Source organism: Tachysurus vachellii, chromosome 7, assembly GCF_030014155.1.
Source record: "Tachysurus vachellii isolate PV-2020 chromosome 7, HZAU_Pvac_v1, whole genome shotgun sequence".
In the NCBI taxonomy this organism is placed as follows: domain Eukaryota; kingdom Metazoa; phylum Chordata; class Actinopteri; order Siluriformes; family Bagridae; genus Tachysurus; species Tachysurus vachellii.
In genome coordinates this window covers 13,020,300-13,164,478 of record NC_083466.1, presented here as the reverse complement: position 1 = coordinate 13,164,478, position 144,179 = coordinate 13,020,300, and the positions used below count along the sequence as shown (strand labels likewise).

General features: G+C 39.2%; 1 protein-coding gene and 1 long non-coding RNA gene across 4 annotated transcripts; one reads left to right on the top strand and one right to left on the bottom strand.

Moving 5' to 3' along the window:
• Window positions 1–45,065: 45,065 nt before the first annotated feature.
• ppargc1a (peroxisome proliferator-activated receptor gamma, coactivator 1 alpha) lies at window positions 45,066–79,640 on the bottom strand. 3 transcript variants are annotated; one of them, XM_060874406.1, is made up of 13 exons: window positions 79,240–79,640; window positions 76,281–76,460; window positions 61,078–61,272; window positions 60,169–60,291; window positions 58,489–59,665; window positions 57,592–57,637; window positions 57,333–57,406; window positions 53,794–54,829; window positions 52,948–53,040; window positions 52,422–52,542; window positions 50,596–50,717; window positions 49,929–50,080; window positions 45,066–47,874 (listed from the first exon to the last, which is right to left on the bottom strand). In XM_060874406.1, the coding sequence occupies exons 1-13, from the start codon at window positions 79,285–79,287 to the stop codon at window positions 47,771–47,773; spliced, it is 3,471 nt and encodes a 1,156-aa protein (XP_060730389.1). In that variant the 5' UTR covers window positions 79,288–79,640; the 3' UTR covers window positions 45,066–47,770. The 3 variants fall into 3 exon arrangements, with proteins under 3 accessions (XP_060730389.1, XP_060730391.1, XP_060730390.1); XM_060874408.1 differs by having other exon boundaries at window positions 59,329–59,665; window positions 61,078–61,269; window positions 79,240–79,632; XM_060874407.1 differs by having other exon boundaries at window positions 59,329–59,665; window positions 79,240–79,629.
• On the top strand, window positions 73,968–108,025 carry LOC132848572 (uncharacterized). Its single transcript, XR_009648749.1, has 3 exons — window positions 73,968–73,982; window positions 91,806–91,909; window positions 107,707–108,025. It is a non-coding gene; the product is annotated as an uncharacterized LOC132848572 (long non-coding RNA).
• The last annotated feature ends 36,154 nt before the right edge of the window (window positions 108,026–144,179 follow it).

The following is a 144,179-nucleotide window of genomic DNA, read 5'->3' as shown; positions in this document are numbered from 1 at the left end:
GCAAGTGTGTATTGCACAAGGCGGGTTATATCTCATGTGTCAGAGTAAAGTAGGGTAGAGTCGTACTGTATACTCACACATGCACAGACACACACATACACACACACACACACACACACACACACACACGCACATACAGAGGGATGTGTGCCAGTTCTTGGAGGAGGTGTTTTCCATTCAGCAACCCTGCGGGGAACCTGTTTACAGCTTTTATTGCAGCGGCATGGAGGTCCACGCCACACACTGCACTCCTCAATGAATAAATCAATCCCCTGCTGTGCTTGGGGTAGAGGGATCATGCCACAGGATAGGGAAAAGAACTTGCAGCTTCAGTCTGTCCTCAACCATTTATTACGTGTGAAAGGAAGTGGTTCCTCTATGGCCTTATGGTCAGGGATTGTTTACCACTCTTTGGTTGGATGTGGCATTCCCCCACTAAAAAGATTGTCAGTGTGTTTCTCCTGCATTTTCTTCAAGCTCAAGTTTTTTTTTTTTTACTTTTCTTTTTTCCACCTCCAAATAAAAGCACAAATATGACATATTCCTTTATATCCATCTAAATTTGATTTATATAAGGCTGCATTTATATATTTCTTATCTCAGATTATAACATAATACACACACATACACGTAGTGCTAAATAAAATGTCCATCCACTGATGAAACTGTACCCATGTTCCCAAGTAGTCAGAGCAAGCTGAAAGGAACTGTTCTACATGCTGTATGAATGATCACCCTCCTCAAGATAATGATTCTGCTAAATTATCAACATCATTGTAATAATTTTTCTAATTTTCCTGCATTGTGCTGTTGTCTACAGTGGGATTTGTGTGTGAGGCAGTGGTGTGAGTGATTTAGAGAACTGAAGTGATTCAGGAGGTTCGAGACCTAGCTGCCAGTTTGTTATCAAAGTTCATGCATCATATTTACCCCAGTGCGATTACCTTAACAAGGGACATAAATCATATCATTAATTCAGACGATTACCATCAAAAATCTATAAAACGGTAGCATGTTTCTCTGCCGGCCACCATTCATTTTGTATCCCTGATAAAAAAAGTGAGAAGAATGAGAGAGAAAGAGTTATATATGCAATTATGTTGTTGTCTACTCTATGTAGAGTTTTGTGTAGGGTTTTATAGCATTTCACTAGCTTTAGCTTGCATATTGAAGATTTGATTACTAAACAGAACACAAACATGTATTGGACATGGACTAGATGTTATCTATAGGCATTCTATATGTCAGTAAATGTTCTCAATCCTATAAACCATTAGACTATTTCTTAAATTGCTTATCTGGAAGCATATTATTCAGTATCTACAATGAAACTAAGTGGCTCAGTGGCACTCTGAACCCGTTACTATCTGTTCAGAGTGATTGGGTACGTCTGGGTACCCTAGGGCATGATTTCACAATAAGGATATGGTGACGGTTGAAACCAAGATAACCATAATAATGCTTCATTAAATAAATAAATTAGGACAATGAAACTGAAATTCTAGTCCCTACAACAAGAGGTTAACCCTCGAGTGAAGTAATCGTTTGGAATAGACTTAACATCATGTGACATATGTAACCTTTATTTCATACTCTAAGCAGTTACATTCCAAGAGATGGTTAGAGATATAAACTATTTTCAGAATGTGAACCAGTGCAGAACAGCTGTCCTCATGGTGCTCACAGACTGGCATGACTGAATGAGCCAGCTCTATCTGTTTCTTCCCTTGTTGAATTGAGAGAGATGTGGTACAGTCCAGATGAGTTAGGACAACATGGATCCCACCTGCTCCTCTCACCAGTGGTACGCCCCCTTTTCCCCACCCACCCCCCAAAAATCCATTTAATTTAACCTTCCTTCTCCATCCTCCAAGTGGCCACCTTTCAAACAGTGGCCACAACCCTGCCAGCACGGGTAAGAGGAGGACAGGGAAAAACATAAGAAGAAGAGGTTTAAGTGATTGTCTGCATTTACTCACTGTTCTCTGGACAGGGCCCCTTGACAAACATCTATCAGTGGAGACAGGCTGTTTTCACCAGGGCCTCAGCCCCCAGGAGCGTGTGGAGTCTGGCCATCTTATCAGCCCATCTGGTCCACAGTGCTCTGTCCCAGACTGCTGTCCCTCTGCTACAATCTCATCTCCTCACATCAATCAAAGCTGCTTTTGGGGGGTCTGTGCACTATTCCAGGACATATTTACCCTAAGGTGTTGCCTTCCCACTCATCCTTTTGCTTTTTTTAACCTTCTTTTCCTAGGTGGCAAATGCCTTCCACCTCTTGCCTTCACTTTCACAGATAAATATACTATACTTCATAATAGAGTAGCTTTGATCAATAAACAATCATTGCACATATTCTAGCTCAGGATATCAATAGCAGATTTCATTTAAATTAAAACCATAATTAACTTTTAATTTGTATCAATATTTCTGACATATTTTCATCCCTGGTGGTCCAGCAGTAGGATCCCATGCTCTCACCTCCGCAGCTGAGCATCGATTCCCTGGCAGGAAACCAACCCAGCCATTGAGGGGTGAACTCTCAGTGCTGGTTCCAAGCCTGGATAAAATGAGAGTGTTGGTAAATTCAGGAAAGATATCCCACATAAAAAAAACTTGTGCCAAATTCAAATATGATAAACAGGACAATACGGTCAACAACGACAATATATCTGACATATTTTCATTTTCTTTTAACAAGAAATAATGTTGATATTTCTTTTTTGTTATTTGTATATTTAATTTACATACCTGTACACCAAAGTGCTGTTAGATTTTTGAATCTTACTTGTCCTAATGTGTTGATTAACTTTCTATTACTACAGATTAACTTCTGTAATTTAAATGACCATATTAAGTTACCATATTAATGCATTTATTAATTGTTTCAATAGTAAGTCAATCACAGGCACTGTCTTCACTGCCTACACTGTCTTAGGTTAATAATAAATAATGTCTTGTAATAAAAGGTCTTGTAATGAAACAAATACAACAGCCACTTTATTAGGAACACAAAACAATATCTCTAAAGTCAACACAGAAAAATGCCAAGTAGGAGGCAGAAACTCCTTGTTGAAAAAAGATGTCAGAGAAGAATGGACAGACAGTTTGAGATGACAGGAGTTCCACAGTGATTCAAATATCCACCTTAAGATGTCAGGTCAGAATCTTTAGATGTATCTGGCTGCTGCTGGTATATATATATACACATACACATCTAATGGTGTGGTTTTATGTCTCCCATTTTATAACGGCTACTTCCTGGCATGATACTGTGTCACATCATAAAACACAAGTAATATCAAACCGGTTCCGTGAACATGAAAATGACTTCAGTGGCCTCCCCTGTCACTACATCCAAAAGACCACCTTTGTAATGCGGTAGAAAAAGAGATCTGCATCCTGAACATGCAGCTGACAAATCTGCAGAAATTTCTTTGATGCAATTCATGTCACAAAAGAACTGAAACGCCTCTGAGAGTATCAATGTGGTGTTCTTAATTCATTGACTGGCGAATGTATAATAACTGATATGGTCAAGTTTTCACTCTATATTGTTTTTCACATTGGAGTGATTTCCACCGCTTTTTTGCTTTATTCTTTTCGTGTATAAACTAGTGACCTGATGTTTATTTTCTATCTTCTTGCATTAAGCTTGCGAATAAACAATTCCCCCTTTCGTTCATATTGCTTCTTACAATGTGACCACAGAGTTCATGCATAATGATATGGCATGCATCATATAGTTTCTAAAAATACACAGATACATAGATACAACAGGGTTGAAATAAATGAAATATCACCTGAGTATACTGTATGTGGCTTCCTGTAATCTTCAGTTCAGCTTTTGACCTTCTTTATAAAAGTATGCTTTTATATTGAGAACTATTTCTAGTGAAAAAACTAGGCCTTTCTACAAGGCAACAAACTGGCTGCCACACTCTACCATGCAGGCCATGTGGGTTTAAAAGCATTCTTTATTTGGCATGACTGAAGAATGGCATGGACCATGCAAGCAAACAGACAAGACACAACCCGGGAAACTCCCATCTGAATTCATGACTGGTATACAGACAATACAACCTATTAGATTCAGTCTTATGGACACTAGCTAAAGATTATGTTAGAAGAGGTAGAACCTGAATTTCCATGATACACAGGTACATCAGTACTAGAGAGTTAATCACATTCTGGTACAAATCCATTCACTCTTCTCCAGCAAATTGATAAACAAAGGCCATGTCAGATTTTAGGATGAAACTTGAGGTTGCTACTCATATTCATTTACCAATTGGGGTTCATTTACCAAACCCCACTTGAATACCTTTCTTTCTTAAGCCACATTCTATTTAGCTGTGATTTGTAGCATATAAATGCCATTGTCCCTTAATAGTAAACACCAGTTCCACTGTGCTGGGTCTGTGTAACTTAGATTAGTCTGAGGTTAATGTTTTACAACAGCATAATATCTACACCATGGGAAAATAAGGAGCTGATTAGTATTTACAGGAGCACTTAGAGTCTGTTTACTCAGCATGTTCCTCCACATTTAATGACTATTTACATATTACACAAACAAATAAACTGGCCTGTGGTAAGTCAAGAACAATGGTAAGTCATGAGAGCATAAGTGGAAAAAAAAACAAGGCTGTGAAAACTGGAAAGAGCTCCCATTGCTCAAAAAGAAAGAGAAGCCATCCAACACATCACTTCATGTGTCAAATCTAAAATGATGGGCAATGGATGGCATTTTGACAACAGACACTCTGCTCGTCATCTGACATCAGAAATGTTGTCTAATATGTGTAAAAGTTGTGTATCTGGAAAAATCAAATCATCCTGACACTTTGCTTTGCATATACAAAGTACAGCATGTAATGGGGCCACAGTTTTTTCCCTCTCTCCAATACCTCACTGAACAGATTTGACATTTTGATATGAAATATAAAGTCTAACAATATGTTTGATATGTGTGATACCGTAACTTCCTAAATCAAGCTAGATTGAGTGACTATCCAGCTCCATCAGCATTGCTAATCAGATGACAACCCATGACTGCAAAGTGCCTGTGTGAACACATTTATAGCTTGTAGCTTTTTGTGCTATTCTTCTAGGTTCTCTAATTTGCCCTGCTAGCACTTTTTGCTAACTGAAATACTAGCTGGACTCCATACATCACTATTCAGTCTGGGTCCTAATGCAATTGTTGTAAATTTAGATGTCTAGAGGAGAAAAAAAAACATATTGTAAAGCCAAACTATTAATGGTGTGATATAGCACAGGTGAGGCATGGAAAAGATCAGATTTAAACTGAAAATCAAATAGTCTATTCTAGAGGTCATTAAACAGGCTGAGTGATTAGTATTCACGTGGCAAGGATTAACAGAATATATGAGTGCTGTGGAGAGGCTGCGGAACATCAGACTCAATCAGTTCTAATTTTCCAATATGGGGACACAGTTTCTCCTAGTCTCTGCTCAGGACTGACATTAATATTAATGGGCTATAGATGAACTAGAGAAGCAAACACACACTGACTCCCAGTCACAATAAAAGCTTTTTATAATAATTATGTAATTTCTGGCACTTAATTCAGTTTTGACTAAAATATCAGGTACAGTATATGGGTCAAATGGCTAAAAATTAATGTTTAAGGTGTAGTGTAATATAGTGTAGTATAGTATAGTGTGGTATGGAATAGTGTAGGGTAGTGTAGTATAGTGTAGAAGGGGTGAAGTATTGAGTGTGTGGGGGTAGTAGGAAGGATTGTGGAGTAGTATAATATAGTATAGTGTAAAATAGTGTAGTATATTGTAGGGAAGTATAGTATAGTACAGTATAGTATAGTATAGTGTAGAGGGGGTAATATAGAGTACTGTGGAGTAGTATTGAGTATTGTGGTATAGTATAGTATAGTATAGTATAGTATAGTATAGTATAGTATAGTATAGTATAGTATAGTATAGTATAGTATAGAGGGGGTAATATAGAGTACTGTGGGGTAGTATTGAATATTGTGGTATAGTATAGTATAGTATAGTATAGTATAGTATAGTATAGTATAGTATAGTATAGTATAGTATAGTATAGTATAGTATAGTGTAGAGGGGGTAATATATCTGGTTCTAAAGCCCTAAACAAGTAGAGTTTATCTAGAATCTGACCAGTGAGCTGAGTGCTGAGTAATGTTCTCCAGGGACTCTGGAGCAAAAGACCAGAGTGATGCCACCATCTCTCCCCATTCCTCCCCCCAACAGCTTGATCCCAGAACTCCACATTCTGCACCATCTGTCTGACCACATACCAGCATGAGCACCATACACTGTGCACATACACCTGTGCTTGCCATTTCAGATAGAGCTGTTTTACACACACACACACACACACACACACACACACACACACACACACACACACACACACACACACACACACAATAACAACAAACACAAATGCACACTAGAACAAATTCTCTGCATGCTTATGCACTTTTTTACAGTACAAAATAATAATATTTTACTTAGGTTAATAAAACCCCACCCTTAAAGCATATAATATGTGAAATACACAGCCTATAATAGTTGCCATCTAGTAACACAGGTGCAAGAGAGCACTCACACCCACACTCCCGCTACACATAGACATGCTTGTACAATTGCATGATTTAAAGATGACACAGTACAGGGCCTCTGGGCACTATCTCAATGTTACATTTCCTCAAGCAGAGAGAAGGAAGGATGAATTTCTGTCCTCAGAGAGAGAAGTGCAATTAAGAGTGGAGCAGGAGAGCAGATCGTCCAGACGCCACTCGTTTTTCAAGTTCCTCATGTACCCAGTACTCACTCGCTTTCTTTTTTCTCAATCTCCAAAGGTTGACCATTTGACGACAACACATCACTCTCAGCACCTAGGACCATCTGCTTGATCTGAAATAGTGTCATATAATGGCCCACTTTCCTGAACTCATAAAAGCCATAGCCAAATGCATTTATTAGACTTTACAAATATAATTTAGGAACATTATGATGTGTATTATAAATACCTTGGAAGGTTCACGATGATGGTAAAAACATAACTAAGAAAAACCTGTTTGTTCTTTCTTTTTTTATTAGAGCAAATGAGTCATTGTATTATAATACATGTCAGTTAACTTCTTCCAAATTTGTATCATTATATATCTTCATCTTCACTTACTTGTGAAAATGTCCACAGCTCGATGTGTTCAAGTCAATTCAGTATGTTGGCTGTGGTTTTCTATATTCTCTTTTCTTCCAACCTTGGCTAAAAAAAAAAGAAAAGAGAAGAAAATTAGACAGTATTCCTCATAAGTGAATAATTGATACCCATTTAAAATGTAAATGAACCTGCAATAGGTTCTCAAACTGTGCCTCATGTGTCAGAGCATAAGAGAAAGCCTGTCAGGTGAAAATGTGTGTTTCAGTAGCAACATGAGCAATGTTCCACCTCTGTGTGTCCTCATCAATTCCTGTATACCTTTTCCATCCATACTAGAGCTGGTTTTGAATTTATTGAACATCAATTTTCAGAGAATCTGAAATTACCTTTTACTTTTAATATTAGACATTGTCACACAGCAGCTTTACCTAATTCTATAAAAATATATACATTTAGGATCTAAGTTTTAAATTTAGAAATGTATCAATCTATCCCTTATGGGGAAAGCAGAGGTGATGGTTTCAAGGAAAAACTCCCTGAGACGATATGACAAAGAAACCTTGAGAGGATCCAGATTCAAAAGAAAAGCCATCCTCATCACACAGCACCCCTTTGGGATTGCTCAGAAGAGTACATCTTGCCAGAATTGGGAAGGATTCCCACTTAGTAGTGGTCATTCACACCACAACCACCTAGTTCTCTCCTTTCACTTTCATTGTAGATGAGCCAAAGTTAGTCGAAACTCTTTCCTCCTATAGTGTGGAGTCAAAAAGTTCTCCACAACAAATGCTCGTGTGGGTGAAACAGAAATGTAAAATAAGCAAAATATATATCTCTGCATGATGCTGAGAAATTGTTTTTTTTTTTTCATATAATGATGAAAATATGATCACAATATGATAATTAGTGATGGTGATGGGAAAGTTGGTTTAAATCCACAGAGAATGCAATTATAAATGACCCATTTCTATAACTGTGTGCTATATGGTGAAAAAGGGTGATTATTTAGCCAGGAGATTCAACTGTTCACTGAAGGAGAGTTGAGTGGTGACTGCAGTCCTAAAGCAATCATTGCAATGTAGTCCTAGGCCATTGTAGCAAAATTGTTTGTATAAATTGCAATTCAAAGCCATCATGGTTTCCATCCACAGTAATCTCATGTTTGTTTAGGCCGTCTGTGTGAGGCTGTTCTCAGCAGCAGTGAGTGGCTGCTGGGAGAAGTGATGAGAACTCAAACTAGAGGTAGGGCATTATAATGGATGAGGCAGGTCTAGAGAGCAGAATGGTTTAGGATGACTGGTATCATGGATAATACCATCATGATGTACGTTACATAAATTTATATTGAAATAAGTGTATAATTATTGATTCTTGTGCTAATTAGATTTTTGGTGCTGTATTTTCACATGAGAAGCTCTTGTGTGCTGTTGGATGTCACAGAGATACATTGCTAGCACCATAACGTTTACTTTTAACGTATACATTGCGTTTCCTAAAAATGAAAGCGCAAGAGTGTCTTTTCTCCACACTATTTTCACATATCAAATCATATTTCTGACATTGGATTAAAATCAAATCCAACGTAGTAGAGACATTAAAGTTGTAGCCAATTTTGCTATAATTATACAATTCAATAATGACTGAGATAGTTAGGGATATGTGAGATGCCAAGCACAATAACATTGATGGTAATATTAATATGAACTTTGGAATATTTGGAGCCTGATCTGTTTGATCAGAGTGTACAGGTGTGGAGATAAAGGAGTCGCACAGACTAAACAAATACAACAGTGCCCTAGAGATAAAGCAAGGGTTAATCCCCACTGGTGTTTCTGTCAGCAGGTAGAGGAGCAGCATGGTGGGCAATGTATGAAACCCTTAACTGACTTGAAAATAAACCAACATGTCAATGATAGCATTTGTGCATTTGTGAAAGTAATTTTAATTATAATTTGAATTTTTATTATAGAATCAACATAAATATGCAAGATATTCAGTGTAAAGATGAGCTGCTTTAAGCAAAAAATCAAACTGTCACTGACAAAAATATAAAGTAACAACATGAGTATTTTTTGCAACAGAATGATTTGTACAGTCAGATGGCTTGCTCCATTTTTTTGACCATTGGGTAATTGCAGTATGCAACAGACTCTTGTATAGTATTCCGTAAATTGTTCATTGCACTTTTGAGGTCTTGAAATTAACTTGAGTCTGACAGCTCCAACACTATAACACTGTTAGCACCATCATCCTCCTTGAAAAGCACCATGCTGGAGATAAGCCTGTCCCTGAAATACACTGGCTCAAGGAGCATTCTCAGAGAAGGCAAGCAATTACGGTGACTTCAACTTGTCAGTTCCGTTATGGAGCTATGCAACTATGTGAATGCATTGCACAAGTTTGACAGGATACTTTCAGGAAAAAATATCTGTTAAAATAACCTTTTGGGGTTGAGCCATTGAACTGTTCTGATATTTGTCCAAAAGTAAAAATGAAGTGAAGGGGATATGAATCAAACAATACCTAAGATTTCTTTTTCTTTTTAGCAGCTTGTGTGTTTGTGCTATTTTTTCAGTTTATGACTCCTTACAGTTTAATCACTGTTTCCATTCCATAAGAAGGTTAACATGGCACAGTTATCACCCAACGTCTTGCTCTGCTGTGGACAAAATCTCTTTACCCACTTTCTCTTTCAGGCACCATCATCATCTTACAAAATCTGTAGCAAAGAAGCTGTAGTCTATAATGGATCCTACTTCACCATGACTAATATTAATTTGGTCAATTTTAGTCCCATTTGACCTTTTGGAGTGACAAGTAAGCGCAAAGTTGTCTCCTTGCCTTACTGCCTGTCCGCTATAGAACAAGTTGTGCTGTAATGTTATATCATACCACAGCTTCTCCCATGTCAGGTCACTGTCTGAAATGATTTCAGAATTATTCATTGTAGTTAACGTTATAGTTATTGTTTCTTATTATTTTTTTTAATCTTTTTTATTCTGTAGAGATATTTTCCAAAGATTCTATCAGAACTAGTTTACAAGGCAATAGTTAGGAATCATATACTCTTCATATGCAACTCTATATTTACTCTATTGTTCAAAAAACTGTTTTATGAGTAAAAAATATTATGAGAAAGGAAAGGTAAGTTTATGCCTTAACCTGAAAAGGAAAGGAAAAGGAAAGGAAAAAAATAATAATATATTGATCCATCCATCCATCCATCCATCCATCCATCCATCCATCCATCCATCCATCCATCCATCCACTTATCCTACACAGGGATGCAGGGAGCCTGGAAACGATCCCTCTGGACCTCAGGCACATCCCTGAACAGGGTGCAAACCAATAGCAGGACACTAATATCTGTATTAGCATTTATTTCATTTACCCCAGAAATAAAAGTTTGTTTTTTTCTCTTTTAAGGTTCTGCATAGAAATAGAAATTGCAAGAGGATTCCAGACAAATTAAGCTAATAACCTTATTGATGTGCAATGATACCGATATTGTTATCAGTGTTGGCTGCATAACGTACTCACTCACATGTACTTAATAAAACTGCTGATAGCAACACGTAATACTACATGATGTAAGCATAGTTTACACTATGCTAATAAACAAATGACAAAATGGCAGGATATTGAATGCATTTTACAATTAAAGATGGAAATCAAAGCAAACTATAACTGGACTCTGATTTCACATAAAGTAGCTAATGTTATAAAGAAGGAAAACAGGGGAACATAAATATCCCATGGTATCCCTGGTTGATTAATACTAAATAGTCTAATTACTAAACTTTTTATTCGTTCTGGAGAAATGGCATTGATGCATCTGTATGCTATCCAAAGAACATTCGAGAAACCACTTTTCAAAGGTTTGTTAGAAAGGTTCATGACAGCTACCTGAGATAACACTAAACATTGGAATTCTGTTCTACCTTTCTATTTCCAATAACATGCAGTGTAATTGGACCCCAAGACTCAATCCAATACTATAGCATCCATCATCAATCAATATTTTCATTCTCCCCAAAGGCTGATATCATTAATAACATATGACATGTCAGTGCTGATAATAAGCTGGAGAAGCTGGGCTCTCTTAGTGGAGTAGTGACAGAGAAAAACTTTGTTCTAACATATGTAGGAACATGCAGCTTGTCTGTGCGCAACAAGTTCGATTTAAAACAATGAAGTAGGATTTTTCAAAAGGTTTGTGACGAGTTAGCAATGTAGCATCAGCACTAACGTAGTAACACATTAATTATCCAGGCTCAGTCACGTCTACTTATTTCAGAATGAACTTGAATCCCACTATGCATGTTTCTATTTGTATAGACCCTGAAATGTTAAAGGGATAAAATGTATAAATGAAAGTTTTTGTTAAAAGATTCTGAAAGATTATGAACAGCATTATGGTCGAACAGCAAAATGTATAAGATTGATTTGGGCAGGTGATGAGTTGCCACACACTCAAGGGGACGAAGCTAAGAATGGGAAGAGAGATTTCTCAACTACCTTCTTTGACAAGCCTGAAATATGGTCTATCCTGGTTAACCAAAAGGAACACATACATTTTCTACATTAGAAGAGTTCCCATTATTTCTCCTTCAGCCATGAAAATCAATTCTGAAATGATTGTGTTCAGGGGTGAGGAAAAATAGTTGATGCTTCTTTGGCTGGTCAAATGGATAGAAATTGTTTTCTTTTCCACTTTTTTCCATTCCATTTTTCCATTACTGCTCAGACTGACCTTTAGTAATAAGACTAGTTTTGTACATTTCTCTCTATTCCTTACACTTGGGACCTTTGTTTATCTGAGATGTATCTGCTGTTATTCTCTTTTAATTCATGGCCCTCGCTTCTTATTGGAGTAACTCAACTCATGTACAAAGTCACTGACAAGAACAGTTGTGAAGGCAGCTCTGTTTAAGAGGCACCATTAAATGGATCAGTAAACACACTATTTCAAAAACTACTGCTGCCAGTACCATCATAATGGCAAGGTGAACACACTTGAACACAGCTGCATCGTCATAATTACAACCTGGAAACTCACTTTTTACTATGAGGTTTGACTTTTAGAGGCGGCATGCGAGTAACAATGTATGAACATAAGATCTATTCTGCTGAAATTCTAGCTGACAAATTGTACCTTTGTATTTCTACCATAAAATAATTACCTATCAGTTAGATTGATCAGTTAGACTATGCATCAGAGTTAAAGTCCTCAAGTCAAGTCAAGAAGCTTTTATTGTCATTTCAACCATAAATAGCTGTTGCAGTACACAGTGAAATGAGACAACATTTCTCCGAAACCAGTTTATATCCAAGTATAAATATAAGCAAAAACCATACCTATGGATATTTGCACCTCAGGATTTGCACAAGAGCAGTAATTTATGCTGAAGGTGTGTGGTTACGCCACTTAATTATTTGCATTCAAAGGCTGTGAGGATGATGCTGGGTTGTTGAATATTAATCGCTGCCAGGATTAAGCTAAGCTCTATAGCCATCTCTTCCTTGTGGAACAGGCCAATGTCACATATTCCTAAAGCCTGTAGTGTCTCGTGCTGAATAAGGGATTTTAATTAGCAAAGGAGACTTCAGCCTACAATGACCAGTCGTTAGACCTTCATCTTTACAGCAATGAGCTTCTACTTTAGACAGAAGGAATACAGGAAAGGAATAACAATGAACTTGGTTATAGCTTCAAGCAAGTTCATGTCAGATTGTACATAAAATATGTTCATCAGACCTAGCCTGTTAAAGCACGGGCTGAACCACATATAGTAGAAATACACTCACTTTAATGTCTCTCTTAAAAATTAACGAGATTGATCAGTTTATTTAGGTTTTTAAACAATCAATTTTTTAATAATATCCACACAGAAGAGTTTTTCGTGTCCAAAGTTTTCTCTGGCTTGCTCATCAAGGCACTACTCCTGGATTTCTGTAAAGCTGCTTGGTGACGATCTATTTTCCATTGAACTGAAGTGAATTGAAATATTAGAAATCTTGTTATTTTTGACCTGTACATAAATCTGCTAGTAAGCATTATGCTGTTAAGCTGTTATGGTGTGCATATGTCATGGTATGTCCTCACATGATGTATCTGAATAGTCTCCTTATGTTTTCAGAGTCATAGTGAAGCTGCAAGGTGTGTGCGTGTGTGCTTGTGTGTGTATATGTGTGTGTGGAAATTAAAATGCCAACTCCACATCTGTTTGAGTGCTTCGGCACCATAGCTCATTCTAGATATGTTCATCTGTTAAAGTGGCATGGAGTGACATCCTCAAGGAGCCGTTGCGTCCTGTGGAGAAGCATGAATATAAACGAGGAGCTGCCTGAGGAGAAGAAGGAGGAGCAGGAGGAAGGGAAATAGGGAAAGAAAGAGAGAGACCCCTGTTCTTCAGTGAGACTCCAACCTCCTAAAAATGGCTCCTCTTAGATCGATTGGCACGTTTCCTTAAATTACCCACAATCACAAGAGAGGGGCAATTTGCAAATTTGAGGAGCTAAAATTTGCATGTCACGCAAAGGGGAGGGATAGACATCTTTTCTCCTTCTTTTTGATCCACAGATCCTGGAGAGGTAAAGAAATACAGATGACTTTCTGTACTATCTGTGTGTTTGCAAGGCTTAAGACAAAGCAAAAGAGAGAAAACACCTGAGATAGCGGCTGTTCACGATTTACCTTGCAAGTAATAATAAGATTCACTCGGTAGTGCTCATAAATCTATGAATATAATGTTCATGTGTTGGGTGTATCCTTGATAGTCATATCTGTATATTGCATTTTCTCAAAAGATTTACAAGTGGAAGAGTTTTCCAGTGCTACCAGCTAGTGAGAGCAAAACCTTTTCCCTTTTGCAAATGAATTTTAAATTCACGTACAGACAACTGGCAGCTGTATTAAATTCCAGTACATTTTAAGATGTGTTCCAGAAACTCTTTAAACTGAGGATGTTAATCACTAGATATTTTGCATCAATCATCAATCAAAGAGCCATAAAGTGTCTAATTAATTTCTTTAACTTATTATCAGTGCATATTTATGTATTTGCATGGTATTTGCATATCAGTAGGCTCTTAATCAGAATATTGTGCATTACTAGAAATCAAACTGTATTATAAATACTGTACTATAAATGTTATTTATGATTTGTTTGCTTGTCAATATGCTAAACACTGAAAATAGATAGCATTTAAATATAATAGGCAGCATGGGGGAACAGCAGGTAGTGTTCTGTCTCAGAGCTCCAGGGCCCCAGTGGTGCAGGTGGTACCACTGCCATCTCATAGCTCCAGGGTTCGAGCATGAGCTCAAGTTACTGTCTGTGCAGAGTTTCTCATCTTTTCTCTGTTTACGTCTCCTCACACTTCCAAAAAACATGCTGGGAGGTGTATTGTCTGCACTTGATTGTCCTTGGTGTGTGTCCATCGGTTACTTCAGTAAGCACTTACTAAAGAAAAATGAATGATTAAAATGAGATCCCATATACCACGTTTGAAATATACCACTTTAAATGCCTCTATCTTTTTTCAGGAGGAAAAACAAAACCTACTCACACTGCTGTCTATTTCTGTGCTGCTATAAACACACCCTGCTGTGTGTAAAGGCCATTTTAAATTCTCCTACAGAAAGCTGTGTCTGGTTGTGAATCAGGTTACCATACTTAGATTTGTGTCATAATGGTAGTGTACATTATATTGTTTCATAACTTACAGAGAAACCACAACAATTTATCATCACTAAAACCATACACTCAGTCTCTTATCAGTTTACAAACTCTCTTTTCTCTCCATTAACTTATTCTATATGCAGATAAACTAGTGGGAGCCAGGATGACACAGCTTCAGGGTCCCCAATTCAATACTGAGCTCTGGTGACTGTCTGTGTTCTGTTTCTTATATTTTTTATGTTTCCTCCTACCATCCAAAGCCCTTGGTGGATTGGCTAAGATAAATTGTCTCCAAGTGTGAATGTATGTGTGCATAGTGCCTCACAATGGACTGTTGTCCCATCCTGGGCATCGGGATGAGGCTCCTGATCCGATGTGACCCTGACCAATATAATGTAGCTCCTGAAAGTGAGTGATTGTGTGAGATACACTGCTCTGAGACTGTTGCCCATGTGTACAACACCAGTGTTGCATTTTGGAATTTGTTCTAAGGCATCTACTTGTATATACAGTATAGCTCACTGAAAGGTAAGAAGTGGTACTTCTAGTATGTACTGCTAATGCTGTGCACAGCTATGTTGATTTGATGTCACTCTGCCAATGTGTAGGTGAGAAGACTACACCAAGTTGATGAGGAATTTCTCTTGAGCAGGGGGGTTCTCTTTGGCTTTTACTAGTTGTAAATTGCTACACAGTAATGCAACATATGGCTTTGTTCACACATACAGCCTCACAGCAGCAAAGCAAACGGAGAACATTCACTTTAAAGATGGGAGTTGGCAACATCCAGCGACATTAGTGACAGCAACCAATGGAGACTAGAAGTGGTCCAGTGATGTGACAAAGTTGTGAAAATTTATAGATTAAAAAGGTTATAGATATTTATACAATATAGGGGGTCCTGGTACAGTGACTACCAATGGGACCAAAGACAGTAGAGTGCACGTGATCCACGACAGCACACACAGCTTCTCCTTTATTACTATGGCAAACGGTAGTAGAACGCCTCCTGCTGATTTCATAATATAAGACGGGCAACTTGGAGTGATAAAAATCTGTAAGTGTGAACGGAGATTAAATCTACTTTCATTTGAAATTGAGGAGTAGCGATGCTCTGAGACATATTATCATTTTTGGTGGTTCTTGCAGCCCACGGGCCAAAGATTCTGAGACGTGTGGTTTAAACTGTTCAGTTTTTCCTAGGCCTGAAAACATAAATCTCAGTACTCTGACAGTCACAAGTTTGCTGTTGTAAGGATGGCAGGAGAGAAGTGCAGGAAGGTCAGGAGAAAATAGAGCCTGGTTGCAGCTGTTTGTTGATTGGGTGCGAGTCATACATCACTGCTCTCTCTTTTAGCGCACTCTTTTCTCTCCCATCTCATTTCTCTGCATCCACTCTCAGCTCCTCTGTGTCAAAAAAGTGGTTCACCATGTTGGCAGATGCTTCAACATGTCAGCAGATCTAAAGCAGGCAATGACACTGATGGTATGTGGGCTTGAAGCCCACTCCTCCGGCCTGACACCAAAGAATAACTGATGACATTGCTGATCAGTATAAGCATGTGGTCTTTTTTTTTTTAAAGTGTATATATACATAAAATTACATGCCAAGCAGAATTTCAAAGCTCTGTAGTATTATTGGACAGAAAAGTGGTGTCATATTCTCAAGTGGCCTGTTGATGTGGAAGTTGGTCACCTGTAAAGTAATGCAGGTTGACAAAGACATGAGGCCAAGCACAGATGATGCTATAAGCTGAGTATGGGGAGACTATGGAGCCAAGTTAATCATGTCTGCAGAATCTGTCCAATCACTGGCAGGTGCTTTAATCAAATTATGACCTTGTAAATCGTGTACTTATCATTTGAGACCTAAGAGTCCTCGCTAATGACTAATTAAGCTCATCACCTGTTTCTTAAGTTACACCCATAACTACACTTAATGTAATGAAATAAACACCAAACACAGCACCACTGAAATCCTTAGAGAAAACATCAATCACTGAGTCAATAAACTGTAATGGTTTTCTACCTTTACTGTTTGAGATAACATAAAACACATGCATTAATCACTAACCAGCCTGCAGCTACTTTATCTTATATGGCTAAAAGTCAAAGCCTCACTTTCATGAACCCTGAACCTTTTATATGCAAGAAAATAAAGGAACAAACATCTATTTTGTCAAAATAAAGCAGTATGATATAGTGTTTATTCATGTTGGTGAATGCTGTTATTCTCTTTGGGTTGTATAGAGTTAAGTTTACAGAGTGAGAATTTATCAACTACCAAAACTGTGTGCATTAGTATTCAGATATCAGATGGAACTACATACACAGAGAGTTCTGTGGCAGTGGACATCGATTCGTTTACATGAATAAAGTTAGGAATTAAATTAAGGTTAGCTGTAGGTATAGAAATGTCAGGTCAAGTCAAGCCAAGTCAAGTCAAGAAGTTTTTATTGTCATTTCAACCATATATAGCTGACACAGTACATATTGAAATGAAACAACGTTCCTCCAGGACCCTGGTGCTACATAAAACTAGCTAACATAAACTAAACATAAACACAGAGCTACATAAATCAAGACAAAGCTACATAGAACAACACATAACTAAGGACTGAAAGTAAGTTGTTTTAGCCACAAAAAGTGCAACGTGTGCAACCTAGTGCAAAAAGTGCAAGACAAAAGGCGGTGCAAACAGACAAAACAAAACACTGCAAGAAAAAAAAACATAGGACAGCGCCAACCCGTGTGCATTCTGAACATTGTACAAAACATTGTGCAAAGGTATAGAGTTGTAAACATTGTGGAAAAGAGGGTTGTAAACACAGGGTTAATGCAAACATATATACACTTCTGTTTAAGCATCAATTGGTCGAAGTATTAAAATTACAGCAATTTAAAGAATGAAAAAACAGCGATTGAGTATATGTAAAAAAAATCTTTGTGTTTTTGTGTGTGTTTGAGTGTGTATTCAGTCTGTAACAGTTCAGTTCTGGGTTTTGAGAAGTCTGATGGCTTGAGGAAAGAAACTGTTGCACAGTCTGGTTGAATGCTACGGTACCTTTTCCCAGATGGCAGGAGGCTGAAGAGTGTGTGTGTGTGAGGTCATCCACAATGCTGTTGGCTTTGCGGGTGCAGCGTGTGGTGTGAAATTATCCTTGATAAACGGAAGAGAGACTCCAACGATCTTCTCAGCTGACTTCACTATCCGCTGCAGGGTCTTGCAATTCCCGAACCAGACAGTGATGCAGCTGCTCAGGATGCTCTCAATGGGCCCATATGTAGAACGTGGTGAGAATGGGTGGAGGAAGATGGGCTTTCCTCAGACTTAAGGACCACCAGAAGTAAGGACACTGCTGGGCTTTCTTGGTGATGAAGCTGGTGTTGAGTGACCAAGTGAAGTTCTCCAACATATGAACACCAAGGGTTAGGAACCGTCAATGTTCAGCGGAATGTGGTCGTTCTGCTCTCTTCTGAAGTCAGCAACCATCTCTTTATTTTTTATCAACATTCAATCTTCTTTCTGTATGCTGACTTATTGTTCTTGCCGATGAGACCAACCACGGTCGTGTCATTTGCGAACTTGATGATGTGATTCGATCTGTGCATTGCTTCCGAGTTGTGCGTCAGCAATATGAACAGCAGTGGACCTAACACAAAGCCCAGAGGGGCACCAGTGCTCAGTGTGGTGGTCAGGAAATCCAGGATCCGGTTACAGAGGGAGGGGTTTGGATGATACACAAACTGCAAGGGGTCCAGTAAGGGTTGTAACTGGGTTTTTATGTGCCTCATGAAGAGCCTCTCAAAGCACTTCATAACGATGTGTGTGAGTGCGACGGGATGATAATCATTGAGGCAGGACAAAGTAGACTTCTTTGGCACAGGGTTGATGGCGGTTGTCTTGAGGCACGTAGGAACAACGGGGCTGCTCAGTAAAATGTTGAAGATGTCAGTAAAGACATCCACTAGCTGTTCTGCACATTCCCTGTACTCTGCAGGAATGTTGTCTGGTCCAGCAGCCTTCCCTGGGTTAACTTTGAACAGCGTTCTCCTCAAATCAGCTGTGGTTAGACATAATACCTAGTCATTGGAAGGAGGAATGTTCTTCTTTGCCTCTACGTTGGGAGGCGTCACTATCGCAGACAAGTGAAGTTGTCTTGTAGTTTGTGTTCGCCTAAATGTCATCAGTAAACCACAGTGTGTGTGACCACAGTAAAATTAAATATGAGGTAATATTGTTATTTAAATCAATGACTTTTTATTTTTACAATGTTTCAAAATGTTTTATGCAAAATAATAGGATGTGCTGGATCAAGTGCTATTTTATAGTCTGTCAAGTGGACATATTAATGAAATTTACTGTGATTAATGTGAACCAATACTATTTATTCAACAACATACTTGACACCTATTATAATTGTAAGTGTTATACTTTATTATATTTTACAGCAAAATGTTTTCAGATGTTTTCACCTGTTTCAGATACTTTAATTGAATATTTTTTTATGCAGCTGTGTTAGCTTACTCTGAATATGAGGAAATATTATCCCATGTGAATATTGACATAAATTTTAAACCAACTCTGAATATGGGCCTTTGGGATGAAGGCTGAGTTTGGGCCACTAAGAGCCATGCAGATGTGCCACTTGGCTCTAAGCACCTAAACAGTTGTGGTGATTCATTAAGGTTTTTATTTTCCAGACACACTCTCTCTGGGGTATTCACACATCTGTCTGACAGTATCAGATAAGAAAGATAAGAACAATGTAGAGAGGTGTAATTGGACAGGATGGAAACAAAGAAAACAATACTGAAGAGGGTTTATTTCAAGCCAGAATGCTTATAATGAGAGGAAAAAAGGAAATGCATAAGGAAGAGTAACAAAAGAGAACAAGAAAAAAGAGAGCATTGACGGAAGACTATGAATAAAAAGTATAGTGAGAGCTGGACTATGAGTCCCTGAGCTGGCATCACAGGCACATCTGGCTCTGGAACAAAATGGCGCCTTTTTGAGGGACACATGTGGTCAGACCAAATGCTTCATCCAGCTCTTCTGCAGTTTCGGTCTCAATGCAACAGAGCACAACTGAGCTTAGTTTAATTGAAGCAGTGTGCAAATTAAGCAAATCTGTGAAATGTTATTGTTCAGATTTCACATGTGGATTGTAACTTTATTCCTCTCAGCAACAAAACACCAATCGCATTCTAATTAACGAGAACCTCGTCAATCCCAGCATCTGCTTAAGGCTTTTTTTTTACACTGTATAATTTTCACCAGGATTCCATTGTTTGCTTTGAGGTCCATATGCTTCAAATATTTAAGTGGCAAATAGGGAGCAGAATATTAGTGGGGCAGTTTAAAAGATGGCATAAATCATACAATTCCATAAGCGCTATAATGCAAAACAATGTGTATTTCTATTCACGTCTCACTTTTTCCTGTACATAATCTATTAAAGGGTTTCCTTTTAGACACCACTACACATGGCCTATTGCGTCCAAACATGGTATCTGATTTAGCCTCCTTGTAAGTCTGGCAAATGTACTGAAGACTTGGGGTGAGGTGTGCGTTTATGCTTGCCGCTGTGGCTCCTGTTTGTTGTGGCGTTTTCTCTGGTTCTTTATCTAGCATGATGAATGAGGGCATGCAGCATCCCAAATGAAGATATCCAGCCCCCACTGCCACTGTAATGAAGCACTTCAAAATAATGTGGCTAGCCCCAATGGAGGTTGCACTAAATTTGATCTCATTCAATTTTGTTAAACTATCTGCCAAGCATGCAAGGACAATGGCTTTCTTATATAAATCACAGTCTTAAAGGGCACCTAGGGGTTGTCCCTAGGGGAAAATAAATAAATAAGTCTAGATAAATAAAAAGGGAGGGAAAACAGCAAAACATGTTGGAATATTCAATACTTGGTGTAAAGGAGGTCAGGCATATTCTAATTGATTGTTAATTACTTAATTAAATGCATATTAAAGCTGTTTAAACAATCCTAGTAATTATGTTAATTAAAAAACAAAAAGCATGAAGTCAGATAGCTAAATGTAGAGTCATATGGCTATCTTGAAGTCATTGTTAGCACAAAACGAACAGACAAAAAAAAAAAAAACACTCAGTATTCTTCTCCTGTCTTACACAGTGAGCTCCATTGTGATAATCCACCTCAGACTAATAACATGAGGTATGCGTGCAGAATGCTAAACGGAGATTAACAGACCTGGCTGCCAAATGCAGGCTGTATGTAGAAGTAGTGTGAATGATATAATAAAACCTGAATGCCTTGGGTGCTTCATTTCTTTGGAAAGTGGAAAAGATTGACTTATACAATTAACCTTTGTTCGTCACAGATACAGCACCTCCAGCAGGTCAAATGGCCCATTATGATTGTCTCAAAAGGACTTTTTAGGAGACATAAGAGAGCGGCATGATACTTATACATGATGTGAATAAATTAACTTATTGCCGTTAATCAAAGAAAGTCATGAAAATGTGGTATGTCCTATCTGTTATATATAAATATACATGCAGTATTTTTTGTTGTTTTTTTAAAAAGGAAGAAGAACAAGAAAAAAGCCACATGGTGTCTAAAAGCAAGCTTGTGGTAAATATGAAAACAAAATGATTACACATTTTGGAACATTCTGCAGGTCCTGCAGCCCTAATCATTCTGTCGATAGACCCTTTAGTGTGCAGGTGCACAGTTACAGATGGTTTTATGAAGATCCATTAAAAATAATTTAGCTCATCGCTAGGCACAGGAGGGGCTCGTAGGCTAAGTCTAGAGCTTCCAACACTAGCTGCTCTCCCCCCACAGCGCCAAGAGCCATCACTATGGGAACCCAGTAGCTAGGTTGGCTCAGGCAAGGTAGACAGTTTCATATGGATGGGCTTGGAGACAGCAGGGGTACTTGATAATCACTGCTGCAGCAGTTGTTCCCAAAATCATGCTAGTCATACGGTGTAAACTGTAAGGTATACCAGGCTCCCTCACGAGCCTCTCTCTCATACGAAGGAGTAGATGGGGAATCAATATCAACAGCATTTTATTTAGACTATTAAACACAGATCATCATATACACTATGTACATTTCCACACATCACTACACTCCATGCTGTAGCACATGGCTAATTCTGATCTGGATATTTTTTAATGAGGCAAATTAGCAATATAATTGTCAGGGATCAGCGCGGACTTTCGGCCATGTGCTGTTGTTATTGTTATTGTTGTTGTCATGTGTCTGCCCCGCCTTCGTCTGCTCCTCCCTGTCTCCACACCTGTTCCCAATTGTGTCTAATTGTCTTTTTGTATAAATGTGAGCCGCGTTGCCGATGGCAGTGTGGATTCATTGGTTACTTCTAGTCAAGGTTAGGTCTTGTCATTTGTATTAGTTTAGTCCTCGTCCTTATTTACTGTCTTTGTCTTTATCATTTATTAAACCCCAATCCTTTGAAGCTATCCTGTGTACGGGTCCGTCTCCTTCCTTCCCTGGTTGTGACAATAATAACATCGAGCTTTTTTTTATATATATATGTATATATATATATATATATATATATATATATATATATATATATATATATATATATATATATATACCGGCCACTTTATTAGGTACACCTGTCCAACTGCTCGTTAACGCAAATTTCTAATCAGCCAATCACATGGCAGCAACTCAATGCATTCAGGCAGGTAAAGACGATCTGCTGCAGTTCAAACCAAGTGTCAGAATGGGGAAGAAAGTGACTGATATAAGTGGCTTTGAACGTGGCATGGTTGTTGGTGCGAGAGAGATAGATAGATAGATAGATAGATAGATAGATAGATAGATAGATAGATAGATAGATAGATAGTACATCACTTTTTCAGAATAGTTGTGTGTAAATGTTTTTGCAAGCCAGACTGAAAATTCTTGCAATATTTACTAAACACTGGTTTTCTGTGTACTCATTTGTTGATAAACGCTAATCATGTCTGAAGTGAAAAGCACATTCACAGTACAGCTAATTTACTTTTAGCAGCAGTCAGAAAAAAACTCCATAAAAGGTTAAGATCCCTGACAGCTGAAAACAGCAAAATGACTATTAAATGATAAAAGTGTGCCTCCTGAGAGCAGGTCTGCTAGCCTAGGTACAGGCTAACTTTTCCTCCCTTTATATCTTCTCTCCACACTTTCTTCTTCTCAATTAATTTATGGATTTGGTCTGGCTTGGTTTATCATGTCATTCATATAAAAGTTCCACAAAGTTGTTATTAAATTTGCCTGAACAATAATCAATGAATTAATAGGCTATTTGTACAATTTGCAGGAACTCATGCTAATTATACACTTTAAAGCCTATCATTCAAGGTTTAGAATAGTGAGTCTTCTTCAAGTTGTACAATAGGTTTGATGGTTCTATAAATACCAAATTTCAAATGAATTAAGTCTAAATTTGTTTTGTCAGATGTTAGAGCAATCACTCAGTTTCTACTGTATATAGCATTAAAACAATAGGCCACTTTCTATAGTCCCCTAGTTGTGAAGTGTCCTTTAGAAGTGGTCACGTTGTTGTAGACGACTCCTCGTCTCCCGACTGAATTACTCTTGCTACAGAGTAGTGAGAATTACTTCTGCCTATCCCCTACTTTCATTGCTTTCACTAGACTCTAGTTTGTTGTGATCATTAGATGTCTGTATAGCCCTCATGTTCTTTTATTTGGGTGCAAAGTCTTGTTTGTGGTTTTGCAGCATGAAGCCTGTTTTGCAGCATGGTTTTGCTTTTTCTTCCGTAGTGTGCCCTGGTTTTGTGTGTTGACCTTCTTAGTGTGTTTGTGTGATTACAAGAATGAATTTTCCTGGTATTGCTTTGTGTATTGGATTTATGAGCCTGTCTTGCTGCAACACTGATGCTTTGTGGAAAAGCTAGAACAAGACTAATTAACTTTTTTACCCTATAGCCTCTAGTGCCACATTGTTCGATGACCTCACTTATCTTTGCTGAATTCAATATTTTTATTCCAATATCAAAATTTAAGTGATGTTTTCATATGTAGCAGGGGACTAATGACTTTATTGGTGCTTTAAATTACTACTTCTCTCAAACTAAAATGCAGCATTTTGTTTTTTTATTTTATACATAGGAGCCTAAGCTTTTATCAATTTTTAGCACTAGCACTTATCTTAACAGGGTATTTTTGGTAATTCCAGATATTGTAGACAGGGCAAGTGTGTTTGTTTGTGCTCCAGATAGCATATAAGCAGGTGAAATAGGGTAGTGACACCTGCGAGATCATCCTTCCCCCAAATCCACATTCATCCAGATTAGCACACTGCAACAACATATGCTGCCGTGTCCACTAATCCGGGCATGCCGAATTCCAATAATTAATCTCCTATTACTTTCCATCCTGTCAGTTATCACATTAACATATCATTTTATCATCCTCCAAGCACTAAGTGTAGGCTAGGATGTACTTAAGCTCCTAACTGGAAATATAAAAATGTAGTAATAATGGTACTGTACCAGCATGATGCTTTAAACTATGGTGGCAGGTTTCCTTTTGGGAAGTGGATGTGTGCACGTTTATATTTTGTAAAAAGGGCCGTGTCATGATGTACGTTATAATTTTACACTGTGTACGCTCTGAATATTAGTCAAGTGACATTTTTATACACTGTGGAACTGAAAAAAAATCATTCCACATACAGCAGCAACTCAGTCACAGATATATATATATATATGTATATATTAGCCCTTCAACCATCAACAAATCTTTATAAAGTTCTCATTCTTGCTAATCTAAAGAGTCATTATTGCACCTAGTGGTTAGAAACGGGGACTACAACACACGCTGTTAATGGCCCACTGGAGCAGCAATCACACTGCACCATTCTCACTCAATGAATATATTACTGGACAGTTGATGACAGTTTAAGTGCAGATGGTGTGTCCATGGCACAACCAATTCTTTTGTAAGATACATTACAAAGATTGGAAGAGGGAAGAGGATTATGGAGAGGATAATATCTGTACATTAGAAATGCATGTGAAACACAGTGACTTTGCCTCCCACATGAAAACTGGAGAAAAAAAGTCTACCATTTTGAATGGCCAGATTTCTAGAAACTAAACAAAAATTTATAGAAGATAGGAAGGAAGGTAAACAGGCAATAATAACTGCAATACCGTTACTATTCTGATCAATACAGTCCAATCAAACAGTCCACACATTTCCGATCATTAGCTCACTGAAGAAATTCACATGTTGTATGTACCACATGTTCGTGTGCCTGAAAATAATAGCGTTTCATATCTTGGATAAAATTCGTATAAGAATATCCATAATAGATCATGGTGGTGACAATTCCTATGCATCCAGTATTCATAATGCATTCACTTATTTAGTACATGTTGTTGCTTGCATAACACTATACATCACATGATGTGTTTTAACTGTACACTGTACAAACAGTAATGCTTTGGTGTAGTATTGTTTTTGGAGACTGTGTTACAAGATTGCATTAGTGGTCTTAAGAACATTAACACACATTATTAAGCCTCATACTAAGGGTTTATGAGGTGTTTTGCATACAACTGCCAAGTAATATAAGGTAATGCTGTATGTATATCTCACACACACACACACACACACACACACACACACACACACACACATACACACCACTCAGTCCTCCATCACTCCCAGAAAAGCCAAAAGCCCTTGAATTAAGTCAATCATTTAGTCATAACAAATTAATTAAAAGAATAATTAAATCATTAACACATTAAATATAGCAATTAGAAGTCATGTCTTACATGAGTGAATCTGAGTGGATTTGATGAGGGAGAGCAGAGAAAGCAATGGAGTGTACCAACCAATCAAAGAGTTTACTTTTTTTCTTTCCCAGAGACAACAGTAGAGGACTTGTGGTGCAAGGACCCTCTCTCACTCTGCAGACTGAAACTGAGGCCAAAGTATTCTGTGATGAATTATCTATAATTATCTCAAGCATTACATGTGTGGAATATCAAACGATGAACCTTTCCCCCTTTGAAGGTCCGGTTATGGAGCCTCTTTAATTGAACAATAAACGGTCTGCCTTCGTCTTGAGTACTGCACTGATTTCTGGATTAGGTGCAATTTCACTGTGGATTTGAGCAGAGTAAGTGTGATTGGCTGCATGAACCGTGACCAATTGTGAAGCAGAAGCTATGGCTCACAGCAATAAATTTCACCTTGTTGCATCTCAGCAATATTTGATTCGCTACAAGAAAATAACTGATTTGGATGGTAAACATGTTCCCACTTTGCTTAAAACTGGAACGCTGATTTGGTGATGTTGCTAAGACCTGCACATGATGCTGTCCACTCATACAGAAACAATCTATAATCGGGAAACACACTGGGGCTGTGTTTCTCTGACTCTACTTCTTATGTAAGGTATTTTGTTCAGCATTTCCTACAGCATGTTTATGCAACTCCCTTTCATTACCCTGTAGTTTTAGTTATAGCTAAAAACAACATGATATCTTTGACGCAAGGAGAACAAACTGTGCTTTAGGTCAAATTACAATTAGACTGCCTGAGGGAGCCTGAATATCAGAACACTTTTATGTGGTTAGATCAGCAACAATAAAAATAGAAATATGGCTTACTTCTAGCAGTGAATTGTTTTTACTTAGCTTAAAAGAAGAGTGAGACTTAATGTCTGATGCCAGTAAAATTCTGTTTCAGGCCATGGGGTTGGCATCAGAAAAATTCTAGTATATAAGCTGCATCTTGTTTTTAATGTGCTTAGAGCTAGCATATGAGTTGTATGATCTGAAAAGCCAATTTATATGAAGCCGTGCTCTGGGCACACATTAAAACTGCTTTAAAGTTCTCAAAGGTTCCTTAAAGGTTATTAAGTTGGGGTGGGGTGAACTTGAACATAATGTTGGTGAAAAGTATAGGAAAACAAAACACTATGGTGCTAAAAAAAAAAAATCATGTTTATCATGTTTATCAAATCATGCTTCTGAAATAAATCTATACATCTATATATAGAGGGTCAGGAACTTATTTTTTACAATTAAAAGGTTTCCCTTGCTGCAAAAAAAGTTAGAAAAACCTTGTACAGAAGCAGTGTTTAAAACAAAACAAAAAAAAGGTTGCAAAAAAGCACTTGATCTCATTTATTCATTAGTCTAATCCCCTGTGATGCTGTGAATAAGCAGGGCTGAACAGTTTATCAACTGCTGAGGGGGCACCTTTCACTAATGGCTCCCAGCAGGACCAGTGTCAGGTTGCTGGCCTTGAACTGGGATGATCTAACAACTAATATCTTTATATACAGCCTTCATGAAGGTCTTTAGGCATTGTCCACTGAATTATGATTTAGTTCAAATTCATAATTCCTAAACTGTAGGGGTTCTAGAATATCTCAGTTGGAGATTGCAGGTTATGAACAATTTTAGAAGCTTTAGAAACTTACAGTTTCTAACTTGCAGCAGTGATGCAGGCTAAGGTTACTGTCAAGTATCACAGGATCTCCTCATGACTGTGCAGGTTGCCTCAGGGTTCTCCAGTTTCTTCACACTGCCCAAAAACATGCCTGTGGGTCATTATAAATTGTCCCTAGAAGTGTGTGCCTGGTGCCTTGCTATGGACTGGAATACCATCTGGGATGCATGGCTGTAGGAGATACAGAAGATAAATGAATGAAGGGACACCATGCTTTATAAAGAAAAGGTTAGCATTCCTTTTTCCATTCATTGTGCTGTCAAAATACATCAGTGTTTTTTATTTTGAAAATCAGTGAGTAAGACATAGGCCTGCTGATCAGAAGGTTGTGAGTTTAAATCTCAGCACCACCAAGCGGATAGTGCTCGGCCCTTGAGCAAGGCCCTTATTCCTATAACAGTTCAGTTTAATAAAATGTATATAAGTTATTCTGAATAAAAGTGTCTGCCAAATACCATAAATGAGATAGTTTGTTCTCCAATTTCTGCAGAGGACTTCCAATGCTCTGTTACAGTAGTCTTGGCAAAATGCGACTGTTGTCACTTTGCCGTTTTGTTTATAGACGAGAACAATTTGGATTTGTTGGGGTTTTTATGTGTGCACAGGAGCACAAAATATATTTGATAAACAGCAGCACAGTGCCTTGTTTTCCTGTAAAAATATTGTATTGACAATGACACAATAAATCTTAAGCTGGGTGAAGATTAACAGTGCAAGTGGCTGGAATTTACAGTCTATATTAAACTATTGGACAGCATTAAGTAAACATTGTTAAACCATTGGACAATATTGCTGAAGGAAATAACACTGAAAAAAACTGTTGAGAAAAAATATCCAGACATAAGACTCAAACATTTGTGTGTTTAATGTGTTGTGTTATGTTAAACAATGATGCCCTGATGCTCCTGAGACGCTCCACCAACATGAGTAGTTCCCGAATAGAAATTAATCATTGATGAATGAATGAATGAATGAATGAATGAAAGAATGAATGAATGATTGCTAGGTTTAGAATAGCCAACATTTCATAAATTCTCTCTTTAGTTACCAATAGCTCTAAAACTATTGGCATGTTTATCATCCATTGACTAGGACACGTTCACTGAAAGAACACTCATCACATCAGATATATGGGACTGCTGTAATTTTTAGATCAATAATGCTGGCTCTGACATGCTGAGTATAGTAAGTTAACTGCACTGAAGAATCATCAATTGGTTACTGCCAAATATGGAAACCAATCACTAGGTACTGAACTAGCAGCTTAGACACTGCCAATCTGCAAATAATTATTAGGTAGCTTCATCATTCCAACAATAAGGGTAAACTAATCCAGAGAACTGAAATGCTATATAACGCTATATAACATTTATACCTTTTGGGTTTCAGCCAGCAACTGTGTTTGCATTTATAGAAAATTTCCCTTAAAGAAAAAAGCATTAAAATACAGAATATGTTGGTTTTTATGTACTGTTGTGAAAAGAAATTGATTTCAGATTCTTCATACTAAACAGTGTTTCATTACAGATTTTTGATTTAAGACACATCATCCTAAAGTGCTTTTGTCTCCCTGATGTCAAATTAACCCGAAAGCTTTATCATTTCTTAAAATGAAATACAGCAAAATCGCATACTGCTCAGGTGTTCAGTAGGTGAGTCAGTCAGTTTTAGTGGCTTGTCACCTTCCCATGTATGCAGACTGCCAATGAGCTGGCTTATTTAAAAAGCTTTTAATAATGGACACATTGACTATAAAACTGGGCCTGGGAGAGAGCATTGTGTGTGATCAGAATGACCGTCCTCAGGCTGCGTATATGGCTCTCTGGTATTGGCTGCATGAACATGAGTGGAATTGACCAACTAATTCTCTGTTTATCAAATTGGGAGGATCAGACAAGGATATGTCCTGCATGTTTCTCTCCATTTTCTGTCTCTGCCTCCTCTGTTAATCTATTTACTGTTTTTCTTTTGCTTAAGTCTTCCCACTTACTGTAGAAACAGAATTTAATAACATCACTTTAATAGCTTTGTCTGGTTTTGCAATCTTTTGCGTTTATCATTCACACACAATCTGGGAAGTATGGTTGTGTATTTCAGCTGTCACTCCATGTGACCTTTAGGTGCAATACACTGAAGTCTATCCACACACGAGGCCCTGAGTAAATCCCTGCTTCCAGAAATGGTCAACTCACCATGTGCTAATCCCTACAGCATTGCCTCTGCACTCCCTATCGCTCACACCGGATTGGTGCCCTTTGAAGCTAAATTGCTGCGTTATGCAGTTGTGAAACCTGAGGCGGTAGAAACAAGTCCAAACACCAAGTACCACAAAGTGAGCACCTCAAAATAACCATGCTACTCATCATGCTTTCTGAAGGGCTTCAAAGATCACAAAAGAGCAAATGAGTACAAAAGGTGGCAGACAAAAATAACGCAGTAACAATTTATTGCATAGATACTTACTAAAAAATGACATTTTAAAAATAGCCTAAAAGTATTAAAATGACCTATACACAAAAAGAATATACAGGAGATATAGCCAAGGCATTAACTAACTAAATAATATGTGACTAGATATATACTTCAGGGTTGATTAATGTTATTATTTGCACTCAAGTAATGTTGCTTTTACAGCTCACTGATATCCTGTATGAATTATATCTTCAAAAGAATAGAGTTTTATCAGGACAGTCGTAGGGTTTTGAGATCATCCCCATACATGATCAGAGCACATATCTGCATTAATAATCTAAGTACGTCATAAAGGAAGTACAGTCATTAAGGTCAAAGTCTGACATTGAGATCGAAATCATAATTTATTAAGATTAGAATTAAAAGTCAGCAACCAAGGCAAGAAATCAAGTGAATAGTTCATACACTTAAGACTCCACAACTCCATCAAGTACATGACATACAAAAGGCAGCAGGAAGTACAGACCATATAAGGAAAGTGAAAGCCCAAAAAGAGACAAGTGATTGAAAAGCATTCAGTGAATAGAACATAATAAGGAACGACTCAGAAAAGATGTGACATTAATTGATTAAGTTTATTTTACACACCCAGAGGTCACATATCATGCCTTTGTGATTAAATTGCCTCATTTATTTATGACAGTATTGCAAATCCGATGTCATTCTAATCAATATGGACAACATCTCCTAAAATTGCTTGATAAACCATGTAAAAATTGTTAGATAGTAAGTTAAAGAAAAAATATGAATTATTTATCATTATTATAGGATCATGTTAGTATTGGTTGTTAAACAGGCACAGAAATGCTATTGTATGTTTGAAAATGTTTTAAAAATCTGGTATTAGGCATTAAGGGTTATATTTATTGGTAAAAAGCAAAATTACTGAAAAAACAAAGACAGTGAAAGTCAAAAAATAATAGAAGTTTTGGGAATCATATCATTTTTTAATCTCACTCTGATTGCCTGTAGAGCTTGTTCTCTACATTACTAACTGAGTTCCTCTAATCTCAAAATCGTTAGTTTTTTTCTACAGAAGTAGTGAGAAAGCCTTTATTTGCACTAGAATCTATAATCTTGATCGAAATACCAATATATGTGATCGTAATCGGCCATCAGAGGTACTTTAGTAATCTTCCAACAGCTGACTTCTTACTGCCTTTTTATTTTTGTTGTATCAGAGAACAGCATTAAAAAGATATGGATCAAGAATCATAAACAAAGTCCTGAATGAAAACTTGTGATTTGCTGGATCAAGGTTTCTGGGTTTGTGCTGGATCAGGCTTTCTGAATTTAAATTGTCAAAAGCAGAAATGCTAAACACCAGCACAATGCAGTGGAGTCAATCACATGGCTATTTTTTGAATGCAGAGCATAAAGGCATGTGAGTGATCTCTCTCATTGATCCAAAGTGTCCACATATTTTTAGAGAATTGATTTTATGGTGCAGTGTATTCCGAGAAGAGCTAAAACAGAAGAGTGTGTGTGTGTGTGTGTGTGTGTGTGTGCATGCTCTGCTCAAATGTTCTGGATGTTCAAAAATTCATGACAAGGTAGAAGCCAATAAAACTACTCTGTTGGAGTCATGTGGGATTTCAGAAAAAAATATTTTTGTCTTTCTGATTCCGTCATTTAAAATGAGTATAATTTGAAATTGCACTGACATTCACTAAAATACATAAGCATAATATCTAGAGTTCATGGCATATGAAGGAATAATACATGACTAGGTGTGCACGTTTAAAGAAACTAACCACTGATGGAATAGTGAGGGATGTGGTAGCTCAGTGGTTAAGGTGTTCGACTACTGATTGGAAGGTCATTGGTTTGAATCCCAGGACCACCAAGTTGGCACTACAGGGCCCCTGAGCAAGGCCCTTAACCCTCAATTGCTCTGGTGTATAAACTGAAATAAGACAATGTAAGTCACTCTGGATAAGAGTGTCTGCTAAATGCTGTAAATGTAGTGAGATCCTATAACGCATACTTTGGTGTTTTATTCCTCTTGCAATTTTTGTTAACTTACTTTGCAGCAGCTTCTCTAGCCAGCCTCTTTGAAAAACACAAAACCTGCTGTTCTGGAGACATTGGTTGGAGAGTTTGGAAATCTTAACCTCCAACTGTTACAAAACGCTGACACTAAAGGCACCTTCAAATAAATCTAAATATATGACTTATCAAAGAAAGCTTCATGATTTGAACAATTAGACAACTTTTTTTCTAACAACTTTTTTTCTTCTGTTTATAATTTGTCTTAGATTATATGGACTCTCTGCCATACATTAAATAAACCTCCAGAACAATTCATCAGCTCACTAGCTGTCCTTATTTATAGTGAACAAATTGGTGTGATTGCAGTTTGACAATAGAACAATGCAACAGTGCTATTCCAATAATAGCACTGAGTCAAGCTGTGCGGCATTCTCAAAAAAATGCATTTTCCTTGACTGTATTTATATAAAGTACTTATACAGTATAAGTTACATATAAAATACTCTTTTTTTACCTAAATAATTGTGCATGTATAATGAAACACATAGTTTGAAGTTACTTTGCAAGTATTCTTAAATATCTGATGAAAGTCACTGACATTAACCATTGCAAGTGCAGCGAAAGAATCGGAAACAAAGTAGCTGTAGAACAAAATGTGGAAATCTACTGTTAGAAAAAAACAGGCTAGTTTCACAAGCTAACCACGTTTGTTGCTATGTGTCTTGAATTTGTTGGCTAGTCAACATGTGCGGTTGAGAAAGATTGAATCAAATTCAGATTATTGTTGTTTAAATCAGAGTAGTACTGTTCATCAGAAGTACATCAGAAGTGTAGACAATAAAAAGCTAAAAAATAAAGTGTAAACAATAAAACTTTCCCTCAGCTAATACATTCCTTCAGCGATAGACAAGCTCATGCTATGAAACTGCTTTCTGTAAGTGTAAAATGTTAATAACTTTAAAACAGCTCACAACAGAAAGGTTGAAAAACACTCAGGTCAGTGATTATAACTAAACCCGAGCGAGTTTTCCCCCTCCAATAAAATCACATTCCTTTATAATAAATGTATTAACCAAGAACTAGACTCATGAACTTGTGTTAATATACATTTATAATGGCTTTCTAATGGCTGTTGTTCATTACAATGGCCAGTTTAATCTCACAGGATTACTTTCTCTATGTTCTAACACGCTTTTGATAAACACACAGTGTAGGTGAAATAAACTACAGCAACTCAATAAAAATAAGATCTATAGCATCATCATCCTCATCATTGATAAAAGTGTGGATTTAAACATTAGTTAAGTTGAAGTGCTTTAGCACAAAAGCCGCTCATACTTCTGAATACAGACGAGTTCAAACACTTCAGAATTCACTTGGCTTATAATTAATCATGCAAGGTTTCCTTTTTCTTTAGCATTTATTTCAAAACACAATTATGTTTGGGTCCTTTTCCATTTGTTTTTATTTCTACAGTGAAAAATGATTGACATCACATTGTCTTTGCATAGATTTTCACACACAGAAATCAGCCCAATACAAAACTTCACCTAGTTTCACTGAGGTTTTTATACATCCTGATACACAACCTTTACCTCATAAGTTTAGCATTTGAAATCTAAATCTAAATATATATATATATATATATATATATATATATATATATATATATATATATATATATATATATATATATATATAAATAACATATTGTAAAAATGTAATCATATAGGTGTTTAACACCAATGCTTGTCCTTCTAAATTTGTGTGTGTATGTGTGTGTGTGTGTGTGTGTGTGTGTGTGTGTGTGTGTGTGTGTTTGTGTGTGTTCAGGTTTTCATTCCAACCAAGCAGAAGCCACTCCTGAGTCTACTGAAAGCTTAGAAAACTGATAGAATCAGGTGTGAAAACCCTGTTTAAATCAACTTTTGTTTAAACATAAATCTTATAGGGTCACATATAATGTACAGCTCTGTATATAATGAGCTGAACGCTGAGGCACTGATGCTCCAGCTGGAGAAGAAAAAGGGCTAAGAGTCAGCTAATGCTCTTGCTGGGGTGGTGGGTGTGTGATGGCTCACATGAACTCAGTAGAATTGTTTGGTTTTCACTTTAGTAGAATTAATATATTTTCAGACATCATTGTTTTTATATATACTAGTCCAGATATTAACAGTATGCCTGCTAGCAGTGAAGCTCAGCTGAAATGGATGCAAAGTCAAAGCTAATTCATTAAAACTCCAATTTCATCATGTTTTGTTGTGACAGATTTTATCGGTCACTTACACAGTTATATACGGTCTAATATCATATATTATATAATGACTATTATATATTATATTATGGCTATAATGAAAAATTAAAAACTCTCAGTGAAATAAAACATGAATTAAAAATAAAACTCAAATCAGTGTTAATGAAACTCTTTTATCTGAATTCAAACTGGTTTTGTGTGTATTTACGCAATCAGTTGTTTTCACGTCCTCTTCTAGCAGGTTTGTATGGCCTGTCTGGTGATTTGTCTTAAAATCGTCACCTTTGTCAGAGCTACGCTGTTATAGAAACGGAATCAAGACTTTTGGACCAATCAGATTTAAGATTTTATCCGACAGCACATAGTATACAGATTTTTTATAATGTATTCCAGTATGAAGCTATTGGCATTCAATTGTATGTATGTACACAATACGGATAAGGACTTTGATGTGTCATAGAATATCATTAATGTTGTTAATCAACACAAACGTAGTGTGAATCTAATTGGATCCCCATGTCATGCGCTATATGCAGTCTGAATAATGCACTTAATGCGCACAGTACTGTCCATAAAGGTCAATTCCTCTGTTCTAAAGTGCACACTAAATCTGAGCATGTCAAACAGAGAGACTTGTAACTGTGGCAGTCTGAACTGAAGTTAGATAAGCACTTTAGAGATTAATTTATAAGACAAACATTTCCAGTTTTATCTGGACTGAATAATCTCTGAACTGAACTAGAAAGAAGCCACAAGTAGCTTATCTGCAAAGGTACGTATTAAAATGGTACATATTAATGTTTCAAGAAATAATTTTTTGCAGTCTTTCAATAAATCTATGATAAATTAGAATTAGCCAGCATTAAATGCATAAATAAGGGATTATCATCTTGAATTCATTCTATGTTTATGGTAAAGCTGAAGCCCAATTAAAGTGTTTCGTCTCTGTGATAATCCTTGTCCAAATAATTGATGGCGATATAGTTGATAACACTTTGCTGATATGCATCTGTTCAGATATTAATGCCGTCGGCTGCCGATGTGCAGAAAATTAATTTTTTCCGATGTCTGTGAGCAATTGCTATGATGACATAATGATTTTGAAGAACAAATTGCTTGTTATATTAGCAGTGATACAGCGAGGCCAGATTTAAATGCAAATAACACAAACTCTTCACAGATTTATAGCTCTGATTTGACACATAAGACCAGTTACATTTTCAGAAGTACCACATTCATTGAAATAATATCATACAGCATGTATGTGAGAGATTGCCACACTTGAAAAATCGATCAGGAATAATTATATATCAGAATAAAGCAAACCTAAATTGCTATTGTATATAAAACTATGAGGATCATTCTTGATGACCTCCAGAATTATTGGGGAGAACTAGAGCAGTGACACACTTACTGTAATGTTAAGCTTAGAGACACATATAGATTATATTGAGTACATTTTGAAATCTTTTAAATGAATGCTTGAAATGCTTCATGTCAAATTTTCATGTAGTTTGGACTTTTAATAAAATTATACCCAGGATCATTCTAAATGCTCAATTGTATTTTTATGTCCGTTACCTGACATTCATGCCTCATCATCAGTCTTCTGTCTCTTTTGAATTAAACACAATATATTTTTTAATTTACTTTGAAATATGTACAACCTTTTATTTCTCAAAAATGATCTAAAACAACAAGACAAATTGTTTGCATTTATTTGAAATAATATTGCACTATTCAGAGTAAACCATTTATTCTTATCTACTTGAAAACTGATTAATTTCATGTTTACATTTTAAAGAAAAAATCCATGCATGTCAATATTAAGAATCAACATGTAAACTTCAATGGGGCAAAGGATTATTTTATGACTGTACGTTAATAGTAGCGCTAATGAGAATTTATCTGTACATAAAGATGATGCATTAGCATTTTAGTCCTTACTTCTCGCACTCTCTCTCAGACACAGGTTGCAATGCTTCAGCTTTCATAATAATACTGCTGTACTCTATCAACACAACTGTGCTTGTCATCTTGTAGATTGCTAACTAGCCAAGCAGAGTCTCTGGTGAGTCTCAGTTTAACTGTACTGTACAGAGCTACACTGCATCCTGGAACTTGTCCAGTTTAATATTTGCTGTCTTCACTTCTTCTAAAAGAAATCCCTCAAATTCTTGCTTGTACAGTTACAAAGGCGTTTAATAGGGGATTTCAAACACGTGGGAGACAGATCTTCGTTTTTCACGCACATTATTTCTAGTTCCTGTGGCACATCTTAATCAGCTCCCTAGTTACTGAGGGCACTGAGCAATGAGTCAGGGTCATTTTAAATTCAGTCTCAATCGCAAAATCCTTCTAGTGTGAAAGTTCGATCTGGAACAAATCTCACTACGCACCACAAAAAAAACAAGATGCTTTCGATGCTCACTATATTCCCTTAGAGGAAATGGTGTCATATTTTCTGAAGCCTTTCCGCTCTTAAAAAATGGCAGATGAACTCTCAGCCAACTTCGTCTACAAGTGTAAGCAACTTGTTATTGTTGTTGTAGCTCTCAAATGATCACTTATCCCAATAATTCTAAAGTAAGTTGATGGTCTACATGCAGTTTGTGTTAAGGAGTTTAAAAAATCCACATGCAAGCCTACAATCATGTTTGAAGTACCAGGACAGAACTACATGTGAGTAAACTAACAAATCTATATAACATAAACATTCTGTTTGTTTACAGTGACTGATGAGGAAATGTTGCCAGTTGAGATCGTTACCTGTGCTTAAACCTGTGTACGCTACGAACCAATTCACCACAGAGTGAGCTGACTGAGACGAACCCTTACACTTGCTAACCTCTCATGAAGTAAACTACAGCACCAACAAACAATCTAGCACCAACCATCGCGAAGCATATAATATTTTTAATCTAAATTTCTTTCATGTACTATATGATGGTGGCTTTCTTTAAGGAAAGTCATTAGGGCTAAATCTCAGCCAGCACCACTCTCCAAAAACACATTTCAGATCAGCTTACAAGGGTAAATTTACCAGCATGGAAGAGCAACCAATCAATGACTACGCCTGACTGACTACATGTCTGAGATGTGTTCTTTCTGCTTTGTTCATCCACAAACACAAAGCTGTGTTCAGATGTGTGTGAGTAGAGAGACTAGCAGCTTACGGAGTATAAAAGATCTGAACTGGTAAAAATGATTCGTAGGGCTGCAAGCCAGAAAGACTGTTTACTGTCAGAGCCATCAAACTGCTCCTAAAGACACACTGAAAACTTCCTCTGTATAGTCATTCTAGTAAAAGACAAAAAAAAAGAGACTTTTTGTGAAGGAATGTTTCTTTCGGTTGAAAAAAGAGTGTGACTATGATTAAAACTACCAGTAATGAAAGGGTGCTTAGAGATCAATGAAGTAATTCAGCTGTAACCTGAAGCTGTTCTCCAGGAGAACCCATCACCCGCACCTGATCCCTACACTCCTAAGTGTATAGATTATAGATAGCCTGTGTGTTTAGAACAAATCTCTCACTCTTGGTTGCCATGATTAAGACATGAGCTCATCAGAGATCGAGCAGGTGATAACACATCGCTCACTACACCGAGAGTCTCATTAGGATGCTAGTCGTACTCCATCCTCTGCACTAAAGGAACATTCCCTATTTATCAGACAAATGATCTCAGTAAGGCATCAGAAAGAACAACTTAGCATCAGATATAAAGGCAAACGTTAATGTCACATAATGATATTCCTGCGCCTTAAATCCCCCCTGGAATCGCTGTGTTCAGGCAATCGCCAGTTGTAAAATGGCGGGTTGTAATGTTTTAGCACCTTAGGGACTCATTAGGAAGCATAAAATCCACATAACACCATCATTCCTGCTCCTCATGATCTGATACAGTTTTTTTTTTTCCATTCTCTGGTCTATAAGTCTGATGATGGCGAATTGCTGTTAACATGAAAGCAACACAAAAATATGGCATGCAGTCTAATAATGAGGTGGTTTTTTATTTGTCTAACACACCAGGTGAATATTAAGGAGATTTCTTTTGTTTAAATAAATAATCCTTGGCAGAAAAAAAAAGCAACAACACAGGAAATGCAGTGAACTCTGTGAATGTAATTTTACTGACTGTGCTACGGCAGCATAAAATCCTCACATTCCTGACATTTCTTAGCCCCTGAATAAGGAAGTATCTCTGCGTTCCTTTAAGTTGGGGAATTATTCATTTCCCACCATGTGCAAAGTTCAATACCTGAATTCGAGTGCAGGGCTGCGGCGGAGACAATCACAGGGCTGTGTGCTTCTTTACTGAATCCACTTGCAGAGTCTATTATCTGAGTCCCAAAACAAATCTGCCAACATGATCATAGCTCTCCTCATCCCCCTGTAAGAGCAGAGCACTACGGTTAAATCACATCTGCACGTATACCTTCCTCCAACCTAAATGAAAACCCTCAGTCGCACATCTACCCAAGAAATTGAAATGTGCATAAGAGACAACGACTGAGATATAGATGAAAAGGAAAGAGTAACATGTGATAGATGGACTAACATCAGCATATCAGGAATGGTTAACTCACAAGACACAAATAGCACAGAAAATCAGCTTGTAAGTCATTTTCTTTCATATGAATTTATGTGCAGGATGTTCTACCAAACCTTCTCGCACAGCCACTGAGAGACGAGACGGTGAACTGAAAAAGACGCCCCCAAGGTGAAGCTGTGACAGGTGAGACATCCATCATGAAGCGTTCGCTTATTTTACACGTGCCGTCAGCCTGACAGCTACCTGCCAGCACCATAAAGCTCTGCTAATACACTGAAGAAAATGCAACACACTTGCTCTTATTTAGAGCATTGGGATTTTTCGATGGTCAATTTGACTTCAGATGCTTTAAGTAAATTAGCTTTAGTGAGCAAGTACTGAGCCATATTTATATGCTGAAGCACTTTAGGAGCAGCAACACCACAGTTCTCACCTGTGCACATGGTCTCTGCTTTCCAGCTTCCCATGTAGTCCATGGCAACTGATGCAGTGATGCTGAAAATACTAGCAAAACGTTATTAGCCAGATCTCAGGCCTTCGTTAACGCAAAGATACCTACATTCAGACAAATGTATAGAAAGCACATGAGCAGGAGATCCTGTTATGCTGCATGGTGATATTTGTATAAATACAGCTAATACAGTTTGATGTAGAAAACCAGAAAAGTTTGTGTGCTCCTTCAGTGTTCTGTGAAGATCTTTTCTGTCTACATAAAAGAAGCAAAAAGTGGTTGAGTGGCTTTGCTGCGAGCTACAATAGCACTCAGTCTAGCAGCAGCAGTGTGTGAATCCCAGAGATGCTGCCCCGGCTTCCCCTCTATATGAGGAGTGTACATTGCAGTGGGATGTCCAGAGACTTGGCTTCATGCACAGTTAATGTCTCTGCTGTCCGGATGATTAACGCGGGCCGTTTCACGCTCCCAAACGGCCCCCTAAAATTCCCTCCCCTTTCCTCCTGCCTGAAACACTCTTGGGTCGCAATAAAAATAGCTCAGTGCTAACCTATGTGCTTGCTTTTGTTCTGCTCCGATGTGGGAACAGAGACACATTATTTCTTCTCTTATGTTAGATCATGATTGATTTTTCCCAAGCAAAGAAAGGAGCCGAGTGATTTAGGAGACTGATGTTTTTGCAGTATACATTTTCAGAGGATTTAACAGAAAAGTGACTTGTGCTGGCGTGTCACCAGTTGGAGCTGTTTTCTTGATTACTTGCTATAAATATTCCCGAGCAATTCCTTGAATGTTTTGTTTCGTTTCATTATGCAAAAGAGCGATAATCTGATTTATATAAACAGCTGCAGTAACTACAGCTCTGTGTTATTTTCTGTTTTGCAGGTCCTCGATCTTGATTTTGCATAGCAACAGCGTCGTTCTGAAGCCCCGGCACCGACAAGACGTTTTAATAAAGCTCGGTGAGGGAGCGTGCGTGTGATAAAACTGGTGTGAGGGCTATTAATTTCAATGATAAAGTGTGGAAACTGCAAGGCCTAGCAGTGTGCCTGTGACAGTGGGGGAGTGTTGTGCTTGAACAGGAGACAGCTCTGTCCTTCACACTGTCTGATCTGCTTGGGAACGGCATTCACGTCCGCTAATTTGAGCGGCAACGGTGAAACACTTGGCTTGCTTTCAGGTGGATAGATTCGGGCTGCCACGACGACCTTCTCTGCAAGAACATGCAAAACTTCACTCAATACGTCACAAATTATTGGAATAGAGGAAGACAAGCTGCTAAGATAATTTCAATATTGTATTCTCATAAGAAAAGATATGACAGCGTTAGTCAATACATCTGGTACTCTGGCTCTATTTATTTTTTGTTACTACTTCCTGTGTTTAAGCCAGTAGCTTCAGACCATCTGAGTTATGCTAAAGGATCAAATCCAAAAGAAATGTGTGCTGGGCGATAAACAAACCCTGCTGATATCTACAAAATTAGTTTCAAGGCCCGAGTTGCATTCTTTGCATTTAAACATAAAGTAAATGAACCTCTATAAGAAATTAAAACAAAAGTATTAAAATGGGTTAATTGAATTTTATCGGAGAAGATTACTATGCGTATGTAACACCATTTTAATTACGCTATTAGCATGCGGATTAAAGCATAAAGTATTTTTAATCAAGTAATTAAAGCCGTCCGTACATCGCTATAGAAATTTGAGGACACGTGTTTCATGCGACAGTTGTGTTATTGCAGGGATGTGCTCAGCTATGAACATAATGGAGCTGTAGAAAGCCATTTATGTTACTCAAACTGAAACAATAGAACAAATCCAGCCACTGTGCCAGATCGATGGACTCAGAAGTATGAGACAAAGTTCACTTCTAACTAGAATATTTTATGGATTTGTAGTGAACTTTATAGTTTTAATCTTTAAAAAAAAAAAATAATAAAAAAAAAAAAATAGGCTTCACAATGCCAATGCAGAGACCTTCCTGGGTAACCATTTGTACGAACATAAAATAGCAAAGGATTCAAATCCCAGAGTTCAGCCAGCTGCAACCTGAAGTGAAACATGTTGCCAGCAAATGCATTTATTTACAGACAGAAAGAAAGAAAGAAAGAAAGAACAATAGCTGTGTTCAAAACCAACAATACCTTTCTGATTTGTCTCACACTCGTGTCAAACATTTTCCAATTTGTTCAGCATGATCTTTTCTTCTTCATTATCATTGTCTTCTTTTTTTTTTTTTACAGTCTGTAAATAATCATAGAATGTTCAGTGTTGATGTTTGAGCGAAACATGACGGCACATTAGGGTGGAAATATTCAGTGAACTTGTACGGAAATTTATAAATGGAGTCATTTGCCTTGTCAGTGCTTGTCATTACAGACATTGCGAATGTCCTTTACGTCTTTCTCATGACAGTTGATGATTACCAAATTACTGATGATATGGATCTGCTTTTGCTTCAGTACATTTGCATATTTTATTTAATGTGAGTGCAACAAGCTTCCACTAATTATGGCATTAAAATGCTACATTGCTCCACTGATTAACTACTGAGTCTTGATGTCAGTTCAAGTTAATATTTAACCCCCAGCCTCCTGCACCCTCCTGTCAATCTCCCACCCTGCCCCTGCACATCATCTTGTCCTCTCTTAATCTAAACACATTTCACTTTCCATCACGTCCCTTTCACCTGCTCAGGAAAGGAACTGACAAAAAGAGCATCACATCCACTTCTTTCTGTCTTAACCATGTATGTCAGCTGGACGTCCCCACGGTCACCTGACTTTCTGCTGATGTCCCCCGGGGCGCAGGGGAACTTGCCCAGCACAGCACTCTGAAAGGCCTGAGCCGGCCTGAGGACACAAAGTGCATCTCTTTCCTCTCAAAGCTCTCCAAATCCTCTAACACCAACACCTCCCATCCACACCGTCTCACTCGCACCCCTGCTCACAGCTGACCGCACTTTTTTTTTTTTGATCCTCTCCAAAAGCTTTTTTTCTCTATCTAATTAATAAACTTATCTTTGGTGCACTTGAGGTAATTAGCGATGTGTTTTGCCGGAGGACCAGATGGTGAATTAGAATGGAAGTGAGTTGCTCAATCAGCTGCTATTTGTCTGGTGTCATTAATTATCAAGCGAAGTATACGTTCTGCTCCCAAAAGCTGATACTTTGGGAAAAGAATAATATTGTGCCTTCTGTTGCTCATTACTCCTTAAAGCCTGAGATGGCAGAGCAGAGTAGGGATGAAGGAAGCGCTATTGTTGTGGTTCAAGCACCAACAGCTGCCAGGAGCTGTGCTAGAAATGATATATGCTCTCAAATTGCTGATTTCAAGCATAATTGTTTCTCTTCACACCTTGGAATTTGGGAGGATAGTCTGCAGTTTAAAAAAAAAGTGTTTTATTTTTAAATGGCCATTTGAAAATTGAAAGTTAAGTGAAACTGTGTGCACTTATATAAATTGGCAGTCTGTAACATGTCATGCACCTGACGCTTCAGTAAGCACACAGTAAAATACAGAAATATTGAAATTCAATACAGGAAAGCAGCAGAGGGTGGTATATTACCCTGATATGTTGATGACAGTTGCTTTGCTGATCTGATGTGTACACAGATCTTGATTTATACTCCAGCCCAAACTAAGCTGACCAAGGAGATGGTCAAAACATCAATTTGGTATTATTTATGATCTTATAGCCATTCAGGAAAACTGTTTTTTTTTGCTCAGGATATTCTGTGCAACTTTCCAGTGTAGAACTTTAACCTGCAGATCTTTATCAGGACAGAGTCAAACATATACCCAATATGTACATGTGCATCATTTAAGCTACAGAACAAATCCAGCATTCAATATATTTAACAAACAAATTTTCAAACTACACCAAATCCTATTCGTTGTTTATTATAAAAGCCACATCTAGGTGTCAGTCTCTGATGTGACAGTAAATGTTAATTGAGAAAATATCTGTGTTCAAATATGTACAGTGAAACTTTTTATCCATAGCAGCTTTCAAGTGAACTTTTGAACACCAACTCACTTTCATTAACTGCTTTATGCACAGGAATAGACCCTGAATGGGGCTTTAGTTGATCACAGGGAACACACATGCAGAAAATCCACTGGACGTGGGAAAAACATGGACTGAAAAAGCTTGTTGAATTTACTGAACTCAGATGTGTACATCTGTTCCACATGAGTTGATTGAGTTGATTAGCATTAACAAAAATACATTTTCATGCATCTGACAGGATTTGAGAGTATATTTTCAAACCACTGAATAAAATCACACACCAGAGCTTAGAATAAAACACACTACCATGATGATTACTGCACTATTCTACCATGAATGTTTAAAAATACTGTAGTTCCCATCAGTGCCAAGACTGGACTACATTAACTGATCATTCTCACTCTTCAATGGAAACAGTGAAATCAGGTATTAATGTGAAATGTCTTTTTTTATGTACAACTACACATAATATTTTTCTTATACCTGACTGAGCACATTTTCCTTTTTTCAGTGTGAACAGAACATCCACATAGACATTATTCAGAGCTCAGGATCGAACCCGGGACCCTGAGACCTGCTTCAGCATTTCTCTGAAATTGGCTCAGCTGTGAAATTGTATGTGTTGTTTTCTCCTGAATAAACACCTGCTAAGATCTCATATTTATTAGCAAATGAAGAGCACTTAGTTGGTACAGAGCTTCTAAAAGTCCTGTGTTATCTATTTCGAAAGGCAACACATTAACACAATGTGAGAGCAGGTACACTATTGGGAAAGGTTCAGTCCCCTAAAGGTTCTTTAGTTCCCTGAGGCAGAACACAACACAGTTTTCCTTTGAGAAAACATTCCCAGTAAAATGCTGACACAAGCCTCAATCCATTCATTATCCAAAGAACTTTTGAGGAACCTTTTTAGACTGAAATGTTGTTTGAGCAACTTAATACAGTAATAACACAATGAGATCCTAACGGTGCCTTCATGTTGTAATGGGTGTTGTCCTTTCATATCTCCAACTGTATGTGTGATAGTGTTGAATTACACCCATCTCCAGTCTGGGTGTTTTATGGATTTTTGTCAAAAACGAATCTTTTTTTTTTTTCTTGAAGCGACCAAAAGCTGATGAGACCGATATGCAGCCTAAGCAACTATCAAATGATGGCTAATTCAGACACATGAGGTAGACCCTTACATACTGTTGGTCCCTTTATCATCCAGTGTGATTGCAGGGATGTGGGGTTCTTCCATTATGTGCAAAAGGGCATTCTGAGGGAGACCTCCTGCCTGTGCATGGCTGCCCAGCCAAAATGAAAGAAACAGCTCTTTTCTCTGGGGCTCAACTGTAGCATTAATGAAAAAAAAGAATACAACTGGATTCCTTTGCTTTAAAATTTAATGCCTATTCCTGCCACATTTTTAAAGAGGAAAAAGAGGTTATTCACTGTCACCGTGAGATTTGCTTACAGGTTGAATAATAGAACAGGAGACCGATTACATTTCAACCTGACTTGCTGCTTAAATTGTGCAGTTTCTTTAAAAAAAAAATTGCTTTTTGTTTTAATTCATATGCAGGAACCTGACAGAACAATTTATGTATGTTAGGAAACAGACTCTGCAGGATTATCATCACTCATGTCCCATGTTCTTGCAGAGTTGGCAAAAACATAAACATCAGATAAAAATAACCGACACTGCAAGTGAGCCATCCACAACATCGCACAGATTAACGTGGAATATTTAAGTGTTGAATTTAAATATGAAATTAACATGCATATTGCTAATTCTGCTTCATTAGATGAATGTCCTCAAGGAAAAAAACACAGCCATGTAAAAAGCTACTGTAAGCCATTTTTTTAAGAAAAGAATCCAGCGACATTATTCAAACATGGCTCATGGTTGTGTGTTTTCGTTTTTCATCAAACAAGCAGACAAAAGGAAGACGGGAGGAAACAAGTGGAACAGGTTAGGGGTATCCAGTGCATTTCTTTAAAACACATTTCCCTTTATTGGCATGGTGAGACTGATGAGAATTGCACATAAAAAATAAAGTTCACAAGAAAATTGTACATTAGGTAAAACCACAAAGGCATTGGTAAGGACTCAGCAGAAGGCAACATGGATAGGGGACAAAAAAGAAAGGTAACAATCAACACCCTTCTCCTCTACCCCAACCCCACCCCGAGAATACAATCCCATATAACCCCACACATACACTTGCATTCGTATACACACACAAACACATCTTATCCTTCCAAAATCAACATGATCATCAAGAAACAGTTTTGTACAGCAGTGGGAAATCCCTCAGTAGTTCACATTGGTAAAAAGCCACACAGTCAAAAAAACCCACTGGGGATTGCAATATATTGCTACTTTAGCCATTTACAAAGCATTTTTTTTTTTCAAATATCACAATGATTAAAGCCACATATCAAATGAGACATGACACCATTACCCAAGCTCTGTACAGAAAGAACATTCTAGACAGGACAAGGAAAGATTTTCTTCTTCTTCTTTTTTTTTTTAATATTTAATTTCATCCCTTGTGATATTGCCTCTTTTTGTAGACTTATCTACGCAGTCATATTTCAGAAAAGGTGTAACGTGACCTGTTGATATTAATACAAAGACAGTTGGGCTCTTTTGAAAAGAAGCTAGATATTAATTGAACTAGAAACCGCAAGGTAACCCTAAGTGTCACTAGGAAGGTAGTGCGATATTCAGACAGGCCCACGCTTTTAATCATGTCTCTCATGTTATTCTGAGTTCTTAACAAGACTGCTATAATAAGCCTTTTCTCATTCGCTGTAATGTTCAAAGAGCAGCCGTAATCTCCAACTCACATTCAGCCAGAAGCAGACACGTGGTACTGAGTTACCCGTCTGTCAGGAGTAATGCAATATATTTCTCACTTTAGATATTTTTTTTTCTTTTTTCTATCTTTTAGTTTCCCCTGTACACTGCGTATGATGCTCAGGTGTAGTGTGATAATGGAATGAGTTTGGGTACCAGGTCAGGTCAAACTATACAACAGCTTCAGCTAAAAGACAACTGTGAAAAATAATTTATTGCTTTTTTTTTAAACCTTTTTTTTTATACACATTTTGTCTTTCATTATTACTATTCATCTCTTTATAATTATTACAGTGAATAACGTGAAGATTAATGTCATAGATTTTTTTTTTTTTTTTTTTTTTTTACATCAAGTAAAGGTTTGTTAAAAATTCTGGAAAGAAAACTGTAAACTTTATTTTGGCATTCACATAACCAAGTGTATGAGGAGCAATGAGACAGATTTATTGTGGTGTGATGACATACCTGCTAAATTAGTTTTATTGCTTTATGTGCTTTAGAAAAAGAAAATGTTTTTTTTTTTTTTTTAAAAAAAACATTAAAAAATGGCTGTGGATGGTGGAAAACAAAATCATGTACCTTCTGGTGACCATAAATCTTTCTAAAAGGCTGAGAAATCAATATTTCTGTAGAACCTCTGCATCTTTCGATATATGAACGTTAAATAAGTCAAACAACAATATAAATAGTAAAATTTGTAAGGCGCATCATTGTAGATGTCAACCATAAATATTTTGATCAAAATACTGAAATAAATACACTTCTTCCTCATGAACATGAGTACATGAATTTATCTTTGTAGAAGAGCAATCATATATTAGTAATATTGAATTATTATAAAAGCAATAATAAAAATTATTAGTGTGCACAAAGTAATCAATTAAAAAGTTAGTGTTTCCTTCAGAGAGAAAAAAAAATCTTATGCTTGTACACAGTTATGGACATAAAAATATTCAAATGTACCATACGTAGGTTGTGTAAGGAAAACACTGAGAAAGCGTAAAGATGAAACTATACATGATTAATGACATTTTTAAAACAAAAGTCTAAAAATCTGTTCACATGCTCCCCCTGAAGAGCACCTAATCTCCACAGACAATTTCTTCTTCCTTTTTTTTTTTTTTTTACAATCACTCCACATAACCGCCATGTTGGTTATGCGTCGCTGTAATGACTACAGATTGACATTCTCGATTAGGAAAAACTCCGTCTTATAAAGGCTGCGTTTTACAGTGCATAGCTGTAACAAATAAAGAACTTTGCCTTGATATGTACACAAAATAAAAATATTCCATTTAATATCTGTAAATATTTGTTTATATCATTTCTCCCCCCCCAAAAATGTATACAATATTACCTTGAAGAAGCTACTAATCCCATACTCAACAACATTGTAACACCACATCAAAATATTAGATTCAATAAAAAAAAAAAAGAAAAAAAAAAGGCAGAAAAAGTACAAATCAATAAAAATAAAAACTGACTGAACAGGCTGCATGTTTTCACCCCTCAAAGCGCTGAGATTGGAGCAGTGCATGAAGAAAACAATCCAATGGAGATCACTGTCTCATACAGCAGCACAGCACAGGCACATCTTTGTGCACTCCTCTAAAGGTTTATTGGCTAATCCCCAAAGGTAAAGTCTTTGCAGCAGCAATGTTCATGTAAACTTTGCTTTTAGATACACATATATGTTCTTTCTATATATACACATGTATATATATATCTTTATATATATATTTTCCCCTCTATAGTCTCGTATTGAGGGGAGCGAAACAGCAGTGAGGTATCACAAATCCCTCGCTTTGCAGCCAGCAGGTGTGGTGGAGCTCGTTACCTTCTCAGGCTACACTGGGCCTCGTGCAACAAGCTGTCAAAATCCATCGAGTCATATTTGCTTTTAGTTGAAGTCGGATCAAAGTCTTCAGAATGAGAGTCTGAAAGGAGCAGGAGACAAAATCAGACATCGAAGCTGTACAAGGAAGACAGCCTCACAAGCTTGCAACTATTTTACAAACAAGTTATTAAATCTTGTCAAGTTATTAAAAAGTCAAAGCTCATGACATTTGCTTTGCTTTGTTCCCCTCTGGAATTGATGTAATCTTATTCTATTTAAAAAAAAAAAAAAAAAAAAAAAAAAGAATTCCTTATCTGCAGCTCACATACTTACACTCCATTAAAAAGTAATTAAACTTAGAAATAAAGCTAATCATTTAAAAATAAATCAAAGCCAGTGGGGAAAATATGAAAAGCATATATTTTAATGTGTAGCTGTGACAGTAAACATGGCAGCCACAAAATTCCCTCTCTAAATAAACAGCAGTGAAGCTGGGCCGTGTGAGAAATGGGAATGACCATGGCAAGCAGGACGCCAGTTGTGATCTAATACTATGGCTAAACGGAGGACTATGTCACGTCATGCACCTTGAAGGAAGACAAATGCCCCTATGCTCTACTTAGAATTAATGGACAGGTTCTTAAACAAAAAGGTGGAAAGAGGTATTTCATTGGGGTTATTTTATTCATTTTCCCTCACCCCTTGAAGGTATGAATGCTGTTGTAAGTAAAAATCTCTGAGACAAAATGGAGGTCTCACATCCGTGTGCTCCGGCATATATGCAGTCACCTAAACACAAGATAACAGATGCCGTCCAAGTTGCTTTTAGAGGATGCATTACAACCCCCATCTAAATACCTTTGGCCTTACTCTCAGCCTCTGAAATACACTTTAATGTTCCCATTATTTGAAGGTAAGTGCACTTGTTCTCTTCCATTGACCTGCATGGCCATCAGTGACACCGAGACAAATGCCTTCCAAATGCGTCCTCCCGCATCGCGTGTCTCTGAACTCACATTTTGCAGAAAATAAATGTGAAGTGGAAAATCGACTAACTATTAAAGCCACCAGCAGAGCTGCCCCTCCCCCACGATCCTCACTTTAACGGAAGCAAATGATCTTCCATTTGTCTTTAATGACCAGCATTCTGCATTGTCTTTAGGATAACACGATCCTTTTTCCATCTAACGAAATAAAAAACAAGCAAAAATATTCTTTCTTCGTGGAGAGAAATATTACTTCACACTCCACCTTTCTAGGCACTGTGATCTGAGGAGGGCTTTAAATTATTGCCTGAAGAAGTCACATTATCTGCTGGACAGATGGATGAGATGTCCAAGATTTTCAATAGCCAAGATGACTGAGTGTCACAGACAGGAGACATTGTATAACACATGCTCTTAAATCTAAGACCTTCCCATTTAACATTGTATTGGATTTACGAAAATTCAGGGCAGAAGCGAGACAAGAAATGCTTCTAGTATATAAAAGACCAAAAATGGAACAGAAAATGGACAAGGAGTATGAACAAAATGTAAAGAAATGGGGATAAATTTAATTAAATCAGACTTTCTAAGTCACACACACTCCCTAGGTCTCTCTCTCTCTCTCTCTCTCTCTCTCTCTCAGCCCTACATTCAACTTAGTGTCAATCCTGATCTTGCCTTTGTTGGTTGTCCCAGCAGCTGGCAGAAGACAGACTTCTGCTGTGGAAGTGAGCTGATCGGACTTGACCTTGCCTTCTTCAACTTTCCCTCCATTTCTACACCCCTTTTTTCTTCAACCACACAGTGAGCCAAAGCATGAAATATACACGCTTGATGTACGGCATCAATATACCTCAGGGAGCTTTAAAGCCACCAAACCACCTCGATGCGGATTTTCTTCTATGCTGAATACTTTACTGCACATCATCACTGCTATACTTCTGGTAACTGTGTATACAACTGTATACATCTTAAAAACACTACTGTAGTGAACAGACATGCAGAGTCACGGTTCAGTCCCCGGTTCCAAATGAGAGTGCCTGCTGTCCTCAATATATCCACTGACTCTGATGTTAAGGCATCTCTCAACTTATTTGTTTTCAGGCTTTTCTTTTGTGTAGTGAAAAGCTGCCCTTTGTCAATGCTGAAGCCAAGCAGGCATACTTACCCAGGTCTGTGTAATTGGATTTGCAGAACTGCTTTTGTCCACCGAAGCAGAGCTTGAACTGAGGCTCGTTCGGCCTGCGCAAGGTGTGTCCATTCTCAAGGGCAGCGAAGGCATCACAAGTGTAGCGGTAGGTGATAAAGCCAAAATTGTCCCTGGGATTGGGAACAGAAAATGTAGCATGAAGTACATAGAAGACATCAGCTAGAGGCACTACGACACACTACATAAATGCAAAACAAATTATCAATACAATTGAGACATTGCATTTTTTTTCTGGTTTTTGATGTCCAAGGAGTATTGTCCTATTTCTATTCAAGCCAGTCTATTTTTGTCTAATATAGCTCAGTTTTTAATTCAGCAGTGGGATTTATGCTTGTCCTCTAATTCAACTGCCAGTGGGAACAAATATATAATTAAAATATTTTTTAGACTAAAATAGACTTAATTGACCCCTTTTGTCACCTAGCAAACAGTGTGCACTAAAAGTGGAACAAAAATATCAATGAAAACATCATAAGACATAAGATATGAGTCCTGATTAACAAACTGCCAGCAAAACAGTAATACCATAAGAGTATCATCTTTAGTATGGCACTTTAACGACAAATCAGCAGCTTTCAAGGTTTGAAACTGTTATTAACACACATACATTTGCTTAAAGTCTTACCCATTATGTCTCAAGTTGATGGCACACTCCTCGATCTCGCCAAAAACTTCAAAGCGCCGCTTGAGTTCGGAGCGTGTGCTGTCAGCCCGGAGACGTCCGACGTACAAAACCCGCCTCTCCTCCTGGTCATTAAAGGCAAGACAAAGACAGGGATTAAAGAAAGTATAGCGACTCTGTCTTTTCTCACTTTCTGCCCTTAACTTTTACTCCATGACTGCAATTAACATTAAACACTGTGGGAAAGCCAAGAACAGCACAAGGAGAGAGGCTGAATGACTCAACACTGCCTTTTCCTTGCTCTTTCATCTTATATGCGTATGCAGTACTGCTAATTCCTTTTCCCTAATCTGATGTGTGAGTTAGTGGGAGCTTTGAACAGCCCTCTCATGTACAATGTTCCGGTTCATAACAACTAAGGATTGACCCTTGATGCTTTATTAGAAGATTATAACCTTTCAGTCTAAAAAGTACAGTGCTGCTATGACTCCTTTAAGAAATAATGATGGTTGGGTCATTTCACTGCATTAGAACTATTTGTTAGGGAACAAAATAAGTAACTGCCCTCATGTTAAATCTGCTCTCCATCATGCTAAACACACAGGTGATCATCTCCATAGTTCTGTATTTACATATTAGCTTACAATGGTAAAGAATTAGCTGAAACAAACCAGATTCATTCTTTTTTACTTTCTTGTAGACTTTCATCAATAGTAATGCCACAATGCAAAAAATGATAACTAAGCACGTATAAATATATAATTCTGTTATGGCGACGTGGAGGCCTTTTTTTATATTAGTGAAATTATATGTATGCACTAAATATATACATACGGTCACTTTCATTTTCATACCATAACTTGCACATGTAAATGAATTGCCTGACCATAAAGTAAGAGTTGACCCCAGTACTTCAGTGTTCTGTTATTTGATTAGACAAAGACATTACAAATGAACCAGAATTGTTTCCAATTCCTCTCCTAGCCCCTCCTCCACACCAGCACATTACTGTACCAGATAAAATTGTTTGCTGAATTGGTGGTTTAGTTGCTGACAGCTGATAAATGCAGCAAGGTTTTAAAGATGACACCTTGAGGCTGATGATTCGTATAAATCTCTCACATCCCCTGGCCCCCCCAAATCTTTCCTGACAGCTCGGTTCACGCTACCCATAATTGTCTTTCTGCCACCAAGGCAGGAGAAAAAGGCAAACGTTGAGACCAAGCCTCACGTGCATCACTTGATGTGTGAATTTGTCAGTAAAGGGCAGAACCAAGCTAGAAACTTGTCTCATTTCACAAACTGGTCAGGCATAAAAAATCGAAAGAATTGTGTTTAAGGGAATTCTATTTAAAACAGATAACTTCCCTAAATCCAAATGTGTTGACTTGGATTTCCATAGCGTTGATTTCTTTCTTTTTTTAACACAATTATTTTCGCCCCCACTGCCTAGTCGATAACATTTAGCCTGTGGTGTGATTAATAGCATCTGACACCATTCAGAGACTTCACAAAGATGTTAAAAATACACAATTGGGGAATAAAGAGGAAATGTGTGTAGCCTGTATGATTCAGAGTTCTAGCTTTGCATGAACCCCCTTACTGGGAGACAGCAGGGAGAAGGATGTGAGCTCAGAGCAGAGTGTAGTCAAAGCAGGGAGGCTGAAACAGTTAGAATTACTTTAAGAATGCATGAATGTGAGAATGGAAAAGAAGAACGAAAAAAAAAAAAACACACACAAACGCTATTACTACTAGTAGTAATAATGATAGTAGTAATAATAAAACTATAATAAAATCTAATAATAAAATGTATTGAGTTCACTTACTATTGCTCTCTTTCGTTGTTTCTCCCTCTGTTCTGCCCTCTCTACCTCGCGTTTTTCATAGTCCCGCTGGTACTCCTCCCTCTGCAGCTGTTCATGCTGGTATTCTTCATAGCTGTCATACCTATGTGAAAAAAAAAAACCCACAAATTTCGTCACAAATGCAATCATGCGCCTATATTTTATAGCATTAGATCCCTTGAGTGGTGTCTAGAAATGGCTAGAGCACAAAGGACTAAGTTCCATTTTTTTTCCTGAGAGAAGATGACAAACAAATGCATTAATAAGATGTCTTCTCACAGCGCAAAAGGTTACGGCTCTCAAAGGAGGGACTCTTGAGGGAACATGTCAGGAATCGAGCAGCTGCTTCTGTCAGCACAACTTCACATGCCATTACTTTCTGCTTAGTTTGAGCTTTGTGTCAAATAGTGGAACTTTTTGATCTGCAAATGGCTGACTCCCTTTGCAAAAAAAGAAATCAAAATCTTTACAACAAGGTAGCAATAGAAAAAAAAAGGAAGATATTTACCTGGGCCTCTGAGCGAGACCAGAGTGAGAGTCAGACTGAGGACTTCTAATAGTCCTGGATTTGAAAGTGCTCTTATCAACAGTATGATGAGACCTGCAATCAGACGAGCAGAAACATTATGGCTTTTAAATGTAAAACGAATAGCTTAGTTATCATAGTATATTTTAAAAGCAATTTTCTATAAATTACCTGACATGTACTGAAAATTGCTTCCCTGTCATAGATTATAACAGTTAAATGAAATCCACTAATGGGCCTGAAATACAGACGATCCATCTTAGGACACTTTTCATCAAAAATAAACTGCCATATCACTAATGCTTGTGAAAATGTGACTGCTTACTATGTAGTCAGACGTGTCATTCTACAATCCAGGGAAGCATGAACAAAGTGGCATTTGTGAAGAATTGTCTTATTCCATTAAAACCAAAAGGAATCAAAAAATTACCACTCATATTTGCAATGAATACGATTCTCGTGCAAGTTTAAAAAAACACACACAAAAAATGCCAATTTTTCATTGTGTTGCATTGCAATGTATTGGTATGTTCAAAACTATATGAAAAAGTCCCTCTTGGAAAGGTAAAAATGAATTCAGTAAGGTTATTTAATATGAATCTCATAATAATGCAGCCCATAAGTGTAAATAATTTTGTCTATTTTGTAATGAATCTTAGTGACTTCCTGATGTACCGCATCATGTCTGCACTAAATCCATGCCACCAATCATACTGTGAGACTCAAGCTCTCCCTGTGACATCCTAGAGAAGAGGTGCTCTTTGCTGAGCTATGTACAATTGCAATCAGAGCACTGTAGAGATTATGATAATCCTAACAGTTTCTTACCAAGAGGGGGAGCAGTTATCTGGGGATTGGGAACAGGAGTAAGGAGACCTGGAGAGGGATCTGTATCTGTGGCGGGAGGAAGACCTGGAGCGGGATCTAGAGCGTGACCCAGACTGCACGTTGTAGAAGTGCAGTGGCGAAAGCAGAGTTGAGGGTGGTGAGACCGAGCTTTGGGAAGGCAAGCTGCTGGATGGGGAACAGGGCGGTGAGCCTTCAAAGAGCATCTCCAGTGGAGTCCCTTCCCAAGAGCAAAAAAGACGCTCACGGCCCACTTCTAGGTCCTCAAAGTCAGGCAGGCCCGTGTCCATGTAGGCCTCAAAAGGGTAATAGTTCTCATCCCCAGAGTCACTTTCATCTAGTGGCTGGAACTCACTCTGCTCAGTCTCACTAAAAAAGGCTTGCTGGGGGTTACCAAAGTGCTTATTTAGCTCTTCCCGTATCTCCTGGTCTCGCAGCAGCTTCCTGCCAGCAGAGATGCACTCTTTAGAAGTTTTGGCACCCAGTGCAGGACCGTTGTCCTGCCCCTGAGCTTCCTTGTCTGGACAAGCATCCTGAACCATGGGGGAAAGACCCTGCAGCTGCCTTGCCAGAGAGGAAGATAAGGGACTGGTGGAAGACAAAGAGGATGTGAGATTAGAGAAGGCTGGCATGGTTGAGTCTTTAGGTTCCACATGCCGGCCCTCTACAGGCCCAGTGATTGTGGCAGCCGATGTGCCATTGTCTCGTTTTGTGCTTGAGGCCTGGCAATAATCATGATCACCAAACACACGGGGCGTAGGCCGCTTGCCCCGGCACTCTTCTAAGTTTCCCAGAGGCAGGGCAGAGGATGCCTTGCTCAGCTGGGCATAAAGCTCAGACTTCTCATGGGCCATCCTGCTGGAGCTACTGAATGGAAGAGAGCTAGGGCTTCCATTGCTCAGCTTGGCCTTCTTGTTCATCAGGGCTGAAGAAGCTGAAGACAGCTTGGTTTTGAGTGATACTTTGAAAAGGTTCTCTTGACTGGCTTTATGAGGAGGTGTGGTAGGTGGTGTCAGACCTGTGCAGAAGAAAAGAGATTACCTGAAAAAGTGAGCAATTAATTAAACCATAGGTGACACCACAAACGAGCAGAAATCACTACAGATTTTGGACAAACCTCTTTTTTAAAAAAAAAAAAAAACAAGAAAAAAATAAATGTGTAATAAAAGTTTCTGTTTAATAGAAACTTTTTGTGCAAGTTTGCTATGAATCATCTTATAATATCTACATTCTCAAGGAACTTGTTGATGGCTCATTCTGGTATCTATATAAACAGTGTGCCTTTGAATTTGGACTCGGAGCTTGGTGGATTGTGGGGAATATATTATCATTCGCCTTGGCTCTGCTACCTCACTCCCTCATGGCAGTCCCAACAGATTTATGTGGCAGCAGATGGCAGTTATATGAGAAATCCTGAGATGTGCCATTTTACGACATTGTTAATGCACTTGCACAAACAACTGAACCCTCTCTATACTCCCTCTTGTCTTTTCTGTCTGGAAAAGATCTAGATATGTGTTTGATATATGTTCAGTAGTTTATATTTGACACTGCAGGCATCACTTATTTACATGGGGCAGCTTTCTGGATTTGTAATTTGTAATCTAGGTATGATCATTATGTGGTTGAGGTCAATTTGAGACCTGACAATAATATGAGGAATGCCTTACTCTTTCCTTTCCTTTTCCTCTCACTCTTTCCTTTCCTTTCACTTCATGTGTGAGTGAAACACCATCATGGCCAAATAATGTGTAAAGAATAGTATGTTAAGGTTTTTTATTGCCTTTGGAATGAGTTTGAAATGAATATATCCTGGTCAGTCAGTGATGGATGTAACATTAAGAATCATACCACTGTGGCTTTTGCTTTTCTGGTACAATGTGCACACACGTCTCTGGATGAATTATTACCTATAACTGACATAACTGATCCTCATGATAATCTAAAAAGCCATGCAAGAAGTAACACACTGACTGTTCTGGGTGCTATAGATACTATAATTAAGGCACCAGCAGCCCACAGTAAATCTATTAGAGATGAGGGGATTAGGGAGCAGTATTAAAACTCCTACTCTTAAACATACTCTGCAGGTGTTTGGCTAAATCTCCGGCAGAAACTGTCACTGCTACAGAACTTCAGGAAGTCAATGTGCTGATTTTTGCTGGCTAGATGAACATTTAGTTTGACTAAAACATCTCTGCAAGACATGCTTATAACTTATTAAATATTATCCGGCTGATGTAGCAATTATTCTCCACATTTCTCTGCATTATCTCAGCATGGAGAGCTCAAGGTAGGACTTGGGTATGTGCAACAGGATAGAACTAATCTTTAAGTGGAAAGAAGTGGATTGTAGTTCTTGCCTTGATGGCTGCTTTAATCTAATATCTACTCACAAATCTGGGTTGTGCTAGATGGAGACGAGTGTGAGAATGTATGCAGTATATCACTATTTGCCTCAGGCTAAAAGAAACACCTATCTGTGATAAACAGAGACAAAACGTAACAGTTCCTGATGATTTCTTTTAGGAGACCAAAGTGTAACCTATATTTTTATGCTTAACCTCTTGAGACCCGAATGTCCTCATATGAGGACATAACATTTTCTCACACTTCATTGTCTATATATATTTATTGTACCAACCTTATATGAGGACTGTTCCGTATAATTCTTTTGCCAAACTGCTTCCTTGAAAACACTGATTAAATTTATAGTTATCAGCTATGAATTAAGAGAAACAGTAGTAGAAATTGTAATGTACACAACAGTAGCATACGGGTCTCAGGAGGTTAATGTTATTATGTTAAAAGCAGACAAGTATTGGGTTTCTAAACAAGGTCAAATACAAAGAAACTGAGACAACTATAGATTTCCCAAAACCTTTTGAAAATCCATCTAGCCATCTCAGTCTGTGACAAGTGCCAAATACAAAAGTGTTACCTTGAATCGCATTGGGTAGGTCAAATCTGTGCACATTACTGAGCAGCCATTACTCAATGGTACATGGTAAATGAATATCAAATGGCCCATTCATTCTGACACACTAGGAGAAGAAAAGGGCAGCCATTTTGTTTGTATTGACCATCAGTGATTAATCTCTGCATGGGGGCTACTAGAACAATTACCTGCAAGATTTACGCTGATAGAGAGAGAAAAAGAGAATTGCTGAAGACTTGTGTTTTAGCCTCAATTGACATTCACTTTTACCAACACTCGTTATTAATAAATATATAATGCATAAAAAAATAATCCAGAAAGAATACCAAAAATCCCTATCCACTGACCGCATTTTGACAAAAGGCTCGAGTCCAAACAATACTGGGCACAACTGTGAAAATTGTGGGAGTGTCTAATATAATGACCGTACAATATAACAATAGAAAAGAAAGAAAACAATACATGAGATGTCAACAAATCAAAGCAGGTTTTGCTTCAATTTGGCAGGTTATAAGGAAAGCGACAGTCTATCAATTGCTGTAGGATACTAAAGGATATTATGAAGAAAGTTTCCTTAGCCTACCTGGGGTTCCAGAGATCTCCACACTCAATGTGCGTTCAATGGTCTTGTTCTCAAATGGAGATCCCTTGTGGTCACTGCAACACATAAAAAAAGGAACAGATATAATGCCAGTAAACAATGCCTTTTAAATGATTGTGTGGTCTTACAAATGAAAATGAAATTTAAAAAATTGCCTCATTGACCTTTTAGATCGCTTTTTTGTTTGGTGTTTAGTTCAGATTGTCTGCGCTATAAGAATGGTGCAAAAACTCTCACTTACTTTGGAGACTCTGGGGTCAAAGGAAGTGGCAAGGTGGTTGGTTTGGCTGTAGAACACAAAGGAGCATGGGTAATTAATTAACTAGGTCACACTGTGCCTAAAAGATATCAGGTCCAAATCTACAAATAAATTTTAGATTTTGATCATTAACACTGAAGACGTGGCTTTCCCATCCCAATAGTAAGTGGCTAGAGATTTTATCCAGCCAAAAATTTAAAAGGAAGCTAACTTGACCCCGTCATTTGTTTGTTTTGTTAATTTTTTTGGTTTTACTGTTCGGTTGTTTGAGGCAAGATGAAATGATGGCATGTGTCCAGACATCCAACCCACGTGAAAGTTCACCCACAACACAGAAAGACAGAAAGCAAAAAATAAATAAATAAATAAATAAATAAATGAAATGAGTTGGAAAGGAAAATGTAGCACACATATATTACAGATGGCAATGGTGAAAACCCAACTGAGGAGTAAAATATTTGGCATGCATTTTAAACCAAAGCAGGAGAAGAAAGAAGAGTCGAGGAAGCATGTGCAGTTGCCTGAGGCTGCGACTGTCTTCGACTGCAGCTAGGGGAATGTCTCTCAATTATATAACTATGTCAAGGCAGCCATGTTTGCCCAAGACTGCACAGAAATTGAGCATCATTTTTTGTCCAATGCTAAATCATGGTCAGCTCCAATTGTGTTTGTGAGAAAAAGCGTTTCTTGAGCACTTACTTTATCTGTAACCCATTTACTATAATGCCCTTTGGAATGAATTATGCAACTGACTGCGTATGTGTATTTCAGGATAAAACTGGTTTGTTAGCATCAGGGTTAGTCTGTAGTCAAACTGGGAAGCAGTTAGGGGAGGAGAGGCAGAAGAGAGACAGAGGGCAGGGATGCAGCAATGATTACCTAACGGTGGTGGAACCTGGTCATCGGGGTGCTTGCAGTCTGCCTGTCTGTGTGGGTTCTGCTCTTGTATGGTGGAGGGAGTGTGCTCTGGAACTAAAGAGTCTTGGAAGAGTGGACTTGGCAAGCCCCCTGGGAATGACAGGGGGCTGCCTAAGAAATCATCATGAACATCCACCCCATTTTGCCCCATTTTAATTTTAGATCGTCCTATATCCTGCTCAAATTGCATTAACAAACATTCTAAATCCATATCAACCAGGGTTGAAAGTTCAAGATCTGATGAGTTAGCTTGTCTAGGTTCCTCGAGGTGTAGAACTGGGCTTACGATCTGATGTCCCTGACTATCTTTCACTATGTGCCCATCCCACCCTTTGTCTCTAGGAGGTGCTTTGAGCGGATCTTGCTTGTCTGTCTGGGACACACTGGGCATTTGTAGGTGGGCCCGATAACGGGCTGGCCTGGGTCTGGAGGTCAGCAGCTGGCTGAGCATGGGATGCTCTTGCTCTTGCCTCCTCTTCCTAATAGTTATAGTGATGTGCCTGTCAGCACGGCTGGCCCCAGCCCAGCCGCCCGCCTCAAGACAACAGCCACAGCTGCCTGCGCGACCCGTCTCTCTAGGCGGGAGAGAGTAAGAGTGCATGTACCTAATGAAGCGGGCGGCAGCCAGGCTGCCTGTGTCAGCACCCTGCAGTGGCCTCCCCTCTTCACTGGAGCAGGCGTGGCTACAGCCACTTCCACAGGATGGCACAACAGGGGTGGACTGCTCCCCATGTGTACAACGCCGCCATTGCCCTGCCCCCTCACCAGCCACACTATATGCCCCTGCTGCCTGGCTCTCACCTCTCTGGGCCTGCACTGCCAGCTGCTGCTGCTGCGTTGACAGGGAGGCAGAGGAGGGCTTCTTCTTTGAGGCAGTAGAGGAGGAACAGGAGGACAAGGAGGAGAAGGAGGAGGTGGATGAAGAAGATGGAGAGGAAGATGACGAACAGGAGGAGGTACCAGGCCCACCCCTGTCCTTGTCGCAGCCTGACCAGGTGCTCTTGGCTTCACTGGCTCTCGTCTGGAAGGCATCATCGCTGGCAGTGAGGTACTTGAGCAATTCAGTGCACGGGCGTCTCACCAGCCGATTTGGCTGGGGGCAGACCCCTCTTTGTTTGCTGTTCCAGGGGTTGTCTGTCTAAGGAGAGAGAGAGAGATACACAGAGAGCACAAGGAGAAAAGAGGGAAAAACAGGAAGTTAGTGTGATACGGTTGTGATTCTGTCTCTGCACACAGCAATATAAGCATATATTGCCCATCATCTTAACTACGAGGTTTTGGAATAGCTCCTGTGAGTTCTGTATGCTGCTAGTAGGGGGAAAACAGTTCAGTGCCCTCTGAGAGTCTGCCATATGCAGGGCTCCATAAACAGAGGAGTCATTAAAGAAAATTAACTCTTGTTGATGAGATATTCTAATTCATTTAAAATATTTTTTGTAAAAACCATTTGCTAAGATTTGCTCGATTCAGAGTTTCTTCAAAATGTATTTCCAAAACCAGTCCATTTACACTGTCTGACAGTAAAAATAGAGGGAAGAAAATATGAACCTATTAAGAAAAAAAGGCAAGAGAAATATGGAAATGGGAACACTTGTAGGATTATAGAAAAGGACTCTGGTGATGGATGTGGCATGTAGATACCTTGGTAACAGCAGGTGTTGGTCGTATCCTGTGGTTGCTGGCTGCATGGTTCTGTGCCTTACTGCCTGGGTATTGATTATAGCTGAGCTGAGAGTTAGGTGGAGCCAAAAGGAGTTTCTTTAGCTGCAAAAAAGCAAAGAAACTGTTAAATAAATACAGAAATACTTTCAAAATAATCCAGCTCATTATATTTGATGTTCTAATACTGATGATAGTTAGTTCCTGTTTGGCCATAATACAATGCATCATAATATACAGTACTGATCCCTAGAAGTTCTTGCAACATGCAAGCTACATGCCTGCTATGAGTAGCTGTTGAATAGGGATGTGACATGGGAGACAGTGGAGGAGAGCACTCATGAGGCATACAGTAACATATGACAAATAAAAAAAAAAAAAAGTGAATCTCTAAGAATTTGTTAGAAACATGGGACTGGTGGCACCAGGCAAGATTCACAGGATCACATAATTTCTCCATTGCCCCAAACATCTTTCAGCTTAATTCTGGAACTCTTTAGATACAAACAAATTTCTGCTCTTAAAAGGAATAATTTTTAGTATGGTCTCTAAGCCCATAATGCCAGGCTTTCTGAAATAATATACAATGAGATGTACAACAGGAACACAGATCCTCCTTAATTTGCTCTTTACTTTGTTCTGCATGGCTTAGTTCTGAACACAGCCGTGGCATTCAGCCTACCAGAGGGTCTGCCTGCTGAGCTCGCACCCGTTTTTGGTCACAGGCTTGCAGCATCTCCTTATCTGGTGTATGTGAAGGCCAGGCAGGGGAGAGTGAGAGAAGTACAGAGTATGCCAAACATGAGGAAGAAAGAACAAGAAGGCTGGACATGGTTTGTGCTAGGAGGGGATTATAAAGCAGGCAGAAGAAGAGGGAAGTGGATGCCTTACCAAGGAGGGCTCCTCTGGCTCTGGGGTGCGTGGTGAGCCATCGGGGGTGGAGGGACAGCTCTGATCGCTGGCGTTGGTCACGTCCCCATCTGCCAGGGCTTCAAAAGAAGGCAATCCGTCCTCGTCCACAGGGATACTGTCCAGGGTTTCTGTGAGCACTGCCAGCAAGTTGGCCTCATTTTCTTCATCTATCTTCTTAGAAAGTGGCAAAGGAAAGGGGCGAGAAAAAAGAACAGAAGGAGAAAATAGAACAGTTTAGTTTGGAAAAGTCGATTTCTGCCTCGCTTTGTGCTCGCATGACCACAGGAGGGAGGGGTGCTACTCTGCTGTTGTTAGTAGAATACGGAGAGCTCGTTTTTTTTTTCTGCAGTGTTATATGGAAAAATGGGTGCACCGAAATTTCTTTCAACTACAAATTGCTTTATCCACATGAGTCAGTGCTGTCAGTCATACATTAAGCATGCAGCTTACTGGACCAAAATAATATCTCCCAAAAGAAACCTATTAACTGGGCTGACACACAGCAACTACCCAGGGAAAGAGAAGGAGAGGGAGGGGGAACAATGGAAGGAAACTTGAAGTTGCTTTAGTTCTTAACTCTGTCTCCACAGAAGGGAGCTGATTCGAGCTGAACAATCCATAGAATTTGGGATAATCCACTAATGCTAAATGAATGTGATATTTTTAAGCAATGCTAGCAAAGTAACAATATAGATGACTCGGTGCCAAAAAACTCCAAAAGTGAAGAAGAAAAAAAAAGGTCAATTATGTGAAATACAGCAAATGCGTGCTGCTGAGTCAATTTCCTCAAGAAGTGGTCATGGTAACATGGGAGGGGCAGTAACTGAGGGTTAACACCAGGGGAGGAGGAGGAGTTGAGACAGGCACCGAAAGTTCCACTGGCAAAACCCAGGGGACTTAACAACCATGGAAGATAAACACCGCAACTGCCATGGGTCACGGTGCATGCATCCCAACAAGAACAAATCTTTTTATATACACTACAGGATTAACATCGCTTGCCGATAACGGGTAAGCCATGTGCAACCATCACCCTATTTGATTCCCTTTTTATTCATAGCTGAATAGATTACTATGCCAGCATGACACTATCCTCATGGGAACATCTTCTGAAAAATCAAAACAGAGGCTGTTTTACTTATTGCTCCCTATTTAGATGACGCCAGGAGTTGATAGCAGTAGAATTTGATGAACTACTGACAGGCACGTCTTTGATACAAAGTGCAGTTCACTGTGAAGATAGCACTGTTCTGGCCTTATCCTTTATTCGTTATATAAAATGATGACAAATTTAAGAGATAACCAAACACACAATGGAGCCTCAGAGGTCTGGAGATAAAACTGCTTTGGGGAGAATTGTTGCCTGTGAATTAACCAGGTGTTTGATTTCTATCGGTTCTAAAAATGTGGCTTATTTAGTACCGTCTATCCATCATCAATAGTTCATAGCATATCGATTCATTCAGAAAACCTTTAGGATTATTTCAAATATTGCATGGTTTTTAGTTTAGATTTGGTTCAAAGTTTCCAACCTGTTATCCAGTTGAGTTATAAAAGAAATGAGAATCTTTGTGTTAAGACAAGGAACTTGATCTGGGAGATCCAGGTCATACTTTGCCATATTCTTCTTCAGGTATCACAAATCCAGGCACCCTGAGGCTTAGGAATAACACTGAAAGTGTCTGATTCTACAGACAGAAAATATAATTAAATGTTGGCAGAGGTGTACTATCTAGACTGATGAAAATTAGCATGAAAACAGTTAGCTCAAAGCTGTGTCCTGTATTGCAGGTAAGATTATGTCTATGAAGTGGTAACAAGGGACACAATGTCATCTTGTACTGTTATTCTATTACTCGCTGCTCATGAGAAGCAGTCTTTATTTGTCATATATATACACATTATAGCGCAGTGAAATTATTTTCTTTGCGTGTCTTAGGTTAGAAGGTCAGGGTCAGGACATACTGTAGGGTCAGCTATGATACAGCAGCCCTGGAGAGGAGAGGGTTATGGGCCTCGCTCAAGAGCTCTTAGTTGCAGGTTGATGGTGCTGCTTGAACCCCCAACCTTCTAATCAATAATCCACAGCCTCAACCATTTGAATCAATTCTGCGTCTTGTCACTATCACTGTTCTCAGCAGCTTTCATTCAGAGAGCTATAATGGACAGAAAAAAATGAAACAATGATCTAATATCAGGTGCTGGTGCTTGAATAAAGAATAACTTGCAGTAACCGTATATACTTCAATCGATCCCCCAATGAGGATGTTGGGAGGGAAGAAAATGTAAGAAAAAATTGCTTTCCTATTGTTTTTAATAACCTTCACTAAATTAAAAAGATCTAAGCAATTCTAGGCTAAATGTAATCACAATATATTAACCTGCTCCAATTCTAAAGGGTGTGACTCATGGCAGTTTTACTCCAAATGCTTCAATTAGCCATAAAAGACGCTGGCAAGCGGCAGGCACTTTCACTCTATCTCCACTTCCTCCCTGTGCCTTTGCCTCAGAGGCGAGGCAGCGCTTATGAGACGTTCATTATCAGGTGAGCCCTTTTGTTATCAGACAGGCTGTCTTTGAAATCGTCCTTGCTTTAACTCTTTTATTGAGTTCCACCCGAGCCATTGTGTGTGCCAAGATACAATTCATGCCACTGATAATAGGCTATGTTTTTTTCGCTCTCCTAAATAAGCCCCTGCACCCTGAGACAAACAGAGAAAATTTAAGCAAGCTGTCATGGTAAGCCGTACTCACATTTGTATTACGCATGTCTGCAGCCACACACATGGTGGATTGAAAAGGTAATACAATTTAGGTGAATTACTCAAGAGTTTTACAACCAAAACCCTTTGCTGTGGCTTTACAGAAGAATACAAATGATTATAGGTTTTCACAAGAGATATGTCTTATCTCTAATGGACTTTATCTCCTTCTTTCTCTTTCTTTCTTCTTTCCCTCCCTCTCTCTCTCTTTCTCTCTCTCTCTCTCTCTCTCTCTCTCTCTCTCTCACACACACACACTCACACACACTCACACACACACACACAAATATCCAAAGCACAGGTGAGGTTAACTAAGTTGACACAGCAGCTAATCACAAGCAGAAATATTCGTGTGTGTAAAGGGAATTGAGTCACAGTGTTTCAGAACCTCTAAGAAAGTACATTACATCTGATAAACAAATAATTTCATTCTGTGTTATTAGCCTGCCCCCTGATTTCACAGCAAATAAATCAAAGTCATTGAAAGCAATATGTGAATTGCTCACAGAAGAGTGCCTGGTCATAGCACCATCACTTAAGCAGCGCTTGCGTGGGAGACTAGGAGAGATTCACAGAGAAGAAAATCTGATATTCATACGTAGCATATATATATATTATATATATATATATACATACACACACATCGACTAACTGCAAGCGGAACACGATCTAGAATGAAGAGTGAAGCCTGGTCATTTTATTTAATCTGTCACATTCTAATGCGTCTAGCAGATAATGTCACAGCACGTACAACAAAATGGCATAGCATTCATCTGTCAACTGCAAAAATAGGATTCGGCCAGTGGAATCACTAGCACTATTTCAGACCTCATTTCCCCTGCAAATGATCCTGCAAGCTGGCCACTGATGCATGCAAGCTCCAGAGGCAATGATCACGACAGGCTATCTCATGGATTAACTTTTCATAACGCTCAAAGCATTAAAAGCCCAACCCCTCCACTCCTTTTGCTGGACATGAACTCTAACGTGATTCTCTTTTAGCCCGAAAAAACACATTGAACTGAAATCAGCACGGAACAGATTTCTCCTTCTAATAAACTTAAAAGCAAAGACATGCCCAGCAGTGAGCAGTGAAGTAATTCTCACCAGTCAAACATATTGATGAGTAGCCCGATTGCTTATTGGGCCACTCCATTAGTGTCAATAGCGCTTTTAAGAAGCACGTTCACATCAGGGGTGTCGATTTACCGGCTCCTCTCACTAAATAGCAATACGAAGATAAGACACTATAAACACATTCTAATTTCACATATGCAGCCTATGTGTGTTTGTGTGTGAGTGTTTGTGTATGTGTGTGTGTGTGTGTGTGTGTGTGTGTGTGTGTGTGTGTGTGTGTGTGTGTAAGACAGCCACACTCATCCGCCCACCTTCTCTGACAACTAGTGATCTCCTGTGACAAGAATACACAACATACACAACATACTCTAGCCTCATGCCCTCAATTACAAACACAGGAAAGAAAGGAGAGAGGGACAGGATGGACAAAGAGAAAGAGAGAGAAAGAGAGAGAGAGAGAGAGAGAGAGAGAGAGAGAGAGAGAGAGAGAGAGAGAGAGAGAGAGAGAGAGAGAGAGAGAGAGCGAGAGAGAGAGAGAGAGAGAGAGAGAGAGAGAGAGCAAACAAAAACCCGACAGCAAAGTTAAAATGACAAATAGATAAATAGACTTAAGCAGCATCTTATTCCTCTGTGTATCTTTAATGTTCTAATAAAGTGTAATATTTGAGAATTTAGACATACTGCTACTCTGATTTTCTAGTCTGATACATAGCACAAGAAAAGCTTTTGTTTATCTTAGGATCTGCAACTAAAATCAACCAACAGAGAAAGAAAATGCTGTTGTCTGTCTACACTGTTTGTCTTAATCATTCATTTCACGTCTGATAAGAATATACTGCTTTTTCAAAAAGTGTCCACCAAACAACTCTATATAATATAAAGGACCAAAGTGTAGCCCATACTGTACGTCAATAAAGAAAGTAGCGACTTAAATAATTAACAACTTTCCTGATTTGAAAACAACCTAATGGAGACCAGCTTGACTTTGAAAATCTTAGAAGTCAAAGCCTTAACGATATGAACCACTGTACCTAAGAGTATTAATGCACTTTTAAGGGCAAAGCCTGCTTACATCGAAGATGGATTTGATTTAGTTTATTACTCTTTATAGAACTTTTTTATCATTATACTGGACAGTCAACATACATTTCATTTTTTTGATTGTATTTTTGTTGATCTTTTTTTATTTTGGTACATTTTGTACTAGTAAATTCTTTTGTCCTTCACTGACACCTTATCATTTCTCACTGCCTTTTTTTTTTATTATTATTATTATTATCATTATGATTTTTGTTTTTAATTCTTCTTTCCTTTCTATCTTGATGACTTGGCAATATTGTATCCTAGCAAACGTGAATAAAGTACTATGAAATTAAAAAATGAATGTATTTCTTCACGTGCCTTTTGCACAATATACAGTAGCCATGAATATGGTATCTAGGCTACGTGTGTGCTGGGTTGAAATGTTAAATGTTAACGGTATATTAATTGTTTATCAACAATACCTGAAAAAATATATTGAAACTGCAAATCCTGACAAATGTCCCTTCTCTAGAAATATCGGTTTGCTTCACAAACAGGACGATTTCTCAACTTACGTTGAAATTTGGCTAATTTCCACTTTTAACCTTTTCAAACACACTAGTATTTCATACCTGACATTAGTCGAAGGATATTATTTCACACTTAAAAATAGTCCCTGGCTCCTAAACTTTACATTTTTCTGAGCTAGATTGTATCTAAATAACTGCAAGGTAGTTAATGAACTAGTAATGAACTAGTTATTAAAACTGACCCTAAAACATGAAATAGAACGGCGACCTATCGTCTTGTGCTTTTCTTCAGAATTGGTATTATTGGGATGTGATTTATGGTAAAGAAGATAAATAGGGTGTATGCATACATATAGCCCTGACTACACCAGCGGTTTGTATGTATACAACATGTTTGTGCATGTGTCCTTGTTATGATTGCATCGTTACCCTCCGGCTCTTTCTCTGACCTTTCGGATACTGGCATGCTCATCAGCAGCAGTGAAGCATGGCAGCCAGTCATTTATCACTGATATCAGCAGGAGAGGACACACCATCCCAAGCAGCACGCTAAGCAGGCTAAAGAAGCAAACCTCTCCACGGCATGCCTACATCCACTCTGCTTGAGTCTGTGTGTTTGTGTATATGTGTGTGTGTGTGTGTGTGTGTGTGTGTGTGTATACGGTGTTACATTCTCCATATCACAAGCCTATGGTAATTGAAACCACAGAATCTTTGTGGAAATGCAGTCAATTTGATTCAGCCGCAGAAGGTCACGCTATTCAATTTACACTCAATGCTGAGTACAGTAGCCAGCAAAACACCTGAAAGCAAATGATTTTATCAGAGTTGGCTGCTAGTCCCCTCACCCACTGCACAAAAGTGAAATAAATTACAAAATAAATGTGTTATCTTGATCTCTATCTTGATCTCGCTCTCTCTCTCATGTTGAGCCCCAGGTGTTGTTGAAGGTAGTTTTGTCAGATTTTGCCATTGGATTATTCTTGTGTTTTATCCTCTAAGCATACTGCAGGTGTGTGTATGTATGTGTGTGTGTGTGTGTCTGTGTGTGTGTGTGTGTGTGTGTGTATTAACCCCTTAAAGTCTGGCTCATTAGTTTGTTATTCATCTTAACGCATATTATTCATTAACAATTATGAATTATTCAGTAACTACAATGAAATGAATATGAGGATGTACAAGTTAAGAGAGTCAGTGAGGTTATAAAATGAAACACAACAAGCTTCAGAGGAATTCTCAGATTGGTTAAAATGAGGGCAAATATCGGGGCTTTCAGCCTCAGAGAAATGAGGAACGGATTTGACTGTTATGTGGATATGGGAATAGAGAATCACCTCCTAAACTTTAGTAGTCTCAGTGACAAGGATAAACCTCTCTAACAGATGTGCACACTTCATTAGCCAATCTATCAACAGTGACTCCATTAGGACTAGATGATGGTTTACTACATATGGACAATTAATCTTATATTAAGATAGTTTGGGGGCTATACGCTTTCACAGCCAGACCCTGCATACATTAAAGAATAAATTTTAAAGCATTTGTGTAGATTTAAGCCCCGAAGTGTCTTCTGAGTGTCCACAAAATACTTTACGTTCGTGACACTTACAATCCAGCAAACTAAAATGACATCGTGTTTTCGTGTCCTTTTGCAATTCTGCTCTAAAGGACTATGATTTAAAATGTCATTCGTGGAATCCAGAGGGCCAAACTCTTTCTTACTGAAGGGTGAACTATTAAATAATCCAGGAAGCATTTGGGTTGCATCTCTCTGCCTTTCCCTGTCTCTGTCAGGCAAGCCAGACACCCAAAGCTTATTGGCTTAGCATTTCCGGCCATGTTCGAGAGAGACAGGGCTCGAAGGGCTCTTAGAAGAGATTACCCACGCTGTCTAAAAATAGCCAAACTGGATTGCCCATACTGCTTTCAGTGTAGCTAATGTGCTAACGTAACCCCCAGTATTCAGGAAGTCGTTGTAAATGTGACTGTATGAAGCCAATGCAAAATTCAGGAAATACATAAATAACCATTTACAGACATGTTTAATCTAATCTGGTTTCTGGGTTTTCTGATTTCACTCAGCATAGCTAAGGACAGAAGTGTATAAAAAGGGTGATGTGAAATCATAACAGCTTTAGTTACCCCATAAAACGACAAGATAGACTGTTCTCCATGTCATGTACAGCTCTGTGCTTGAATGGACGTGCCAGGGACACAGGGTCATGTATGTGACTTCACCTTGCTTTAGTCCTGACCTTAAATATTATAGCAGTCAGCTGATACTTTCACCATTCAGCAAGTTCAGTACAGTTTGTCCCTGGGAGACAGCAGGCAAAGCTTTTTATAAGCTGAAATGCCAAGGAGGTAAAGCATGTGCTGCAACACGGGCATGATAGTGAAGGAAGGATGCCATACAGACACATTAACACCATCACCTGCTCGGAACAGCTCCAGCTTACAGAATATTGTCACCACCACATAACTCCTTGTGGTTATCAAAATTTACACACTTCCTTACACACACAAATACATGCAGAGACACACACACACACATACACCGCACACACTTCTCTCTGTCCTCTCCAGCAGTGTTAACTTGAAGAGAGCATCGGGTACTGGGTGCAGGGCTCAGCTGTGGCTCCTGAGCCGAAAGTAAAACCTGAATCAGGCTTCAGTTACATTCCCAATCACCAGCTCTGCACTTTATGGATTAGAGGCACGAAATAGGACAAAGGCAGTAAAGGCAAGAACAAGATTGAGGAATACAGTGGAAGACAGAACAGATGAGAGAATGTAGAGAGAAACCTAAGAAGAGAAAATAATGTGGAAATAGAAATGCTAGGAAGACAGGAAAAGGAGGGGGAGACGGGTACAGAGCACAGAGAACCAACCAGCTACCACAAGATGTTAACTTGTTCTTATCCAAACATACCCTACAGGGACAATTTTCCAACAACAAGCGAAGCATCTCTTTTCCTTCTTCTCTCTCTGTCATTCTCTCACTCTCTCCTTCCACTCCTTTCCTCTCCTCTCTTCTCCTCCACATGCTTTTCTCCTTCTTTTCTATGCTGAAGTGGTCATGGGTGAGTATATTGGTTCGTGCCAGCTGGAACTCCACTGTCTACAACCCAGCAGTTCAGATTGTCTCAGAGGCTCCAACAGAGACAACAAGATAACTGAGACACACTAAAAATGTGGACTAACACACAATAGACTACAGCCAGACTCATCTGTCTCATGAGATTTAATGTCCATTAGAATAACGGGAGGCTGTTTATGGCTTAATACTATATTACAATTAGTTTCACTAAACGAATAGTAAAGATTAAAACAAGTTCAATAAACAAACAAGCAAAAAAAAAAAAACAGTAAGAACACAATACTGGAGACTTGGTGGATTCAGAGAGAAGAAGATAATCACTCTGCTGTATGAAGATGTTTGTGAATGCAGACAAAATCGCAAGGTTTTTTTTTATGGAAAACTAGTTGAATTTGCAAAAATGCATGCACACGATTCTTCTTTTAGACTCCTACCAGTGAAGCCACATGTCATTACTTCTGTATACTATAATAGCTGTTCTCATGTTCAACACACACATGAATTGAAGAAGTCTTTGTCTGAATGTGTGTTGTGATGATGCAAGCTCTTTCTAATATTGTGGTGATTTCCTGATTTGGTGTTCATTTCTGTGATTGCTGTGGTATCCTAGAGGGACTGGGTGTGGGTGGGAAGGAGGCTGTTCTTCTCCGCACGTCTTCTGTTTGTTCAGGTCTAAAGAATAGAGCAGTTAACACTCTCCTCTGTGTGCATTCAGCTGTCCTGGGACATTACATGAGCAGCAGATTGAGAGGATGCATCAAAAGCCTCCATGTGTTTCAGCCTCTGTAGTCAATACCTATTGTGTTTGGAGCAACTGGTGTAAACTCACTAGCAGGATTAAGCCCCTGTCTTTTAAAGATAAAAGACAAGAATATCAGGTTTCATTTTTGCCATCAATATCAGATTAGATGCTGAAACATTCTTATCTCTCATATCCCTCTCTCTTTTGTTTTTTTTTGTAACACAGCTGAGCTGTGGGTCCAGCAGCGGTGCCTCGGCGGTGTTGGGATTTGAAAGACAGCATTCTGCTAGTAATCCAACATCTTACCCACTGACCTGAGACATTAAAATGACACGTGTTTAATATTTGTTTCGGAGTTTTGTGGAACCACATACAGCAGCACCTGTGCTAGGAGCTGATTTGTTTCTATCCCAGGTTGTCTTTTCCATCCAGCCTGTAGCGCACAGCGTGAATCCCACCTTAGATCTGACCTCCATAAACGCCGCTAGGTTTCAGCCCCATTTGCAGTCACGTATGAGATACAATTGCGTAACACATTGTGCACACAAACAAAGTTATTTACTCTGTCGTCCTTTTTTGCTTCAAAATATTTGGAGGAAAAACTAAGAAGATAGACTAAACACGTGTCGTCCAATCAAAGTGCAGATTACACAAAAGTTTAGCAGATTTTTGTTTTGAATGAAACGGTTGCAAATGTTCTGTTGTATATGATAATCTGAGGTAACACAGCATGAACCCAGTAAAGAATTATAGCCCTAAAACCCAGAACTCACAAATACAGCTGGGTATTTACTTCCTATGCGTCTTTCATTCCTGTTATGTTATTGTTCAGATGTACCGCATTACTCAGTAGCTATTGATAGATATTAGATTTCCGTGTTCCCCCGTCTAACATCACGACGAGCCGGCATCGGGCGAAACTAGCTTAAGGGTGGAAATTGGTGATGACTGAGAGAAAATGAGGTAAAAAATAATCTCAGTAAATGTGCCACTGCATCTGGCAGCAAATGTTTTTACAGAGAAAAACAATTATGTCACAAATTGTGTGCTTAAATTGCACATTCATTACAAATTCATTACAACACAAATGATCAAAGCAGACCTCCTGGCAACAGAGGCTTGGATGTGGGATGTCACAGAGGATGGTGTCAAAAAAACAGAAAAGAACGGTTAGTGGTTACTACAGACACTGCTAAAGAGCGACAACATATCCAGACATTTAACTGTTTGCGTTTGAGTCGACTAACACTGAGCCACTTTCAAATGGATTTGCTTTGAGAAGGAGAGCAAGGATGCAAGCTTGCACGTGTGTGTGTATGTGTGTGTGTGTGTGTGTGTGTGTGTGTGTGTGTCATAGGTGTTCACTTGAGGAAATCATATTATACAGCACAATATGATAATGTGCTCTGCCCGGCTGAACTGCTACAGCTCAAGTTGTGTTGTGCCTTCAAATGCCAGCATAAATTTGCAAATTAAACATGCAAAGCCATCAGCAGTCACTGTTAAAGTGTGCATGTGTGTGTGTGTGTGTGGATATATGCAGAAATATGCTGTAATCAATCTTCCTCTCTTCCATTATTTGAGCTATGATTGAGCAGTCGAGAGTCGATATAATAGATCAACAAAAGACAAGACAAGCAGGAAGTAAATTTGCTACCGTCTGGGTGATTCGGTTTCTTTGCGTGTGATCTGATATTCCGCTGGCTCTACCACTTTAACGACTAATCTGGAGCAGTGCCTAGGCACACAAACATGCACACACACACACACGTTCTCCTTGACAGCAACGTCCTATGAACAGCTGAGTAACAAGTCAAAATGCAGCCTCTTTACATTGTGTACAAGTCACGATGCCACATATTCGCTGGCAGTACATTCGTGTCTGTTTATACACCACCTGCGGAAAGGTCGGGGGAACATACGATTTTATTTTATTTTTTCTTTCGATCAGACTCCACTTAAAAAATGCTTTTCTATTATAGTCAAGACTAGACTTTTTTTTTTTTTTTTTTTTTTTTTTTTTAATGAAAGTGTTCCCAAACTGAGAGTGTGTGTGCCATGTGATGGGTTGGCACGCCGTCCAGGGTGTATCCTGCCTTGATGCCCGATGACGCCTAAGATCCCCGTGACCCGAGGTAGTTCGGATAAGGTGTAGAAAATGAATGAATGAATGAATGAATGTTCCCAAACTTGGCATGCAGAGTAAATCTAGGTAATAAGAGCAGATTGGATGAGCTAATACAGTAGGGCAGTTGCTGGGCAGTCAGTTTGATAAGGTGTCAAGTGGCCTCAATATAAAAGGCTGCTGCAATATCGTGGAGCCCGGCAGTGTTTCATTCTCTGTGCACAATGAACAGACTTCAGCTTGGCTACGGTAGCAGGAGCCACCCAGGAGCCAACACATCAGTCATAAAGTACACCAGGGCACACACTGGGGTAATAATTCAGCTCCTCTGTAGCAATATACAGAGAGAGAGAGACTTCTTGGCCTTGACTTAAATGTCACCACTGCTTTTGGGTCAGAAAGAATGCTTGGCTAACTGTATGTAAGTCTGGAGCTGTACCTAGACTCGGGTATTGTCTAAATGAATTCTAACACAGATGCATTACGATCCCCATTTTGTCTACAATAAAAGAGAATTTTGAAAATCTTTCTTTTTTTTTTTTACATTTGTTATTCATAGAGATGTTCACGAGTGCCGTTCAGAGTGATCCGAAAAGATAGGTGAATTCGACTGATGCCGTTTTGATCAGCGTGAGCAGAGATGTTCACTATTATCTAACCAATGTTTCTGCATTTTCGTAGTCGCTTCCATACGACAGATCTTTGCAAGCTCAGTGTTGGAACTGACTACAGAAAGCTCCTTTTTTTTTGGTCATTTTACTAAGCTAGCTTTGCTGGTGCGCATCTCATCAAACCACATGATTGAAATGGAGGGGCTTTGGTATAGACAGAAAATAATGAAAAATGAAAAGAAATAAAGTAGTAGAAAGACAGAAAGAAGAAAGGAATCGTGTCAGGTTTACAACAGTGTTGGAGAAATGGTTCATACAGCATCGTTCAGCGCGGTCAGATTGCGGGTTCGTCCTTTGTGCTAGTGACTGATAGCGACGCTGACGTACCGCGTACACACGTCAAAGCTCCTCATCAAACGACTCAAACGTAAACAACTCCAACTCCCCTAGGTTAATCATCAAGCTGTCACTGTGTTCAACTACACATGCGTTCCTTTCTGTGAAAATATGATACTTAGTTACTATTCTTTTATACATTAACTATATTTTTGCCTCTAGATAAGAAAAAAGGACGTGCTCTTTGTGTGAACAGATAAGTCGAGATGATAGACGTGGATCCCAAGACTGCTAAATCATTTTAAAATGCAGGATTCTCAGAACAGTAGCCATAAATGTGTACCTGTGAACCTGAAGAATATGCAGTAAAACATAACCTGTATCCTGGCAATAAATATATTACAACATACAGGAGTGTAGAAAATAACTAAAGGTAAGTGGAGATGACAAGGAGAAGCCTCGCTGACACACATCTGCTCTGCACTGAAGCTCAAAGGAAGAAGGCTTCTGACCCACACCTAGGACCATTTTAGCTGCAGAGATGGACCTGATAAGCGGGGGCTGGACCGGCACCAAAGGTCAGAGACCGACACATGGCACCCACACTCACTAGCCAGCCGTGGCCTGCTATCTCTCTCACTCATCTGCCTGCACACAGCCCTACAATAATGAGGCACGATGTAAAAATGTCAGAAAAGATCAAGACATGAAATAAATTATTTCACTGAATCTGCTTCATGCATACGGCCCACAGAGGAACATGGTGAGGAGACTGAGTGTGACTGGGAAAGAATAAAACTGAAAGAGACAGAGAGAGAGAGAGAGAGAGAGAGAGAGAGAGAGAGAGAGAGAGAGAGAGAGAGAGAGAGAGAGAGAGAGAGAGAGAGAGAGAGAGAGAGAGAGAGAGAGAAAGAGAGAGAGAGAGAGAGAGAGAGAGAGAGAGAGAAGAGAGAAAGAGAGAGAGAGAGAGAGAGAGAGAGAGAGAGAGAGAGAGAGAGAGAGAGGGTGAGAGATTGTGTGAGATCAGAAGACTAGGCAGGCCACCCATTAACTACACTGCAGTCACAAGGGTTAAGAAAACATTGCCCGGGGTTTGAATGGGAGCAGGGGGAAGGATGAAAAAGTTCTGCCAAGTCGTTTTACACAAGAGCTGGCCATTTATTAACCTGTCTTGATGTTGCTATTGAGTGCTGTAGCGACCCACACAGGCCAATATTGGTAGTGCACATGCATCAGGGTGGGCAGAAACATCCTGAAAACACTGCTGCAGGGCCTGTTCATCACTGTGTCTCAAACCCTCCTGCACTGTTACACAAGTACGAGTCCCACAGGACCTTAAAAAACAAGCTGCAAGCTGCAAATATTCACAATTTCAATGACATCTAATCTTGTTTCACTGATAATATTATTCTTTGTGAACTGTGATAAAGTGTAAGCACACAAGCAAAAACGATCAGCAGTGCTCACACACACACACACTTCTTAGTCCCTCCATGACCCCTAGATACTGATACTGCGTATCTGGAGATAGCACACACGCAGATATTATTCACCCTCCTACCCTCCAAATCTTTCTGTATTTTTCTTGGAACTTTAGAGGCACCAAAATACACAGTGTCTCCTCCCAGGAGTCCACACCCCCTGTAGATTCACTCCCAGCCGATCATCAATGAGTCTGAGTGCAATGCAAAGAGCATGGCAGCATTATCACTTTTCTCCTGTCTATCTTCATAGATAAGAGTGTAACGAACTAGCCCGTTAGCCCGCGCCTCGGCCGCTTTGTTTTAGCTGCCACGTTTCTTTGCCTCTGGACTTTGCTTTCTGGGTGAGTGATGGAAAAGCTAGAGAATAACAAGCGTAAAGCTTTAACCACCTCCTCCTCTGAAATGACATGACAGCACTGAAATGGGCCAGCCTGGTTTAGACGCTGTCACGTGTGATTTACCAGCTGGGGCTGCTGGAAATGTGATTTCAAGCAGTGTAGAAAAACAGAGGGCTAAAGATAAGCATTAAAGGCTGCAAGGCTTCAGAGTGGCAGTTAACATGTGGGTCACTGGAGGTGTAAATGATATTGCTATCAATTTCTCTGGAAAAAAAATAAAAACTCTTGAATACTTCTCAAACATCTCTTTCAAGCCACATTTTTATAGTACATTTAATTTCATGAAGCCCGCTGACCAAAGGATTTTTAAGACACATAATCCATATTATTGTGGCTATTTGTTGCGGTTATAGAGGTTTATATTGAGGAAAAACAGAATTATTTAGAAGTCTACAAGTTTTTGTGTTATTTTTGGCTTAAATTAAGTTACAATCATAATAAAAAAAAAAAATCAAAGGGGCTATTAAATCAATGATCTCAGTGATAAATACAGTATAATCATTTGTATAATAATGGATTGTGATTGGCACCAGTACACCAAAATCTAAATAAATCGCAGGTCCTCTGGTCATACTCCTGGACCTCCAGCTGTTAAAGAACAGCTGCTATATGTAGGCATTTCATACAATGCAAAACCAAGACAATCATTTGCAAAGCCAAGACAAAGGTTAGTGGCTTATCACAATACTTCATCAATTTCTCATCGGTTTCACTTTGTACTTTGTGACTGCCTGAAAACCCAGACACAGCTATTTTTACCAATGGTAACCAATTATCAAAGCTTTTAAAGAATGAGGCTTTCACTATAATCTAGAAGTCTAGCACCATACACTGCTGTGTCCTGAGAGATCATGTTTCCACCATCTCAATCCAGACCCTATGTCTGATGCACTAATGGGACAGACACATCCAATATCCTCTTGCCAATATCTACTCACATGCCTAGCTTCAAAAATGTAAAGCGAATCGACTAGCAAAGCAAGACCTTCCTTACCTCAAACAGATTGGATGACTCGTTGCCATATTGGCTGGAAATGATTTCTGATTGGTCGCTGTACCACTTGAGTCCACCCAGAAAGCTATCTGCATCCAGATCACTGACGTCCAGCTCAGAGAGGTCCAGTTCAGGTAAGTCAGGGCAGAGGGGCTGGTCTTCCCCAACCAAAGCAGCACACTGAAAAAAGGACAGGAAGTAGTTAGTATCATTCCTGCAAAATGCTGTATGTCCCTCTGAAGCAGGCTAAAAGAGTTTAAAAAGAGAATGTACTCTGCATCATCACGTCTCTTTATATAACTTTATGTTCTTGTCCTCACTGCAGTTCTTCATGCTCTATCAGGATCTGCCTCAATTCCACAATTAATCGACTGTATAAAACACTCTTTTCCTACATATTACTATACAACCGTATCATATGCAATGATGTCTTGACTCATTTTGCTGTTAAAGTTTTCTCATTTGTGTTGCGCAGTTCGAACTGTTCACAGCAACACAACGACAGCTGCTCCGTGGCTCCTCACACACAAATTACAGGCTTCACCGAACTGCTAACATTGAGACCAACAGTCTTTAAATCTGCCAACCTTCAATTTTAGTCAAAGCTTTATAATACTACAGGCATATAATGCCCAGTGATATATCTACATGCAAATACTACATTTTTTTGTTATAACTTGTATTAGGCAATATTTATGCATACATAATTATACTCGGATAGACATAAAACGTGAAAGCATCATGTGCTGAGGAAAACACTAAGGAAGGCTGTCTGATAGTGTGGAAGGTGTCTAAAAAAAAGGAGCAGTTCCAATTGCTTTCTAAATTTAAATAGCACCTCTTGAGATTAGTTTGAAGTGTTTCAAAAGAAAAGTTTTGTACATATTGTGTGTGTGTGGGAGAGAGAGAGAGAGAGAGAGAGCGAGAGAGCGAGAGAGAGAGCGAAAGAGAGAGCGAGAGAGAGAGCGAGAGAGAGAGAGAGAGAGAGAGAGAGAGCGAGAGAGAGAGAGAGAGAGAGAGATTAAATAGAGAACTGGCTGCCATGCGGTCCCTCTGTTAGAGCACCTTGTTCCTGGAGATATGTTTCTCTCCCCAGGAGAGCAGGAGTGTGAGAGCATGATGCATGGGTTTGATTCAGGACATTGTCAAGATCCGTATCCACCAGGACAGAGTATTAACTCCCTAAGAATGTGTCACACTTGATCATCACTACAACTTAGTGCATAACATGACAGTTTTTATTCATCATGCAAATCCCTTCACTCTGAATGCAGTAGGCAAGAGCGTGCAGATTCATCACCCTCACACACTCTCTCTCTCTCACACACACACACGTGCACACTTACACACGCACTCACACACACGCACACACGCACGCACACACACACACGCACACACTGTGAGGCACTGCCTCATATTAACAAGGAATCAGATTTAAATAATGATGAGGAGCTAAACACGAGCCCTTCCAGCTAAATTATCTTTCAATGCAGCCTATACACACAAAAAAAGACAGAAGAAAAAATACAGAGAGAGAAGTAGAAGAAGCGTCACACAGCATGCACTACTGCGCTCTGTGTTTCTGAGCAGTGAACTAGAAAGCTTGATTGAACAGGCTTTTAAGGTGATGTTTACTTGATGCCGTCTTGTGCTTTGTTTGAGGTTGGATTTCTGCTCCTGTAGCCAGGCTGTTAACCAAGAACCTTCTGCAATATTTAATAATAAATAAAAAAAATCCAGCATGCACTACAAAGAGTAATGCACAATGAACAGGACATACATTGGAGAAAAGTCAATATTCATCCTCAGACCTGAGTCATCTCTAACATGAATTATTGAGGTGTTACAGACTGTTTCCGTGGTGTACATTTTACCAGAGCGTCAAGTCAATGAAGCCAGTACAAGTTCTGTACACAGATAGACAGACAGAGAGACAGACAGATAAACAGACAGAGAGACAGACAGATAAACAGACAGAGAGACAGAGAATTCCTGGTCAGTGCAGGGAATGTTGTGGCCCCGCCTTCTAACCCTAACCTCAACCAGTCGGAACTTTTCATACGAGTCGTGAGAGCATCATGTTGCCTCAACAGCACTGTATCAGTGATCAACATACGAGACAGATGAAGAAGCGCAATCACAGAGCAGAGCCTAATCTCACCATTACACACTGAAAGAAACAAATACCGACTAAACAAGGCAAAAAACAAAACAAAACATGTAATCCAGACACTGAAAAATGTCAACATTTCTGGGACAAAAAGTGGTAAAACGCTGCTTTATGGTTTGATCCACATTTTTTTATCCTGATCTATCCTGTTACCACAGCAAGCCTTCTTCAGACCCTCTGTTCTTTGCGACTTTACACCGTGTGGGGTGTCTGAAAGCGTCTCTGCCTGCGATCGCACTCACGTGTCCGTGCGTATGAAGTGACAGCGCATCCCAAAAAGAGGTCCAACACTTCAGCGCGCACCTTCATCCGGGTTGCATTTTCAAATCTAAATATCCATAAGAGAGAGAGAGAGAGAGAGAGAGAGAGAGAGAGAGAGAGAGAGAGAGAGAGAGAGAAGAAAGTTTCTGTGCACAACACAATACCTGGCGCAGATACATAGCTCACGCAAACCGGAGGCGGCTGTGAGCTCGGACTCGGACAGATCGTGTGTGTGTGCGTGTGTGTGTGTGTTCTGTGCGCTAAACGGAGCCGCACGCACTCCAACAGCCTGGCACAGAAAGACGCTCTCAAAAACACACCGACGGATCATATAAAAAAAGCACATTTGTGCCCATACAAACAGCAGTGTGTTGTGATCAGCCACATTCCCGTGCATCCCGGGGCTCCATGTCCTCCGCTCAGCTCCGGTTACCGGACAGCGGCAGTCAGACCGAGAGCGCGCATTTACACCGCCGCGCAAATTTCACTCCCCGACGCCGGTAAATGAAGTTTCACGTTTATTCTCACCTCTAGTTCCGTCCACACCGACTCCTGGTTGCACCTGTCCCACGCCATCCAGCCACTGAATGACGGTACGAGAAAAAAAATGTAATAATAATAAAAAAGAATTAAAATAATAATAAAAATCAATAGGAAACGTAAAAAAATCCAAGAGTTCCCGATGGTGCTATCGTGCAGGGAAGTGCCCCCTCACTGAGAATGAACCGAGGGGCACCTGCCTTACAACTGCTCTCCGTCACATGACGCAGCTATTAAAAGTAGGCAGGGAGGAGTGTGTGTGTGTGTGTGTGTGTGTGTGTGTGGTGCGCGAGCGCAGCTCCGCACGATGACGCGCCGCTCCAGCAGGCGGGCTCCTACTTCCGCTTATAAGCACAAGCTTATCTTCTCGCCTTCTAGTGCAGCTACCCAGCCGACGACACGACTACAAGAGGGCATGGTTTAAACTTAGATTGTCGCGTGGAATTGAGTTGGAAGTGAAAAAAAAAAAAATCAGGTCACTAGGCTATTACAGGGAAATTAGATAGGCTGCTTGTGCGCGAGCCGCGTTTCTGCTCTGAAGTGTGTAGATGTTCTTCAGCGCACAGATTTGCGCGGATGTTCTCCGTGTTTCCAGACTGCGTGTCGATCTTAATTGCTATTTTGGTGCTGCTTAAGGGGGGAGAAGAAAAAAAAAAACACGCTTTAATCCTTAATTAGTTTCGCGCAGCAAAGTAAACAGATACCGAACGCTCTATTAAGCGAATCTTTATCCCAAATCTCCAGACACGGTGTGCAAAAAAAAAAAAATGGAAACAGGTTTAGTCGGATATTTTGGGTTGAAATGTTTATGAAGCAGATTTTAAGACCGTCCGGTTCCATCGGTGTCTTCTGTTCGGTGTCAGAAGCTCTAATGTGTCAGCTCTGTGCACAGCTGACCAGATGTTGGTGTGGTGCTCCTCCTAGATGTGTCACTATGTGTCAGCTCTGTGCACAGCTGGCCAGATGTTGATGTGGTGCTGGAGAGTTATCTGGAAGTTGGCTTGTAAGGTTTGTGGAGCGAAGGAGCCGTGCTGTAGCTTGTTAGTGCTCTAACAGAGATCTCACTCCAACCCCACAATGGAAAATCATCACATGCTTCTGCTCATGACACACAGGGTTTTTCCTTTCCTCAACGTCCAGCAGCAGCAGCAGCAGCAGCAGCAGGTGACAACGGTGTACAGTGTCAACATTTCGTGTATATGAAACAGTGCCGCGGAAAACAAAAACAAAAGGTCTGTAGACAGTCCAAACAAAGCAGGAGACACAGCACACAGACTAACAGCTGCCTCTGAAGCTCAGTGCTCTGTCCCTAAAAGCAGTCGCTGGCTGCATATAAGACAAATAAAGCTGTCTATTATAACAGGAAATACAATATATAGATGCAGTTTATGTCTAAACGTATGTAGCTGAACATCACAAACATATTTCCACATTGAACACATCACGCCCAGGCTCCTATAAAAGCCTCCACTCTTCTGGAAAGGCTTTCTTGTACATTTTGGAGCATGGCCCTGAGAATGTGCCTGCTGAGCCATTAGTGATTCCAGTACATCCCAAATATACTCAGTGGGGTTGAGGTCAGGGCTCTCTGCAGCAGAGACCAGCCTTGGCAAACTATGTCTCTATTGAGTTTATTTCATGCACAGGGGCATTGTCATGCTGGAACAGGTTTGGGTTCCAAACCTTCACACTACAACACCTTCCAGACAATTGTGTGCTTCTGACTTTGACGTAATGGTTTACAGAAGGCTCACATATGGATGTAATGGCCTGGTGTCCACAAACATTTGGCTATAGTATGTGTGTACATTACTACATGAATTTGCCTGCCATGTGACAACAAACACAATCATACACTTCCTGCTTATCTCATTTGTAGCCAAACTATAACTCATGTCTAAATAGTCTTGACTTGATCCACTGAAGCTATAAGCCTAACATGGCCAACAAGGAGCAATACTTCTTCATGCTGCGCATCTATGTGGGGCAACATCAATGTAAACAGTCCGACACCTATAACTACACATATGCAAGATGTCTGCTATGCATATCAAACTTATCGACTATGTACAGCTGAAGAGAAATCAGCACATGGCAACCATTTCAAGATAAGTAATACAATATGTGTATACTTTTATACAATTGTATTTATTATTTTGTTATACATCAAAAAAAGGTGCTGCAGATTCAAAATGGCTCTTCATCTGTGCAGTGCTGATAACATGTCAATGATATGTTTCTTTATGGACATCAGTATAGCATACAGTGTCAGAAATTAAAAATGCAGGTGTATTACAAATTACTTTGCAGAGCTGCAGAAAGTGTGTGATTATCCTGACATGCATTTTGCATTATTATAATTGGTAACCATATGCTTCCAATATTTGGCAGCTTCATAGCTACAAGATAGACACCAAATTCAATGTCTTGGCTGATCAACTCCTGTTACAGCCAGTGGAAAATTTTAAATCGTTGCTAAATGATTCTTTTAACTCTGTAACTCTAATGCTCCGATGATTAACCACACATATACACATTAAGCCAATTTCATAGAGAGCAAAAAACAAATAAATGTTATGGCCGAATTATGTGTCTTTTCCGACAAACACAGGCAGCTCTGACAACTACACTTACCACTTACAGATATTATATAAAATATCAATGTAAAAGAAATTAATCTGCAACCCAACAATGCAGCGATTTTAGGAGATAGCATAAGGAATGCAAATGGATGGCTGCATATTGCATAGTAGAGGCATGTGGCACTTTCTCTCTCTCTCTCTCTCTCTCTCTCTCTCTCTCTCTCTCTCTCTCACACACACACACACACGCACACACAACCTTATCTGATTGTACTCACCATGCCAATTAAGAAAATGTAGGCTAAAAATAGACTTGTCTCTGTTGTAATTTTCTTTCAAATGCCTTTTAATTTGGTTCACTGTGTTACGCTGACACGATGAAGTCTTTAAGGAAAGCTGATAGTATGTTTTACAGAAAGCCGGTCTCCAGTCAAGCAAAGCACAATGTTACTGTATATGGATGGATGTAAGAAGAAATATCGTACATGTTAACAATGAGATTTGAATATAAATGCCAAAGGAATTATTTGAAATCACCAAACAAAATCAACATAACACACTCGCCATACCAGTGCACAAGGAACCAGATAAAATGCAGATGTGACTGTATATGTATGTGGTTTAAAATAAGGAGTGTGCTGTTGTATGAAAATAATCAACGACTGGGTGTTGTGATATTGCTAGGAGGGGATTGTGTTCCTATAATATCACAGCTCATTAATGAACAAATTGTAGTATATGTTATCTATTTATAGTTACTTTTTACTATTAAATAGTACTAACCTACTATTTAATGTTGTGGAACTTTCACAAAACAAGTCAGTTATTCTTATCACTTACATTATAATAACCGTAAACAGTTGTTTCGTCACCAGACATTTTTGTCCCTACTAAAAAAGAAAAAACAAAACCCTCCATGCCTAACCAATATCAAAGCGATAAAATATACAGCCATACCTCAAACTCGTATACCTCAATACAGCTTTACCTCAAACTATAAACCAAAAACCTCAAGTATTGGCTCTTTCCAAAAATAAATCTCCATTCTGAAAACGTCAACAATTACATGTTTTTTATTCAGAATAAATGGAGCATCTGTCATTTAAATATCTGTGCAAGTTGTTTCAATGAGCTCATTAGCGTAAGCCTCATAACCGGAACTACTGTCAGAAAATTAAGACCGCAATAGAGAATGAATATACATGTCTATTTTTATTACAATTGAAAAACTCTGACTTAAGAGTCTTTAGTCTTGTGCCTGACTTTCTAGCACAAAATGAAAGCCCAGATCCTACAATTCTGCAATTACTCTTTGTGTTATGTTGATGAGGGCATGAACATGCATTTAACATTGACTAGTGTGTAAATTAAGTCTATATTTGAGGTTACTTGCCCGAAGAAATGCTTTGATAAGCCATGACCACTGAAGACTTGGACATGCCTCTCCACTAAAACATTTATTAATGTGGGCTTGGAAGCAGATTTGGGGCAAAGCCCAAGGAGCTTACCTTGCAGTTTGAAAGCATCTGTGCTCATGTTTGCTTAAGCTGACTCTTTTCTTTTCTAGGCTGTATTTCATCATTTGTGGTGGGAAAACCATAGCACTAAGAAACAGGCAAAGGCTGTGTGCAAAATGTTCAATGTGGACATCTGACAAGAGAAAACAAGTGGATGCATTTTATACATTTGGCAAGAAGTACATATTACAGAGTGTCAAAGACAGATTCTATCATAGTGAGTACTGGCATGGTGTGAGGATCATGCTGGAACTGTGGCATGGCAATCCAAGTGAAACATATAGCTGACATATTGTACAGGACATATGTCCTTCAGTATGGTTTTACTGCCAGTCTGCTCTTGATAAAAAAAGGACAGGCATAAAATGGTATATAAACATGCATGCATATGAAAATTTAACCCAAATCATTCGGTGTTTAATTAAAATCCCCATCTTTATTAAGCCAACCTGACTGCTGTATGCAATATGTGTGAATCAAAATCCAACATCAAGAAGCTTTGGCTGTTTGGAAAGATCTGTGATCATTAAATATGCCTTGCAACCAAAAACCAAAAGGAAAAATAGATGAAAGGTACTTTTAAAATATAATGAGAGGGACCCCACATATACCTCACATAAAATGCATTTCCACCTCAGTACACAGGATACAATCTTAAGTCTACAAATAACGCTAAGGATAATTACAGCAAATGAAAGCCCACACTTCTGAAAGGAAGTCATCTCCAGAAAAGAATGAAAGGAAGGTATTCAGCCCCACTCTAGCAGAACAATAGGCTGTCTATTGACAAAGTCGGCCATTTCACAAGAGGGTTAGGAGTGTGGCTGATTGCTGCCTTGGAGAGTCCGGCGTGTATTGCTGCAGTGAATGCCATAGCTGAGGCATGCTAGCCAGGGCTCAACTATGAAATTGGAAATAACAATGGTGTGAAACAGCCACATGTCACCAACAGGAGACCATTCAAGAGAGAAGTATGGGCTTGGTGGGGAAGCCCTGGTTTATTTCACAGTGAAGGCTTGCAATGCTGAAGCACCTCTTATTGCAGATGAAAATATCACGGTCACTTAATAGAGTAGGGTCTTATACAGGATACAGCAGTGTGTCCAAAAAGCTCCCCTATCACCATACATTCATTAAACATGCTGGCACAAAAAAAACAGATTTACATCAAAATGGAATGGCAGAGTTTGACATTTTTTGACACTAGTCTATGATAGTGAGCTAAATGATTCTCTTCAAGTGATAAGGCTGAGTGATAAGATCAAAGCAACTCAATGTATTAGCTACGCTAACCTGAAAAAAGTGAAAAGAACATTAACAACAGCTCTTTTGAAGAACTGGTATGATTAGAAGTCACTTTGTGTGTGAAGCTGAGCTTGCCTTTTTTACCCCTTTAGCGGTGTGTGCATGCCGGAGAAGAATTAGGTCACTATCTGAATGGCAAGCTAGGTTTAATTCTATGTTAAAATCACATCATGAGGTAAGGAGGGAAGAGAAGGAGGGGCACAGTGTGTGGAACATTCACGAAACATTATTGAAAAGGTGTGCACTGCCCATGACCAGACTAATTATTTTCAGAAAATGCGAGGAGCTGAGAGAAAAATACATGTGAGATGCATTTCTGACTAGCCTGCATACAGGGTGGAATTGTGAGGCTGAAAATCCTTACGGCATCATAAAAATCAGTGTATCATCATCTTTTTTCCCCTTACAGAAGGACTTTCTCCTCCACCCACCCAAACATACTGGGAAAAGGAATAGGAAAAATAAAGCTCTTTTTAATTTTTACCCAAACCTTTGATGAACACACACAGAGGAAGGAACATCGACTGAAACCAATGTAAATATTGCAGCACATGACAAGGTTATCAGATTATTTTCATCTAAGAATTAAGTGATCACTGACTGTATCAATGCAATACAGCAAATTCCAGTAATCTTAAGGTTGTATAAAAGATCATTATATTAGTTGTATTATTATATTTCTGGTCAGTGAAGAGAACAAAGCACACGGCTGTTCCATGTAGGTGTAACAACAGAAATCTTAAAATGTCATCTTGTGACACTATGCAGGATATTCACTCTGTGTGTTCAAACACTACAGCACAACAGAGAGCGTTCACACTATGGGGAAACCACAAACTGAATACTGATGATGCAACAACCATCTGTGGTCAGGTGACAAGGAAGCACAACATGGCCTTACTCTCTGGATGGGAGGCATGGCACACTCTCTTTATCCTATCAGTCAAAGTGACAGTAGCCAATTATGTGAGCTCCTGTATTTGGAAGAGGGCAGATAGTGCTTTCCGATTAATGTGTTAAGATGCCCTTTTATACTGCAAGAGCAGCCACTGATTGGCTTCACATGTCTCAGTGAAAGCATTTGTTAGCCTTCACCATTCCTGGTTGGTTGTTGTGATATGGGGGATTTGACTGGTGGGGAGGAATTGCCAGGTAACCAAACTGAGGATAAAATGGGTTGTTGATGGTTCGGGGTCAAGAGAAGCTGTGATGACACCAAAACCCAGGTTACTGTACCTGTATGTGTTTGCTGTATATTCTCCCAGCATTCATATGGCTTTCCTCTTATATCTCTGGTTTTCTTAAATGAAACAAAAACATGTAGGTGGATTGGCTATGATGAATTGCCCCTAGGTGTGAATCAAAGTGTGTATGGTGGCCTGAAAACCCATTCAAGGTGTGTCCCTGCTTCACACCTAGTGGTGAGGATATGAGGATATCGTATCAGCTACCCCCATGACCAAGCTGTAACCAAAGACGCACGAATGGACAAATGATCAAATGACAAATAAAATCAAATAAAAAAGACAAACCAACTAGTCCTTACAAGCATATGGCATATATTTCATAAGCCGTCGTTACTATCACACTCTTTTCTCCAAATTCAGGTCTATTACTCTGTCACAGTCTCAGGATGCTAGCAGTTCCCCACCAGGAGACTTGCCATTGCGGTGAACAGGATTTATCAGACTGCAGTCAGCCCCTCTCATCCAAATGACACATGTAATTAAGGAGTAATTGCCACATTATCTAGACATGAGGGAAGATGATCCACGTAAGACAGAGAAACGGAGACACAGAGAGTGCTTGCTCAAAGCAAAAATAAAAACGTGAGCTGAACTGCAAACAGAGATACTGCTTTGCCTGTGGCTGAAATACTTTGGAACATTTTTTTAAATAAATAATGACTGCTATTCCTTTTATTAAAAGACGAGTATGAGACGACTAATCAGAATTTCAGCTTTCATTTCCTGATATATACATCTAGATGTGTTAAACTACTTAGAACATGACACCTTTGGTGGCATATCACCCAAATCAACCAAATGTACAAGAGCAGACAGACTTAAAATAATGAAAGTAAATAACACGTAATATTTGGTTGAATGTCCCTTTCATACAATAGCAAGCTGGAAACTTAATGGCAACCCACTTACCCACTGATGTCACAAAACTGTTACATTATTCTTTTGTAATGTTTCTCTAGACTTTTACTTCAGCTTGTTGGTTGTTTTGAGTGGTTTGGTATTCGATCTCTTCTTCAGAATTTCAAATGCTGCTCAATTGGGTTAAGGTCTGGTGATCGACTTGGCCAGTTTTAAACCTTCCACTTTTTCTCCTTATGAAGCTCTTTGTTGTATTGCCAATGTGTTTTTGGTTTTTATCTTGCTGTAAGTGCCTTCCAGATAGATTTCTCTGTAAATTCCCAGACAGCTCTCTGGTCTACATGTTGGTTTATCGTGTGTAACATCAAATGTTACAAATGCAGTTGTCACAATTAAAGCCCAGGGCTCAAGCCAAGAGTAGACATTCAGAGCTACTAATAGTTTAAACAATCGTTCTAACAGGCGGGGGGCACGGTGGCTTAGTAGTTAGCACGTTCGCCTCACACCTCCAGGGTTGGGGGTTCGATTCCCGCCTCCGCCTTGTGTGTGTGGAGTTTGCATGTTCTCCCCGTGCCTCAGGGGTTTCCTCCGGGTACTCCGGTTTCCTCCCCCGGTCCAAAGACATGCATGGTAGGTTGATTGGCGTCTCTGGAAAATTGTCCGTAGTGTGTGATTGTGTGAGTGAATGAGAGTGTGTGTGTGTGTGTGTGTGTGTGTGTGTGTGTGTGTGTGTGCCCTGAGATGGGTTGGCACTTCGTCCAGGGTGTATCCTGCCTTGATGCCTGATGACGCCCGAGATAGGCACAGGCTCCCCGTGACCTGAGGTAGTTCGGATAAGCGGTAGAAAATGAGTGAGTGAGTGAGTGAGTGAGTGAGTGAGTGAGTGAGAGTGAGAGTTCTAACAGGCCATACAGTACCTGGAACCAAAGGAATACAAGTTGACATAACTAACTATTCTACTTGCTGCCTCAGGAATTATGTACAGAGTTACATAACCACTCATTTTACTTTCACTCTCAAAAATCATACACAGTTGTTTTAAGTCATGGATTTATTCATTTATTTACATACTAAGCCACTTATTGACTTCTCCCTCACTCTCTTATGCACCGATTTACATACAAACTCACTTACATAACGTTCTTATTCATTTACCTCTTCATCTATTTCCATTCTAATTCACTTATGCTCCTGGTCACTTACTTATGCACTCATTTACATACTAAATGATGCTGTAGCTTGCAGTAACTCATTGGGCGTTCTTAATTCCTGGCTTACTCATTTTCCCATATTTCTAGTTAAGTCAAACTACAATATTTCATTAGCTAGGGTCTCAGATGGCTTAGATTTGAGGGCAGGGGTGAGTTTGTGAATATGCATATAACAATAAGCCTATTAGGATTCCAGAATATGTAAACACGGCACTGCTGGGAAATGATGACGATGCTAGGCCAAAGGGTTGTGCTGGGTTTCTTTTATATTTAATACTTGAGTACAGTGTGTGGTGTGCATGTGTTGTCCTAAGAGACCTTTCTGAGTCTTGAAACAAACAGAGATGCACACTGTAATAGAAGATCTTATGCTAGTTATAATGTGAGGAATATATCAAGGATTGGGTTTAGGAATCGGATTGACGTTAGCTGAAATATTTTCCACTTTTAAAGATTATCAATAAAATGAGCATACTGTTTAGCTAACTAACAGGTTCAGATTGAAGATTCTCATGGCTTGGTGTTTGGTTAGTGGATGATAGAAACTGCACGCTTCTACCCTTTTGTAGAAAGAAATAAAAGTTTCCTGATGCTTAGAACTTTTGAGACATTTGAGATATAAAGAATGTAATTGCACTGAAAGTCAAGGTGTTGCCCAAATGCTGTAAGTTCATTTGTTGTTTAAACAAAGTTAGCTAGCTAGCATTTCCATCCTAGCCAACTCAGTAACGACCAAGACATCCAGTGCTACTGTAAATAGGTCGTTTCTTGTGCTTATGCAAAGTATTTAAGATTGTTAAAGCGGTATAAATTGGAATTTGGAAATTGGAATAAATAAATCGGAATGGTGGCTAACTTGCAAGCTATACCTGTTCAATTCTTTGTTAGCATGCCTACTTCACTGATGTTATAATTAATTACTTGCCTATGGAAACTGCAAAGACAGAGCACCTCAGACCAATTATCCCTGCTAATTACCTGTAACCTCAACCATCTCCTGGCTTGGAAAGTTGTCAAAGCTGATATTTTGCAGCAACAGCAGTGTTTATGAACACTTTTCCAGTTCCGACATTCAACAGCAGAATAGGTTAGACAATACATTTATACTTGCTCTTAAACATCACTATCATCTCCTGCTTTGTGTTATCGCAGCTGATGTCAGAGAAGCTTATCTCACTCTGAGCTCTATTGGTTCAAGAAACTCAAGTGACTGCATATTGTTGATTATCTGACCACATTAAATTGATACCTCAGTATGCTTAACAGCTGATGTTTTATCTGGTGACAAAATGCAATTTTCAAAAATTACAGCGTAGTATTCTGCCTGATCTCTGCTCAAACAATACTATACTGTCAGTTCATCTCAAGACACACAAGAAGGTAACTGAAAATCTGAGCAGTTTGAGGAGACAGAGAGGAGATATTTCAGAAAGGGGGTCATCTATGCTGTGGGCTGATAACCTGTGATAGTAGCTGAGTAATTTGCCACATGCCCCTCTATCGCAAAAGAGGCACGGGGACATGCTGTGATACAGGGCGGGGAATTTTAATAGAGCAGCCAATGGCTCATAGAGATAGCCCAGTTGTTTTCATCACATCAATTTCATGCTCCTGTCACTTGTCCTCCGCCCATAAACCAAAACAAACAGAGGCGGAGAAACAGAGAATGGGAGAGTGGCGGCAACACTGACGTGTGTAACAATTATTGACTGACAGAATTGACTAAAAAGACTCTTTAGCTTAACTTAATCTCTCACTTAATTAAGACTCGAATTATAACATATTTTTTTATTTGTTCACACTTCATAATGACATATATGATGATGGACTAATTATGTCAGAAGTTTTAATACTATCAGGAATAGAAATTGTTTTATGCACATAAATTGGTTGAAATGCTAAGAATGCTAAATAAATGACAGTCTATTATTGGTTCAGGTCACCTGAATTTAAAGGTGAGGATTAAAGGGAGAGTACACACTCCCTGGAAAGCCCGTTATAGTCTTTCTTTTGTGCATACGGAAAAAGTTGGCATCGTTCCTTAACAGCATGGAAAAACAAATACCATCCATGAGGGTCTTTTTCCCCTGAATCCTGGTTATCTATAAATGGCCAGACATTATTATCTTGTACAGTATCTGAAATGCCAGGCTGCTCATCACTGGGTCTCATGTGACACTAAGAGTCTTGGAGTCTAAATATTTCCTTTCCTAACATGCCTGACATGAGATCATCATTTCAACTCGGTCTATATAAGCCTACAGCCACAAAGAACACAACTTGAGCATGTCTGAGAGGCTGTTAATGTTTAACCTTGTGTTTTTTATGGTTTTACTCTTGGTTAACATGCATAGGCATTTGAATAGACAATAAACACAGGCCTTTCTATAAACACAGATTTTTACAAATGAACAGGTTGATTGGTTTGTGGAGATTTGCTGCTGATTTATGTGCGTCTCCGGCCCTCTTAAAGCAGCCTGAGCAGAGTTATAGCCTGCACTTATGGACCATAGAACAATAGTACAAAAGCCAACTACAATTTCACTGCCTTGGGAGTTACAGCCAATGGTCATAAAATTCATACCTCGTAGATTCTTTGTTTACCTAAATGATAAACCGTGTGTATTTAAACATGCTCAAAATACACAAACCAGCTCAATCATTCACAGAGAAAAGATCGGACATTTCTTGTACACATTGCTTAGACTCACTGAAACATATTCAAGCAAATTTAAAGTATTCTTTACATTTTCTGTCTATATAAACTGATCCCTTCTTTTAACGTAACTAATGATGGCACATTTTGAAATTAGCCCTGCATGAAGCAGAAACCACAGCTTTTGTTTATTAAACCCTGCTGATTCCTATATTAACCCAGTTAGGTTAATGACAGGTATTTTACTTAATAGCATTTTTATTACTCTCTGTAAGTATGCGGCAATTAGCTTGCAATAGATGTATGAAACGTCTTCTACACAGAAGCTTACATTGCAGAACATTGATGGTTGTTTAAATAATGCAAAGCCTTATAAAAAATTAAGAAAAACAACAGATTATGTTTTTATTTGCAGGGATTATTATGCTTCTGCGAGGGTTACCATGTCTATATTTAAAAGCCAAAATGAAAACCATTGCAACAATGAACAGGTACATAGCTAAGACACTAAAATAGCATCACGGGGATCTTCTACATGAAGTCATTTAGATAGAAAAAGAAAACAGTAGATCAGCAGAATCGCTATAGAGGACATTTCTAAAGCAGTGGATAATGATGAGACAGAAAAAGGTGAAAATCTGCTTTAATCCTCTCTGAGCTGTCTCACTGTTCACACATGTTAATGTTGACAAATTCACACGGGAATAAGCAACAATTAAAAAAAAATGTTTTATATCATTTAAATACGGAAAATCTATTCGTATACAGTTACAGCTCTACACTGCTTACACCCACGTACTGTATACATATCGATGCATGTGACTGTATATGTGTGTACAAGCATGAAGAACGGCGAGAATCCTTTGCTAGTATGCCAGTGACTTGGCTTCATATAGCAGCCAGCTGGCATCTAATTCTTTGGCCATGTCTCATCCTATATAAATGTAGCCTGCCAGCTTTGAACCCCATTAAAAATATGTTATAGCATTGAGTGCCTGTATTGGTGACCTTGGCCTAGTGTACAGTCTATAAACGGATACAATTATACCAGGCCTTTGGGCTCTAACATTGCGTAAAATGTTACATATAAGATATGTCTTGGCAAAATGTTGGAAAAATGAATGAGGAGTATAGTGAACGCACTAACATATACTGACTTATGTGTTTTCCATTTGCAGATTAAGCAGTGTACTTGTGTTTGGGGGAAAGAGAGCAGTGGTTGTATATGACATCCCCGATCAGCCAATTGTGAAACGTAATGTCGCTCATGGTGGAAATGCTGGTAAGGAAAATACTACTTTCTTTCTTAGAGTCTCCCTAAGAGACATACATACCACCAAAGATTGAGATGGGGAGGAAATGGTACCAAGACAATAACACATAGCTTAAATTAACATTTTTTTTCTTTGTGACCAATGACAACCAGCAACTGTTTTTTTTTTTGTTTTGTTTTTTGTTTTTTTTAAGGAAAGTTGTCATTAACGTGTTCCTGAAGCTTCTCAGTAAGGGTTTATATCTTAGTTTGATCGATTTAATACCTCAATCACAATTCTCTGTCATGCTTATCCTCACCTGTTGGAACCATATGGTATAGTTGGCACATGGTATAGTTGTAAGGATGCCAGTAATGAGAAGGGAACAGTGCTAGGTATTAACAACTCTTCACGCTTTTCTATTTCTTTTTGCTATATTCATGAACCAATGTAACCACCAGTTGAAGTGAATAGAAAGTATAACCATGCACCATCGAGAAGATGTGTTGTGCAGTCATATCAATCAGATCAGATAGCAATAAGAAAACATAATGAGTGTCACAAGGCTTGAAAATGTGGAGGGGCTGGAAAAAGAAAATAAGAACAGGGCATTAGGAGTGTGTTCGGATAAGACATCTAGAAGTACAAATAGTCTACTAAATGGTTGTGTGTGTGTGCGTGTCAGGGTTGACTGATAAATGTGTTAGCTGGGTTAAATAGCAATCACAACTGTGGTTGCCTTTATGTCTTTCAGTGAATGTGCCTACATAATAGCTTTATGTCTGTGAGTAGACTCTGCGCTATAAAACTCAAGCATAATGCTTTCATAATAGTAACTCTGATTTACTCATAGAATATTTACTCATGTAGAATATTTTTAGCTCCTCCATTCAATATTCTGACCAGCCATTATGTCTGTATGTGTGTCTGAGAGAGAGAGACTGATAAAGAGAAGATCGTCCAGCAATAGTTTTTTTTTTTCCTTGTATGTGTTGTGTGTACACTTGTGTCTGTAAGGGCAGATGAGTGTGCTTAGCAGCATGTGGAACCTGCCATTCACCCTGTACCTTCACACTTGCCCTCAGATTGCCCTCAATTTAGACTGGCAAGTAAACAAGTCAGAGATGTAAGAAGCAGTGGGTTAAAGCAAAGAGTGTGGTAGCACATCAAGAGGTAGTGACACATGTTAGCCTTTATAAATAACTTTCTGTATATAATAAGCACTGGATGAGCGTGCCAGCTGGGCCGAAGGCTAGCCGCTCTCAGTTCTTCCATCCTGACATTTTGCCTGCATTACTTAAGATCAACCTCAGTGTACTCCCCCCAAACCCCCCACTCCTCCTCCCCCTCCCCCTCCTCCTCCTCCTCCTGTCTCGACTCACATATCAGGCTCTTCATCTGAGCGTCCACATGCACTACATCTGAACTTCTCAATTCCCACTTATCACAAAGATGAAAAGACTCACAGTGAATCCTGCAACGCTGCGCTTCAAATGTGGAACTTCTTATTTAAAGGACTGCATGAAAAGAGCACAATCCTTTTTTTGGTGTCTAATTTAAGAGGACTCTTCTTGGCAGGGTGTTGTTATTAGCATGACAATGTTCCTTAATGAGCCATTAACCTGCCATACAGCTAATATGCTGCATCTATTGCTGTGTCTAGTCAAAGTCTTTCCTAAAACATCCTGTACGCTCGTTCGCTCTGATTCCTTTCGTACTGATAACTAATGTGATGCATTATTAATGTCTATTGATTCATTTTGTAGAGTTTGAGTAAAACGTCTGAAACAGAAATGCTTCCTCTTCAGAGATTGATTATTTATTTATTTGTTTGTTTGTTTGTTTGTTGTTTTAGTTGTTTTTATAACTATAGACTATAGAAATTTAAAATGCAGCTAAAAAAAATCAAGGCAAACAGTCAAATATTTTAGCTGATCGTCTAATGCTAATGTATTACAGTTCTTTGTCGCACTGCTTTTTGTTTCATAAAGTAACACAAAGAGAAGACGGAAATTAGAATAGAATATTTGTGCAGGCACTAAATGAGCGCTCTGGTGGACCTCAGTCCATGAGGTGAGATGTGAGATTCAGGATTTCTTTCATGCTGCTTAGATCTTTTTGTCTCTATTTAACACATTTGAAAAACTAGTTACACCACTCACAGTCAATTATCAGCCAAGGTGTTGGACAGCCATCATTGTAACTGATCTTGTTGGCTAAGGGAAGGCTTCTGATGAGTCGGTGCAAAATTATCTGTGAAAAAAAAACAATTCTGCAGAAGTTAAAAAAAGCCAATGGTTTTAAATAGAAATGGCAGTAATAGAGAATTAGGAAAGTAAAGGCTTGCTTTCGCTCACAGATAAAGTTGAATCCACTCTCTTTTTCCTCCGATCCATCCTCGTCTCAGCCAATCATACGCAGCATCCAGTCTTTTAGCACGTTATAGCTGCCGTGCTTCCAATACCTTTTTGTAGCGAGGTTAATTACTGGCGAGGCTTGAGAAAATTACATTCTGAAAATAAAGTATTATGATTGGCTCTCCATCTGCTATTTTAAGTCGTGCATGCTTTTTCATGTGAGATTGCTAGGAAACCAGATTTGCAGACTTGTCCAATATCCTGTAACCTCATTTACGGTCCTTATTAAGTGCAGTGTTCTGACATGCAAATTATCTTGCCATCCCATCCCCAAACACTGTTACACACAATAAATCTGTTCCCTTCTCAAGTAAATTGAGTACAATGTTCTAACAAGCTTGTTTGTATCAAAAGAGGTTTTCATTCCTTTGCTGTGTCTTTTTTTGTGAGAAGGTAATGTGAGTTGCTGACATTTGAAACTCAGGAAGGGCGCCACTCCTCACTGATCAGAGCTACGCTTCAACATTATGGAGTAGTTTCAATGCATGATTTCCTTGAATTCCTCAGAGGAATTCTAGCCATTGGGCAGGTTTTTGGTGAATAGTCAACTAAGCACCCACATACACCCCCACCCCACTTTATTACCACCACTAACCCCCTACCACTCCACCTTGGGAGCATCCAACTGGCCTTTTGAGCCATGTGTAAATGCGATAAAAAGCAGGCAGTGCCAGCATGTGCTCTTTCACTCGCAGCTTCCACATGATCAACCTGCGTCAAGCGTGCTTTATGTCTGTTGTGCTTACACTTCACTTACTGAATACCTCATACACACACACATACAAACACACACACCTGCATGTGCAACACACACTTAGCACATTTACAGAACATCAAGCTCATATCACAAACCAGAGGTTCATATACATGGCACACAGAAATCTTTCCACAAATATGACCAGTGGGCATCAAGTTAATGCAGCTCACAGCCATGTGTACACTTTTATAGAACCTACACACACAACAGATGACCACTGTGAAGAAGCCTACACACAGAAATGCATCCACATTAACACCAGAATATCCACAATGGTCATCAAATTTCATGATGTAATAGCTTGGAGAAAATAAAACTTATATCTCAACCACTCTGTGACTTTAAATAAGGACACAAACATGTTTTTACCTATAGTCTTTCTACTGTACTGCTGTGACAGACATTTTCTTGAAGGTTAAACTGTTCTGTCATCTATTCACTTCAGCAAACTGAATATAAACTGCAAACTACAGGCTCACCTTTTTTGAGTGAGTAATGCTTCCCATATGGCGCATTGTTGCCCACTGAAACATTAATAATACATGAATGTGCATGAATATTTTTGCCTTTTGTTGTTGTTGTTATATACAAGACATTGAATGTGCTGTATATGAATTTACTGACTGAATTCTTTTTATTTTTTATTAAATTTGTTTTGTTCCAATAGCTTAGACCTTCTACATGTTGAAAAAAAATCTGATTGAGAGATTCTGTGCACTAACATGATAACTTTTGTTACGTAACGTTCATCTACCGCAGTATGCAATTATTACATTTCCTAATTATTCAACTTCGTTGTTCGACATTATTGCTATCATTCGACAAAGAACTGCAAACGCACAAGAGTAGACAGTATAATGCAGTATATACTATCGTATCTCATGCTAGCTATAGTGATACTCTTGAGTTAAAGCCAGCTGGAGTCTGGAGTCTGATGACAAAGGCTTTAGAGTTTTTAACGCGTCAGCTCAGATGTATCACACAGAACATATAGGCATGCCACCTCATATTAGGCGTTAGCAGGCAACTATTTAAAGCTTCTTCAGCTAGAAGCACTACAAAGCAGTGTAAGGCTATTGCTCACTACAGGTCTGACATGTGTGACATTTCTCATTCAGCTGTCCCATGAGGATCTCACACTTCAGACTGAGCTGAGGGAGGACAGGAAAGAAAGTTGGTATAAGAAAGAGCATGAGGTTGAAAGAACCATCTGCCACAGACCACCCCTTACAAAGATGGTTTCAGCTGCTGTGTGTTATTCAGAGCCAACACCTCGAGTGTGACATCCTTCTGGTGTAGACTACCCCCAGTAGCACACACACACATGCACACACACACACACTCCTGTAACCTCGTCATGTGCTAACTCCAACACATAAAGGCAGATCAGAGGCTTCAGTCCACTTGTTGTAATTCACCCAGTGATGTTGAACATTATTCACATGGCCTTAAGTGTGTGTTGGTAAAAGTTAACACACAGGCTTGAGGTTCTGTTAGAGACATGCTGATTTGGAGTTGAAAGCAACTCTTATTATCTCCAGGTCTAAATCACTTTGCACGTAACCCCTAAAGCCATTTACAGCTTCATTACGCTCCCATATGAGGGATATGATTACCAATTAGCGGTATCACGCTTTGGAATCTCCACCGAGTGAAATTTCAGCTACAAGCTGTAATCCAGTATAATTGTTGGCCAAATTGCTCCTCAAGTCCTTGTTGCGTTTTTGACTCTTATGATTTTTGATTTGCATGTACTACCTCTTAGCACAAGTCAAATATTACCTTCTCAATAACACATTTATTAGTCCAGCTCATTGACCCCTCTACTTAACTACCAAAAATTTAACCTGGCTCATTATAGAAACAGGCAGCTCTTCACTTTCTGTGAAAGGCACATGCCCTCGTGAATTCCACAGAATACCATGGACGAGTGCTTTTTCTTTGTAGCGTGTGTCATGTGACTGACCTCTGAATGTTTATAGATTTTAATGCAAGTCTCGAAAAGGAGAAAGCGCGAGACAAGCGTCATACCATCTGAAGAGTACTCCTGACTGGCTATCGCTACTCAACACAAGGATGGTTAATTAGCCAAATCTGCCACAAGGCAACCCTCAAGAACCATCTGTAAAAAAAGAGAGAGAGCAGCAGGGGGATGTGTGTGTGTGTGTGTGTGTGTGTGCGTGTGAGGTGGGTGGAAGGTCAGTGCTCTGCTTAGTAATCAAATGTGGCTTGTTGTGATTGGCATGTGAATGGAGCAGCTCCTCAGTGATAAAGCAGCAATAAGGAAACACAATACAGAGCGAGAGGAAAGAGAGGCCAATGTCAATACATACAAAGGGTACCAGTGCTACAGAGAAAGGGCCGTCAAGGTGAGCAAAGATTCTTTAAAGCAACATATGATTAAAGCTACAAATAATAGTTCACAGGAGGCGCAGTGGCTTTGCCTCAAGCCTCCAGGGTCAGAGCATGTTCTCTCTCTGCCTCAAGGCTTTTCTCTGGTTACTCTGGTTTCCTCCCCCAGTTCAAAGACATGCATTGTAGGCTGACTGGCATCTCTAAACTGTCTGTAGTGTGTGAATGGGTGTGTGAGATTGCACCCTCTGATAGACTGGCATCCTGTCCAGAGTGTACCCTGCCTTGTGCCTTGAGTCTCTCTAGATAAACCTCAGACTCCCCGTGAGCCTGTAGGAGCTGTGGAGAGAATAGATGGATGGATGATGGTTACTCTAGCTGGTTTGGATGTTATTACTAAAACCATGGCATGACTGCACATTTGATTCTTGTCTATGTATATTGTTCATTCATTCATTCATTCATTCATTCATTCATTTGTTTGTTTGTTTGTGTGTAAAGCTACGCGTCCACAAACATTTACTCTCTCAGTCACACTCATCGCATAGCCAATCTGACATGTTATAAGTAGGTAGGACAATGAAGAACCTGAAGGAAACCCAGACATAAGAGGGAACATGAGAAACTCCACACAGACAGTAACCTGAGCTCAGGATTAAACATAAAGTCTCAGAGGCATCGTTGTTTGTATATCTGACTTTCTTCTTTTCTTCCTTTTCTCTTGATGCAATTAATAACTATTGTCATGAAGAAAATGCTCTACTGATAATATTTAATTGATCTAATGCAGTACAATTTTACTTTGTTCAAAAAATATGAAACATTGTGGGTAATAAATGTTTTGTGTATCAATACAGCAGCAGAAGCTTCTGTTGCCTGTTCTGATCTTTGTCATTACTTGAAGCATTCCATTTATATAACATTATTATTAAAATATTAAGGATGTGATAACTTATTGGTTAAGGTGTTGGACTACTGATTGGAAGGTCATGAGTTCAAATCCCAGGTCCAACAAGCTACCACTGCTGGTCCCTTGTTGTATAAATTAAAATAAAATGTATGTATGTATGTCCGGGTACTCCGGTGTCCTCCCCCGGTCCAAAGACATGCATGGTAGGTTGATTGTCCGTAGTGTGTGATTGTGTGAGTGAATGAGAGTGTGTGTGTGTGCCTTGCGATGGGTTGGCACTCCGTCCAGGGTGTATCCTGCCTTGATGCCCGATGACGACTGAGATAGGCACAGGCCCCCCGTGATCCGAGATAGTTCGGATAAGCGGTAGAAGATGAATGAATGAATGAATATATATAAGAACAACTATTTATTCATTGATATATTTATTTATTAACAGTAATTTCACTCGGTTTTCAGTGACACATCAAGACTCATCAGTGTTCACACTAGAAATAGAATGTGGCTACATGCAAATGCATTTAACCCCTTTCACAACTCTACTCTATGCTCTCCTCCTCTATGCTCTTGTGATTGAATTAAATGAAAGACGTGTTTTGTTATTCAGATAATAAAGATATCAGAAATGCATTGTTACATATTCACAAAGGTCCATTGTTTAACAAAAACTAAAATAAATTTAGACCAAATTTCATCATGAGCATATATTGGTAAATCTGATGATTAAAGTTGTTCAACTTATTTGTCAGAAGCTTTACCAGAGCTTAATTTCACAGCTTAGAAATGCAAGCAAATATTGGCGAAATGTTTGGGAGGGATTTGCTACATAATACCAGCCCTCCTCTTTTAATCACAGCACATTGTCCAAATCTTCCTTTAATTCTCAATGTCTATCACTAAAAGCCTTTCTGCTTCGATTTAAGCTGCCTTTTTTCAGCTTAGTGTGCAGTAGGGAGATGGAGAGGAACAAAGACAAATCTGGGACATTTATTCTCTCAAATTATTTCATGGAATGAGAAAGGTTCATTATAATTCTACAGCACTAATGCTTTTGGCTACTTATTACTGCATGCTAATGAGCATTGTTGTTTAACTTCATGCTAATTTGTAGGGCATTTATGTAACAATATTGTACACTGTGTCAATTTAACCCGTTGCTTTCTGGCCTCATAGCTGCTGTCGGCTGAACACGGCGAGCACACATAAGACGTTTGTCTGCGTTTTCTGTTGTCTTTGGAGCTTTTAAGGCCCATGAATTAGCACCCTGAATGCTCACCACCTGTCTGGCTTAGCCACAAGCAGAAGAAAATCCCATTCCTGATCTATACCGACAGTTGGAAATCTTCATTCCTTCAGCTCTGTATGCTTTTATAACACAGCAGGGCCAAACACATGGCAAACAAGGTTCAAGCAGTGTGACCAGGAGGTTGAGGGACTGGATCTTCAGGGATGGGATTAAATAACATTTCCAATACCCTGACCTTGCTGACAGTAGTGTGAAACCTCAGAAAACTGAAGAAAAAATCCCAAAAATCTAAATGAAAACACACACACACACACACACACACACACACACACACACACACTCCTAATTAATTTATAATCTTTATTATTTATTTATCATTATATTTTATTATATATACATATTATGTGTTTTATGGTATATACATAATATATTGTATTGTATTTATTATTTATAACAGTGCTAAATGTATTGATATATAATTATAAATATAACAATTAACAAATACATTTTTATAGAATTCAAACATTGTGAACATTCTAAAGACCTAAAGACATTTCTTTATAGATTCGAAAATATAAAACATTACATTGTTTTGTTAAAGGTAGGCTGACCCCCAGACACTGATTTACAAATTAATGTCTAATTACATTTACTGCATTTGACAGACACCCATTTATTTCATACAACTGAGCAACTGAGGGTTAAGGGCCTTGATCAGGGGCCCAGCAGTGGCAGCTTGGTGGTTGTGGGATTTGAACTCACAACCTTCCGAGCAGTTGTCTAACACTTTAACCACTGAGCTGCAGCTATCCATCATTAAAATGTACTTTATTAAATTTTAATCTGTACATTCTATTTCCTGAACATATTGCTCATTGTATGATAATGGAACGTTTGACACCATAAACATACAAACATATAAGCACAAAAAAAATTTCCAAAGAGACAGAGAGAGATTAAAATAAAAGACCTGTTAGGATCTGTTGCCCTCTGACACAGTACAAACCATTTCTCTGGCCCTTAAGTGTTTAAGCGTCTGATCCATAAACACTGAGTAAAGCTCCTGAGTAAACCAATATAATTTGTTTTCTGCAGCAGTTCCACAAAACACACAAGGATACATTTCCATCACTACCTCAGATCTGCAACTACCCCTGAAGCCTGAAATAGAAATTATTAATTACTATATTTAAGAATGGATTATCAGTTCTAGCACAGGTATATTTACTGAAAACGTGGCCTACGGTGAAAGCTCTAAAAAGCTTTGGGTCGATTATAACATTGTTTCGGACGTAAAGCATGTCATTTTGTTTCTATCAATAGAGAGAGCCCATCCCTACTGGATATTATTAGCATGTGGTTTTGCCAGAGCTTCACTCACAAAGGGACGAATTTGAATCGGACAGGATGAGGCTTTTATGAGGAAATGGGGAGAGCATCAGAAGGGGGAAAAATGCGGGTGTCGTGACAAGAATCCTGAGCCAGGAGCCAAACAGGTGTCTGTAAAGAGCATGTCTGATACACATATGCTACAGTGAAGTGCAGCTCCGAATGTGTACAGAGATGACGTTATCCCAGAACAGCCCTCACACATTGTGCATTGGATATGTACAGACATCATTTTATAAACTAAGACACAAAAAAGAGGAGCGGTACAAAGCATTTTGGGAAATTACTGCCTGGTGTTTGAGCTAGAGATGAAACTTTTGATATATAGTTTCTATAGGGAACCTTCACTGAAAAGTGTTTCTTAGTCCACAAAGCCCTAAATCTTTTAATTGCTTTTATATACTCTAGGGATTACTGTATATTTTACTGTTTACATGCAGAGCCTCCTAATCCCAAACACACCTCAAACGCACAAAAAAAAACAACAGCATTACTATAAAAAGTGCAGACGCAACCAGGCCAGCTCCATCAGGGAGCAAGGAGAGCACCAGCCAGAGGCTAAATCTGCAAAGGCAAAAGAGCAAAAAAAAAAAAAAAACTCCCTAATCCCTGGATTGCTGAAACTTCGGAAATGCTGGAAATAGATTAGAAGGCAAGTGGTCGGCTTTAATAAGGCTGCCTGTATTTTTCCAAAAAGTCATGAAGCAGCACTTCTTGCACTCCCAAGTCTTGGCAATTATCATTTCTCATTTGCAGAATGATTCAATAAACAGTGATCGGGTGTGTGGTGAGTGTGCGCTGACAGAAACGCTACTAAGGAGAGGGCTGTGTTTAAAAGAGCAAACGCTCTCATCAGTGCTCAACAGCAGCCCCGGCTTTGGCTGGCTAATCAAATGAAGGCTTGTAGTATGGACAGTCAAACTGTCACTTTTACGACGCATCGGGTGCAAAGCAGTAATGCGTCGTTTAAATCTGGCCGATTAGAGCTGAAAATGCCAAAACAGAAATGTTCATCAGCTCTGAAGACAGAGTTAGTGCAGCGTCTGTCTTGTTACACTGCTTCAGCACCGTTTATGTAACGTTGGCTAATATCTTGTTATTTGTCATTTTGCTGTGTTCTGTGTTCAGGACTGTTTTCTGAGGTGATCCAACAGATTCTGTGGTTCTGCTTTGGTGGGTGTGTCGATGAAATAAAAGGCTTTAGAGATTCATTAGAACAAAGCTTACTGACAGTTTTGTACAAGTTTAACACAAAGTGGCACTTCTTGTTGATGAACAGATCATCCAGGGGGATTTAAATCATCATCTAAATTGAAAGGGATAATGGTTTCTCTGCCTCTTGATAACACCTTCGACGATACTGCTAATGCTTATCGCGCTGATCCATGGATTTGTGTCACCTCATCCTTTTGCAATTTAATTATGCTAATCTATTGACAAGAAGATGACTCTAGTGGACAAGTGCTATAAGTAACGTGTGCAAATATTTATCGTTTATCATCTCTAGGATTACTGGCTACATTGCACAAAGATAAGACGATATTGTGGGTAGTTTGACAGGCTGAGACCTGATTCCAATAAGCAGTATTCAGTATGTCAACTTGTACAAGGTCTGCTTTTATTTAGCTTGATGCCACTTTCTGCGTCCTTCAAAATAATACAAAATAAATAATTAACTGAAATAAATGTCACCTACAAAGTGTTGGATTTTGCCCCTCATAAAATTGTCCTCATCTGTTTGTCTGCTCTCTCCATCCCCAGAAGTGAGTCTAATATGCTTTGAAAGGTATCCATGCTTTCACACCCTCTCAAGTCCAAAAAAGCTGTGGGTCCAGCTGTCCTTATCACATCCTCTAGTTCCTCAGGCCTGCTGTGGACGGCCAGCTGGAGGCTTGCCCGAAACACTCAGAGCCTCTCAGAGATCGGGGGGTTTAAAGGTGCCACATAGCAAAACAGAGGAAAATCTGAGGAGTTATTACAGGCCTGATTTGTATCTCTGGTGTCTTGTTTTAACACAGACACAACATGACAGAGGTGCAGAATGTACCCAATGTACACAAACACACTGAATCTGCTCAGAGGGTGGCAGAGAATCCTCATGTTAAACTGCTAAATGACATGAAGCCTATAAACTATTATACCATACACAAGTCCTTAAAACGTACTCATGTATATACAGTACAGTCTCACATTACTCACATTGCTCATTCTTTCCATAGAAAAATACTGCAGTTGATTCGGTGCCAGTATGATGTAGTTTTCCAATGTTGTGTGTGTTAGTGTGATTTTTCCACTGACTGGGGTAATTTTTCATTGTCTGCTTTAGAACAGTGTTTCCACATAGTTAGGTAAAAATATGCAGGTGCATCACTATTTACAAGGAAGAAGCCAAACTAGACCGAATCAGAGAGCCGGGGGTCAGGATTAGGCCGTCAGTGCTGGGGAAAATTGGGCTGAAGTGTGTGCTGAAGTGCACTTTTTTTTATTACCGTATACTTACCTATATCAGCCCCTCTCTGATTAGTTTATAGTGAACTCTCAGTCCCTCAGTTCACCCACCACCTACAGAGAGGGACTCTAGCTGTGACTGAAGAAAGGAAAAAATGTGTATCAGTGTGAAGAAAAAGTCAAAAGATTTTTAGAATTATTTACGACTGCAAAAATTAAGATTTCATTCATTCATTCATTCATTCATTCATTCATTTATCTTCAGTAATGAATCCGCTTTATCCTTTAGAGTGAAGGTGAATCCAGAGTCTATCATGAATACCAGCTGGGGCACAACTTATTCCTAAGGGCAATTTAGCATAGCCAATTCCTCATTTTACAATATACAGCTTTAAGAACTATGAAAGCTGAGCCTAGGTTTGGTCTGTAGAATCACTGCAGTGAATTCTTAATGATGAGCTTTAATAGTTCTAGCCATTTCCAAAGAATGCCTTGTACTTATAAAGTGACACTGTTCCAGACCGTCATGCATGATTGTAACAGCTCTTAATTTAGAAAAGTACTTCACACTTATCTTAATCGGCCACCGGCCAATGTCAGCTGTTTACCAAAGGCTCATATTACCATTCAAACTCAAATACACGTTCTTGATATGTTCTTCTGAATATCTTTATATATTTGAAAAACTACTGTAAGCTCAGTGTGAGTCTTAGCGGCACTGCAATCAGACACCCTGCTTTCCATTTCAGTCCATTACCCTTCTACTCTTTGCTGTGTCACATGAAGCCCCTCAATAGGTGATAGGGCGTCATTCTGGGACACTTGCTGAGAGATGAAAGCCAGTCACATGGCTGAACGAAACATAGCTGGGCATTAGTCTGCATACTCTGTACCACGACTGATTCCATTGCGCGAGCATTAGTGAGGTAACACTCTGGGTCAGATATCCACATGCTGCTCAGGACTCATGGGAGAGGAAAAAATGAGAAGAGAGTCACAATGAAGCTCATTTATGTCACATGCTTTTTTGAAATCTGTGGCCTTGTTTTATTTTAGACTCCACGATGTAATGCCCAATCATTTCCTAACATTTTGCTGATATGGTGATAGTGCCATCAACTTGATGGGAAAGGCTATGCTAAAGCTTACTCCGTTCTGTGGGTTTTCTAACAAAATGACAGTGTGTGTGTGATCCTTTTCCAACTGTGATGTTATTTCAAATAAGTGGTTTAATTCTGAGAATCAAGGGACAGACTTCAGTGGCAATGCACAGCCAATCTTTTTATATTTGATGTCTCTCTCTCTGTCTCTCAGCACTGCAGAGAGTTGGATCCAGAATCCTAACCAGATCTGCTCAAGCCTTTAAGTGGCTTTTTACGATATCAGAATTGATAGCACTAAAGCCTTAATAGCTATTTCTCTGTAATCTTTCCTATAAAGGGCTAAACTGCGGACTATTGATTGTTTGGGGGGAAAAAGGTGGGAAAAAGAAGGAGAGGGAGTTCTTGATCAGAATTAGACATCTAGAAGTGACAAAGCTCTTTATAAGCTGAGGAGATAAGCTACGATTGAGCACCAAGATGTGATCAATCTAAGACCATTTTGGGACACCCAAACTGAAAAACTAACTAACTGCACTTCCGAAATCAACAAAATCAGAAACACATGAGAGATGCTGCGCATTTGAGCCAAATCTCCAAAGTGAAGTTTGTACACAAGTAGTATAGAGAAGAACATCCATGCTATGTTTAGTTGTAACCCTAACAAATACTGAATGTATAATACAAGCATACATACATAAGAATATGTAGGTGGCCATGAACTAGGTCAGGAGCTAATCAGACATTCGAACCAGGAAATATTTTAAGTTATAATTCATACACATCAGAAAAACCTTACTTAAGCACTCTGATGCAATTTCCTCAGATCCTGCTGTGTGTTTAATTGGATAACAAGACACTGAGCCATTACTGTGTCCTGTGTTGTCTAAAGTGTTGCCATTATGCTCTGAAAGTCAATAGCATGTCTGGGTCAGGAACGTTTTTTTTTGTTAACTTTAGCAATTTTAGCAAAATGTTGCCTAAACTGCTGTCTCATTGTAGATCTTATAATGACTGGTTAGCCTGTGGACTAGACATTAGTCATTAATATAACTATATTTATTTGTTTATTTATTTATGCTACACATACACACCGGAAAGCGGTAAACTTGAGAAGCTAACAAGGAAAACACTTTAAATATAACAAACAAACCAGAAGTTGCCCACGCTAATATTAAATAATGCTATTCACTCACTGTGCGATATTCATCTTTATATGGAGAATAAGCATTATATAAGATAATTCTATTAGAACTAAGAATTTGGATATGAAGTTGTTTGACTGCTGTTGATTTTCCTTTTTCTTTCTTTCTTTCTTTCTTTCTTTTTTTTTATTTCCAGTGATTATGGATTCTTTTTCATGTGAATGTGAAGCCTGTTTGACCTCAACAAGCCAAACAGAATTAGTAATTAGTAATCCATAGAATGAAGAACTCAAGCTTTTCATTCTAATCATCATGGATTACAAACAGAATGGACACCGGTACAAATGTGTCTGCAGAAGCGTAAAGAAATATATGATGGTCCAATTTGGACTCCCACTGAATAGTCAGTTTAATAGCGCACATGTAGTTCAGGATAAACCGGTCTCAAAGAGCAGATGGAAGCTTTCCACCTGGATTGCTGGCATAATAATGTGAAGCCCAATACAACTGAGCAAGAAAAAAAAAAAAAAAAAAACAGGAGGAAAGCGTGGTTCAGTGTAAAGCTGAAATTAATGTCGGAAAGCATATTCTGCATAAAAAGCCACTTTTAAACATATGGAAAGAGTAGTGATATGAATCTGCTTTTACAAGATGAGTAGTGTAAATTGCAATATGGATCATCTCATGAAAGGTCTCTGTCGTAAAAAGCTGTATATCAAAGAAAGACATGAGAGAGGGGAAGATCAATAATGTTTATTGGAGCAGCTGTTTGCCTGTTTGGATCTCATCACAGTATTGTGTATATCTGAATGTAAGGTGATTCATGAGAAGTTCCCTCCCCCTATTATCCTCCTTCCCCTGACAACTCCCTCCTCACTCAATCTCTTTTTCCAACTCATCTTCTCATGCCCAATGCCTATTTTCCATGATGGGAGGGGTCTTTATGTATTCAAATAAGTGCTCAGGGTATTTGCAAGATCATGCAGCTGCACACAGTGATGTGAGTGGCACGAGTCAATCACTGGAGAACGTAATGGGACTTCATGCAAATAACCACATTACCAAGCACAAAACAATGAGAATCCCATTGGATTACAAGGACGTTTAGGCAAATGTAGCTGATGACTTGACATTTACAATAGTGAATATGTTTAGTCTCCAGATAAAGTGTAAGTAAATGTCAATACCAGATTATATTTTTTTTAGATTGTTGCTATGCTACAAGAGTTGTATATCTTGACTATTACATAAAAATTAAATGATGTGAAGTAACCCAGTGTAGTTTTATACCATCCCTTATTTCAGATATCCTGAGTAATTATTAATGTTTAACAAAGCAGGTTGTATTGCTTTCATTTCATACTAAATCAGAATTAACAATCATACATTTTCCCATCCTTGGGCAGAAAACTATTTGTAGTATTGTATTTTACATTAATGTTACTAATGGCATGCCGATACCCGAATCAGTGATTGAAATTAGCAAAGAAATACAGAGACGAGCCACAAAAGCTCTGAAACCAAAAATAACGGGCAAAGTTTGGATAAAATAAAGATCTGCTCATGATCCAAAATAAACAGGGGGCACGGTGGTTAGCACGTTCGCCTCACACCTCCAGGAATGGGGGTTTGATTCCCGCCTCCGCCTTGTGTGTGTGGAGTTTGCATGTTCTCCCCGTGCCTCGGGGGTTTCCTCCGGGTACTCCGGTTTCCTCCCCCAGTCCAAAGACATGCATGGTAGGTTGATTGGCATCTCTGGAAAAATTGTCTGTAGTGCGTGAGTGTGTGAGTGAATGAGAGTGTGTGTGTGTGTGTGTGCCCTGTGATGGGTTGGCACTCCGCCCAGGGTGTATCCTGCCTTGATGCCCAATGACGCCTGAGATAGGCACAGGCTCCCCGTGACCCGAGGTAGTTTGGATAAGCAGTAGAAAATGAATGAATGAATGAATGTGTGAAACGTGGTGGAGGAAGTATCATGGCTTGGGCTTGCATGGCTGCTTCTAGAACAGACTCACTATTCTTGATGATGTAACTCAGAAATTTTCTGTTTGACAATTTACAGAGAAATGTGTCCAAATTGTCTGTGAGGAATTCCATCATGCAGCAAGACAACGACCCATCAGGGGAGAAAAGTGGAAGGCTTTAGACTGGACAAGTCAGTCACCAGACCTTAACCCAATCAAGCACATTTCAAACTCCTGGAGAGGAAACTGAAGGAAAAAAATCCCCCAAAAACAGACAGCAACAGAAGAAAGCTGCAGCATAATTCAGGAAAAGCGTCACAAAAGAAGAACGCAACAGTTTTGTTGATGCAGTTTTTGCAAGCAAGGGACATGCGAACAAACATGAAGTGTTGTTTACTTTCAGATGATCTGTTTCAATATTTATACTCACTAAAAATTGGGTTCCAATTGATTGATTAGATAAAAAAAAAATCAGTAAATGGGAGCTGAAATTCTAATCTATCAGATCATGTTCATCTTTTCATCTCAAACTAAGACGTCTTACAGAAACACAAATATAGCAAAAAACAAAAGAACTGACCTGGCTCTTCAGAGGTATTTTACTTTCAGCACACACTCTTATACATAGCGTCTTACATTTATACAGATGAGCCATGGAAGGTTTAGGACCTTGCTCAAGAGCCCAGTAGGGGCAGTTTGGTGCCTCTGGGATTCAAACTCATGACCTTCTGCCCAGTAGAGCAGCACCTTAACCGCTGAGCTACCAGTTACCCGTAATGCTTTGAAACGTGTTGCTTAAGCATGTGAAAATAGTGGCTGAATATAAACTATAAAGCTCATTTGCATTACTTGTATGAAATGATTAGTTGACTGTACACAGCAACCCTCACCTTATATAAGACGGCTTCATTTATATTTTCAGCTGGAGAGGTGATCACACCCTCATATACAGTGCCAAAAGCTGGGCTAGAGATATAATCAGAATGACATTGGTGAAACTACATGATCAGGGTGCTACAGTGAACAAACTACAGAGGTGGTATAAAATATGGTAACTTAAACAAAGTGTGCTGGAAGAGAAGGGTCACTTATTACACTTTACTCTACATTACACATTAGAGATATATACACAGTTCATCATCAGATAAACTGTAAATAGTTGTAAATATTCAGTAACAGACTAATTTTAGTTCTTTTTGTTGCTCCTAATAATCAGTTCACCAGATGTAGCATTACATTTCAACAGCATGTTGGATTTTCCTGTGCTTCAGATGAGGTTAAATAAGTAATGAAACATCTTAATTGGCAATATTTACTTTCTGGATCTTAATGATCTGTTTTTGATCATTATGTGATCGTGCCATTAGAAATTCAGATTGGCTAAGAAACTTGGAGGTTTATTAGAAATAAATTGTAAATACATATGGAAGAGATTGATGGTCAATTCAGTTTGCAGTTAATACATTTTGTAGTTGAATTTTAAATGCAAAATGATATAATACAGCTTCCCTTCTATATTACAATGTCTAATATATCTCAAATCATCATAGATCGTCTGCTTCACCTTTCCTCTAGCTACACGGGCGTTGTTACATAAATTCCTGTCCTACATAAATTTTTCCAAAAGAACTCTACAGGGGTGCAGAGGGCGCGTGTCACTCTGTAATGTGTTGTAGGTGCATTGAAGGCTACGGGCAGAATTATTGGCCAGGGCCACAGTGCTGGTGAGTCAGAGTGCACAGCCGGAGACTATAGACTCCCCATCAAGGGAACATAAGCTCCACGGTGGAGCTTGAGCAAAAATGTTCCCCCTCCGCATACGTATGCGGGTTGCCAGATTAGCACTGCAAAACCGTCACATCCTTAATCTGCTTGCCATGGTGATAGTGGACAACCCTGTGATTTAGTTTTAAAATAGCCAGGAGTTTCACAGGACATTATGACCATCCTCAGAAACAATGTGTCATGTGATTAGGGACGTTTAGTTGTGATGGTAAGTGTATCTGATTTTATATAACAGAGAAAGAGAAGTGAAAATGGCAACATTTAGTAAAGTTTGCATGTGGTTCAGTTTTACTTTAAGACTTACTCTTCCTGTCTTCTGTGTCTATGTGTCGATAATTGAGAATGTGTGAATTTAGTTGAAACACTCTTCCATCTCTTCCACTCTCTGTTCTGTGTGTTGTGATGGTTCCTCGCTGGCACACACTTATCTGCAGGTAGATGTTTGAAAAGACTGCTTTCATTTTGCACAGAAAAGCAAGAGACACAGCGTTCCACACGTCATGTGATTGCTTGCTATCTTCATCCCTACTTTCAGACAACAAAGTAAATTCTTTGCAAACTGACAGATATTCAATTTGTCATTCCGCTCAGGTCAAAACCACTTATTTTTTTCATGCTTGCTGAATCAAGAACACTGCTGAAAGTATTTTTTAAACATTAAACTTACCAGAGTATGTGTGTATGTGTGTGTTTAGAGCAATATCTGTAAAGAAAATGGAAAAATCATAATTATACTGCAGAGATTCATTTCCACATATATTTTTAAAGTGAAACAGAAGAAAATTATACTGTATGTTATGTATGTCTACTTGACATACAGTATATCGTTTATGCTGATACACTATTAGATGTTTAGATGGTTAAAATAGAAATAAAAGTTCACCTGCTGCCTTAAAAAGCTTTTCTTCAGCTCACAAATAGTCGAGACAGTGGATTAATTTAGGGTTCATTTGTGAAAACTTACAAACTTGAATCCATTATACAAAACTCACTATGAGAATCAGAGACAATTAGAAGAAATGTTTCCATAACCTAATTGAGCTATCACATTTTACATTGTAATAGCTGAGAACATTTTGGTTAAACGTATACAAATGGTTTTAATTTTAATAATCTTTAGATAGAAAGTGACAGTGAAGAAAAGTGAACTGGGAAAAATGTATAATTAGAGCCTTATGACAAACTGCACTAAACAAGCGCCCACACATAAAATCCCATACTAAATCCCATGTTACTAAAGGTCTTTATTTAATTGCAATTCATAGATAAACTGCAACAAAATAATATAAAATAAAAATCCAACAAAATTTGTTCAGAAGCCTTCGACTGGCAGTGTATTTCTCGATGATCAGTGTTCAGTGCAGACATTAGCAGGATAAACTGTGCTGTAATTATAAAATTGACGTTACAACGAATGCATTATCACTGGTATGTTCTGACAGAAATATCTAACTATTAAAACGAGCACAAACAAGAAAAATGAGCCTACGTCAAATGCAATCATACATTTATTTTAAAATACTCTCTGCAGACACAAACATCATTTTCTGGCATAATGCCGTGATGTTGCTAATTCAGGTTAGCAAAGTAAATTAGCAACATCACGACATTATCCCAGAAAATGATTATTTGTGTGTGCAGAGAGTATTTTCAAATAAAATTCATGATTCATTTGCAGTGAAATCAAACAGCATGGAGCAGGTCAAACTGATGTTACTGAACGGTGAATGGAAGAGGAGGGTAACATTTCTCTCTAAAAGAAAGGGAGTGCTGTTCTTCAACACTGTGCTGTCAACAGCAGCTTTGGTGTAGTAGAATCAGATAAAGAAGTCCAGTGTGGAGCTGTACAAGGACACAGCCTAATCACATGACTCTAACTAAAAGCGCAGTCTTTGCCCTTTAGCTGAACTTCGACTCACTTGAAGTAGTAATGCCTTCGCACTGGGCAGCCTGAGCCAACAAGAGAGAGGGCCTTTGAAATGAACTTCTACAGTGGAGACGGCAGAAGGACAGAAGCAGGGACGACAAGCACAGCTTCACATGTAGCTGTTTGGTAGTATGCAAGTACCAACATGTTCCTTTCTTCTTCTTCTTCTTCTTCTTTTTTTTTTTTTTTTTTTTTTTACAGGACCTAACATTTCAATATATAACAGTTCCTGTGAAATGAGAATGTGGATTGTTTCTGTCGGTCCATTTCTATCTACAAGCATCTGATATAAATATTATGGACTATTGAATAAATGCAACAAGCTACATGAGTTGGTTATGTCATGTCATAGCCTTAGTCAGATGAAAAAACATTACTTTTATGGTAATTAAAACATATGTTTTTGTCTGAGAAAATTCTCTTCAACTGAGTTTGTCATGCCTGTTATAGACACTCATCATTACTGATAATCTATAATAGTCACTATAAAAAATAGTCACTATTCATGTCATTGCTCTGAGATCCTCAGTAGACCTTAGTAGACTGACATACAGCATGGCTATTATTACCACTTTAGCATTTCTTTTCCCATTCCCAGAATTCCCTCACACAATCACATGCACACTCACACCTGACAGCGAACAGAGTGAGACAGAGACACTGCACTATAAATATAAGGCCATGCATGTTTAGAACACTGACTGACACATCCAAGAAACAATAAACGGGGACGTAATGAACTACGCAGTCTCCGTTGTGTATAAACACCTACACACAACCCGACACCTCTGAAGATCTAAAGATATGTCATTTATCAGAATGAACTGATAATATGTTCTAAGCAAATACAAATACATGTAGGAGGTGCGGTAGTCATGTGGGTTTTTTAAGGCAATATGGTTGAGACTAGAGGTTTGGATACAAAAAAAAAAGTCATGCAAGGAAAAGGTTTCTACTTTTATGGGTGAGCAAACAGATAAGAAGCTCACAGAATGAGGAAAGACCACATTATTAATGTGAATGTGAGTCACTGTGCAGTGCATTTAGTGTTCATTTATTCATCCTTAGAAACTGCCTGGTCAGAATTGCAGTGGTATAAATACTAGTCTTTTTAAAAATATATTTTAGGAAATAGAACCAACTGAATTTGTTAGAAAATATTGCAAGCAGGTTTTGGCAAAATAATAACTGCACAAACAAGATTATAAAACAGTCCCGTGCACGTCTCTCGAGAGACGTAGCTGCCGTTGAGGAGTCAATGCCGACAATGTTGACATTTACACTTCTGTTTTTCCAGTGTTACTGGGGGAATAGCATTAGGGGTCATATTTGATTAAAGAAAAAAGCCCTTTTGGTTTAGGCCACCCCTACCTGAGGTTTACACCTTAATACAGATAAAAAATGATGTCACAAAACACCCCTACTATATAAACTAGCTATTACTAACCCTCACAGGTCCTCAGAATGCACATACTAATATAAACTACATAAAGTAATAAAGCTGCTGATACAATATTTACCAGCCTCTCTGCTAGGCATGTAAACCTGCACGCTCACACACGTATACACAAGTTTACTACGTGCGCATATTCACTTGTGGAAACTAAACTTGTCCTATCGGATTATCCGAGTCCCCCTGTGTGTTGTAGAGGAATGCAGGCTGGCCTGGTTAGCATGAAGCCTGAACTTCCTTGTATGGATTCTCACAGACGAGCTGCTGGGGGTTTCAGAGAGATGGACCATGGAGAGCTCATTCCACGCTAAAGAGCCTGGGTTCACTTCCACCAATAGAACAATGAGGTAAGGGCCTTGTGGCCTGGCTGCCCTTGCTCTCTGAATGCCTGTGCTGGACACAGATCCAGCAGGTGAATGCTTTGAAGGCTTTGATTCCTCACAATGTGGATAAAATCCATGTTTGTACATTAATACAACATATATACATACACTGTTGGTACATGCTACGCTAGATGATATTGTACATATGTAGCCTGAACTTTTCTGCTTGGGTGCTGAACTTTTCATCCCATAAGCATGATTACAAAAATACACTGGATATTTAAAACATCTATCTATAGTTCATTCATTCATTCATTTTCTACCGCTTATCCGAACTACCTCGGGTCACGGGGAGCCTGTGCCTATCTCAGGCGTCATCGGGCATCAAGGCAGGATACACCCTGGACGGAGTGCCAACCCATCGCAGGGCACACACACACACACTCTCATTCACTCACGCAATCACACACTAAGGACAATTTTCCAGAGATACCAATCAACCTACCATGCATGTCTTTGGACCGGGGGAGGAAACCGGAGTACCCGGAGGAAACCCCCGAGGTACGGGGAGAACATGCAAACTCCACACACAAGGCGGAGGCGGGAATCGAACCCCCAACCCTGGAGGTGTGAGGCGAACGTGCTATCCACTAAGCCACTGTGCCCCTACCTATAGTTATTAATGATTTTAATATTGTACTTAGTATTTTAATATTGTACTTAATATCTCAGGCTGACAAAGTGTGGGCTTAAAACTAAAATGTAATGTGTAAAAATAAATATCTAGTTAGCCGAGTAATCTTTTCTTCTTTCTTTGGTTTAGCTATGCTTCCTGTATCTAGATAGATAGATAGATAGATAGATAGATAGATAGATAGATAGATAGATAGATAGATAGATAGATAGATAGATAGATACTTTATTGATCCCAGAGGAAATTCAATCATCCAATAGCAACATACAGAGAAATAAGATAGAGACAACAGTCTGTCACTAAACACAATCCTCTGCCTGGTGGTGGGTTTTGCCCAGGATGGAGAGTCTGTCAAGGGTTCTTCTCTGTTCCACCCACAGAGCCTTCCCTCCTCACCAGTCTGTCCAGTCATGCCGCATCTCTCTTTTTGCAGCTTCTTCTCCAGCACACCACAACATAGCAACATAGCACACTGGCGACCACAGATTAGTAATACGTGTTTCTTACCTAAATTACGACAATAACAAAGATTCGACTGTGAAGGAATTGAGGCACTACTTAAATCTAATTTTCATGTTCAGTTTATTTCTCGGGGGGGGCACGGTGGCTTAGTGGTTAGCACATTTGCCTCACACCTCCAGGGTTGGGGGTTCGATTCCCGCCTCCACCTTGTGTGTGTGGAGTGTGTGGCACAGGCTCCCTCTGACCCGAGGTAGTTCGGATAAGTGGTAAAATCAGTGAGGGAGTGAGTGAGATTATTTCTCCACTAGATTTCCTAGAACTACGACAGTGAAGACATTAAAATCTGTGGTCATTGGTTTACAAGATCCTGAGTTACTGAACGGAGAGGACCAACAGAATCTTATATATGAAATTAATAACCCTGTATTCTAGTCACCATTTCTATGACTAGATAAAATACATGCGTGTTTGGCCCAAGAATATTTTATCTGTTCATAGTACAGGCTGATAGAAAGAGGGTTTTATCCTTTTTTTTAAGAACGGTTTCTTCATTCTCCCTTCCTTTTTATTTGAGATATTTACTTATTTAATCCTGCCAAGACCAAATGAGATGTCTGATCTAAATTCTATAAATGTACAAGCCCTTACAAGATGGAACAGAAAATGTATATTTAATGGCACATAGCATAAGGGGGTTATGATATAGCTCATCCATGGAACATTACAGCTTTTGTAATAAATGTCGGCTGTGTTTATGTGCAAGATTCAGTTCTTTAGAATTGACAAGCCCTCTATGGTACTGCATTCATTTCTACAGGCACACAAGTAGACCTACATAAAGTCAGGCAGTGCCTTGCATAAGTATTTGCCCCCTTTGAACTTTTTTGCATGTTGTATTTGTGTTATAACCTGGAGATGACATAAACCTAACAGGGTTTTGGACTGTGTGATTTGCACAACATGACTTAGATTTAAATGTAGAAAATATTATTATGTAATTCAAACAAATAAACAAAATACAGACAATCGCTGGTTTTTATAACTGTTTACTTTACAACTGTCCCCGGGTCCATATTTAGAAGTACATTTTGATGCAATTACATCTGCAAGCTTTTCATTCCTGTAGTTTTAATTGTACTCTGTGAACAATGTAATAGTTGGATTATCATTTAATAAATAAATATTGATTGATACTTTTCCAGAATTTTGTCTCAGACCTTTTTCAATTGTTCATTTAGATATGTTTTATACCAAATTAATAAATTATAAGGTGAAAAGTCTTTATAATGAGACCATTGCAACAAGTGGACTCCATTCCACTGATTATGTGACTGCTGATAGTGTCAGAACTAATATACAGGTTTCACAGCATTATTAGTACTTCATTTATTATTAATTTAACATTTCGGGTTATTTTGTGCAGCCACCCAACACATATTTTCAAAGAATATTTGAAATTTCTATTCCAGGTTGTGACACTAAAAATGCAAGAAAAGTTTAAGGGGGTAAATACTTATGCAAAGCACTATACATGTCTATGGTTTATATATGAAAGTTCATTTGAACTCAGCTGGGTTGACTGCAGTGCAAAATGTGTATCTAAAGGTTTGTTTTTTCTAACCGTTCGGGATCCGTTTCCTCTTGTACTCGCTAAATTCAGTTATTCTGCAAGGGTTTGGAGAAACAGTCAGTAAGTTTAAATCTGTTCGGCTGCATTTGTATGAACGATGTGATTCTTTGAGTGTTTGGTTAAGCTATTCTGGTTTGAGCTGCATATAGTATTTTATTCTGTTCCCTGTTATTTTGTCAGGAACATACATAAATCCTGCATAAACACACATACAAATATCTCCTTCCACATCACTACACAACCCTCAGTACACATTAAACACACACTCATGGTCATTAAAACAACATCCGAATACAGAGAAGCATTCTCACTTGAGTGCAGGCCAAGGTCTGCTGCAATGATGCCTGAAGAGAAGTGAGTAAATTGATAAAGTGTATAAAGAAATGAATGTAGAGTGTGTGAAGGAGAAGACGAGAGCAGCCTCTTGACCTCTGGGACTTTCCTCCCTCTCTAATGTACTTTTTTCATTAGAAGAGAACCTTGACAATGTGTAGAACATCATGTCTCCATCTATACCTATACAATCCATAATGCATGAAGCATGAAGCCATGTTCACATGCCAGTGTCAGGCTTGCCCTTTAACACAGGCTTTTCTATCATCCTCTCCTGTCTTCCTCTTACACAGTGCTACACTGAAATGACCGAATTCAGGAAAAGATAAGGACATGCAAGTTGCTGTTGTATGGAGATGAGTATGGTGGAATATAGAAATGCAGAATGAAAGGAGAGAAGAGGAAGATTGTAAATAGAGAGGAAGAACGTGCTCTGTGACACTGAACTGTTCAAAAGGGCTGAAAGAACGTAATTCAACCTAAGGAAGTGTGTGTGTGAGTGTGTGTATGTGTGTGTGTGTGTGAGAGAGAGAGAGAGAGAGAGAGAGAGAGAAGACAAATAAGCAAGAGATCATGAGTTGAGACAGATGTGGCAATATGAGTGTTTCAGTGTAAACAAACCTTTAGCAAGTAAATTTTTAAAAAATCATGAAAATCAACAGAGCTCAGAGAACAAAGTGTCAGCGCGGAAGAATAAACAATTTGTCAGAACTGATATTAAACATCTCTAATAACTGTGCATTTACATGTAAACTATACATACATGTGACTGCAGCGTGACTCCTGTGGATGTATGACTTTACAGATGACTACATACTGATGCAGGAATTGAATACCGGCTAAACACTACATATGATCAACATCCACTTTATTAGGAACAACTGTACACCTGCTCGTTTATGCAGTTATCTAAACGGCCAAGCACGTGGCTGCCGCATCACAATTCATCAAAAGGTGCAGATAGGATAGAGATCAAGAGCTTATCGTCTCAGTAACTGTGGCATGGTTGTTGGAACAAGACTAAGCTAAAAGCTGCTGAGATTTTCATGCACAGCAATCTCTAGAGTTTACACAAAGTGGTGCGAAAAACAAAAATAAACAGAGAAACATAGCCTAACTGGCTCAACCTGACAGGAAGGTGAAGGTAACTCAAAAAAAACACTGTTTACAAGCGTGGTGTGTAGAAAAGCAGTCAGTAGAGTCAGTAGACTCTATACAGCATACAGCATACAGTAAAGTCAGTAGACACGGTATGCTGAATCTTGCCGCAGATGAGCTTCAACCACAAGAAGAAGACCACATAAAGATCCACTCCTGCCAGGTGAAAACACGAATCTGAGGCTACAGCGGGCACAGGTTCAGCAAAAGCTGGTGCGATGAAGACCGGAAAAAAAACAGATGATGTCATATGATTGCAGCAACATCTCACACAAACATATCCAGCAGCTTCTGTTTACTGCAAATAACATATTTATCCCAAAGACCAAAGAGTTACAAAGTCAACTGCTCTGATACCAGCAGCAACACAGGAGCGAGTTTTCAATCCTTTAAACCGGAGATACAAATAAACAAACAAGCATATACATATACAATACACAATACACATGCAAACACACACACACACGTGGTGGCGAATGTGCTACAGGCTTCTTAAAAAATATGTCTCCTCCTAGACCACCTGAGGTGAACATTTCTCAAACACTGGACCTTGCTCACTCAATTTCTCTAGCACACTGTGGCAGTAATAATCTGCCCTGGAGACAGAGTGACCAGCTGGCAACACACACACTCAAACATGTACACAAACATCCACACATGCAGTGTGTATTGTGCCCGATGTCTGATCCACCTGATGGATGTCTGTGTTGCTAACACTTAATCCAACACTAGCAGAAGCTCCCCGGTCTTTGATTACTGCAACACATCAGATGCTGTGTGTGTGTGTGTGTGTGTGGTGGGTTGTGTGACAGATAGAAGAAGAAATCTTTTGTTTCTCATGCACACACTACTTTATCAACGTGCCAGGTCAGTTCGCTTTGCAGTTGTGTTTATTGAATTGAAACTGCTGCTGTTAATAAGCTGAATCTTGAATGAGTGAAGATGTCAAAGATGAAACTCTCTCTCTCTCTCTCGCTCTCTCTCTCTCGCTCTCTCTCTCTCTCTCTCTCTCTCTCTCTCTCTCTCTGTGTCCCTCTCTGTTTCTTTCTCACATACACACACTTGCAGAAATTCTCCTGGATCAGTCACACAATGAAACCGCAGCTTCTTTTTTGCAGAGAAAAAAAGAAACCAATTACAGTTCCCTGGTCGCATATTTACACTGGATTGTACTTAGTGCTACACTGAACTGATCATGTTCATTGAGAAATACCTCTGCCCCAATTTGCAATACTAGATATCCATACTTTTATATTTTACATACTTTTATTACAACGCTCCCTTTCATTAGTCTCTGAAGTTCCTCATGCCTGCACACTGTGAACCATACGTGCTGTTTATCTTTGGATTACATCCATAGTGCCATCCAGCCATTTGACTAGAGGTTGTAGCTTGTAATTCCTGTAAGAAAATCCCAAGAAAACATACCCTCAACTTGGCAGCACACGGCATCAGAAGTAAATAAAGTCATACTCCTTACCTGCAAATGAATTGTACTGTATGTACAAGTATTTGCTTTAGATCAATCAACATACAGACACATTTGCTTGTTAATTCAATAACAACGTTTATTGAGGTAGAAAATATACGTCACTCATCACATGTGTATGTTAAACACAAGTCCATCAGTCTATTCTTGTTCCTGATATAAACCTCAAATGTAAGGAATTTAAGAATTACTCTTTGAAATCCAGAGAACAAAAGAGATGATGACCAACCGAGCCATAACTCACAGCACAGCTCCTAGCTAAATTCGTCCAAGGACTCTAAACCCAAGCAAGGCCAACGCTACACCGAGTGTATAGTGAGAAGTTTTACAGCCTCTGCAGCTGCTATTATTGTGTCTACCTTGACACAGAGAATGGACAACATCCAACTATTTTTACAAACAGCAATCATCAAAAATATGGTTGTCCAACAGCAGGCCATTGGTCAAGGCAAGCTTCAGAAAGATTCAGAAAGCCTGTAATTCTAGGCTGCTAACTGGTGGTCGTAATCACCTTCTATAATTAGAGCACTTGTTGGTGCAAAATAAGGTCATAGATTTGTGTAGCACATTTTGTAAAGTAGGATAAATTAGGCTCGCACGTGTATCATAGCGGCCAATATAGTCGCATGGGCTTAAGCTATGTTTATGTAACATAATGATGACATGTTTACAGATGTCTGCTACACTGCTGATTTACAAGTGGATTAAGTTTATGACTATGAAGTTTATTATAGAGAGGATTGAATTTATAGTCCTAAGATATGATATGGCTATAAATAAATTATATTTTAAATAAATTTAAAATTATAAATAAATCTGTGTAGGACATCTAGATCCATTGCTGACTTTAGCTGCTACAGTATGTACAATATGTACAGTACAAATTTGTATTTTTAGCTTTCCTAAAAATGCAACTACACAATTACCTACTTTTGGGTTACACTTGAGTAAATAACCAAATCTGTCCCATTTTAGCGCTCTAGAAAATCCAATCAGATGCCACTGTTCCCGAAATCTGCCTAGAACTTACTTTGGCATCTTTATCTTAACAACACCATCCATGTATCTCACCAAAATGTCATGGAAATGATTGTAATCTTCCTTCAAAGATCACACAGAGTAAGAAGCCAGTTTATTGAATGCTGTTAAAATCTGTTAAAACCCACAGAAATACATTTAAAAGCTAAGTGTGATTTCCTCTCACAGTGAGTGTTACACTTTGGATCGAGTTGTGAGATAGCTATGTGCCATAATGAAATGAAAAGCTTAATCACTTCAATTTGTAACAACAACAACAACAACAACAACAACAACAACTCTGGCTACTCTGGTCTCCACCCCAGTCCAAAGATGTGTACCCTGCCTTGTGCCCTGAGTCAAGTGCCAAGTTCTCTTTGACCGAGTTGGGTGAGCTGTGTTGAGAATGGATGACTGAATGGATGGATGGATGGATGGATAATAATACCACTGTCAAAATGGACACGTCAAATGCAATTTATTTGTTTGAGAACCAGCAGGCTTTGTACTACTTTAACTTTACAGATTTCAGTTCAGAAAATCTACATCCCAGTATGTAGATAACTGATCACACCCATATGTGGAGTTCCCACAATTGTTTAATATGTCTAGAAGGTTTTCGTTCACTGGGAACTAAACAAGCTTCATAAAGACACTGAGTTAAATTAAGTGAGGAGAACTCACACAGAACCCTGACCTTAACCCAGCTGAACACTTTTGGGATGAACTGAAATGCTGACTACATGCCAGGCCACCACACCTGCCATCAACACCTGATCTCACTAATTCTCTTATAGCTGAATGAACACAAATCCCCACAGCTACATTCCACAATCTAGTGGAAAGCCTTCCTAGACAAATTGAGCTTATTATAACAACAAAGATGGACAAACTCCATATTAATGGCCATGGTTTAATAATGAGCTGTTCAAGAACATGTAGGAGTGATAGTCAGGCATCTTGGTCCATATGATGAATTAGAAACTATTCTGTGAAAATTTGACCCAGACCACCACACAAATGCAATAAAAAGACTACATTTTATTTCTTAAAAGTCAAATTGGACACCACTGTGCCAAAATTGAATGTATGTATTCCTTCCTGATAGGACCTTTTGTCCCCAGAATAAGTGAAATGCATGGCCACCCAAAAAAACAAACATTTCTGTTCACAATCCTCATACACAACACTCTGTAGCAAATACACTATCATTACCAGCATACAGCAAACATACCCAAATGATCACTGAGTATTGAAAGACTCAGTGTATGAATATAGAAATGTGTGTCCACTTCAGTGCAGCCCAGGGTCCAGACCTAATAAATAGAAGTCTACAGAGAATAGAAGTGAGTGCATATATATATATATAAAAAAGAGAAAGTGAGTAGACTCTTGAACCCCAGGGCTTCCATCCCTGTTGTAACACCTTTATATATACATGTGGAAAAGTCAGCAATGTGTAAAGTAGCCTGTCTTCATTTCTACATATACGATCCATAATACATGAAGCAATAGCCACTCAATTAGCAATGTTCACACAGAAACATGGCAAAATGTCACAAGTGCCCTTTAACACACTTTCCTTTTTTCTTTTTTTCTCAGCTTAAGTCTCCACTGCTGTGCACATGTATGGAGGCTATGCTATGCCTAAGTGGGTTGAACACAGAAAGTAACTAAAAAAAAGTTAAGATTTAGAGAAGAAATGGAGGGGGGTGTTAAAAAAAAAGCTATCATAGAGAGAATGTGAATATCTTTGTTAGCCTCAATGATCTTTAACCCAAGAAAGTGTGTGTTATAGACAGAACTAGGAGAGACATACAGTAAATAGAGAAACTGCATATGAACATGATTAGACAAGATGAGAGTTTTAATGCAAGATCAAAAGATCCCAAAAATCTAGTCTGATTCCTTCTTTCAGCTCAAACAAGTGCAGAAAAGGTCTATAACTCATAGAAAGGCTCTCAGCTAAATTCGTCCAAGGACTCCAAACCCGAGCAAGGCCAATGCTACAACGAGTGTGTAGTGACAAATTTTACAGCCACTGCAGCTGCCATGACAGTGTCCACTTTGACACTGAGAGTGGCTAACTTCCAAGAACTTGTACAAAGAACAATCCTCACAAATATGTTTAAACAACAGCATGCCATTGGTCAAGGTCAGCCTATAGGATGGAGGAAGAAAGTCTCATCCCCAATGGGTGGTCGGCAACACGGTGATCAGTACCATCACAGCGCTGGTATAAGAGTAGGTCATCCATATATATGCGTGGCTTGTAAATATATAATGTGTTGATTTGATCCAAGTTGTCAGAGATATGAGTAGAAATTTTGCTTATTTAATACGTCACTGTCCTTCTGCCACTACAAGCCGATTCAGAGAGAATGAAAAGGTCAAAAGTGTTTCTGCCTAGAGCCGCATCAAATGGCATGGACAGATTTAAAAGAAATGGTAGGAGTTTGCAATTGGGACAATGTCTAAAGCTGTGCTGCAGCACTCATTAGCCATTCCCACTAAGACCTCTGGCCTTGTCTTATGCAAAAGGAGTGCCCACTTAACAAGAAATGGCACCAGAGCACACGTCAACATCAGTGTCAGTGCCACATGGACTGGAATGCAGACTGAAGAGCCACGTGGCACAGGCAAGCACATGAGGCGAGCAAACCCATGCCACTTAGCCCAGGGTACTCACCACAAAATGCTTCATCTGGGAAATAGCATCACACACATACTGTAGCACTCAAGGCAGCTGTGCAATCATCAGCAGCACCTTTAGCTCAACACGCCCGTCTGCCTGCCCGCCTTCGGGTCAATATTAGATATGAATAATAAAGGATTTCTCGAGAGGCTATTTGTTTAATTCAAAAGAGCAGAATGGTGACATATGTTTATGCATGCTTTTGAATTAGTATGCGAAAACCATGCAGCTAGAATATATTAACACTTCACTGCAAAAATGACATCCAAATCTTGAATAAAGGTGAATTTAACAAATATCTACTTTGAGATTATGAAGGAAAATATGTTTCTAGGCAGAAATTGTAAAACAAAATCTAATGTTTCTTTTATAAAATCTGATCATGAGGAATGTTATATTAGCTGAATTCAGCTATATTTCACTTGTTATAAGCTTGTCATCATTCATTTTACATTCATTCATACATTTGTTTTATATTATTCATCAATGATGTTCAAGATTAAAGGATTGATTATGCTTCCTGCAGTATTATGAACGTGACACATATGATATGACGTTAAAAACCGTCCGTTGCACCCGATTGATATGTTTATTCCACATGCACAAAACAAAACAAAACGTCCCTGATGTAGTGTGAAATGTAGTTTTAGAAGACAAGCCAAATGGCTTTCGATTCAGTTATCAGATTGACCTTGCCGTGCTCCGGGTCATCACTGGGCTTTATTATTGCCTTGGACTTTGAAATCTACTGAAGTGCACAGTAGCCTGTAAGAAAGCAGTGATAAGATCAGAGCAGGAGGGCCTGCAGGAGGTCAGTGCTCTATTAACCTGGGAAAGGATTAGCTAAAAACTACAGGGGAGGGGGATTCACTTCCTCAGCATCCTGGATGCTTGCACGAGGGGCCACGGACAGAGTGTGTGCGTGTGTGTGTGTTTGTGTGTGCGAGTGTGTCTGCGTGTGTGTTCTCTGTGTGTGTGTGTGTGTGTGTGAGACCAAGTGACCGAGCTGTAGGTTAGAAAATATTTGTGTGTGAGGGAGTGCATGGGGTCCTGATAAGCAAGTGAATGTGTGTATGTGTGTCTTTATGTGTGTATGTGCATGTGTGTGGCCCATGGCATTTCAAAAAGGCGGCTTTAATACGAGTGCCTGGGGGGCAGCACATCTCTCCAGCTCGCTTATCTGCTGCTGCTGCAGAGGGGGCTGTGGCCTACAGCACTGCATCTCTCTCTCTCTCTCTCTCTCTCTCTCCCACACACACACACACACACACACACACACACACAGAGCTGATAGAGGGACGTTGCAGCTTAATGTGGGCTTAAGGCATTTCTCAATTTGATCCCAGCACAGGGTCATATCATCACATAACTTACTTTACAACATGGATTAACAGCAGCAAGTTTGATTTGGGAAGATCTTGAGAAATCTGTGGTGTCACACATGCAGTAAAGGATCACATCCAACACATTACAAAATAATTTAGGAAGGCATAGAGACATACTTTAAATTGAATTTGTCCCAGAAATCTGTGCCAAAAATCACAATTGAAAATCCACTCACAGCTCCACGGTTTAACAGTCACAAAAAAACAACAACAGTTTTTTCTTTATTATTTCTGATTATAAAGCAGCACTCACACTCACACAAGGTGGAAGTCATTTGTATAATAAAAAGCACATCAGTCCCTACACCAATCAGACGTCTTGTCATTTAGCAACAGGTTTATATGAATCCCTTTGTATTTCCTGTATTTGACAAACTTCTTATCCAGAGTTATGTATATTTATCTAAAGTTTCATACTGAGCATTTAAGAGCCTCGCTCAAGGGTCAAGCAGTGGCAGTGTGGCAGAGCTGAGACTCACGATCGTCCGACAAGTGGTCCAAAATCTTAACCACTGAGCTACCACTGCTACATCCTCAAGCTAGCTGTTCTTACCCAACATTAAACACAACATATCCTTGAATCAAATGTTAAGCTTAGCTATCAAATAACAAGCATCTTCTTAAGCACTAGATCTTCTTTATATTTTATTCCAAATCAATTCATTCCTAAATGACCCTCACTGTCTTTCCACCCTTAATAACATCTACTACAAGGAGCCGAACCTCCGAATCATCACCAAGCATCTGAAAAGTTTTATGATTATTTATTTATGAGATGCTGATGTTCCCATTAAGCTGTACAGGCAGTCAAGCTGCCGCAAAATGATTAAAATATTTTCTTAAAATTGCTTAAAAATTCACATAATCTAACATCTAACATCCACAGCGAACAGGAAGGCAAGCAAACGCATGTCTTTTGTTATCATAAAATTATGATCCAGCATTATAAAGTTTTACAGTCGGAGCGCATGCTGAGAATGAGCTTGGTGTGTACGTGAAGTGCTACTGAGGGAGTTTAGAACACTGTGTAGCAGCTGTGCTCTCTTTAAAGCTGTCGCCTGTGTTATCTTACGAAATAACAGAGCAAACTGTGAGAAAATTCTACATTGATAATTTGGAGAAACCTCTACAAGGAGCTCAAGGAAAAAAGTGCAGCAGAAAAAAAATATATACATTCATTCATTCAATTTATTTATATAGCGCTTTTAACAACTCCCATTGTCTCAAAGCAGCTTTACATAAGTATGGAAACAGAAAAGAGAGAGAGAGAGAGAAAGAGAGAGAGAGAAAAGAAATAAATATATAATAATCATAAGAGGAAGAAAAAAAAAGGATAAAAATAAATAGTAGCAGAGAGTTGATGGCTGATATACACTTCAAAAATAATATCTTTGTAAGCATCTATCTAGTCAAATGTATAGCCTTTTTCTTATTACTCGGTTACAATAAACCAAATGTAAGATTATGAAGCCTGTTAATATATTCTACTATTGGCAATTTTGTTCAATTGGCAAATTATATAGCATCCAATTCTATATAGAAGCAAGATTATTCTATTGCCAGTAGAATAAGATCATTTAAAACTTAAAAATAGTAAAATAGGCGTAATAATTTCATATTTCAATTCATTTCAATTCCATTTTATTTGTGTAGCACTTTTGACAATTTACATTGTTCCACAGGTATACAGGAATATAAAAATTCAGACACAAAAATTAACATCGTCTCTAAAGAACATCCCATAGACAAAGGTGGCAAGGAAAAACTCCCTGAGATGATACGAGGAAGAAACCTTTAGACTCAGAAGGGAACCTCATCCTCATTTGAGTGACACTGAACAGTAAATAATGTAAACGTAAATAATGTCATTTCTACAACAGTTTATACTAGTGCAACCAAGAGCTCCTGAGGAACTAATGGGTCAGTGTAAACTCTTCAGTTCAGCACAGACCTGATTGCTGATGAAGACCAGACCATACAGCTGACTTACACAACATATATCGATTCGGATTAATATGTATGAATAATTGCATGCGTTAATAATTTGGATAAATATGTACGAATAATGACCAAAAAAAAAAAAATGACAGCACAGTGTGCTTACTAGTGTATCCAAGAGATCGGCGTTGAGATTTTTAACTAAAGAACCAATCCACTCTCAGAAGAAAAAAACACATTGCATTGTATTAAGTTGAATATCAATCTGGCACAAGCATAAAGTGCACAGCATATCAAACTTTCACTCCGACGCTCTGTACGCCACTTTCTGCACCAACATATTTTATCCAAGCAAACCTCTACCACATTGCTATTTGAACACGATCAATATGTAATAAATAATTTCACCTCTTTTTTTTTAAACATATTGACCGCAGCCCACTTCATGAGGAAAGTCTGCTTTTCATGACATATGATTAGATTTACCCGGCTCCTGAAACTTCTCCTCTTCTCTGCAAGCACAATCAGTCTTTCCGCTCACGTACGAACACAGTAGATATATCATAAGCGATAACTCGCTAAAACAAATTAAAAGTATCCATCATTGATTATTTTTTCTATGACAGCACGCTTTGTTTAGTGTATTCTGAAGTGTATTCCCTGCCTTAATATCTGTTCGTCGGGAGCCTTGATGGCATCCTGATAATTCAGAAATAAAATAAATAAGAAAATCAAATAAATATATATTGTTTACACTATGTAGCACTAAAAGGTTGTTGTACCCTTATATATACAGTAGCTGTGTGCTTTGATCATTCTCAATGCAAAGACAGCAGGAAAATACAGACAGCTTTGCTCTGGTTATATGGGATAAAGCCAGACAATCAAACAAAATGCACGCTGATTTCCTCAAGGAAATAATAGGGTTTATAAACATGACTTTTTAGAAATCTAACTTTTCTGAATATGTAAAGATGATTTAAAGTTTGCAGGAGAACTTCACAGGACTGTATTAAACAAATTTCATGCATTTTAAGTCCTACACTAGGCTTAAATAAAAACGCGTTTCAAGATGCTCAAAAAAACCCCATTAACGTTCCTAAATTTCTGCAGCCGTAAATGACATTATTAGAGTGAGCAAAGCGTGCAGTGTTTAAAATGATCCATGGCTGACCTTATAAACAGCATTTAAATGTACATAAATATATGCATTTTTAAAGAAGTGTCCTAAAGGGGAATAATAGGCTTTCTGTGAATCTAGACCTTATAAACACAAAATATCAGACTTTTTGTGCCTTCTTGAGGAGAATGAGTGAGGATAGAAGACATCATGTTTTAATTTTTAAACGCTACATCATGTGTTCTCCATGCACATGACCCACAATGCTTACACAGCTGCAGCCATCACAAGCAGCAAAATCCTGACTTCTACCACAGCAGTGCACTATGTTGCAGCCCTAATACACCACACTGCCTTTAGATCATCACAGGCCAGCAGGATATTTTACCTTAAACCACAATGGCAAATGTACAACAGAAGTACACATCAGAAGCCCATCATCCTTTTTTTTTTTTCTCTCTGTGAAGCTAACATGTGACTGTGATTCATCCATAGCATCGACAAAGCGCTAGCACTTTAAATATTTCATTTGATTTCAGGGGTGTGGATTTTATTATTTATGATCCAAAGAGCTCTATGCACTCTTCTGTAAGGATAATTGTAAAGTAAATATTACCTCACTGCTATAACGAGCATGCAGCTTTAAAGACTTAACCTAGGCATAAATGATAAGATGTTATAGAAAGTTTGGCCTCCTCTTATGTGAGTGCTTTTCTTTTTGACTCTTCTTTGGTTTAGCTGGACCAGCTACTATACTGTGGGGACTTAAGGTGCAAAAGTTAACACTGTCAGCACAGATAATAATGCACAGTTATGACAAAAGAGTGCACATGATTTATTACATGGAATAGCTCGACACTACAATATATCGTTTATCGGTTAGATTAGATTTTTTTCAGGTCATTGTGTATCTATGAGATTTGAATAGTTCAGTCACACATACATCCATGTTCTGTAGCTCTTATCTTGTACAGGGTGGCAGGGAACCTGAAGTCTATACCGGGGACTTGGGAAACAAGGCAAAGAACAAACTGAACTGAGAGTTAACCCATGACAGGGCACACACACAGACACACACACACCCATTCACACACTGCAGCACTGAGATGTCAATCAGTCTAAAACGCATGTCTTTGGACTGGAGGTAGAAACTGGAGTCCTTGGTGGAAACCCCCAGAGCACAGATGAATATGCAACCCCCAATCCTGGTAATGTGAGGAAAACATGCTTAGGAAAAAGCCATCGTCCATAGATAATTGAACTGAGGATGAAATAATAAATAGTGTAAGTACACAAGCACACAGTGAAGGCTGTGATGTTACTAGCACATTCACTGTACCTAGTATAGATAACATTGCTCTAGAAGCACAGTTGAACATGTCTGGCAGTGTGAATCACATCTCATGTGGAGCAAATACAAAAAGCTGAAGTAAATAAAAACAATGGTGTGCATCTTTAAATAATATGTGTAATGAGGGAGGGAGAGGATGGCTGAGTTCACAGAGCAGCATCAGTGAGCTCAAGGTGTTGTACAAGACAAACAGTTCAGTCAGGACCACTTGAGTCAAAATAAAGACAATTCTTTGACATATTTAAATTTTTGATTTGCAAGCTTATAAAATTTACATTTGGCGGTATGGCTCTGTTCTGAATTCCCCATCCTTTTCATGAGCTCCATGAAAGCTAGCCAGGGAACAGCAGCAGCTTCTGGGGACAATCTCCCATTGAACTGGGAAAGCAGCAAGACAAAATCCCCCCATGTAGTACAGAGCCTGCATCAGTGACAACAGAATGACACTGATTAAGTTAAACACAAAGTTTCAAGGAGGAGCTAGGGGAGGAGGTGGGTTGTAGCAATGCAGAGGAAACAGCCAAGCAGAGAGACTGAAAAAAGCATTTAAATAGGGTGCCCTGTTTGAAAGGGACCAATTAGGAATCAGATCAGTTGATGGGCGGGGTTAGAAAATTTGCCATCAGCTGATAGCCGAGCTTGACTATGTGGCTTGCCTGAACTGACGCTGAACGCTATATTTATTCAAAAAAACAATAGCGCATATGAAAGTATTGTTTTGTGTATTTCTACAGTATGCGTGGGTCTCTCTTGTCTATTACAATTACACATAAGGAAAACATGCTCTCTATATAAACAATATACTCTCTACCTCGTTTGTGGACACCATGGACAAAGTTTCCTACAGTTCACCCTAGCCTACAAGCATGGCTGCGCCGGACTCACCTTCTCAGCAACCATCTGCACTTCCTCGTTTCCAGTCAACAGTCATCTTGTCATGGTTTCAGCCTGTATTTTCCTGGAAAGCTAATCGACTGACCTTCTGCCTGTTCTGATCATTTTTTTGCTGGAGTTGTACCTAATATTTTGGCCTGTATCTAATAATCTGACCTGCATTTGCATTTGTTTTCCTGAGTCACTATATGACCTGGAGTGAAATTCTATCACTGTCTTTCATTCTCATGAGTATCTTATATAGACATGCAGCCAAGCACACCGATTCAGCCCCTGACCTGGATACTTGCTCTATCATTAGTCACAGTAATCATTAAAAAACATCCTCATTTATTTGATGCAGGACCTGTGTAAGCACACAATTATGTCCCGGTTATAAAGCTGAGAGCTTTGCCTTGCAGGATTCAATCCTAGTGTGAATGTTCAGACACGGTTCTCAAATGCTGAGGGAACCAACAGTCCCTGTGTTTCTTTAGCACAGTTCAGGCCCTGGCTTGAAACCTAGAGGATTTGTGTTTCATAATAGACTCAGTCAGGGAGAGAATGAGCAGGATTAAGTCAGCCTGTATCGGAATAAGGATTTGATGATGTCATCCGTATGAATGAAGCAGTTAGCGGATTAGCACTCCTAAGGCAGAAGTGATCCAAACAAATGGATGTGAATGTCTGGCCAAGAAGAAGAAAGAATATGGGGAAGGTGGTGACTGTGGATGACTTTGGTCTATGTAAAACAGGAGCAGCTCTGTTCTAATGTAGCTATTTTCAAAATTCAGACAATGGACTTTAAGAAAGAAGCTTATAAATAGTAACATTTATACATTCATACATTTTTATATATGCTTATTTATATATGCACAACTGTTTTTAACCTTTTTCATTTCTTTATTCTAGCAGCTTTGGAAGCCAGCACAGGACGTCACAGAGCGATGGTGAATGTTGGCCCCCAGGAGAACGTTTAGCACTGGTTCACCTCTGTTGAACAACCATGGAGATGCTTAAATGGCTGCAACATCACCTAGGGCTGTTGCCTTTCCTTTCCATACCGACTACAAGCCATTTTGCTAAATATATCAGAGGAACTGATCACTCTAGCTACACCCACAATTTATCCTATCTCATAAAAGGCACAGGTGTGTAATATCATTATAGCAAACAACATACTAAAGTTGTAGAATTCATATAGTTTACAGAATATGAAAAAATATTGTATGTGATTTTTTTTTAACTTTCAATAGAATAACCAGAGAATGCTAGCAACCTAAAATCATGTAAATACTTTATACTTACTTTATACTTTATTGTCCCCAAAGGGGAAATTCTTTTCCACAATACTGCACTTGCTTGACACACACAACATAAACATAAACAGTCATAATACACACATGTCAAGAAACATTCAAAATAACACATTTAGCGATGTCTGTTGTTAAGGTACTGTAGCGCACTTAGAGGGATTGGGACACAAAGGAACAAGCATAGAGACGGGATTAAGGCAAGCAAGGTCGTGATTTTATTATTCCTCCCAGGTTGGTGCAATCTTAATGCAGCAAAAGGTAAATGAGAAAGAATATAATAATCAGTTCCTTCCTTTGCGGTGCTTGGGAAGAGATCCCGGCTCCAATTCCAGACAGCAGAAGGGGGGGGCGCTGTGACCAGGGGAAACAGTCCTTCTCCAGGAGTATACCATGGGCTGGATCTGAAGCTCTGGATCCGCGGGAGGTCCTTGAAAAGAATGCCAAAGGGATAACGTCTATTCGTTCCATTAGGCACGCCCCCCTTACCTCCCTGTAGCCGCTGAGCCTGGCTCTCCCGTGTGTTGCCCAGCCAGAGGGTGAGTGCTACAGCGGCGCTCCCGATTGGCTCTCAGCTTCTCGGCGGGAATTCTGCCGCCCCGCCTTGCACGCTGAATCCTTTTTAGCGCTTTCTCAGCGGTGCTGTCCACGGTGCTTAATCGCCGCCTTTTTAGCGCTTTTTGGGGGCGAGGAGCGGTATCTTGGCTGTGTGGGACGGCGGTGCATGCTCCGTCGTCACAATGCCCCCCCCTTAGCTCTGAGCCCCCGGCTGGCAGACGGGAGGAGCAAGGCACACGGCAAGGTCGGCGGAGGAAAGCAAGGCACACGGCGAGGTCGGCGGGGGGGAGCAAGGCACACGGCGAGGTCGGCGGGGGGGAGCAAGGCACACGGCGAGGTCGGTGGGGGGGAACAAGGCACACGGCGAGGCCAACGGGGGGGAGCAAGGCACACGGCGAGGCCGGCAGGGGGGAGCAAGGCACACGGCGAGGCCGGCGGGGGGGGAGCAAGGCACACGGCGGCGCAGCCAGAGAGGGCCGAGCGACGTCCACGGCCGAGCAGAAGGGCCGGGCGACGTCCATGGCCGAGCAGAAGGGCCGCGCGAAGTCCAGAGCCGAGCTGAAGGGCCGCGCGACGTCCACGGCCGAGCAGAAGGGCCGCGCGACGTCCACGGCCGAGCAGAGGGGCCGAGTGCAACCCTCGACAAACCGCGGCCTGGTCCGCGCATCCAAAACCCAGAATGGGAGGGAGGGTGGGGAAAATCTCTGCCACTCTGGGGCGGCGGCCATCTTACGAGCGGGCTCTGGGGCGGCGGCCATCTTGCGAGCGGGCTCTGGGGCGGCGGCCATCTTGCGAGCGGGCTCTGGGGCGGCGGCCATCTTGCGAGCGGGCTCTGGGGCGGCGGCCATCTTGCGAGCGGGCTCTGGGGCGGCGGCCATCTTGCGAGCGGGCTCTGGGGCGGCGGCCATCTTGCGAGCGGGCTCTGGGGCGGCGGCCATCTTGCGAGCGGGCTCTGGGGCGGCGGCCATCTTGCGAGCAAGCTCTGTGGCGCCGGCCATCTTGCGAGCGGGCTCTGTGGCGGCGGCCATCTTGCGAGCGGGCTCTGGGGCGTCGGCCATCTTGCGAGCGGGCTCTGGGGTGGCGGCCATCTTGGTCACCTCCTGCTGATGGAGTCTGGTCTGCAAAACACATTGTAAGACCTGCTCCATTGTAGGTCTGGGAGCTTCCTCTGTGTCCTGTGCCTGCATTCTCCACCAGTGTAGCGCACTTAGAGGGATTGGGACACAAAGGAACAAGCATAGAGACGGGATTAAGGCAAGCAAGGTCGTGATTTTATTATTCCTCCCAGGTTGGTGCAATCTTAATGCAGCAAAAGGTAAATGAGAAAGAATATAATAATCAGTTCCTTCCTTTGCGGTGCTTGGGAAGAGATCCCGGCTCCAATTCCAGACAGCAGAAGGGGGGGGCGCTGTGACCAGGGGAAACAGTCCTTCTCCAGGAGTATACCATGGGCTGGATCGGCGATCTGAAGCTCTGGATCCGCGGGAGGTCCTTGAAAAGAATGCCAAGGGATAACGTCTATTCGTTCCATTAGGCACGCCCCCCTTACCTCCCTGTAGCCGCTGAGCCTGGCTCTCCCGTGTGTTGCCCAGCCAGAGGGTGAGTGCTACAGCGGCGCTCCCGATTGGCTCTCAGCTTCTCGGCAGGAATTCTGCCGCCCCGCCTTGCACGCTGAATCCTTTTTAGCGCTTTCTCAGCGGTGCTGTCCACGGTGCTTAATCGCCGCCTTTTTAGCGCTTTTTGGGGGCGAGGAGCGGTATCTTGGCTGTGTGGGACGGCGGTGCATGGTCCGTCGTCACAGGTACTTAATGACTGAGGGAATCAAGCTTCTTCCAAAGCGGGCCCTCCTGCACCTCAGAGCCCTGTACCTGCACCCAGAGGGCAGTGGGGCTAGATACTCATTTAGTGGATGTGTGGAATCCTATTCTATTGAAATGGCAAAGTGTCCGATAGCTGTGTTATTGAGTTCTATAAGGTTAGGTGTTGGAAGACCTATAACTTTTGCAGCAATACTGGACACCTTTGTGAGTTTGGCCATATTTGTAACAGAAAGCATTTTGTATTGTTCAACAGAAAGTTGAACAATACAATAAAATTGACTGAATAATGCTTTGATAAAGTAGCAATAGTAATCGAGGAGCGACATGCAAATGTCCGTTCACAGGATTTCATTTTCTACCAAATCTTCCTCAAGATCAGTGGGACAATCCTGAAAACCTATTTCAATTTACGAAAGCTTTTATAATCAGAAACTAAATAAGGTTTGTCATAAATAAAAATGCACAAGACTGAGAAATACCAGCCTTGAAATGCTAACTCCTTTCCTTAAACTGCAGTACTGTAAGCTGATATGAGAACATCTGACAGTTTGTTCATGCTTTCACCATTTACAAGGTAGCCCATTACCCTTAATTTATGAGGTAGACCTCTGGGGCTTCATGTTCATGCTCTTTAGCAGTCTCACATATTGTTCGAATGCACATAAATCTGTTTTCTTAGAACTGGATATATTTGGCTACAGTGTTCTGTATGTAATGGCCATGCATGGCAGCCATTAAAGAGTCCAGGGTCCATTCTATTGTCCCTGTCACGCGACAGTTCAAGCACATGGCATGACCGTGGCCTATTTCCCCCCTCTACCACCCCAAAATTAGTTGGGGCATGTGGCTATTTGCTCTTCGTGGCCCAGGAGGAATGCTAGCCACAGCTGTTGGAGTGGCTGCCAGCTACTGGCCAAGCCTTCTCTCTGCATTTACCCTTATCAACAAGCCTGGCCACTCAGCACTTCCCGAGGGAGGAGGGTGAGGACAAAGCCATACGAATTTACTCTCAAATGGACCGCCTGGGACATTGTGCTTGCCAAGAAGCTTAGTGTGTTATTAAGCATGCTAGCTAATTTTGCATTGTTCATTCATTCATTCCTTCCTTCCATCATTCATTCAATCAATTATTTTACATGCAAAAATTTTGGCACCCAAAAAAAAAAACCTGCGCTTTTTAAATTGGCTAAAGGACCAAAAAATTCCATTAGTGAGCTTTTTGGTACTTGCTCCCCTACAGGACTTGATAATACTTAGCTGAGTGGCTTACTGATTGTTTACACCATCATATACACACAAAGAATCCCCACAGAGTACATAGGTTATTTGTGCTAACTCTGAAAGTACAATGAAAGCAGCAATGTTTTAATATAAACTGTAAAAAATGCTTTGTGTTTTGGGACATACTGATCAAAAGTATATGAGAGTATATGCTGCGTTCTCACTCTTCAGATTGATATAGGCTTGAATCCTATCACTCCATATCCATCATAACTCCTGAGCATGCTCTATGCAGTGATTTATAACTTAGGGTTAGGCTTTAAAGCCTTGATCTTTGCCTTCTGAACTGATGTATAGCCATATGTACTTTAAACCATTTAAACAATAATATTTCTTTTGCATTGTTCTGCACTGATGTGCAACTGATGTTTCCTGTTACTCTCTACACAATTATTATCGGTGAGCCAGAAATGTGTAAATGTAATTTTTTTTCTTGTCATTTCACTATGAATTTTATCATGAGATGAGATATGATTCTTTTCCTTCTTACATTAATAAATCTATTTTTTGGCCTTTCTGGACATAAAACACAGTCCAGACTTTGTGTTTACATTTAGATAAGAATGTATCTGTTATTGTAAGGGGTTATTCTCAGCAGCTTGTTGGAGTGGTGGAGTGTGTATTTTGGTTTGCTGGTACAGTTGTAGAACAGTGTGAGGAACTAAATGTGCCCCAGCATTGCTCGGACAGCACTGAGCTTTTATGTCCTCCATCAAAGGTTGACCGGGCCATATATCAATTGCTGTTTTACTATCACTGCCAGACCCAGGCATGCATACAGCCACTTTCAGCCATGGCAGTTCACACAGATCTAAAATTGCAATAAGATACACTAGAGTAATATTTATATTATGTAATATAAATAACATTATGTAATATAAAAAAATCCCATAATATTATGCAAAGTAGAAGAAAATCCAGTAATACTGAAATTTCATTTTAATAACAATTGTTTTTTTGTCGTAAATAAAAACTTGTGAAATGACAAATGTTTGTATAATCTCTATTGCTAACTTTACATACATTATTAAAACTATTTTGCTAATAGAAAATAAGTTTCCCTCTTTCCTGTATTTATTTCACATAGAAGCATGACGACGAACACTTGGTGGTATAATGTTAAATAACATTTTATATATACCTTGAATGTAATGAATGTGCTATAACTAAAAGCAGACAAGCTAAGATAACCTACTCAGTCTTTCAATAATAATAAGTATGGATTGTTCTCTTTTTTTATAAGGAACCTTTGTATTTGCCATATAGTAAAGATTACATTGCTATCTGACACCTCAAAGACTATTTCAATCAAGATTACACTCACAAAATGTTTTATGTAGGAAACCAAGCTAGATATGACTTATAAATTACAAGCTATCAAGAATGGCAGAAATTTCACAAACACCATAAGGCATATGAATGAGCATCTTGTACAAGAATCAGTGGTGGATGTTTTGAGCAGCAGTCGGCTTGTTGCGCCTGTTTACTCATACATGCAGACACATACTACAAGGACAGGTGTGTTAACTCTCATCCTTAGATCACAGCTCATGGGAGGGTGTGTTGCCTCCCTCGCTGAGAGCACACATTTGGTGTGTGTGTGTGTGTGTGTGTGTGTGTGTGTGTGTTGTTTTTCCATTCTGGTGCCTCCATTTTTATCCTTTGAGATTTAATTACCATCTTCCTTTCACCTCCAATTAGAGAGGCCAGGCCTCTCGGCCCTAATACTAATTCACCACAGCATCCTGTTCACTTTATAAATAAACTCCTAGCAGCTAACCTGCCTGACTCCTGTGCATATGCTCTGACTACGCTAGATATCTGATGCAACCACAGATTTTTTTTGGGAAACAAATAGTGTAATCATATAATGATACTTCAGTGAGTAATATGTTTTAAACTCAACTTACAGACGATGACTGTCTCTCTCTCTCTCTAACACACACACACAAACACAAACACACACATACATTTTCTCCCTCTGTGTTAAAATCTTGTGTGGGATCCACCTGATGTTTCACTATATTATCTGAAGGAAAAAGTAGCAGACATGTACAAGAGTTTGAGAGCATCTAATTCTGCTAATACAGATTAGCTCCTGCATTGATTGAGCGACAAAGACAGGCAGGGAAGAATGCTCCAACATTCAATTATCCACACGGATAGACATGAAACCAACACCCAGCTTACCACCAACGCCTCCCTTGTGTTCTCTCTGCTGATGAAAATGACTGGCAAAGAATAATGCATTTATACCTAGATAATGCACTGATATGAATTCACCAAAACCAGACAGCTGAAGATTGGGAAAAAGACCAAGAAATGTTTTTCTCATCATATCTACACAACATAAGGTCTTCTGCTATGTAGATATGATGAGTTTTTACTCACCACAGTGGTAAAGAGTGAATGTTTGAGTGACAGTAGCCTTCTGTATATATAACAGCTAACAGATATGTGGGCTGCATTAATGCAGTCATAAACTTCAGTAGCAGTTCAGTCAGTATATCTGACACTGCTTGGTTATGTAAGGCATGACTGTCTGTGCTGTTTTTCTTCTTCTCAGATATTCTTTAACATTGTAATAAACTGTCTGGGTAGGTATGAGCCAATGATGTAACATAATATTATACCAAACTTTAATTTTATTCATTTGCTTGTTTTTTTAGTCGTTAGCATGTTTGCCTCACATCTTTTAATTTAGAGATTAAAAACTCCACGCTGTGTCTGTGGTGCATGTTCTCCCTGTCTTTTTGGGGGGGTTTCCTCCCCAAGACCCAAGACGTGGGTTTCTGCCATCTCTATATTGTCCACTGTGTGTGTCATTTTGTCCTTTGACAGGTTGGCAACCCATCCATGGGGTGTCTGTCGTATTTAGTCCCCAGTCCCCTGGGATAGACTCCATGCTCCCTGCAACCATGTGTAGGATAAGCGGTACAGAAAATGGATAAATTTCCCATGTAGACTTCTCCATTTGAAATTGAATTGGGCACGGGCACATCCATATTTAGAGTTGCTGAAGATCATTGCCACTTTTGGCAATTTCCAGATGAATAGATATAAAAATAAGTCACATCTGGCAGCTGCTTATAGAATAACTCTCTTAAAACACCATTAAGTACAGCAACTGCAGATCATTTGGTGTTTTAAGGTAAGCTCAGGTCTTTATACATGGAAATGTAATACAGCTAGTGTTTTCTAACACAAAAATGATTTACCAGACGTGGTAGCTGTTACAGGACAACCGTCACTGGACAGGCTTGATGCACAGTAAGAAAAAGAAATTAAATACACACACAGTAAAAATTGACAGCTGCAGGGAGGAGTTGGGAAATGAACTGGAGTCTGCTGTTAAGCACAAGTAGTTGTGTGGCTTTACAATATATGGTAGTCTTCAGCTCAGAAGTGAGAGAGAGCACAAAAGAGCAAGAGAGCACGATGGAGGAGGGGTTGCTGGTGATAGCCATAAGCTGTACTCCATTGCGTGACAGTGCTGATGGGATTGCAGCGATGGCAGGAGGTTAAGAGCTTCAAGCGTCCAGGGGCATACCAGGCCACCTGGCTGCACACACACTCTGCACACACTCACAATGACTGAGCTGCTCATCATGGACTGGCTGCACAGCCTGGAAAAGATTTAGGAGAGCTGATTCTACTGATTCTAGATCAGCAGCTACCTGCAGAGGAGATCTAAAGCAGGAAGTGGAGCAGATGCTAAAGGACGTGCTGTCATGTAGCTGACGCTAATTAACCGTTTTAACCAAGCGACCGGTGTTTAAACGTAACACACAATTAACAGGAACATCAGTTTAACGTATTAGACCTGTATGAATAGAAAAGCTTGAAGTAGCATCACTAACTGCTCTTTAAAAAATTAGACATGATAGTAAGAGTAGGGAATAGGAATATTAAAAAAAAAAAGTCTCTAGTTTAACATCCAGGAATATTATCACTGGAATCATTTTGCATTTTAGACATTTTGTGGATGAATTTATTGTATATACAATCTCACGCCTGCACTGAATATCATTGAATACTTAATACTTAATATCATTGGATTTTTACAAGTAAAATGGTTTTGAAAATAGAGTAAAAATACAAATAAAATTACTACTACTACTACTACTACTACTACTACTAATAATAATAATATTAATAATAATAATATGTAAACATGCATGTACATGAATACACACAGATACATAAAATTACCCAGTTTGAATTAGTGTGTATACCTCCATCACCATCACACCATCTATCTATATCTCTCTCTCTCTCTCTCTCTCTCTCTCTCTCTCTCTCTCTCTTTCTCTCTCTCTCTCTACTTTTACTATTATTTTCTCTATCAGCCTAGGGGCCTTGTTTATATAGAGCCTGACAGAATTCTGATTGGCTGAAGGAAAGAGAGGCTTCACGCCAAAAACACCCCCCTTTTCTCTCTTTCCTTCAGTGAGTGGATGACAAGCGTGTGTGGTGAACTGTCACCATGCTGGTATCATCAGAGAGAGACACTGAAAGATGTGTGACAGATAGAGTGTCACATTCAAGCCCCTACTGGTGAAAGAATAAGAGAGGGCCACTGCATGCATTGTCGTCCTCACTAGAACGGGACATTTAGTGTACAATTATGTTCATGTATCAAGCACACAGGATTTTACACACATTCAGTCACAGGCAAGCCCACAAAACCTACAGAAAGAACAGTTCTCATTTCTGCACTAAAAGGACCTGAATGATTTGATTAGCATATCCATAGAACTTGTGTGTCAAGGTACTAGTTATGTGGAAAAACATGGCAGTTTTCCCAAGAGAAAACAAAAATAATGGGCTTTGAACGTCAGCTCTTTTTTCAGCAACCTGAGATATCCACAACAACAGCAGGTGTGATTATGTAATTATGTATAAATAGAGTTTGTTATATAGCTCAGCACTGTTACCTGTAGCTGTGCTGAAATTAAAGCAACACAAGCTTCCAAAAATAATTTTTCAATGCACCAGTGTGCTGTAGACAGTACACAGGCTTTTTTACATGTTCGAGGCTTCAGCAGACAAAATTCCTTCCATAATATTAACTCAACACCTGATCACTGTGTAAATATTTACACATCTACCCACACATCAGTGCTATGGGCCACAGCTACATTATTTGTGTAGAGGTTTGTGTTTCTTTCCACCGTTATTTATTGATTGCGTAGTGTTTCAAGAAGATTTAAGCAAGCCAAGATCCCTTTCATCCAAGCCTAGCCGGCTAGCAACAAGGTCTACAGGTTCCAAAGGGACAGGGATCAGCAGCGCTCCATCCCTCTACAGCAGCTCCCTGGATCTGGCTGAATTTTAATGGGATTTCCAGCTCAGCAGGACGCACCTGCTCTTCAGCCACAGAACACCCCGTATCGATTGGCCCGCCACGTCGCACCACCATTCATCAAACAGCATGTGACGCTCCAGCAGCAAAGCACCCAGCAGACACACACACCAATGATCCTAACCAGGTGTGTTTTACTGACACCAATCACACAGCACAGGACTGTGACTTGTGAAGGGGGGTTGTTTTTGAACAACAAGAGTATTCTCCAGCAAGGATGCAATAAAACTGTGATAACATTTGGGTGTGTATGACTGAATAAGAGGTAAGCAGGAAGTGGATCAAAACTGCTCTTAAATATAAACACTAATAAGAATTATTAAAAAAAAAAAAAATTGATTTTTTTTTTTTGGAAAGTGTAAAATTACAAAAAGTCCTATAAATAGCTCTATATTTTCTAGTAAGACTTGTCCTAGTAAGGCTTGGGCAGGATCTGAAACATATCCTAGGAAAATTTTAGCTGGAACCTACAGTATACTAGGAACATTTCATCCACTTCATCCCATCCAGGTTGGAATATATATCCTTGTCCATCACAGAGCACTATACAGACACACTTTAATTTAGCATAGCAGTCCACCTCAGTATGTGCTTCTGGGAGGGGGAGGAGACTGGAAAACCAAGAGGAAATTCACTTGTCATATTCTACACAGATGATAACCTTAGCTCTGGATCAGCATTGATACCTGCTACACCACAATGGCACCCTAATACCTATGAACTATAAGTATCTCTCGCATTATCAGCTGATGGCATTGTGGGCAATGCAGAAAACTGACGCCAAAATAAAATAGACAAAATTCTGTCAAAACAGAATTTCAATACATAATAAGTTGTTCAGGATAAATTTATTTCACTAAATATAATTCTTTAGCCCTGTATAATAATGTGACCTGTTTAACTGATATGGAACTACACTGGTATTAGAGATACATAATATATAAATCATGGCCCAAAAAACTAATACGGTTTAATTGGAACAAAACAGACTTCAAGCATAGGTTTGTTGCAGTAAAAGAGCTTTACAGTACTGAGTGTATATCTTGGCATAGTGACAGTTAGCAGTCTGTGTGGCCATGTCTTCCAAGGTGGGTCTACACGACATGACATGTGCCCTTCTGCCACCATCCCTCACCTTAACTCCATGGCTATGGCTCCGATGTCATCATTACGTCTCTATTCAATTACTCTGACCTCCACACATGCCCTGGACTCCCACCCTTGTCCCGCTCCATTGCTACAGAAGGTTAATTAAAACAGAATGCGTGGCTAATTTCCTTTCTAACGAGAGTGGGTGAGATGTAATAAGTCAAAGAGACATTATAGGCCTTCATTGAAAGAGATTTGTGGACAAGGCTGCATAACCCTTTGTCTCATGTGTTGTCCTTTGTAGAGACATACAAGAGGGAATGTAAATGAAAGAGAGAAATGAGATAAAAGAAAGAATGAATGTTTCTAACCTGCCGTGGGGTCAGCAATTGAACAGCATGGAAGGGGGCATCAGTTCTTGTGGTTGACCTCGGACCTTTAGCTATGTATATTTATTACTGAACGTAAACACAGGTCAAGGTTCCTGAACCTCTAAAGGCTTCATCTTTAAAAAAAAAAAAAATATATATATATATATATATATATATATATATATATATATATATATATATATATATTTTAAAAAAAGATGAAGCCTTTAGAGAATTTCAGAATAAGGTCACAGATCACATGTTATACAGTTAAAACAAACATTTAGCATGTAGATATGTTACTATTAATTGACTAATTGTGGATCTCATGCTTATTACAGTCAAGGACTCATTTACCTTAAAGAAAACCATTTTTCATTTATAAACTAACTAATAAAAATGATTTAGGCTCCCGAGTGGCACAAGAAAAAATCATTCGCCATAACATCTGGAGATTACGAGTTTAAATCCTGATGATGCCACAGCCATCAGAGTCCAAGCAGACAGATGCTCAGGTCATGCTGTCTGGATGGGAGGGGACGTAAATCATCACAGTGATTTAGCCAATTGTGAACATCTGTAAGCTAATGTATACGGAAAGGTCGCTTTCCTCTGGGTTTGTTACTCCACCCTTTGACACAGAATGAGTAAACACTTTCACATGACTCAGAGGAAGCATGTGATAGCCTTCTCCATAATGGGTTGACGACTGTCAGGTATAAAATGCCCAAACAATATACACAACTAGTGTCGGCTGTCTTACAGAAGTCCTACAGTAATGATACTTGTACAAAGAGATAAATATCATAGATAATAGATAGTGAGTATATAGTATGTGTAGCCAATAGCCACTAATATTACACCAAAGTGCTGTTAAATGTTTGATTGTTAATGATTTATGTTATTTAAAGTGCTTTATATATACTTATTTATTTATATTTATATTTATAAATAAATTTATATTTATTTATTTATTTATTTATACTTTGAATATGCTATTGTTTCTATGGTAACAGCTTCTATGGAGATGCTGTAAATAAACACCTGTATAGAGATACTGTAAATAAACAGATTTAAACATACAGTATATCACTGCTGTTATGGTGAAGGTTTCTGTGAGCAGATGCATATTCAGCATTTTGGCAAGAGTCTCCAGTGTCAGCGCCGTAGTTACTGCAAAAAAAAAACAAAAACAAAACATCACGGCAAAAGGAAATATTATTTTGTACCTACAGACAAACTATTTCCTAGGGTACGATTACAATAAAACAAATATAAGATTAATAAGGTGAATTTCTAAACATCTTTAAAGTTTTTAAGCTTAGTTTTCTTATTCTATTGGCAGATGACTTTGTTTCTTTCTAGAAATAAAAATAAGAAAAATGACCCACCAATGAAATAAAAACTATTTCAAGCTTGAAATTAGTAAAAATGTCTCGAACTAGGTTTGATTATTTTAGATTTGGTGTCTTGTAATCTTCTAAAACGAAATGCTAGATCATCCTTGTCTATATTCAAGATATTTTAACTTGTGTTAAACCACAACATTAAGCATAACACAACTAAGAATACGTGAACATATGATATGTTGTTTCTAACTCAAAACTTGTCATTGTTGAAAATTGCTGCTTTTTAAGCTGCAATATTGCAACGATCGGTTTCGGACTGCCGAGTAACTGTTGAGCCTCATGTCAGTTCACGTCATCCAGTTGTTGATCATTTTTCCTATAACAGCACTCTGTCTGTCCTACAGAGGTGATGTTGAACGTCTACATCTGAAGCTATTTTGTTTCTTTATCCCCTCATCCTAAATTTACATTTACATTTACAGCATTTAGCAGACACCCTTATCCAGAGTGACTTACATTTTATTTTATTTTTTTTATACAACTAAGCAATTGAGGGTTAAGGGCCTTGCTCAGGGGCCAAGCAGTGGTGTAGGAATGGAACTCACAACCTTCCGATTAGTAGCCCAACACCTTAACCACTAGGCTTCCACATCCCTAAATTCAATCCTTCCTCTGTTCGAAGGACAATTTGAAAAGATTTGTTTTGATTATCACGTTAATGTCCATTTCTATTAGCAGTAAATGTGTATAATCCATTTCACAATTCCTGGATCAGGCAAAAGAACAGTAATGTGAATCTAATTCAGTCCAGCACTGTTTGATATTTAATAAGCTCTCGTGGTTTTAATGTACAACAACTTTGCATGTTTTAAGCACTGCACTCACAGCTGGAAGGCATGGGATGTGACCTGAAAGTGAATTGAAACAGGAAGACTCATGCTTTTTTTTTTTCATACCAGCATTACTATTACATAAGTGCTTGTTGGGGTGTATAGAAACAAACACATGCAACGTAAAAATAGTCATGGTGTGCTCAGCTTTATGTGGTTGGCTCCCTGCTAGGCAGGAATTCGAAAGAAGAAAGAACAAATCTTTTCTTTCGAAGGAGTACGTTTTTGTGTGTGTGTGTAGTATTATGAGAGAAGCTGACATGGAAGAATAATATTCCCAGAGGATAAGATGTAGACCTCAGGTGTTAATCATTTCAAACATTCCTTCAGACATATTTATATCAGTACTGAAACTACAGTAAGAAAAATAAGGTAATGAGCATCTGAGAAATTCAATACCGGAGTCACAAAACATTAAGCTTTAGTTTTAGGATTTGGAGCTAAAGTATCAAAAAAACACAAATCCCACCTAAGAAAGGCCAACCGAGTGAAAAATCCCAAACAAACAGGTGACTGGTGTGCAACCGGACGGGGTATTTGAATACACTGAGCACAAACACAATACTCTTATCTTGCGTGCTATTTGATTTCTATTCTTTTGGCTTCTCTGTTTTGAAAGATTAAATGTGTGGGGGAAGGGCAGCAAGGGAGGGAGGGAGGGAGAGAGGGAGGAAGGGAGGGATGGAGAAAGAAGAGAGAAGGAGAGACGGATAAAAGGGAGGGGGGTTTATTGATGTGCAATGCCAGGGCTGATAAAGCGTTACGGGAGAATGGCTTTTCTATCAGTCTCCTTCAGCATGGCCGTTTCTGCTTTTCAGGCCCGACACGTCAGGGGAGGCATGCGGATGCTTCTCCTGCGTTTGGTTCATAGTGCAAGTAATTGCGATGGCAGCAGTGTGTGT

What these genes read in the sequence shown, in the direction of transcription:
- ppargc1a (XM_060874406.1), bottom strand. Translation starts at nt 79,287, where the DNA reads ATGGCGTGGGACAGGTGCAACCAGGAGTCGGTGTGGACGGAACTAGAG. An exon ending in CCAGGTTCCACCACCGTTAG is followed by an intron (nt 57,638 to 58,488) that starts GTAATCATTGCT and finishes TGTGTTCTACAG; the next exon opens with CCAAACCAACCACCTTGCCA. An exon ending in GATAACTGCTCCCCCTCTTG is followed by an intron (nt 53,041 to 53,793) that starts GTAAGAAACTGT and finishes GTCTGATTGCAG; the next exon opens with GTCTCATCATACTGTTGATA.